The following is a 144,179-nucleotide window of genomic DNA, read 5'->3' on the forward strand; positions in this document are numbered from 1 at the left end:
GTTCCCTCAAGGCTTTTTTCTTTCCTCCTCTCAAGCATCCTTCCTACTTCCCTGACCTCTGCCCATGCTGTCTCCCACACAAATACACACATATAACTAGAGTCATATCTGAGAGCACATTGATGTCTTTCTGAGATACCCTACGTAACATGATATTTTCCAGTTGTACTCACTGTCCTACAAATTACAACTTCCTTGACAGCTGGATAGAATTCCAGGGTGGCTCTGTACCACATTTTCATTGGTTGATGGGCATTTAGGATTCCCTGGGATTTCAAATGTAACCTCATGTGAAAAAAAATGTGTTTTTACCCCCACAAGAACCCCCCACAGAATCCATTCACTATTTGTAAATGTATGATTATTATGTAATTGTCGGTCAACTCTCTTTGATTTCCTGATGCCCAGTGTTGTAGAACAAATGACAGGATCCAGTCCCAGAAAGGATGTGATCAAACTTGACTTTCCTAGAACTCAAGGACTGCAGGTCCCTGGTGGGTGACATAGACAAAGACCTACATGACTTTCACATGTGCTGCTGCTCAGACAGATACACACACACACACACACATACACACACACACACACACACACACACACATACACACATACACATACACACACATGTGCTGCTAAGCCTTGACAAACTCAGGCTCTGGCAATAAGAAGTCATGTTTGGATGGAGATCAACTCCACACTGGTACCCAATCACCTCTACAGCCTGGGCTCATTCCAAGAAGTCCCTGGAAGAAGGTACAATGCAGAAATACCACAGTTAGGAACCCAACAGCCAGCCTGAGCAGTGACTCACCTTTGCCATCCTTTTCCCCTTCAAAGTCTTTGTCCTAACAGTTCTCTTTGGCCATGAACTTCACCCTCAAGAACATTGAATGAAAATCAAGAACATAATGAAGGTTTGTGAGGTTTGTTCTCTCTGGCTGGCTGTTCTATAGATCAAGCCCAATGTTTGAGCCATATCCATCCACGGGATGTTTTTTTCATCTGACTATTTGAGTCAGCACCCCTTTCTAGAATGTTGATCCTTAGCCTGAGCCCCAGGCATGACTGTTAGAGGAGACATAATGTTCCTTTGAGAGCAGCCAGTCTCTTGGGACCATCAGGCAGGTGGAAAGTGGCTGGTACTTATTGGGTACTTACAGACAAGCAGACATACAGAGCAAAGGGGTATGAGAGAGAAAGGAGGCACATAGCTCTTATGCCCACAGCAGCTGACGCTGAGGCTGTCAGTGTAGAGTCTGGATGGCTGGCAAGTAAACGGCTGGGCAAGGGGTCAGGGTGAGGGGTATGCTGAAGAAGGGGCCCTCTTGAGCAGCTCCCAGCAAGACAGATGGTAAATCCGTATCTCTTCCCTCCAAACTCCAAGTCTCCTCCTGAGGCTAATGCCTTGGCACTCAAACTCATCAGCAGACAGACACTGTTAAAGTTATATTCGTCACTCTTCCTCACCAGCATCGAATTACCTGACAAAGCAAACTGAAGAAGGAAGAGTTTGTTTTGGCTCACAGTGTGTGGGAATGGAATTCTTCACGGAGGAGACCTCCTGCTCTGTGGCAGGAGGCGCATATAGTAGAGCAGCAGCAGGAGAAGAGGACACAGTTACACTGGTCAAGACGTACCCTCCTGCTGAAGTTTCCACAACCTCCCAAGACAGTGCCATCAGCTAGAGACCAAGTTTTCAAACACACGAGCGCATAGGGACTCTTTACAGAGCAAACATAACAAGCAGTTAGGGACAATACACGCCCCAAGAGTTAAGAACTTCAGACCAGGTTGTTCTTTCTCTGGAAAATATAAATGAAAGCTTACTGACCCGGCTCTCCTTGCTCACTACCCGCTTCTGCTATGCGATTATGCCCTATCTTCCCACAGCAGTCTCCAGTGAGACTTCTCCCCTCAGGTTCCCTGCCTCTTCATTTCCGTAAGAGCTGACCACCTGCCCTATGAAAACACCCGTAGCCTCTAGGTTTACATCTAAACTCCCTAATGTGTCACTGACTTTCTACCTCAGTTTACCTTCTTTCTTCTCACTATTGTCAAAGACATCAGACATTTCAAACATGGCTTGGTCTTAATGTAATCTAGTCTTTCTTCCCAGAAGACTTTTTTTTTTTTTTTTTTCTGATTTGCTGCCAAGTCACAGAGTCTTTTGAAAGTAGAGGTAAATATTATCTCAGCTGCTAAGCTCCTCCCCTGCTCTGGCAGATTTTGCTGCCCCCACCCCCAACCCCATGTTCAGGCAGAGCTGGCTTCCCCTGGGCCCACCTGTGGATTCCTCACTTCTAGCTACAATATCTGGGATGGGTTATGGCTGCAGGGTGGGGTGTCTGCCTCCCTCCAACCCTGGAGGAGGGAGAGATGCTTACTCCCCTGGTGCTCGCTCTTCAGCTCTATTCCCTCTTTCCAGAGCACCCCCACCCCTTTCTTGTGTTCTGGGGTATCTGCAGAGGAGGCTTTCCTTAAATATCAGTGCTATGCAGGTCTGCTGCTTCCTGTTAGGTTACATCTAGTTTTATTCTCTCTCTCTCTCTGTGTGTGTGTGTGTGTGTGTGTGTGTGTACCTGCATATATGCATTGTTCAAGTTGGTTTTCTCTTCTACCACATGGATCCTGGAAATCAAACTTGGGCCATCAAACTCTGTTTGCTTCTTCCATTGCTCCCTCTTCCCAAAATATCTAAGATTAGGTTTTGACAGCCTCTCAAAATCAGTTACTACTTGACCAGAGCAATTTTGCTTCAAAGTACAAAGCCACACGTAGATCCACACAATTCTATCGTCCGTAGAGGCATTACTAATTGTAGTAAGAATGTTGGCACAATCTGAGTGTTCAATACCCGAGGGTGATATCTACAGAATGGGATGTCATGTGGCAATAGTACCAAATGATGTGATGATTCCTGCTATCCCTCGGGTGGATCTTGAAAGCATGTTACATAAAAGAGGTTAGATATGATCACTTGTGTCTTAGGGTTTCCATTGCTGTGAAGTGACCCTACAACCAAGGCAAGGAGTATAAAGGAAAACATTTAACTTGGGACTGGCTTACAGTTTAGTTTAGTCCATTATCATTATGGTGGGAAGCATAGCACTGTGCAGGCAGACACAAGGCAACTTATAAAAGAAAGCATTTCACTGGAGGCTTGCTTACAGTTTCAGAGGATGAGGTCATGATCATCATGGCTGGGAGCTTGGTTGGCAGGCAGGCATCATCCTGGAGCAGTAGCTGAGAGCTTACATCTAATCCACAAGTAGGAGGCAGAGAAGGGGCAGGGGAGAGACTGAGACTGACTGGACCTGGTGTGGGCTATTGAAACTTCCAAGCCCACCTTCAGTGACACACCTACAATAAGGCCACACCTCCTAATCCTTCCTAAACAGTTCCAAACTGGGGACCAAGCATTCAAATACATATATATATATATATATATGATAGTGGGGGTCATTCTCATTCAAACCAGCACACTACCTGAAAAAGTCCAATCTGTAGTCAGAAAGGAGTGACTACTCACTTCCTAGGCTTTCTTCCTACAGAGAAAAAATGGTTAAAGACAGATTATGGTCAGGGCTGTATAACTGAATTAACTAAGCCAGTGTATGCTTTCAGGGGAAGAATCAGACCCAGTGGGGCCTATGCATGTTTGTTACTATCTATATCAGAAAAGCATCCAGGGAGAAAGTCCCAGGCTTTTCCTCCATCATCTCTCCTCCCTCCATGCTTCCTCTTCTCTATGGTGGTACAGTAGGGACATTAGAGAAAGCTCCTGGGGTAAGTGAAGATCCTTGAGGGGGCAGAGCCTGTAGAGACCAGGACCTGCTTCTCTGCCATGTTCCCAGGTTCATGGGCTCCAAGACTTAAGGAGCTGTTCTTAAATCCTTGATGCCAGAAAATCAGAGGCTGGCACCTGGATTCCATTGCTGTTGATCTCTGCTGCTCAAGGATAAAGGAGAAGGGCTCCAGGTCAGTAATCTCAGCACTTGGTGGGAGCTCAAGGCTAACCTGCTCTACATAGTGAGTTCCAGGGTAGCCATGGCCACATGGTAATACTCTGCTTAAAATAAATAAATAAATAAATAAATAAATAAATAAATAAATAGTCCTATGAGATGGCTTAGCAGGTGAAAACACTTGTTGCCAAGACAACAGGATTTCCAGGATATAGATGGTGGAAGGAGAGTACAAGTTGTCCTCTGACCTCCACTTATGAGTTGTGGCATGGCCCCTCCTACTCCCACATTCAGACAAAATAGATAAAAATATAATAAAAATACACACACACCCACACATGTACACCCACACACCCACACACGGGGGGGTGGGGGCTAGCACTACTGTTGCAGAGAACCTGAGCCTGGTTTCCAGCACCCACACTGGGCATATCACAACCACCTGTAACTCCAGCTGCAGGGGATCAAACCCCTCTGGCCTTTGTGGGGCCCTGCATTCACATGTACAACCTTATACCACTGCATATTTAAAAACAAAATAATCCTTAAAGATGTGTTTGCACATTAAAGTATTTAGGGGTAAGAATGAATATTTATAATCTCTTACATGGTTTTTGAGATGAATTGATACATTGTATAGAGAGAAACATTGGTAAAGAAAAGGTGGCAACATAGTAACATTTGCTGAGGGTGTGTGAAATGTCTGAAAATTTGTACGTCCTACAGCAATGTTCTTGCTAAACTGAGAATTATTTCAAATGTAGAAGATCAACTACTGAATGGGATAGTCTTGTTGCTGGGGTGGAGGGAACTATGCGCAGCACTGTGAACACACACACACACAGTCACACCTTACTGCAAACACATGGGGAGTCTCACTGTTACAGTGCCCAGAGTTGAGTCAGATACAAAGGTCTACAGTCTCATTCTAGTTATGTGAGTCTTAAGCCAGTGGAGCAGCAGGGTGATGGTGGAAATCACATTCATGTTGAGGAGGTGGGCACTGAGGAAGGTCAGAGGAAACTCTCAGGGACCCTGAAGAAATGGAGACGCTCCTTTTCTTTTTCTGGACTTGGATGTTGGCTGTAATTTATCAAGATCTGCACTTGCGCTGTGCACTTTGTCTGTTCTTGTTGTTAACCTTCCTTTAAGAAGGCTTAGACAGCCCAACCCCCATCTTAGCATGGCACACTTAGATCTACTCCCTCTTGAAGAGATTGAGGTATTCATACACATTCAATGGAGGTTGCATTTACCTTGTCATTTCGTTGCTGAGCAACACAGTTTAAGCTGCACAACCCACGGAGGCCAACCATTAAGAATCACTGGGGGAGGGGGCATGCTAAATCAAGACTCTAAGAATGATAGGCGTGGAGGATTCCCAAACTCTGTTCTGCTTGTACTCTCAGAGGTGAGGGGTGGGGTTGGGCATAGTGAACAACACAGACCATGCAAAAGGCTTGGCCCCTCCTGGCATGGGCTAGCTGCAGCCAACCACTCTGAAATGAGCCTGCCTGCTACATCTATCACTATGGCAACTGCTTCCCAAGCACTGGGGCTAAAATGAGGCTCTGTGGGTGTCCAACGGTGATTGGAGTCTCCTCTGACACAATGAACAAACAGATGAGTCATTGCAGGGAAGGGCACTGTCATTCTTGTTGAAATGAGACAGGCTGGTGAAGAGACCTCAGGGTAGAAGAGGGGACTGGAAGATTGGGTGGGCAAAATACTAACCATAAGACCTCAGAACTAGCCACTAAAATTAGGTAAAAATAAACAAAGTTTCCCAAACAAGAACAAGCAAGAGGCTATTCTGTGGAAAGGGAGTCCACCACTGCCAGTGGTGTTTGGCAGCAACTAAGGACAAGCAGAAGAGTGGAAGATCTTTATAATAAAAAAGAAAAAGGAAGGCTGGGGTGGGTAAAGAGAAGACCTGGTTAAAGGGTAATGTGTGAATGAGGTCGGGGCATCCCATGTGACTGGAATGGGAACAGACTTTTTCTCTAGCTGGTCCTAACGTTGGAAACAGCAGCAGCAAACTCAGAGGGAATCAGTGTTGCAGAGGAAAACCTGACCTGTTGTGCCTGGCTCACTGCTGCAGAGCAGGGGAACATGGCTTCCCGGGCTGGCTGCTGCAGGTTGTGGGACCAAGTTCTTTTACAAATGGTCTGGCCACCATCTGCGTTTGTTTTCTTTCTTTCTTTCTTTCTTTCTTTCTTTCTTTCTTTCTTTCTTTCTTTCTTTCTTTGGTTTTTCGAGACAGGGTTTTTCTGTGTAGCCCTGGTTGTCCTGGAACTCACTTTGTAGACCAGGCTGGCCTCGAACTCAGAAATCCGCCTGCCTCTGCCTCCCAAGTGCTGGGATTAAAGGCGTGCGCCACCACCGCCCGGCCCATCTGCGTTTTATATGAGCAATTTCTCAGGGAGTCCCCAGAGGCTAGAGAGCTCTAGAGAGGGGTGCTCGCAATCCTGTTAACTAAGAAGTGGGGCATGTGGTAGAGTACAGGAACGCTTGAGGGCTGTCCTACTGTGAGACAGACTCACAGTAGGAGAGCGCTGAGAGAGAGAGAGAGAGAGAGAGAGAGAGAGAGAGAGAGAGAGAGAGAGAGAGAGAGAGATAACTCTTTTAGGGAGGAGGAAGCCTCTTCTGATGTTAAAGTCGAGGTTGCTCATCCTCCAATAAGACAGCATGGATATTAACTAAATGTAGCCAGTTGGGCAGGACTCACGGGGCCTTGGTGCTCACAGCACTGCCTCAAGAGCTTTCCTTTCTGCCCCCATGTTACTGACAATGGCATGACTCTGCAAGAGAGCAGTCAGTGTTGCAGATTGTGGTTGGAATGAGCTGTCCCTGTGTGTCTCAGGCATTTGAATACTTGGTCCCCAGTTGGTGGCCAGTGGGGAATGTTAGGAAGTGTAGCTTTGCTGGAGAAAGTATGCCACTGAGGGCAGGCTTGGAGGTTTCAAACAACTGCTGTCATTTTGAGTTAGCGCTCTGTTTCTTGTTTGTGGATTGGAATGAGAGCTCTCAGCTGCTGCTCCAGTGACTTGGCTGCCTGCTTGCTGCCTTGCTCCCTGCCATGATAGCAATGTGCTCCTATCTCTCTGCAACCCAAGTAAATACTTTCTTCTATAATTTTACTTGACCATAATGTCTTATCATAGCAATAGAAACCCAAACTAATACAGATAATTAAGAGGGTTTTTTTTTTTGTTGTTTTTTTTTTTTGTTTTTGTTTTTTTGAGACAGGGTTTCTCTTTATAGCCCTGGCTGTCCTGGAACTCACTTTGTAGACCAGGCTGGCCTCGAACTCAGAAATCCGCCTGCCTCTGCCTCCCGAGTGCTGGGATTAAAGGCGTGCGCCACCACGCCCGGCAAGAGGTTTTTCAAGTTTCTGAACTACAAGTTAAAGAGTTTTAAGTAGCATGTGTTAGGATCAGGAACCGAGGAAGGCGTCAGAGATCTGGATACATCATCAGGACATGCGTGATAACTGAACCAAGTGGTGGGTAACTGAAGAGATCCCAGTAGATACCCAATGCCGTGTGCAGGGAGGCATGAAACTTCAGTCTGGGTGAGACTTTGCCTGGCTGGGGATGGGAGAAGAAGGCTAACGGGGGTGGTTTCTAGTGTTGCGTGTGACTTCTTATACTTGTAGTTTATATACATACACCCTCAAAGAATTGCCACAAAGAACTCACAAGGTCAGTGAATAAGGCATAGGTACATCTTTCCAGAAAGAATTTATGTTTCCTTCTGCTAAGGGCTTTGGAGACCTAGCAGCTCCAAGCTCCTTTTTTTTTTTTTTTTTGAGACAGTGCCTCAGTGTGTAGTCCTAGATGGACTATACTATATAGACCAGGCCAGCTTCAAACTTGGCCACCTGCTTGCCTCTGGCTCCCAAGGTGTGAGCCACCATTCTTGGGCCCAAGCTTGTTTCTACCAGATTCATTGCCTGAGCTGACTTGATCCCTGATGACCAAGTTTGAATGGCAGTACCTGCCAGGAGTGACTCGTAGATTTAATCTCTCAGGACTATGTCTAGCTTTCCCTCTTTCCACATTCGTATATCCTCTATTACTGGGGAGCCATCTTTTTACTCTTACCATCTTTAGTTGTTGACTGTAATACACTGTCTGTCTAACCACACCAGGCTTCTCTATTTTACCTGTATACTTTTTTTTCCTCGCTCTGCTTTTGGGTCTCATTTCAAGGAAGAGAAATGATAAAGAAGATAGAAAGGGAGAGGAGATAGGAATAAAGGAAGGTGAGAAGGGAAGAGAAAAATAATAGAAGTTGAAATGAGAAGGAAAGAGTTTAATTTTAAGACAGCACCATAAATTGCCCTTAGCAATCTGCTGTTCTTGATAATGTCAAGGTTGTGGTAAGGCTCTTGGCTTAGTCACTATATCTATGCTTCCTCAGGAGGTTTCTGGGCAACTGTTTCAAGGTCACAGGTTTGATACACACTTAAACTCACCATAAAAACAATAAAGGATTGAGGGTTTGATGGCAGTGAGCGGCTGCTATGCTAAACCAATGAGGTTTAAAATATGGAGCCCTAGAGTCAGACAGAGCTGTGGCTTAACGCTGCTTCCCTTTTCCCTCTGTGTTAGTCACCTGCTGTGAATCTGACTGCTCGTCTGTGAACGGGTGTATTTGCTTTACAGGGTTGCTATTGATATTCATTGGACATAATAGGAACTTTGGCTAATTACTGTTATTATTAGTTTGCCATTGTCATCATTCATGCTCAAAAAATTATCCTGTGTCCTCCCACGTGCCCTCTCTGAGTCATCTTGTCATCCCATAACAAGATCCCCACCCGACACAAGCTGCTTACACAGAAAATGAAGCTCTAGGCTTGCCAAGGTGACATGGTGAGACCATGTCCCAGAGCGAGGGATGGGGAGAGAGAAAAGAGGCTTACCTCGCTTGGTTTTGGAGGTTCAAGGCCATGTCATCCTGCATAATAACTTCACGTGGTGTGAGGATCTCATGGTTACTGGTGTGTGGGGAGTGATGTGTGGGTGCGGATGAAGTCCTGAGCAAGTGTGCACAACCGACAAAAGACACAACCATGTCAAGGACCTCAGTGCATCAGAACCATGGGAACTGAAAAAGCTTTCCTTGTTGGTGAAGCTCAGAGGCATGGCAAGGTCTTCCTCTGGTCCAAGTATGTTTACGGACAATTTGCCAGTGTGTGCAGAAACTAGTAACTGCAGCTTCTTCCTCCAGATGACTGCAGTGTGAGACCATCTGCTACAGTGACTCCTATCAGGTCTAGCCTACTCCTACCTCCATTGCTATTTACCGTAAGCATGGCGAGGTTCTGGGTTGTGGCATCATGAGGCCAGTCCACGAGAGTAAGCACGGCCCACAGATCTCAGCTTTTCTGTGTGACATGTATCCTTTCTTCACTCCTGTTGCTGCAAGCTGCGCAGGATAGGACAGAGGATGAAGGTGATGTGCATACAAGAGTGCGTGGAATCAGGAGCTGAGCATCTGCATGGGGCTAAACTTAGCCTTTTTTTTTTTTTTTTTTTTTTGGTGAGAACTCCCAAAGACAAACCTACAGGGACTGTCTTCTGTTGGGGGATTTTTTTTTTTTTTTTTTTTTTGTCTATTCTATTGTGTTCTAGTACATCAAGGTAGGAGAGAAGGAAGGTTAGAGGGAAAAGGGGATGTAGACCTTTTTGACTACTCCTGATCATTAGGGGCATTGGGTTTCTTGGGATCAGTCCAATCTTCCTCAACAGGGCATCTCCAACCTCTCATTAAACAACAGCAACAGGAGCAGCAGGAACCAATAACCTCCTTCTCCTCTTCTGCCTCCTCTTCCTTCTCTGCCTCCTTCTCCTCTTCTGCTTCTTCCTTCTCTTCTGCCTCCTCCTCCTCTCCCCACTTCTCCTTCTTCCTCAAAGCACTGCCCACTGCTCTGGGGACTCTGCCATTTAGATCACACCCCTCCTAGAGCATGAGACAATCATAGTTAATGATTGTGGCCAAACTGAAGCAGCCCCATATCCCACACCTGGGGTTAAAACAAAAACAGTCACATAACTGGTTTTTTGTTTCTTTTTTTTTTTTGGTTTTTTGAGACAGGGTTTCTCTGTGTAGCCCTGTAGTTCTGGCTGTCCTGGAACTCACTCTGTAGACCACACTGGCCTCGAACTCAGAAATCTGCCTGCTTCTGCCTCCCAAGTGCTGGGACTAAAGGCGTGCACCACCACTGCCCAGCTTTTTTTTTTTTTTTTTTTAAATCAAACAAACTCTCACTACCATCTTCCAATGTCACACCCATCCTTAGGCACCGGATGTTAGGCCCCACTTCCCAATGTTGCCAGTAGTTTCCACAAGTGTCACCTCTGGGTCAAACTTTTAATTACAACAGACCCCACAAACAGAACAAGCTGTTTGCAGACTCCAACATTCTCTTACAATAGCGGTAGTAAAGTATCCTCAGAGCACAGTAAACAGCACACTTCCACACAATCGTGGCAGTACCATGAATATGGTTGTGTCCATGTAGTTACAGGCCCTCCTTCAGCACAGTCCTTAGGTTCAGGGATGGGCACTTTGCTGGAGAAATTGCTTTTCCCTGAGAGCTTTAGATTTGGTAGTAGAGAGCTTCATGTTCGCCCTGTATCCAGCCATGTGGAAGAAGTTGGCTGGATAAGATGAACCCAATGTGCATAGAAAGGGCAAGCTGAGGATGGGGCAGAGAGACTCTGGTTCTAGTAGCACTGTGACCCAGCACAATCTAATCTCGAAGTTCACATTAAGAGTCTTATCCTGCTTTTAGCCTAAAAGTAGTTAAGCTTGCATTAGCAGCATCTAGGAGGACTCACTGATTTATACAACTCAAAGGGTTGTTGTAAAGACCACCTGGCATATAATAGGAACTAAACAAACATTGTCTAATTACTTATATATCATCCAAAGTCTAAACCAGAAAAGGTAATTCACTGCACAATGTATTGCTATGTGGAAGGGAGATCTTTCCCCTTGAGTTCCCAAGAGAAAACACAGAAAATCAAAAGGAGAAAGCCCCCGCATTCTACCACCGTACATTACCCATGGCCAACAGGTTCACACACCCGTCCTGAGTACTATTAATGATACTTTCTCCTGCAAACTTTTTTCTTTCTCCCAGAATCCTTCCTCCTATGCTATCTGACAGACTTGAATTCTGGTTCTGTGTTTCTGGTCTCGGCTAGCTCAGAGTAGGCCACTATAGGCCCTACAGAGTGAATTCTTACTGGACTCATCTCCACTATTGTGGCAGCAAGAGTTTGCCTCTAGAAATACAGAAGACAGACAAATCAATGACTTTATTCAAGGCTTGCTGGTTTTTTTGAAGGACTCCTTTTCAAACTCAGACGAGGATTGAGTAGAGTCTTTCCAATTCCTACTTACACAGATGGACAAAGTTCCCCTTTCCTTTCTTTCTTTCACTTTCTCTAGACAGGGTTTCTCTGTGCAGCCCTGGCTGTCCTGGAACTCACTCTGTAGACCAGGCTGGCCTCGAACTCAGAAATCCATCTGCCTCTGCCTCCCAAGTGCTGGGATTAAAGGCATGCACGACCTCTGCCAGGCCAAAATTCCGTTTCTTGAATCTACTTTCCGTTATGTGCACGTTTAAGCATCCGGGTTGGAAAAACTTTTATTTAGAGAGAGCTCTAAGGATTATGTGAGGAAGGTGGCCTACTGATGCGAGCAGGTCTGAGTCTTTCATCATTCTTTCATCAGCCATTTAGTTCTGGCCAGGTAAGCTTCCCTTAATTGTGTCGACATCTGAACCCATTTCCCTTAGAGGTAGATTTCAATGTTGGCTTTCAGCTGTGAAGACGTGGTCTTTCCACTCAATTGCATAAGCCTCCCCAGGAGAGATTCTGATAACCTGGGTGCTCGTATTTTTCCATCTTAGGGATGCTTCTGTAATTCTTTCAGACGTGCCACAGAACCACTCAGGAGCGGAACCAAAAATGCTCATTCCGGGGCCGACTCTGAATGCCCCGGGAGTGGCGGTCGGGTACCCCAAGCTGGGACCCTTTGTCCCCCACACCCGCTCCGGCGGGCGTGCGTGCGCGCCGGGCTCGCTCCCGCCGCTCTGCGTTCCTTCTGTCCCGGAACGCGCCCGCGCCGCCGCCCCTCCGCGAGGTGCCTGCCGCCTGCCTCTAGGTTTTCAGTCTCCATCCCGCGCGCAGCCTTCGCCACCAGTCAGGCTGTGCTTCGCACCCCGTCCCCGCCCCCGCGAGCCTAGCGCCCGGCGCGAGCGCGAGCGAAGGCGCGCGCCGGATGTGACGCGCAGCGCTCCGGCGCCCCGCCTTTTCCGCCGCGCGCCCCGCCCAGGCCCGTCGCTCGGCCGCGCGCCCCTCCCCCCTCCCCGGCGCTCGCTTTCTGTCAGCCGCTGTCCCTGTCCCCCTCGCCCGCGACCGGCTTCCTCTCGCACCCGAGCGCACGCACCTGCCCGGCCCGCGTCCTCTTCCTCCTCCCCTCCTCCCGCCCGCCCGCCCGCCTTTCCCTTTGGGCCCCGAGGCTCTGCCGGGTCGCGGGCGCCTCGCGGCTGCGTCACCGCCGCCCCCCAGACAAGATGGACACCGCCGAGGAAGGTGAGGCGGCGGCGCCCGCGCCCTTGCAGCGGCGCCCGCGCTCCAGTCGGGCCGAGGCGCTCGCGGCGGATCCCGCGGGCAGTTTGCTTGCCCGGCGGGTGGGCGGGCGAGCGCGCGGGTCGAGCCGGTCCTCCAGCGGGCTCGGATCGGAAGGTGACCCTCTGCGCGCCCCCCGCCGGTTCCCGCGGGTGACGACGACTCAGCCTCGGCTGGGACACTGGGGTGCCAGGACTTCGGTGTCCGAGACGTGGGGTGCCGGGACGTGGGACATCCGGGACGTGGGGGTGTCGCGACGTGGGGTGCTCGAGACATGGGGATGTCGGGAAGTGGGGCGCTGGAGACCATAGGGTGCCCGAGGCGTGGGGCTGCCGGGGACTTGACGGTGTGGAAGATCGGGGCCCCGGCCACCGCCATCCCGCGGTCCGCGGAGGAGGGGGCCGCAGTGCGAAGTCCGGGGGCGTTTCCACTCCCCTCCCCCACTCGTTTTTTCCCCTCCGTGTTCGGGTCTGTTTGCTGTTGGCCTGTAGGCCCTACCTCTGCCACACAACTTCTTTGTTGACTTTGAAACTTCGCGGAAAATACCCCGCGAGGTGAGGACTGCTGAGTGGACTGAACTGACCCCTGCTGCAAAACCATGCCCTCTGCTTGCCTTACCCTAACTGCATTGACCAGACCCGAGAGAAGACGGTTTCTAGAGACTATCGGAGGGGGGAAAGGCGAATATTTAGGTTTCTTCTAAATCCTTGGCACCACAAAGCAAGGGTTTGTTTTGTTTGTGGAAGTGTACTTTGGATGCGGTTGTTTTGAATTAGCAGAGAACACGAAAGAAAAGCAGACACATGGGTGTAGAAAGTAGCCCCTTACCTGACGTTGTGGCAGAGTGTTTTAAAGCAGTTTTTAGAGGCACAGTACTAGTGAATCTGTAGAGGAAATTATGGATCATGTATTTACTAGTGCAGATACTCACTGTTTAGATATATTCTTGTTCGAATGAGTGTTCTTTTCAACTTCAGGCTTTATTTTACCGACTTTACATGCAATTGAACCATCAAGCACTTGTACTGAAGTCATTAGAGTAATAAAAAGTTTAGTAATAATGTGATGAGTTGATTTTTAAAAAAAAAAGTATTGTTTACAAAACATGCACAGGAGGATTGATTTACTTTGACATTCCCGACAGCCCTACGGGGGTGGATGTGTTACCTTTCGTGGCTGTGGAAATGTAGGCTTATTTAATAGCTTGGTTAAGGTTCACACGGGTGGTAAGAGACAGTTGACCCTATTTTCATTGTTTGTCGCTGCCACTTCATTATGCTACAGTACGGTTCTATTCAATGAATGAAGCTAGTTGCCATTGCAGAACTTTGGGAAAGAAATTGTTGAGGATTAGCAATCGCCCAGGCTGATCTTGTGTTTACATCTCTGTAGGTTTCACAGCCGTTTATATTCAGTGCTGCGTGTCGTTGTTTTGTTTGGTTTTTGAAATGAGTTCTCCCGTACTCCTCTGTTTCAGCATCTTGTACTACCATGCCTGGCTTTGATTCGAGTTTGTTTGTATTTTGCTCATATGTATTTAATCGTTGTTAGATGCTATGAGTGCTGGGACTCAAACCCTGGTCCTCTGTAAGAACAAGCGCTCTAAACTGCACATAATCTCCTTTGATTTAAGTTTTAATGACTAAATCTAGCATCTGTATTACTTGGCTTTGCACTGGCATATTATATGAAAACCTGATTTTTTTCCACCTGGGCAGTAGTTAGTACTTCACAGATTTATGAAATGACCACAGGTATTAGTAACTCAGGAATTGAGAAACTGAGTGTGATGTCATGAAGGAAATGGTACTTCTAGTGCTTGAAGGTACTTTTTTTATATTGGGATAAGATATAAGTGATGTTTAAAAAATCAATTTGGATATTGAACTGAAAGTAACTGATGACGTAGTGAGGACTCAGAGTGCTTTCCCTTTACTAACACTGTAGTACCTCTCCGGTTTAGGAAGGAAGCGACCTGCCGTTACACAGGTGAAGGAACTGAAGGTTAATTTCGATGAGCAAGCAACTTGCCCAAGTTCACTCAGGTAGTAAAGGCAGGAGAAAGAGTCATTCATGTCAGACCCCGTGTAGTTATTCATAAGTGAACTGGAGAGATGGCTCATGAGGCTCGTCAAGTGTTCCAGAGTGCGGTAACTTGTTTTTGTCATTTCCTTTGGAGGATGAATTATTAATATAAGTTAACAAGACCTTTGCCAGTATTCTCCTTCCACCGTATGGGTTCTAGGAGTTGAATTGAGGCCACCAGGCACCTTTCCTTACCTGACGAGTCAACTCTCTAGGCATATGAAAGTGAATAGTAATAGTTTTCATGGCCATTTTTGTAAAGTTTTGAATTGGAAGTTTTGTTTTTTTTTTTTTAATTTCACAACTTAAAATTGACTTGAAATAACTGCAAGGGATAGATTCATGACAAACATTATAAAATGAAGGTGGCACAAAGCTTGTAAATGATTCTACTTGCTCAGTTACTGCAGGGTATTTAAAACAGTATCATAGAGTGTTTTGACTTGAATGCAAGTATGTGTGTGCACCATGTGTCTGCTGGTGCCATGGTGGCCAAAGAGGGCACTGGATCCCATGGAATTATTGGAGTTATGAATGGCTGTAAGCTTCCCTGTGGGTGCTGGGAACTGAACCCAGGTCCTCTGCCAGAACAGCTAGCGCTCTTAATTACTGAGCCAGCCATCTGTCCAGCTCCTGTAGATTATTTCCTAAATTAAAGAAATAAAATTTGTTTCTTTTGACTATAAACTGTTTGTTGGTTTTGTGTTTGGAAAGTATGACTTAACAGAAAGCAAATTAAATTTGTTTTACTACATTTATTTATTTATTTAAAGAGAGTATGTATATATGTATGTATGTGTGCCCATTTCATGGTGCAATTATGGAGTTTAGAGGACAACTTGTAGTAGTCGGTTCTCTATTCAGTTTCTCCTTCAATCATGTGGGCCTTGTGTATCAAACTCAGGTTGTTAGATTTATTAACAAGCACCTTTACCTGATGAGCCAGACCCATTAAATACTTGTTAATAAGAGTGCATGTCGTAGGGCCGGAGAGATGACTCAGTAGTTAAGGTCCCTGGCTGCTCTTTCAGAAAACCTCACATCCATTCCCAGCACCCATATCGCAGCTTACAACTGTTTGTAACTCCAAGGAATCCATCGCTCTCTTCTGGCCTCCAAAGGTAACAAGTATGCATATGGTGCACAAATACACATGCAGGCAAATACCTATACACATTAAAATATATTTTTTAATGCGTTAATTTATAATCTTCCAGAAGACCTCATTTTACTTCCCAGTGCCCATGTCAGGTGGCTCACAGCTGCCTTTAATACCAGCTGCAAAGGCTCTTGTCCTCTGAGGGCACCCCTCACCAACCCCTGCTTGCCAACATACATAGTGGGCATACAGATGCACATATATAATATATATGAAGAAAATATAAAATACGTCTTTTAAAAATCTGTTAGCACTATTCCCTACTTAGGAAAACATTTGTTTTAAAAATTAAATATTCTGGGTGTGGTGGCGCACACCTTTAGTTCCAGCACTGGGAGGCAGAGGCAGGCAGATTTCTGAGTTCAAGGCCAGCCTGGTCTACAAAGTGAGTTCCAGGATAGCCAGGGCTATACAGAGGAACCCTGTCTCGAAAAAACAAAACAAAACAAACAAAAAGATTTAAATATTCTATGAAAAATGATTGTTAGTAAGCACCCACCACAGAAATAGCTTGTTACATTTTTCTGTTAGACTGTCGTCTACAATACTGTAATGCTCAGGATGTTTGTATTTTCAGCAAAGGATTTATTTTTATAATCTCTGCCTCTTCATAGTAAATAGTTACTAAATTTTAAAGATTGCTAAAGTCAATCTTTTAAAGTTTAAAGTGCAAAGTGTATTGAATTATATTTTTGTCAAATTGGCAAGTTTGTACTTTGTTCTTGTATTTGGTAGATAACTCATTACTTGTGAATAGTTTGTATAACTACAAGTGTGTTATGTAAACTGCTGGCATCAAATCTTAAAATTTCAGAGCTAGAGGCGACCTTAGGGCATCCACCCGCTTCACTTTATGGGTTAGGAGTCTAATCTTGTAAGGCACTGAGATTTTTCAGTTTCAGAAAAAAAGATCTATGCTGTGCTCCAAGATACAAGGGTAAGTGCTGCAGTGTTGGAATAGATGTTGCAATCAAGAATTCATGTCTGAAGCTCTCATAAAAATATTAAGTATTTTGCTACAGTGGAACACTTATATTTTAACCCAATGATAGATACATAAAGCAGGCTCTTTTGTTTTCCATTTTGCTAAATAGCTACTTACAGCAATGAACATAATACACATTTTTTGTCAGTATTTTTGTAGGGTACTAAAATTCTACTTTGTGTTTTATGACGGAAAATATTAGTTTGTGTTTATTTTTATTTATTTATTTTTTTTGAGACAGGGTTTCTCTCTATAGTTTTACTTGTCCTGGAACTCAATATGTAGGCCAGGCTGACCTCAAAACTCATAGAGAGCTTCCTGCCTCTGTGTCTCAAATGCTGGCTGGCATCAATGGTATGCATCACTGTGCCTGGCCTTGGTAAATACTCATTTTTAAAAATATGAAGGTGAGATGTATTACAACTAATCACATTGTTTAACATTATGGCAAAAGCATGCAGCAGTTTAAATTTAGGTGGAAAAGTAGCTTTTATTTGCCAGATGTAGTTGTCATCTCAGAGGCTTACTACTGAATAAACTCCCCCTTTCTAGTTCTCTCTGAACTCTGGCTGGCTGGTTCAATTCAGCTGTTCTGGCCCAAACTCCTCTCCAAGCTGACTGAGTCAATCTGGCTTTTCACTGAGTTGCTGTGCTTGATCTCTTAACTCTCGTAATCTGTTTTAATCTTCTGACTTCTTCTGTTTCACCTGCAACCTCTCTCAGTAGAAACTGTTCTGGTTTCTCTATCTCTGATCTCTCTCTGCACTGTTAACCTTAAGTTGCCTCTCTCCTATGCTGTTCTTGTGCAAATTGAGTGTATCCTATCTTTGACTTAGTCTGTCAGTATTTTCTCTGATTCATCACTTTGTCTGCTCTGCAATTAGACGACACTTGTAAACATGACTGCTTCCTTATACAAACTAACTTTACCTTCAATGTTAGGGATTAAAGATGTGTACTAAGGGCATGTCTGTATTCCAGCTGGATCACACAGACCTAGCTCTTTGGATGTTATTCCTTTCCTAGGGTAGCTGTATTACTGGATTAAAATTCTTCTACATTAGGAGAAATGTGTTAAAAGGATGGGCAGATGTCAGAGTCAGATAGCTAGCTAGCTTCTTTTTTAGAATGTTTTAGAAATAGGTCTTTTACTATTGTTTCCAGACATAACTGGATTCATTTTAACCCAGACTCATGGCTCTGGGGAGTGAGTGAATGAACTGGGGAAGAACAGGTACATCATGAAGACATTTGGGGGTGGTTGTCTATTGGAAGTACAGAGTGGGCACCAGTGTAGGGCCTTTCATAGCCCTATTAGGAGGTAGGAGCAGAGGTGACATAACAGATTTTCTTGCCACTCTGTTACTGGCTATTTTCCTTATGCTGCTAGCTGTTAACCACAGATTTCTGGGAGCTAGAATATGACTAGCTCATTTTGATCCAAGAGGCAGGGTGAGAGTGGTAAAGAGAAGAGAAGAAAACAAAACTGTGACTGGCATTGTCTGTTCTTGAGCTGACCAGACATCCAAAAACATGCCTGCTTACATGGGTGAACTGGAGTACTAGGGATTCAAATGCTACGATGAAGTCTGTGCTACCTAGAGACTGTTTTTGAGTTACCTCCATCCAATTTCTTTCAGATTAGACTGCTTGTTTGTTTCTGTAAGGGTATGAAGATAACTCATTTTTAGTGTAATGAAGAATGAGATTTTAACAGGGATTAAGAAGTCAGTCATCAAGGGAAGCGTCAGATGAATACCCATTGTATTTCAGTGGGCTATGGAAGTTTAAATGAAGGTAGTGGGAATGGAATGTACATAAAGCAGATCTCTATAAACCATAACAACTAAATAACTGAGATAGCCTAGAGAGGAGGAGTTGTAAGGAAATGGTTTCTAGAGTAGTAGTATCAGTCAGCAATGGGGAGAGTTGGGATTTGACCATTGTTTTAGTTTTCAAGGATTGCTGTGACGAAATGCCATAGTCTGGGTGTTAACTGTGCACAGCCCTGGAGGACAGAAGCTTTGGACAGAAGCAGGTGTTGACAGGTGTCCTCCTCCTGAGGAATGTGTTCTCCTTGGCTTGGGTATGGTTATCTTTTCCCTCTGGCCTTCCATCAGCACAGATGTGTGTCTCAATCTCTTCTTACAAGAACAGTCATACTGCTTACGTCCCACACTAACAACTACACTGTTAATCATCTTTTCAAATGTGGTCACATCTGAGAGGTTTTTCTGGTGGGAGGGATGGGGTAGCCTGCTCAGTTCTTGTGGCTCAGAAGCCAGTGAAGCATCCCCTCAACTCTTATTTGCGATTGTTTAACCTCAGCATCATAGTCTTTCTTATTTTTCTGCCCTTTCTTTACTTCTTCTTGATGGTGTATTCTAAAGATGGAAATAGGTTTAATAAAGTACAATTTGCACCCAATGAAACTTACATTTTGGTATGCAGTTCTGCTAGAACATTTTTTTAGATGGGGGGTTTTGGAGACACCATACCTTTAGAGATTTTGTCTCTATTTACTGAATATTGAACACCCACTGTGTACTTAGGACCTTTGCTAACTGGGTCGATATGTTTCATTTCTTCCTCCCTAATTGTATAGTGCTTGGAAGCATTGTATTAAGTGTAACATTTGGAAGGTTGTCATTCTTTGTTTCAGGAATGACTCTTACAGGCTAATGTGTTGCAGGAGAAGAAACTGTCTGGGAGGTTGTGGAACCTTTAGGAGGTGGGGCCTGCCTGGAAAGCGGTGGATTAGAGAACTGTTGGCCTGGAGGATTGTCAAGAGGAAGAGAGTTCATCCTTTGGGTCTGAGCTCTCTGCTTCCTCATTTTCTGAGATGTAACAAGTCTCATCACAGACTGTCACAGAAGAGCCTAGTGGCTGTGCTTCCTTCCACTTTGGGCAGTATCTCTTTTAACAGTGAGTCAAAATTAGTCTTCCTACATTGTTTCTGTCAGATGTTCTGTCACTTTGACAAGAAAAGTAATAGAGGATGGTTGATTAAGAGGAGTGTTCCAAGTTTACTCTCAGGACTCTTTACGGTGTTTGTTTACTTGTTTTTATCTAGGATCTTTATTTGTCCTTGAACCTCCTGTGTGTTCTAGGTTAACTTCCTACCTGCAGTCCTGTGTCAGTGTCAAATTGTGCTGGAACCACATCTGTCTTTCTTTGAGTTCTTAAAATTGAGGAACCACAACACTTAAGTTGTTGTGGGTTGTATAAATAGATATTTGCCCTATTAGAAAGGAAGCTGTTTTATTTATGTTTATTCTGTGTATGCACACACAGGCTTGAGTGTGGGGATCAGAGAAAAGTGTAGGGGAGTTGGTTCCTTTTGGCATCAAACTCAGAGTCAGGCTTGGTGTCAAGGGCTCTTTACCTGCTGAGATGTTTTGATAGCGTTGATAAACAACCTTTAAGAGTTAAAGAGTATTTAAAAGTAATGATGGAGCTGGAGAGAAGGCTCAGCAGTTCTTACTGCTCTGGCAGGGGACTTAGGTTCAATTCCTAGCGCTCACACAGTGACTCAGAACTGCCTGTAACACTAGTTGCAGAGAATCCAGTGCCCTCTTACCAGGCATGTAGGTGGTGTACATACATATACATAACATACATAACAATTAAAAGGAATAATGTCAGTACATGCTACAGGATAACTTTATGATACATATGTTTTCCCAAGGTGAAAATCTTGACTGTAAAGTCTAGTAGTATTTTAAGTCTTTGAAGATGTTTTATATATGGGTTATTAGAAGACAATTCCTCACTTGGCTTTTGCATTCACTCTGTTTACCTGTTTTGGTTAAGTGAAAACTTTGGATTGAAAAGGGAGAAGTATTTTCAGATAGTTTTGTGTGTTTGTTACTATGTCAAAACTTAAGTGAAAATGAATCTGAAAATGTCCATTTTTAAATTAAAAGCTTTAAGTCTGATGTTAAAATGTTTGGTCTAGGCTGGGGACATGACTTAGGTTAAGAGCACTTGTTGCTCTAGTATAGGACCCAGTTTGTTTCCCAGCATCACATGGTGATGCGCAACCATCAGTAATTCCACTTCCAGGGAATCTGACTCCCTCTTCTAATCTGCAAGGGTACCAAGCATGCATGTGTTACACAGACATATATGCAGGAAAATACCCATAAACATAAAATTAGTAAATCTGAAACTTTTTTTTTTTTTAAAGAATCTCTTGGTCTGATATGGTATGTTTCCATATGTAAAATGTACATAGGCAGTTGGTTTTTGACAAAAGCATAGATTTTTTTTAATAAATGATGCTGGAATAACTGAATATCGACAGGAAAATGAACTTGGAGCCATGGTCCTTTGAGTAAATCAAGGTTAATTAAAAAAGAATGTTAGACTCAGTTGAAAAGCCCAAAACTTAACTAGGAGGTTTTTTTTGTGGTCTTGGGCTAGGTTGAAACTTCTGTAAGCTTGATTTCTCAAGAAGGATGTTGGATGGCTTTGATGGTTTCTACAAAGGTACTTAGTAACGTCCTCATCTGATAAACGTGTCAGGGCATTATTCGCCAGTACTTAGAAACAAGGCACACCTGGGATGGACGACATGAACATTATGCTAGGTGAAGAAACAAGTTGCAAAAGACCACATTTTATGTGATCCACTTTGTATGGAGTGTCAAATAGACAAATAGACATTTGTAGACAAATTTCTGTATAGAGTAGATTAGTGGTTGCATGACATGGTGGAAGGCCTGATAGAACTGCTGTCAGTTACAAGGTTTTTTTTTTTTTTGTTGTTGTTGGTTTTTTTTTTTTTTTTCAGAGTAAAGAATGGAACTTTAATCTTTATTTACAGGACATGACAGGGTACGAAATTCAACATAGAAATAGGAGCTATTGAACTGCCCATTGTGACTCCTGCACTAAGAGCCATAGGGAATATTGTCACTGGAACAGATGAACAGACTCAGAAAGTGATAGATGCAGGAGCACTTGCAGTCTTTCACAGCCTGCTAACAAACCCCAAAACTAATATTCAGAAGGAGGCCACATGGACAATGTCGCACATTACAGCTGGATGCCAGGACCAGATACAGCAAGTTGTGAATCATGGCCTAGTCCCCTTTCTTGTTGGTCTTAGCCGACTTTAAGACACAGAAGGAGGCAGCGTGGGCTATAACCAACTCTACCAGTGGTAGGACTGTTGAACAGATTGTGTATCTTGTTCATTGTGGGATAATAGTTACAAGGTTTCTTGATGTCTTAAAAGTAGTGATGATGGTCAACTCATGTTGACTTGCATACTTTGTGACTTAACTTCATGGTGTATAAAGTACTTTAAAAAGAAAGTTAAATTGTATTTGTGACATTCTAAAGAGAGTAGCTAAACTGATCTGGTAAAATGACTTACCAAACCAAGTCTTAGACTGTGTAAGGTCTGAAGTAGGTCAGGTCTTTATTAGTAGGGCGGTGAGAAAATGATTAAGTCCATTGACAGTGCAGGGGGAGTAGGAAAGCACCTCCTTCCTCTCTAGTGCCTGCCAGCACCCTTTAGTGACAAAACTGAACTGAAAAAAGAAACGGGTGCTGGTGGAGCTCAAGAATCGAGGGGTGACTTGAGGCTGAGAATAGTTATTGCTTCTGCAGCTAAGCCTTCTCCCCAAGCTACTGGCAAAATTGTCCTTAACCTCTGCAATAGGTTGAAGCCCTGTACCTGCAAATTAATTGTTTCTGCTGGTTGTTAGAACCAGAACTATACAATATTTCTTTCTTCCCTTCATTTTGCTTTCCAAAGTGTTCCTTATAGACAGACTCTTAACATAAATTTAGTCTTTCAGGAGGGCAGAAAATGTAGTTTTCAGGCTACCAAGAATAGCAGAAAAGGTTGTTGTTTGCATTGATATCTAGAAAGGTAAGAAAATAAACTTGGGGATACATAGGGAATAAGAGTTTTAATGTTTATTATTGTGTATATGGATGTATATAGTGTGTGGATGTGGAGTCAGAGGAAAGGTCTGTAGAGTCATTTCTTGCGCCCCTCCCCCTTTATGTGGCTTTGGGGATCGGACTTAGCTGGTCAAGCTGTGCTTCAAATACAAATGCCCTTACCAGCCAAGCTACTTGCTGGCCGGCCAGCCGGGGGGTTGGGGTTTTCAACATTGTATGTTGCCTGCTTCCTAAATCCACATTTTAAAAAGAGATATTTTCACAAAGAATTTGGGGATCAGAGACAGGGTGTCATAGGACTTAAGTTGGCCTTTAAGTTTCTGTGGGAATGGACATAGTTGTGAACTCATTCCACATCCCAAGTGCTACCATACCTAGCAAAAATGAATGCTTAAAAATAAAATTTGAGCAGCTAAAATATTTTATTATAATAGTAAAGTAGCAACAAAACACTCACTACTTTGAAAAATAAAATAAGCCGGGCAGTGGTGGCGCACGCCTTTAATCCCAGCACTTGGGAGGCAGAGGCAGGCGGATTTCTGAGTTCGAGGCCAGCCTGGTCTACAAAGTGAGTTCCAGGACAGCCAGGGCTATACAGAGAAACCCTGTCTCGAAAAACCAAAAAAAAAAAAAAAAAAAAAAAAAAAAAACCTTTTTTCTTTTGTTGAAAATAGATTTTAAAATACCATATATTCTGATTACAGTTTCCCCTTCCACAATTCTTCCAGTTCCTCTCTACCTGCCCTTCCATCCTGATCCACATCCTTTCTGTCTCTCCTTAGAAAAACAGGCTTCTAAGGAATAATAATAAAGTAAGATAAGACAAAAACAAACTGGAATGGGACAAAACAAACAGAAGAAAAAGATGCCCCCCCCCACTCCCCAAAAAAGCACAGGAAACATAGATGCAGAAAGATACATGTTTGCACACACGGAAATCCCATAAAAACATGCAAAGACCTGTAAGGTGAAAAAAAAAAAAAGTCCCAACACAACATTACACATGCAAAGACCATCCACAGATGCTGTTGAGTGCATTGGCACTGCTGGCCATGGGACCCGCCTTTACTTATGATTTGCTTTCCCCTTGGTTTGGAGCTAGCTTCTGGGTAAGGAAGGGGTGGGGGCGTATATCCGCTTGTCTCGGCTCTAGACTCTATCTGGTTCCGACCCACCCAGGAGGATTGTGCTTGCTGCCACAGTCTCTGAGTTCATATGTGCACCCATTGTGCTCTGTTTCCTGGATCTTGTTTCCTGGGTGTCCTCCATCCCTACTAGCCCTTAGCTGTCTTCTAACCAGTTCTAACGACTCCAATGTTTGCAGTTTCTTTCTTAAGCTGTTTTGTTTGTTTGTTTGTTTGTTTTTTGTTTTTTTGTTTTTTGAAACAGGGTTTCTCTGTGTAGCCCTGGCTGTCCTGGAACTTATTTTGTAGACCAGGCTGGCCTCAGAAATCCCCCTGCCTCTGCCTCCCAAGTGCTGGGATTAAAGGCGTGTGCCACCACTGCCCAGCAAGCTGTTGTTCTTTATTTAGAAGCAGAATGTGTTTATTTTTTATTTCTGCTTTGTTTTGTTAATCTGCATTTTTCTGTGAATACATACAATTTTAAAGGAATTATATTCCATATAGAGAAAAGTATACAATTAATGCAGATCTTTTCACACATGTAGGCTAACTACAGACATCCAGAGTAATATTTTCTTTCTTTCTTTCTTTTTTTTTTTTTAAGATTTATTTATTTATGTAAGTACACTGTAGCTGTCTTCAGACACTCCAGAAGAGGGCATCAGATTTCGTTATGGATGGTTGTGAGCCACCATGTGGTTGCTGGGATTTGAACTTGAGACCTTCAGAAGAGCAGTCGGCACTCTTAACCACTGAGCCATCTTGCCAGCCCCAGAGTAATATTTTCAATAATATATTTTTAATATTTGCCTATTATGATTGAAGCTACTAGTTGTAAACATTTTACTGGCAGATAATAAAAGTTTATTTCCTCCAGATGAAACAATACCAGCATTGTTTGGATCATGTTGTGTATATTCTGGATAGGATGTGATAAGAATGGATGTGATAAGACCTTTGTGGTCTCCTGCTCCAAATCAATGAGGAATGAGTCAGTTTTCAGTAGAAGTTATTGAACAGTAGCCTTCAACAATACTTTTTAAGTTATGGTCATCAACATCAGGAAAAGTAAGAAACTCCCAGAATCAAAAGAAGCCCAAGGAGGGGGCTGGAGAGGTGGCTCAGTGGTTAAGAGCACTGACTGCTCTTCCAGGGGCCCCTGAGTTCAGTTCCCAGCAACCACATGGTGGATCATAACCATCTGTAATGGGATCTGACACCCTCTTCTGGTGTGTCTGAAGACAGTTATACTTGTACATAAAATAAATAAATCTTTAAAAAAAAAAAAAAAAAGAAGCCCAAGGAGACATGACCACTAAGTGTGTATGGAATGTGCAGGAAAGGAGCCTTAGGTAAAAACTAAGGGATTTTGAATTAACAATGGACTTCAATTATAATTTATCAGTATTGGGTAATTAAATTTAAGAAAGTATAACAAATCCTAATAAGACATTAATAAGAGATACTGTGTGCTGAATTTTGTCCAATCTCCTCTCATAAGTTCTGTAAGTCTGACTGTTGTCTATTAGTAATGACAGTAAATTCTGGAATCACCACATTTATCATTGACAGAACTAGGAGATGTTCAAATCATTTTACATAAATAATTTTCAAAGGAAAATAAACAGGACTGGAGAGATGACTCAGTAGGTAAATGCTTGCCCTGTATGAGGACCTGAGTCCAGAGCCTCAACAAAGCCTCAACCAAAGCCAGCACAATAGCATGTCTAGTCCCATTGCTTCTGTGGAAGACAGGACACAACTTGGTAGAGTATTTGGAAATGTTCAGCTTGGCTAGTAATAAATCTTTGTGATTAGCTGCTGTACTACCTAGTTATTTTTTTATCTACATTCAGTAATGCGTTTCACTATAGGAACACATGCAGTACAAATGTGAGAGCATAACAAAGTTGAAGAAATAAATGGTAAAGATACTCCCTTAGTATGTTGTGTCAAATAGTAGTTAAAAGACATGTGATGGAGTTGGAGAGATGACTAATGGTCAGGAGTGTTTGATGTTCTTCCCAGGTCTAGAGTTTAGTTCTTAGGACCCACTTTGAGCAGTTCTCAGTAACACATTAGTCCATCTCCAAGGGATATAATGCCCTCTTCTGGTCTTTGAGTATCTCTGCATGAACATGCACACACCTACAACTAGATAATATTTATATGAAAAAAGGACACAAGGGACTCAGGAGATGGAGGTAGGAAGAGCAACAATTCAAAGGGCAGTCTCAACTATGCCAGCCTGGGTTGCATGGTACTTTTATCTTAAACAGTATTTGCACTCTCCTGCTTTCCCTGAAAAGGCAGTTACTTTCCTAAGATATACCTCAGGAATAATAAAACATCTGCTTGGATTTATTTTTAGAAGTACCATGACAAGGCAGGTGAGATGACACAGCAGGTAAAGGTACTTGCCAACAAAGCTGATAACCTGGGTCCTTTTTCTGGGATCCACATGATGGAAGAGGAGACCTGACTGTTGCAAGTTGTTCTCTGTTCTCTACATACGAGATCCACACTACATGCACACATGCTTGCACACACAATTAATTCTTTTTTTTTTTCTTTTTCTTTTTTTGGTTTTTCGAGACAGGGTTTCTCTGTATAGCCCTGGCTGTCCTGGAACTCACTTTGTAGACCAGGCTGGCCTCGAACTCAGAAATCCGCCTGCCTCTGCCTCCCGAGTGCTGGGATTAAAGACGTGCACCACCACGCCCGGCTATTCTTGAAAGGTATCTTGAACCTTGAGTGTTGTTTGTTTTGTTTTTTAATACCTTGAAAGACTGGCTGAACAGTTGGTTCGGTGGTTAAGAGCACTTGCTGCTTTTCCAGAGGACATGTATTTTTGGTTACAAGTACCCTCACGGTGCTTGTAACCATCCTTGCACATGGTGCACATACATACAGGCAAAACATTCATAAATATAAATCTTTATAAAACCACCACAACAAGCTGGGTGTGGTAATGCACACCTTTAATCCCAGCACTTGGGAGGCAGAGGCAGGCGGATTTCTGAGTTCGAGGCCAGCCTGGTCTACAAAGTGAGTTCCGACAGCCAGGACTATACAGAGAAACCCTGGTTCGAAAAAACCAAAAAAAAAAAAAAAAAAAAAAAACAACAAACCTACCACAACAGAGTAGAAAATTAATTTTACTTTCTCCTAAGACCCTAAGATCTAATTAAGGATGTGTGTCAGACTCCACAATTAAAAATTTCTGTTCTACAGAGGAACGGTAACTGTAGTCGGAATGTTTTGAAAACAATTTTTGTTTTCTTTTATCATGTCTCCGTAATATTAATGGAAATGTGATTGTTTTAATACTTTAGTAGAATATGTTTTCACTTGGTATGGTTTAGAAACTTTAAAACTATTTAAAGAATTTTGTGTATTATAATTGATAGAAAATTTCCTGGTGTGTTCATGGTTCTGTTTTTATCCACATAACACATAGCCAGTTATATACATACACCTGAGGATGAACAAAGCTAGTTGAAAAGGCACTTGCTTGAGTAAATCTTATATTATTAGCAGCAGAGAATGATTGTTACTCTTGCATTAATTTGTACTTTATTATATAACTGGTTGGAAACAGTGCAGTATTAGAATTCCTGTTAGTGGATCCTCCTACTTGAGATCTTGCTTGTCATTGTTTTTATACAATAAAAATAAGGTAAGGAAACAGATTCAACTCTGATGTCCCATGGTGAGGACTGGCCTGGAACTACTTGTTCTTCCTCTTGAGCTGTGTTTAGGCTGAGTCAGGCTCCCTCCATGTGGTGCTTCTGCACTGTTTATGCTGCCCACCCATTAAGTCCCTGGGTTACCAGGGTTATCAGATCAACTCTGATGCCATCTATCATGACACTTGTGTGCAGAGATCCCTCACTTTGCTTAATTATTAGTGATGTTTGTGAGTTTGTAACCATGTATTATAATTGCCTGTTTCCTGTGTGTTTTTTTTTTTTTTTGAGTGCTCCTACATTAATTTGTGCATATAAGAAAGGCATAGGGTTTGGCATTGTTCTTAGTTTCAAGTACTCTCTGTTCTTGGTATTTGTTTCCTGTGGATAAGAAAAGAGTTTTGTGTGTGAATTTTGTTTACTCTACTTCCTTAATGCTGCTGCCAAAAGTATAACATACTTTGTTATAGTCACTGAAGTCTTTATAAGGATTTTTACAACTATTCTCTCTATTGAGAAATCTCTATTGATATTGTCAAATCTTAAATTCACTATATAGTTTTTCAATAAATGTTTTGGTTTTTGTTACAATGGGTTCTTTATCTTCCATGTCTCTGTGGAAACTTGATGTTTCTTATCTCCCAGATTTGTTTGTCATTATTCACAGGACCTTTTTTTTTTTTTTTTTTTTTTTATTTATTTATTATATGCAAGTACACTGTAGCTGTCCCCAGACACTCCAGAAGAGGGCGTCAGATCTCGTCGCGGATGGTTGTGAGCCACCATGTGGTTGCTGGGATTTGAACTCTGGACCTTCGGAAGAGCAGTCGGGTGCTCTTACCCACTGAGCCATCTCACCAGCCCCACAGGACCATTTTTATGATAGCTGCAACATCTATTGGCTGTGGTTTTTAATTTAGGCTGGGGTTTTCCTTATGCTTGGTATGAGTGGATTTTCCATTGTATCATGGATATTTTTGCCTCTGGTTCTTTTTTTTTTTTTTTTTTTAAAGATTTATTTATTATATGTAAGTACACTGTAGCTGTCTTCAGACACTCCAGAAGAGGGCGCCAGATCTCGTTGCGGATGGTTGTGAGCCACCATGTGGTTGCTGGGATTTGAACTCTGGACCTTCAGAAGAGCAGTCGGGTGCTCTTACCCACTGAGCCATCTCACCAGCCCCTTGCCTCTGGTTCTTATTAAAATGCTTGGAGTTTTGTTTTTTGTGATGTCCAGGTAGAAGCTGGAAGTGAGAGTCTCTTCCCACCTTTGATGTCAGTAGTGGTACTCTTGTTCTTGCTCCTTAGGCTTTCCTGATCCCCATAAGGCCCTTCCTCATACCCAGGACTCAGAAAAGTGGCTTTGAGACAGGGTTTCTCTGTGTAGCCCTGACTGTTCTGGAGCTCACTCTGTAGACCAGGCTGGCCTTGAACTCAGAAATTCACCTGCTTCTGCCTCCCAAGTGCTGGGATTAAAGGCGTGCGCCACCACTGCCTGGCTGAAAAGTGGCTTCTTCTTTATGGAAGTTGTATTCACAATTAGCCCTTTCCCCTCCCCCCACCAATCATCTTGGTGGGTTAGGTTCTTGCTAAGTTAGGTGGCTGATATCTTGGACTTTCATTGGCTAGGAGGGCTAGGATATATTTTTTTCATGTATTAGCCTTGGGTGCAGTGGTGAAAGTTGAATTAGTTGTTCATGTTTGGGAATGTTGAGACATACTATTTAAGTTTTCTCTTTCCCCCCTATTCTCAGTGCATTGTTCATCATGGTAAAGGTTGAAAGGTTGGGCCAGTGAGATGAGAAAATCACTAATGTGAGTTTTCTTATGTTTGTGTATGCATTAAGTTTAGCCACATACTGGAGCTCTCTTGTCCTGTAAGTTTTTAAGTAACCACAATATTATTTCTATTCTGCTTTTTAATTAACAGTTAATAAATATGCTTAGGATTTTTTAGTATATCCTCTCTCTGTCTTAGAGTATAGTCTATGAGGGATGTATGAGTGTATTGCTGGTTTTAATTTTGTTATTAAGATTTCTTTATTTTGGGCTGGGGAGATGGCTCAGTGTTTAAGAGCACCGACTGTTCTTCCAGAGGTTGTGAGTTCAATTCCCAGCAGCTATATGGTGACTCACAACCATCTGTAATGGTATCTGATACCCTCTCCTAGTGTGTCTGAAGACAACTACAGTGTACTCACATGCTTTAAATAAATAAAATAATGATCAAGATTTCTTTATTTTTATTTTGTGTGTGTGTGTGTATACCTGCTTGTATAAATGTGCAGTCTGTGCCAGTATGTACAGAAATGTCAGATGTCCTAGAACTGGAGTTAGAGGTGTGAGATGACTGATGTGAGTACTGGGAACCACACCAAGAGAAGCAGATGCTGTTAGCCTTCGTAGTTATCTCCTACCCCTTGCTGGTTTCTCTTTTTCTTTCTTAGTTTTAAAATTAAACATTTCTGTTTATTGTGTGTATCTGTGTACATGGGTGGGTCACACACTGTATGTGGAGGTCAAAGGACAACTTTGAGGCATTTATTCTGTTCTTTTACCTTTACATGTGGTACCAGGAATAGACTTGAGCCATCTGTCAGGCATACATAGCAAGTACTTTGACTTGCTGAGCCACCTCACTAGTCTATATTGCTGTCTTAAAGTGTCTTCATTTCTTTTTTGTGGCTAGCCATGGTGTATGCCTGGGTTTATTGATTTGTTTGTATTTCCATTTAGGAGTTGCTTACTTACCATTTTGATATAATTTTGTTTTGTACTTGCAAAGGTGATTTCCATGGTTCTGAAATGAAATGGATCAGCATTCTACAGTTATCTTTCCTTTTTTCCTAGAGACTTAGTCTGAGTGTAGGAGGCCCTTAATAATAACTTTACAGATCTATTTGGAAAGAGTCATTATCATTATCTCACATATACACACACACACACACACACACACCTACTACCTCCAAAGAGCCAAAAAGATGTATCAGAACAATTACTAATGAGCGGTGGTTCTCAAACTTTAAAACTAAAAAAAGAAAGAAGAAAAAGAAAGGAAGCAAGCAAGCAAGCAAGCAAGCACTCACAAGTATATCAGTGCATGTATGGTGATCACAGGATAACTTTCAGGAGTTGATTATGTATGATTATGTATGGCGGTCACAGGATAACTTTCAGGAGTTGATTATTGAAACAGGGACTGCTGTGCTGTGTGCTCCAGGCTAGGTAGTCAGTCTGTGAGCTTCCAGGCTTTTGTCTGCATCACCCTTCTTGCTATTTAGGTGCTGGGATTGCAGATGCAGACTGCATGGAGCTTTTAATATGAGTTCTAGAGGTCACACTGTAGTTGTCAGACTTTAACATATGTTTATACTTTTAAAGACTTGTAAGAGTTTTATTTGTTGTATTAGAAAATAAAATGGATCTTCTAAATTCCCCAATTTGGTTAAAAGAGTGGGTTTTGGTTTTGGGTTTTTTTTGTTTTTTGTTTTTTTTGTTTTGTTTTGAGGCAGAATTCGTCTATGTTCCCCTGACTGTCTTGGAACTTGCTGTGTAGATCAGGTGGTTGCCCTTGAATGCAGAGATCCACCAGCCTCTGTCTCCCAAGTGCTAGGAGTAAAGGAGTGTGCCACCAAGCCTGGTTTATACTTACAATGTTTTTAATGTCTAGTTAATAGAACAACAGCTCTTTTTTTTTTTTTTTAAATCTATGGAAGCATCCAATATATTGTATCATGTGCTCTCTACAGATGCTACTGTAAGCTGGGTATGGTGATATATTGGAAGCATTTGGAGACTGTCACAGGAGAGCATTGAGTTCAAGGTTAACCTGGGCTACATAATGGGATCCTATCTTAAAAGAAAAGAAAAAGAAAAAAGGAAAGAAAGAACAGAAAGAGAGACCTCTGTAAACTGGCTCATCAGTGAGTGAAGAGAGACTACTCAGGATTGTTAGAAGGTAGTTCTGACCTGTCAGCCTCCAAATAAGGAAGGGACTCTACAAACTCTAAGGATCCAGGTCTCTGCCACACATTAGTGTTAAACAGAGCTTTGGAGATTGAGTTTAAGTTGGTTGTCTATACATGACACTGTGTTTGTTGGTTTGTCTCTGAGGTCGATGGAGGCCTTCTGAAAAAAATCAGTGATCTCTCTAGGTGTGCATTGGGCCCCCTAAGGAGATTTCCCTACCTCAGTTCTCCTTGTCCACAGGCTCCTTTCTACACAGACAGACACGCCTAGAGTTTGCCATTGCCTTGGTCTCAGCACTGCTTTCTCAGGTCACACACAGCTGAGTTGCCTTGGACTAATCAGCTATGCCCATGTGTTTTCTTATTCACTTTTGTCCTTGTCACTTGCTGACTACAGTGTTCTAGTAAGTTCCAGGTTTTGTTCGTTCCCAATTCATACTTGATAGCTGACCAGTTACTGTGTCCCTCCATTTGTGTGAGCCTGGCTGTGTTACTGCTGTCTTTCTTTGCATCATGTTCCAATGGAACATTCTCAAAGGAGGGCTGTTGATACAGGATACCATATCTGGGGCTGATCCATCTATATTAACATCATCCTGACTACTTGTTGATCTACATTAATGAATAATTATGTCAGTACTCAGTATAGTAATGACATTGGGCAGCATTTATCTCCCGCCTGGGTAACTGGTTATTTATCCAGGATACTCATCTGCATCCATGGTGCTAGTGGCTCTGGTACTTGTAGATAACATAGATCAGCTGCAAGCACCATTGCCTTTGTTACCTTTATGTGTTGGTTGCACTGCCAACTGTGACGGTGACTAACCTGGAATCCAGGTGATGGAATCCACAGAGAAGGCATGCTAAACTACTATCAGAGGAGGGCAGGGGTATGCATATCAGTAGCTCCAAGCAGGAAAAGGGGCAGTGAGTGGAACCTCACTGAACTCTACCACAGAGACTGAGCTCTGAGATAGCTCTTCTGTGGGCAGGGGAATGTGACTCTTCCATATAGGTAAAGAGACTTATCTAGTTGCTTGGTAACCAGGGAGAGTAGTGTAATAACCAGTTAGGTTTTCCTGAATATTTGGTGTCCCTCAGCTTGGATAAGTGCCATTCTGTCACTCAAGAATGAGCAACCAGAGAGTCTGTAATGATGATAGCAAGTGTCTGGGACGGTGCAGCATAGTGCTCAGCTTGTGTGCTTCTAATCCAGAGCATACCACGGGCCTCTCTCAGTTCATTAGTGAAGCTGGGATCATCAGGGTTGCCATTACTCTCCATTGAGTGAAGAATTTCCTGTGAGAGAGCAAGTCAGAAACAAACATTGTGTCTTTGTCCCTTTTGCACATTGACAGTTACCCTGGGAGTAATTGTCACTTGGCCATGAGGGTCAGGCAAGAAAACAGTCTTAAGTAATAGCAATAGTCAAATTTCAGAATGTGGCACTACAGAGGAGCTTTTAGGAGAACTGAGCAAGAGAATGCAAAAGATCTCTTTGAAGTTTTCATCCATGCTGCTTGCTGGCCTCAGCAGATGGGAGGGCAGGGTGTGTGTGTGTGTGCCTAGAGCCCTTTGGTGCTGGGGCCGGGAGTGTAGAGTGTTGCTTAGTTGCTGACTCCAGCCCCGGGCTACTGTAGCTTGTGCTTAAAGAAGCTTCTGGTTCCGCATTCTCTGGTAGGAGTCTACACGGTTCTGAGGTGCTGTCCTGAATCCTAAGTGTGTGTGCACACACACCTGTTTGCAAAAGGAATCTACTGTAGTGCCTCTGCTGTTTCCACCTTGACTCCTCAGACATGATTTAAAAAATATTATTTTTAAAATTACATTTCTTATTTATGTGTATGGGTATTTTGCCTGTGTGTACCATGCCCGTGGGGGCCAGAAGAGGACGACATCTTGTCCCCTGAAACTGAGTTACAGACATTTGTGAGCCACCAAGTGAGTGCTAGGAATTAAATCCTCCAGAGTAGCAGCCAGTGCCCTTAACTACTGAGGCATCTCTCTAGATCCCTGAACATTTTTAGAAATAATCTTATTTTAAAAATATTTTTTAAATTGGCATACAAAAGCAGTGAGCTTCCTTCTGGCATTTTCATGTATGTCATTATACTTTGTTCTCAGTTTTCCTTCCCTCAGATGTTTTTGTGTTGTTAAAATCTTTAGAACTGAATTTAGACTTTTTAAAATTTGCACTGTTGGGACACTATTATTTGTGGCTAGATGACATGATTCTACTTATTTGATTGTTACAGGAAAAAAATTTTTTTTTTTAATTTTTCAATTTCATTTACAGATCTTTCTAAGGAACAACTTGTTTTAATCCATTTTGAAGGAATGTACTTAGATTCAGGTGCACCCTTCACTATAAGTTTTCTCACAATTTTCAGTTCCTTTAGCACAAAATATTCTTATTTTGTTGGTCTTTTTGTATAAAAGTCATACCCAAAGGTAATTCCATTTTTTTCTCCTTTGTTATTAGATATATGTAGAGTGTGTCGGTCAGAAGGAACACCTGAGAAACCTCTTTATCATCCTTGTGTATGTACTGGCAGTATTAAATTTATTCATCAAGAATGGTAAGTCATTTGGAAAATTGTATAATTCTTAGATTCAATTTTTTTCTTATTTTTTTATTATTTAAATGCATTTTATACATCAAGCATATTAATAATATTGAGTATTTTGAGAATCAAATAATACATAAAAATTTGTTCAACTTTTTATAGTCATATCCTTTCATACCCTAAAAATACCATTAATGAGTATTTAATACTACCCATAACTGAGAATCCTTTATCTAATGTTGAACACTAAATTGTTTTAAAACATATAAAATAATCTTTGGAAGTTAAGCATAGTAAAAGAGCATAAAATATTAAAAATGAATCATTAAGTAATATATTCAAAAGCCCTTATATGATACCACATGATTAGTGAAAGAGTATTTAAAACACATTATATATTTGTGTACAGTGTCTAACAATCAGTTTATTTAAAAAGATTATCAGTGTTTCTAGTAGAGAAATTATTTTATCAGTAAGTATATTTTAAAAATTTCAAAATAGGAAAAACTATTAAGAAAATGCTGATTTCAGGCACAGTGAGAAAAATTATCAATATTTCCATGATGTTTGTAGAACATAATTTTAATATTTTCAGCTGTTAATATTAAACAAACAGAATAATTATTTAAAGATATATTTTGTTGTTATATTTCCCTTTTCATTTCTGATTGTATTAATTTGGATACTGTCTCTGTGCCCTCTCATTAATCTGGCTAAAGGTTTATCTATCTTGTTGATTTTCTCAAAGAACCAGCTCCTGGTCTTGCTGATTCTTTGTATAGTTCTTTTTGTTTCTATTTGCTTGATTTCAGCCCTGAGTTTATTATTTACTGCCATCTACTCCTCTTGGGTGTATTTGCTTCTTTTTGTTCTAGAGCTTTCATGGGTGCTGTCAAGCTACTAGTGTAAGCTCTCTTCAGTTTCTTTTTGGAGGTTCTTAGAACTATTAGTTTTCCTCCTACCACTGCTTTCATTGTGTCCAATAAGTTTGGGTATGATGTGTCTTCATTTTCATTAAATTCTAAAAAGCCTTTAATTTCTTTCTTTACTTCTTCCTTGACCAAGTTATCATTGAGTAGAGCGTTATTCAGCTTCCATGTGTATGTGTGCTTTCTGTTATTTTTGTTGGTATTGAAAACCAGCCTTAGTCTGTGATGATCTGATAGGGTACATGGGGTTATTTCACTCTTCTTGTATCTGTTGAGGTCTGTTTTGTGACTGATTATATGGTCACAAAAGAAAGTATGGTGAGGTGCTGAGAAGAAGGTACATTCTTTTGTTTTAGGATGAAATTTTCTATAAATATCTGTTAGATACATTTGGTTCATAATTTCTGTTAGTTTCTCTGTGTCTCTTTTTAGTTTCTGTTTCCATGATCTGTCCATTGCTGAGAGTGGAGTGTTGAAATCTCCCACTGTTATTGTGCGGGGTACAATGTGTGTTTTGAGCTTTAATAAAGTTTCTTTTATGAATGTGGGTGCCTTTGGATTTGGAGCATAGATGTTCAGAATTGAGAGTTCATCTTGGTAGATTTTTTCCTTTGATCAGTGTAAAGTATCCTTCCTTATCTTTTTTTGATAACTTTTGGTTGAGAGTTGATTTTATTCGATATTAGAGTGGCTACTCCAGCATGTTTCTTGGGAGCATTTGCTTGAAAAATTGTTTTCTAACCTTTTACTCTAAGGTAGTGTCTGTCTTTATCACTGAGGTGCATTTCCTGTATGCAGCAAAATGCTGGGTCCTGTTTATGTATCCAGTCTGTTAGTCTGTGTCTGTTTTTGGGGAATTGAGTTCATTGATGATAAGAGATATTAAGGAAAAGTGATTGTTATTTTCTGTTATTTTTGTTGTTAGAGATGGAATTGTGTTTTTGTGGCTATTTTCTTTTGGGTTTGTTGAAAGATTACTTTCTTGCTTTTTTTAGGGTGTAGTTTCCCCCCTTGTATTGTTGTTTTCCATCTGTTATCCTTTGTAGGGCTGGATTTATGGAAAGAAATTGTGTAAATTTGGTTTTGTCATGGAATATCTTGGTTTCTCCCTCCATGGTAATTGAGAGTTTTGCTGGATATAGTAGCCTGGGCTGGCATTTGTGTTCTCTTAGGGTTAGTATGACATCTGCCCAGGATCTCTGGCTTTCATAGTTTCTGGTGAGAAGTCTGGTGTAGTTCTGATAGGTCTGCCTTTATATGTTACTTGACCTTTTTCCCTTACTGCTTTTAAAATTCTTTGTTTAGTGCATTTGGTGTTTTTTTTTTTTTTTAAAGATTTATTTATTGATTATATGTAAGTACACTGTAGCTGTCTTCAGACATTCCAGAAGAGGGAGTCAGATCTCGTTACGGATGGTTGTGAGCCACCATGTGGTTGCAGGGATTTGAACTCCGGACCTTTGGAAGAGCAGTCGGGTGCTCTTACCCACTGAGCCATCTCACCAGCCCGCATTTGGTGTTTTGATTATTATGTGATGGGAAGAATTTCTTTTCTGGTCCAGTCTATTTGGAGTTCTGTAGGCTTCTTGTATGTTCATGGGCATCTCTTTCTTTAGTTTCTTCTATAATTTTGTTGAAGATATTTACTGGCCCTTTGAGAATCTTCGCTCTTTTCTATACCTATTATTCTTAGGTTTGGTCTTTTCATTGTGTCCTGGATTTCCTGGATGTTTTGGGGTTAGGAGCTTTTTGCTTTTTCCATTTTGCATTTTCTTTGACTGTTGTGTCAATGTTTTCTATGGTGTCTTCTGCACCTGAGATTCTCTCTTCTATCTCTTGTATTCTGTTGGTGATTCTTGCATCTATTCAAGGTCTCTTAAATTCAATTTTGTCATCTCTGTAATAAGAATGATCATTTCAGTAAACTTGCCCCATTTCACTGTTTTTAAAACTTTTGTTATAAAAGTTGAAAGTTTAAAAAAAATCATCCATAGTTTAATATTTGGAATGTTATTTTGGTATATTGTGGATATTCTCATGACAGTCTTGTTTATTTCTAACATGGAGAACTTTTTTTGTTCATGGGAACAATTATGCTTTTATGGCTTCCAGTGTCATAATAGTTTATATTAATTAAATATTCTGTGATAAGAACTGTCTTTGATGTTTTACACGTCTATTTTTTCTTAATTTACTTATGTATTTTATGTATATGAGTGCTTTATTTGCATCTATGCCTGAGGGACAGATGAGGAAATCTGACAGAAGATGGCATCAGATCCCATTACAGAGGTTGTGAGCCACCGTGTCATTGCACCATGAGAAGTGAACTCAGGACCTTTGAAAGAGTAGCCAGTGCTCTAAACTGCTGAGCCATCTCACCAATCCCTGTTTTATACATCTTAAGTCACTCACTCTTTGCAAGAACAGTCTGCAACATTATTATGTGGATGAAGAAGCAGAGCATAGACTGAAGGAATGACTTGTCCAAGACACATGCTTCCCAAGGGCAGAATGGGAATTCAGACCTGCTCACTACCTGTGAGCACGGGGAGGCCAGGGCGATCAAAACTGATCCTGACCCCTGAGTTATTTAGTATTATTCAGTATTCATTTAGCTCAGAAGAGATTAGAATTTAGGTTAATTAAATCTTTTTATTAGTACAGTACATGCTGGTTTTATATTTAGCTGTTTTTAAGTTTTATCCTCTTAGGATATATAAAAAGTTAAAATATTTCATGTTTGAAATGTTGAAACCTATAAAAGTTCAGTAATACAAAAAATTTAATAACATGGGTTTTCAATGAAACTCTGATATTGCTTTGTTTTAAACACTGTATTTATGAATGTATTTGTAATTACAGCTTAGTTCAGTGGTTGAAACATAGTCGGAAAGAATACTGTGAATTATGCAAGCACAGATTTGCTTTCACACCAAGTAAGTTTGTTTGAAATTTTCACTACAGTTTTTTCTTATTTCTGACAACAAAAGGTGTTTAGAGTTTGAAAGCAATAATTTTCAATGTGATTGTCTTGATAGTAATAGAAAAAAGCCTGTTCCACTTAAAAGGCTATTTTAAGAACTATGCTTTATAGGCTGTTTTGTTTTCTTTATGTTTTTGCTTGGTTGCAGACAAGCTTTAACATCCGCAGAGGTGTCTAGTGAGTGCTTGTGAAAATCCATCACTTGATTGCATTTGGTTTTCAACTCATAGCCTATCTCATTTTGTCTACGCTCCTATTTTTACTATATTCTGTTTTCTTTTCTTAGTCTTTTTAAAAAGAAATCCTGTCAGTTTTAATTTTATCTATTGATTTTCAGTATGTGTCACTAAAACGTTCCTTCCTTCTATGAGTCATTATTATCTCTCTGCAAAAACAATGATACCTTGCTTTCATCAGAATCTAATGTGTTCAGTTTGATGTCTCTTCTGAGTTAAAACTGGGATATTAAAATAGTAGTAATAAAGAACAAGTCTTAGAGCAGGTGTTTCTTTTTCTTTTTGAAACCAACTTTTAAGAATGTATGTGCATGTGTGTTTTTGTGGGTGTGCATATATGTATGTGTGTGTGTAGGGAGGAGTATGTTGCACATATGTGTATGTGCCAAAGATGGATATGGGGTGTTCTTTTTTTGAGCCCTGTATAACAGCCTAGGCTGTCCTGGAACTCACTCTAGAACAGGACAGGCTTAACTGGCCTCTGCCTCCTGAGTGCTGGGATGCCCTTGATTTTATTACTTTTTAACAGATATTATGGAATCTCATTTGGACTCACAGTTGCTCACCTCAGCAAGTCTGGCTAGTGAGAGTGCCCTGAGATTTGCTGTCCTCACCTTGTGAGCACTGGGATTGTAGGCAGGCCATGGCTTCCATGCCTGCCCAGCACTGCATGGATGCTGGGGATCCTAACTGATCTTCATGTTTATGTGTTATCTTCCCAGCCCCAGCAAACAAACTTTTGAGTCCATGTTTTGTAAGGCTAGAAGAAATATTTTTCAGATCTCTCAAATTTTAATTACAATACATGTGCCTATTGATTCTATTGTGACTAAATATCAGACAGGACTGTTATGGCAAATTATTAAACAATTAAAGCACAGTTTTTCATCCTGGGATCCTAGTACATTGCATCTGTTGTTTTGTATCTTAAAAAAAAAAGTTTCTTGTGCTGCTCAGTCCAAATACTGTAACTTATCATCAGTTTTACTTGATATCTGACAAGCATGGATGATTGAAGTTACTGCATTTTGTTTATTCTTCGCCAGCAAAAATATTACTTGTATTCTTTCACAGTCTTTAATTTTCTCTGGTGCATAAGCATGTTACTATTTGTGAAAATTTGTAGCACACCTTAATACCTGTGGTCCTGTTCCTTGAGGCCAATAAAAGCTCACTCTATAGGCTTACTTTTCTCCTGACACTCATGCAAAGCTTCTTGTAGACCTTTGTCAAGAAGCTGTGCTGTCCTTCACACCAAGTGTCCTTTCAGCTGGGTGATCTGCAGCGAGTACAGACTTACCCTTTGTTATGGCTTCTTTCTTGTTTGTAGCTGAGTAGTTTTGTGGGACCACTCTTAAAGGTTTCTTTTTTCTTTTTTTTAAATTATTTTTTTGGCTGCTAAAGATTAAACCTAGTGTTATCTATGCTAACAAGTACTCTGCATCTGAGATAACGCCCAGCATGGGCTTTTTGTTTAGTCTAGTTTTAGTTATTTTTCTCCTCCCTGGCCCAGGTTTGTAATTTTAGATAATTGATTTTATATGACTTTTTTTTTTTTTTTGGCCTCTTTGGAAAAAGAGATGTTTGAAAGACAATGTGTATGATCTGGAGTAGAGCTTTTTAAAATAAAATAGTTTTTACAAAGATTTTTTTTTAATGTGGAGATTTTTTTGAACCACATCTAAGTTACATTTTGCAAAGATGTCTGAACTGATGATTTGAAATGAAAGTGTACGATGTTAGAATTGAGAGGGTTAGCTCAGTGTCATCAGTGAGCTGTTTGTTCCAGTGAAATTGCTATCACGGGTCATTGGGATGCTGTGTCTACCACTCATGTTTAGAAAGTCCTCTGTTAGCGCTTGTGTCCGTTATTGGATCCTTTATAGCTGGAGAAGCCAGGTCCTAAATGGCTAACCTGTTACATATGTGTAAACTAACACTGTCTGAGACTCATGGCTGTGAGCTGAGGAAGTAGATGCTTTTCCTCCTGATGCCTTTTCCCCACTCAGTGGACTCTTTGTCCATTTCCATATTTTAGTTGTGGGTTGGATAAATAAACGACTCATATAAATGTAGTGGTATTATAATGATTTGAAATTCAGTAGTTTATAGGAAAAATACTTAAGCATAGTATCTCTACGTTGTATTTATGAATTAAGTCACTTAAAAATTCTTATGAAATCCTGAGTAATTTTTCCTCTTACAGTTTATTCTCCAGATATGCCTTCACGGCTGCCAATCCAAGACATATTTGCTGGACTGGTTACAAGTATTGGCACTGCAATACGATACTGGTTTCATTACACACTTGTGGCCTTTGCATGGCTGGGAGTTGTTCCTCTTACAGCATGTGAGTATTCATTTCTCTTCCAGAGTTATTTAACATTTTATAACTGTTAAATATTTTAAATGTTGCCTACTTCTGTGAATGATGTTTAATTATTTACAATACCATGTATTAGGAAAGAAAACATCTTCAGTAGTTCTTTTCTGGAGGAAGGAAGGAAGGAAGGAAGGGTGTTTTTCTTAGACATGTCTTAGTATTGATAGAGATCATACACAGACTGGCAGTGAATGCAGTATGAGTACTGTAATGGGACTCAGACTGAGCTTATTTATTTTGCTTTGACAATTACTGGGGAGGGAGTCACCCCAATCTGCTTTTCTAACTGTTGGCCTGGTTACCAGCCCAGTGTTATACCCCAAAATACTTGCTGTTTCTCCTGGCCATGTGCTCATGTTACCTCTCCTCTTGGCACCTTCTCTCTCCTCTTCCCTCTCTGCTCTCTCTCCCTTCTGCCAGGCTCAACCTGGTATCTCAAAAATCTGCCTGCCTCTAATCCCACCAGTAATTGGCTATAGCTATTTTTATTTGACTAATTGTTTTAAGGAGCAAGGTTTGGACAACAAAAGCTAGTAAATGTGAGACATCACTTGTAGGCCTCTACCTTTGGGTATAGAATTTAATATTATAATACATAGCAACAAACCAAACCTCAGCAAATGAATTCTTTTATGCTTGCCTTTTCCCCCTAAGACTGTAAGCTAGTCTTTGTCTGAGGCCTTTTGAAACTGTTTTTTTTTTTTTTTTTTTTTCTTTTCACCCCAAAGTCTTTTTAAAGCAATTATTTCTTTATGTGTGTGCTCTTGTGACTTGGTGCTTGTGGAGATTAGAACAACTGAACTGTTAGTCTTGCTGAGGTGGCTGGGATTGTCCACTGGTCTCTGAAAGTGTCATAAGATGACGCACTGTGCTGAAGAAGCATCTTACTTCAAAGATGTGTTTTCCACGCTGAAATCTTCTGTTTTTATGAATATTTACTGAATTTTGTAGTTCTACTTTAAAGAGCAATCTTCATCTAATGATCTATATGATTAATTTAGTGCTTCCACCAATATTTAAACTCATGCAACAAAAACAAGTGTAAGAGACTGGAGAGATAGCTCAGTGGTTAAGAGCACTGGCTGCTCTTGCAGAAGTCCTCAGTTCAATTCCCAGCAACCACATGGTGGCTCACAACCATCTGTAATGGGATCCGATTGCCCTCTTCTGGTGTGTCTGAAGACAGCTACAGTGTACTCAAATAAATAAATCTTAAAAATACAAAAACAGAAACCAAACAAGTGTAAGATACCTAGAGCTGAGAATGTTAGCTCAGTGTAGAGCTCATGGGTGAGGCCCTAGTTTCAATCCTGTTTCTGCAAAGACCAGCCAACATTGTCATGGAGAACTCAACGATTTGCTCACTTTTTAAAATTCTCTTGGAGTAGTGGTTTGAGGCCAGTGAGACGTCTCAGCAGTTAACCTCTGAGTGTCTCCGTGGAACCCACAGTAGGAGTGTAAAACTCACCTCCAGAGAGTTGTCTTCTGTCCCCCACATCAAACCATGGCGTGTGGATGTGAACAACCCTCCCCATCCCCAAGCAAATAGAAAGCGAACAAAAACTAAACCATTGAGACCCAGGCCTACAAGACCAAGAACACTTACTTTATTGGGTGTCCATGTTGTTCGACTTTACCTCTGCTTCCTTGAGGCAGTCAGCTGTGAGTATATGATGCCAGTTGTGACTGTGCCATTATGCCCTTGTTTGTAGGCCGCATCTACAAGTGCTTGTTTACTGGCTCCGTGAGCTCACTACTGACACTGCCACTAGACATGCTGTCAACGTAAGTATTAACTCTGAGGGGGAAGTTTGGGCACTGTAAAAGGATGTCTTTTCTCATGTATTCATTCTTTTTTGTTTGTTTTGTGCTGTTTTATTTTGAGATAGGGTTTCTCTGTTATCCCTGGCTATTCTAGGGAACTTGCTCTGTAGACTAGTCTGGCCTTAAACTCACAGAGATCTGCTTGGACCTGCCTTCTGACAGCTGGGGTCAAAGTGTGTGCCACCATGCCTGGCTCATGTATTTATTAATCGTATTACTTGAAGATTCATCTAAGAACTCCAATTCATTTTTCTTCCTAACTACAGTTTTTGTTGATATAGTAGGAATTGGTATGTGTAAGTTCTGTTTCTTTTAAAGCAGAAGAATTTAAGGAGCCTTTTGGAAGGACATGTAAAACTAAAATATTTTATGCAGTTTGAGTTGTATGCTACTGAATTTCTATGTTGAACATAATTTTAAGCTGTTAGTAAGATTCTTGTTAAACTACATTAAAAACTTGTTCACTGTAGGTTTTCATGTTGTGAGCATTTTGCTGGTTGACATGTCATCTGACTGGTTATGGGCTCCCTCCTTCATTAGACTACTCAGATGTGCTAAGTGGGAGTCGTCAGATAGAACTGTGAACACTCTTGGCCCTGCCCTGAGAATTCTGTAATCTGTAGGAGACAGTGTTTTCCTGAAAATTCTGCCTATGTACCACATCTGGCAGCATGGTGTGTGGATGAGTTAGGTCATCTTCAGGCAAACCATCTTCTTTCTTGCTGTAAAACAAAGTTCAGACATAATGGTGTCAGACAGCTGCCATTTGATTTGTTCATAATTCTGGATGTCAGAAATGGAGCTTGGCCTTAGTTAAGCTGTTCATCTGCTAGGCTTGCCTAGGTCACACATGTCTTACTGGACTCGGATTGTCTAAGAAGGACCTGTCTGAGGTGCCTTAGTTCTTCACGTGGCCTTTTATCTTCTAGAAGGCTAGTGGGGTCTTCTCTACAAAGTGGACTTGGGCAACAACCTAGGAGACTGGGAGCTCACAAGGACTTGCTTAGCCTCTGGCACTTGGGCATCTCCTCTCCTTAACTCAAGACTAGGCAAACGTGATGCTAATTCAGTGTGAAGGCATTAGAGAAAGGGACTTTCTACAAAAAAAATCAACCAGAAGCAGTTAGTTGTTTGGCAGGGAAGATAGAGAAGAGCTATTTCAGTCCCAACTCCTCATGGTTTTGATGGTGTAGAGGAGCCTTTAATAAGTGATAGTTAGGGATCCTCCTTTGATTTTTGAGACACTGCAGACAGGACCTCCTTAGGGGCAATGATAGTTAAAGTGTGGATCTGATAGGCTGAGCAAGGCCTCTCAAATTGAACTTTTCTTTTTTCTTTTTTTTTTTTTTTGGTTTTTTCGAGACAGGGTTTCTCTGTATAGCCCTGGCTGTCCTGGAGCTCACTTTGTAGACCAGGCTGGCCTCGAACTCAGAAATCCGCCTGCCTCCGCCTCCCGAGTGCTGGGATTAAAGGTGTGTGCCACCACGCCCGGCTGAACTTTTCTTAAATGGACACAAAAGGAATCAATTTTTAAAAGTCTATCAATATTTTTGAGTTATTCTGGAGTCAGACATTGACAGTAAAGGATGAGTTTCTTCAGAAAGAAGGAGCAAAAGCTTCCAAGTGTTACAAGTCTCAGGTTTCCCTGGAGGTTTCCCAAAGGAACCACACTCTGCCTCTTGGGAGTTGACTTGACTTTGGTATTTTTGAGGTAACACTAAAACTAGATTTGCTATGTGAAGAGTTTCTGTGCCATATATTGTTTCTCCTTCTGATCCACAGTGTGCTAAATGTCTTCCAGCCTTTTTCTTTATGTTGCTATTAGACCGGGCACTAGTGAGTTTCCTACCTGTCTCATTGATGAGCTTGCTCATATATGTACTTCTGTGTTGGTTAATTCTTTTAAAAGGACCAAGCATATCTGCTCACCTAAATTTAGTAAATTTTATAAATGCAATGCTTGGTTTTGTTGGATCTTCTCTTCTCTTCTCTTCTCTTCTCTTCTCTTCTCTTCTCTTCTCTTCTCTTCTCTTCTCTTCTCTTCTTTCTTGCTTATACTCCTGTTTCTTAGCCATGCTAAAAGAATAGGCTGGATAGTTAATAGCTGTATAATCTGATATATTTTATATCTACTCAATATAAGTATATAATAATATAAATATATAAATGTACATATTATCTAGCTTACAAGTTAGAATTTCAGCATCATTATTTTGAAGCAACTGCATTTTATTGAAAAATTAAAATTTGTTTTTCTAATTGTTTTTCAAGTGTTCTTTGGAGTTAACTGTGTCTAATTATTATTATTATTTTAAAATAGGGAAAATTTGTTGGCGGATTGCTTGCAGGGCTGTTTTGTGGTGACGTGCACACTTTGTGCGTTCATCAGCCTGGTGTGGTTACGAGAGCAGATAGTCCACGGGGGAGCCCCAATTTGGCTGGAGCATGCTGCTCCACCCTTCAATGCTGCTGGACACCATCAAAATGAGGTAAGCCCCTCACTTGCCATGTGCCTTATAGGGGCAGCACATGAAAGTCCTTTCACCCTCTGCAATCCAAACCCTTGACCTTCATGGGCCTTACAGTGTGCTCATTTTAGAGGAGAGGACAGTGGAAGAGGAAAATACTTTTGTAACTCTCTCTCTCTCTCTCTCTCTCTTTTTGGTTTTTTGAGACAGGGTTTCTCTGTGTAGCCCTGGCTGTCCTGGAACTCACTTTGTAGACCAGGCTGGCCTCGAACTCAGAAATCCGCCTGCCTCTACCTCCCGAGTGCTGGGATTAAAGACGTGCACCACCACGCCCGGCTGTAACTGTCTTTTAATGTTCTTGCTAGACTGGGAACAGTGTTAGAGGGAATAGTAAACACTCTTCCATTGTCTTTGCCTGAGTCAGCCAGTTCACTTGGGCCTGGAAGGTAAGAAACAACTTCATCTATATATATCTGAGTGGTGGCCATGCCTGTAATCCAGAACAGATCCAGGGCTACATATTAAAGAGACCCTTTTTCAAGGCTCGGAGGTGCACGCGCGCGCGCACACACACACACACACACACACACACACACACACACACACGAGAAACAACTTCTAGGTAGATTTCTGACATGCTCCACAGCACTTAGGAGTGCTCTCTACCTATCCCAGCTTTCTTCTTCATCTTCATGTGAAATGCCTTTTCTTTTCTGCTGTGTAGGAAGAACCTTCTCAAAAGTAGAAAATTTGGGCCAGTCACAGTAGACGTGCTTGCACCCTAAGCTAGATAGCTAGATAGCTTGGATTCCCTGGAAGCCACACTGGACAAAGAAAAGTCTTGTCACTTCCACACACGCAGCGTGTTTAGATCTTTGTATAAGGGCATGTGCACACACAACACCCTAGAAAGAATTGTGTGCATTTTTCTTAAAAGTGATAATAACATTCTCAGATATTAGGGGACTTGCCAGACTGTTACCAGGATAGTGTATCAAGTGATTGTTAGTATCTTGCCTGCTGGGAACTTATGACCAACAAGGTTACACATTAACTGTTCAGTAAAGTGACAAATTCACATTTCATATACTCTTTTCAGAGAAACTCTTTTCAGAGAAACAGTTGGTCACAAACTATTCAATAATAATTAATCTTTGTTCCTGTGATCTGGTGTTTTTTGTTTGTTTGTTTTGTTTTTTCTTGTTAAAAATATTTAGACTGTAGCAGAAAAGGATTTCAGAGTTAATGAAATCAGAGTACACCTTGTCCTTTGGAAAGCATATGTATGAACTCAACACCGCAAGCTCTGGTACACACTGGTTCTGGGGATGGAATGCAAGGCCTTGTGCATGCTGGGCAAGCACTCTATCTCTGAGCCACACCCTTGGGTCTCGAAGTGTAGCCCAAACGTCTCAAACTCACATTCCTTCTCCCTCTGCCCCAGGAGTAGTAAGGGTGCATTACCATGCCTATGCAGGTACTGCTATTAGTTTACGATCAGCACTGTTGTTTTTGTACCTCATATTTTGAAGCATTTCATGTAGTCTTGTTTTAGAATTCTTTTTTTTGTTTGTTTTTTTTTGTTTTTTTCGAGACAGGGTTTCTCTGTATAGTCCTGGCTGTCCTGGAACTCACTTTGTAGACCAGGCTGGCCTCGAACTCAGAAATCCGCCTGCCTCTGCCTCCCAAGTGCTGGGATTAAAGGCGTGCGCCACCACGCCCGGCTTGTTTTAGAATTCTTATTAAATCAAAGTGAATTATGTTTTAACTTAACAGTTAATTATAATTATATCTTTGCATTTAGTTATTGGCAGGACTTTGATTTGTAACGTTTTCTGGTATTGAGGATTGAGTCCAGGGCATCTCACTTGCTGGTACCTACCACCCCTTTGAGCTACATCTTCAGTCCTTTTATTTTCCTGTGAGACTGGAAAGATCTGGTCAAGTCCAACAGAAGGCCTCAAATTTATAGTCCTCCTGCCTCAGATCTTTTCCCCCGCAGTATCTGGGATTGCCACTCTTGGCCACCATACTGGGTGGGTATCCTAAGGGAAGATCTAGAAGAAAGTGCATTTGGTGGTTGATAAATCCCAGTCTCTAGGTCAACTAGAAGTCATTTACTCAGATGTTCAATTGTAGCCAATGAAGATGTATGTGTGTCTGTCCATGTGCATACAGTTTTAGAAATGTTTTTTGCCCCTAAGGTAGCCAGATTTATCAGCCCATATTTTATACTGCTTTTGTTTTTGCTTGTGCATCCCCATGTTACAGGTATAAATGTGGCTGAGCATGTGCCATGGTGTGCATGTGAGGGTCAGAGGGCAACTTGGTATGTACCCTTGCCCTCTCCCTTACTGGAGACAGGGTCTTAGATTCTCTGCTGACTGCTCCACAAGCTTCCAGAAGTGCTTCTGTCCCACATCCTGTTTCCATGCTGGAGCACAGCATTACAGGAACATTACTGTGCCCAGCTTAAGTGGGTCCTAGGAATCCAAAACCCAATCCTTTGCCCACAGGAACTACCTCCTCAGGCCTGTAGTGCTTTCTGAAATGTGGGCATTGTAAAGTGAGTTCATGCCGGGCAGTGGTGGTGAATGCCAAGTAAGTGAATTCCTGGGCTTTTCTCTCATATTAGGCTCCTGTAGGAGGAAATGGTGCAGAAAACCCTGCTGCTGATCAGCCAGCTAACCCAGCAGGTGAGAATGCAGTTCTGGGTGAAAACCCTGATGCCCAGGACGGTCAAGCAGAAGAGGAGGAGGAGGACAATGAGGAGGAAGATGATGCGGGTGTAGAAGATGCTGCTGATGCCAACAATGGGGCCCAAGGTATTGGCTGCTCCATGCCCTTGCTCATTCTTGAGGGCTGCCAGTTATTCTTAGCTTGCACTGAAGATAGAGAGTAATGTTTTCATGTTTTATGATACGTTCAAGTTCTGTTTGTGACCTGTTTCTGTTAGACAAGCTAATATTTATAAACATACATGTATGTAAGTTGCTTTCTGTGAAAGAGGGAACATGTGTATTACAGTTCTTTATACACGACTGACCTACTGTCCTTCCTTCCTTCCTTCCTTCCTTCCTTCCTTCCTTCCTTCCTTCCTTCCTTCCTTCCTTCTTCCCTCCCTCCCTCCCTCCCTCCCTCCCTCCCTCCCTTCTGTTTGTCTGTCCATCTGTTTGTCTGTTGGGAAAAAATGATTAAGTGCCCGATTCCCCCTCCCCTCTTCTTCTTTCATGGTGTTACTGCACTTTTCAAATGGAAAAGAACTGTAGTGGATACTGCAGGCCAGGTGCCACCTCTGGAAACCATTCTTATTTTCTAGAAATGGGAACTCTGGAGGGTAAAATATGTGTTCAGTTGTCAGAGCTCACTGCCTGTCCTCTTCTGTTATCGTTGAATCCACTTGGCTAGTGTCTGTGTTCATTGTGCCAGACACTTGAGACCAAGTATACAGCTGTGAACAAAATGCCTGGGCCTGCCTTCCTGGGAGCTTCTGGTCTAGGGAAGAAGTAGGAGACATAACATTGTATTGGTGTGTATGGGTTGCTCTGAGGATACTGTTTGTTTATTTGGTTTTTTAAGACAGGGTTTCTCTGTGTCACCTTGGTAGTTCTGGAGCTTACTCTGTAGATCAGGCTGGCCTCGAACTCACAGAATCTGCCTGCCTCTGCCTCTCAAGTGCTAGGAATAAAGGTGTGCACCGCTACTGCCTGGCTGATGATACTTGTTTTAAATAAATAACGTTTCCCTGGAAACTCAGAATAAGTGACTTTTGAGCTGAGACCTTTTGAAAGATAAGAAACAAAGTCATACTGGGGAGCAAAAGACTCTCAGGGAAAGATCCAAGTCTCAGAGAAAACAGCGTGTGGCTGCTGTTCTAGTGCTCGGCAGTCACCTGCTGTCGGCAGCAGCTCTAAGTAGTTTCCGGTTTCTGGTCCTGCCCCCTCTGGTGTTCACAGTATTTTTCTGCTGTGACTTAAGTCCTTAGATACTTTGCTCCTGCAGTAAGAGTGAGACATAGCACATCCTGCACACTCCTGTGTTTGCTGTTTAACCCCTGTCTGCCTTTCATACTTTTTTGTTCTTGGGACAGATCTTGCTGTATATAGTCCAGGCTGATTCCGAACTTGTAATTCATCTGCCTCAGCCTCGTGAGTGGTGGAATCACATGCTTTTTACCACCTGATTCAGTTCTGACATTTTAAATGGACATATTATTTCTAATTGTGCCTATGGTCTTTGGGTTTGTATTTGTGTGTATAGTGCCCTTGGAGACCAGAAGAGGGCGGCTCCCTAGAGCTGGAGTCCAGGCCGTTGGGAGGCACCGGAGTAGTGTGAGTAGTGCTGGGAGCAGATGGAGTCCGTCAGCACAGCTGGGACTGGTGTTAACCACTGATCAGCTCTGAGTCTGTACGTTTATCCTGTGCTAACTTAGTAGTTCAAAGGAGGGTTAATCCCTTACAGAGTGAGTTCCAGGATAGCTAGGGCTACACAGAGAAACCCTGGCTTGAAAAACATTAAAAAAAAAAAAAAAAAAAAAAAAAAAAAACGAAGTATATATTCATATGTAGGACTTACAACCTAGTTAGTAATTTATGTCTTATAAAATTTTAAGTGTGGTTCAGCTTCTCAATAGATTGTAATTACAATTGGCTTTTATTGGCTATGGTTTAGTATATGTTAGTAATCTTGAATGTGCAATTGTATTTTCAGACGACATGAACTGGAATGCTTTAGAGTGGGACCGGGCTGCAGAAGAGCTTACTTGGGAAAGAGTAAGAACTTTTACTGTCACATGTCCTTGTGTTTAATTCTAAGATCTATTTTGAAGTTTGGCATATTTACCTATGAACACAAATTTCATACTTAAATTTGATGAAGACAGTTATTAGGATTTAATTTCTTCAGAAAATCAAGTGATGTACAACTTGCAGTAAAGATGATGACAGAGGTCTGTTTTCTGCCTTTAGTACAAACCTTGCTCCATGGAGGCGGTTTGACCTGATACTGTGGACTTGAGAAAAATTAAGTAAAAACTTTAATTTAAACAGGATTTCCACACACTAATTGATGAAAATAAGGTGATTGTATAGTGAAGTTATGACAGGTTCTATTTAATGTAAGAGTTTAGGTCAGAATGGGTACTCTATTCTTTTGCAGTATTGGGCACACATACGAACCGATGGCCTTGGCATGCTAGGCAGGCCAAGCTTTCACTGAGCTCCCTGCCAGCTGCCTGACACAGTTCACTCTCCATCTCAGTAGCTGCTGGGTTGCTCTAGTGTTGGGAGCACAGACACACACCCCTGGCTGCCCAAGATGGAACATTCTAGATGATATATTCCATATGACTTAGGGTAAAGGGAGACCCAGAGTGTAGTAATACTTGAATACACAGATTTTTTTTTTTTTTTTTAACATTCTGGGAATAATAGGGTTAGAAAATAGTGATTAGAAACTGTTTAATGATACTGATAGGACAGCAAATCTTTCTATAAGAAAAGAAAGTCCTATCTTTTTTTTTTTTAAATTAGGTATTTACTTTATTTACATTTCAAATGTTGTCCCTTTTCCTGGTTTCCCTTCCGAACCCCCCCGCCCCCATCCACCCACACCTGCTTCCTGGCCCTGGCATTCCCCTACACTGTGGCATAGAGCCTTCACAGGACCAAGGGCCTTTCCTCCCATTGATGACCAACTAGGCCATCCTCTGCTACATATGCAGCTGGATCCATGGGTCTCTCCATGTGTACACTTTGGTTGGTGGTTTAGTCCCAGGGAGCTCTGGGGGTACTGGTTGGTTCATGTTGTTGTTCCTCCTATGGGGTTACAAAGCCTTTCAGTTCCTTGGGTGCTTTCTCTAGCTCCTTCATTGGAGCCCATGTGCTCAATCCAATGGTTGGCTGTGAGCATCCATTTCTGTATTTGTCAGGCGCTGCTAGAGCCTCTCCAGAGACAGCTATAACAGGCTTCTGTCAGTAAGCTCTTGTTGGCGTCCACAAAAGCGTCTGGGTTTGGTGATTGTATATGTCCTACTGCAACTTAAATTAAGGCATTTTTTTTTTTTTTTTTTTTAAGATGCTTGGACTTGATGGATCACTAGTTTTCCTGGTAAGTGGAATATTACTTTTGATAGAATTATGAGTTATTTGTCTTTGTTATTTGGTAACCTCAAATTCATGGAATATGCTCTTTTTTATGCTAAAAGTCAAAATAATCTTTGACTTTTGGTTACTTCCTGTTTGAAAGTATATTTTATATACTGACAATATTAGAAATATTTAAAGGTAATTTTATTTAAAAACAAAGTTACTAAATATTTGAAAGAAAATATCCAAAGTTAATAGTAGTTAAAAGAACTTGATGCTTAAAGTTGGCTTGTATGCTTGTACCATTGAGGACAAAGCAGTCTTGTTAGTTCATTAGGCAAAAGCCACAGTCTGATCTGGAAAATCTGCCATGGGAGTAAAGCTTACATCTTCATTTTTTATTTTATGTCTTTTAGTTTTTAATTTTTAAAAAAATTATATTTATAAGCATATGTAGAGGCCATGGTCTTTTATCCTCCTTCCAGTGTGGGACCTGTGATCAAACTTAGATTCATCAGGATACACAACAAGCAGTTTTAAAACAAGCAGTTTTATAAGCAGCCACCTTAGTGTACTGTAAAGCTGTAGCTTAAAAGTAGAGCACTTGGGCTGGACACTTAGCTCATCAGTTACGAACATACACTGCTCAGGCTGGAGAGCTGGCTCAGCGTGTAAAAGCACTGACTGCTCTTCCAGAGCTAAAGTCCCAGCAACCACATGGTGGCTCACAACCATCTCTCATGGGATTTGATGCCTCTTCTGGTATATTTGAAGACAGTTACAGCATTCTCACATATATAAAATAAATCTTTAAAAAAATTATATATATAATGAGAGAAGGAAAATGTGAGGCAGGAAGTTAGAGGTGTGTATTAGAGACCCAATGACAAACTGCAGTGTGACACAGGAGATTGTTAAGTCTTTCTCAGAAGTCTATTAGCAGGGCATCTTCAGAGATGATCTGTTAAGAGATTGAAGCATGTTGGGATAGGGAGAGTTTAGGAGCCTTTAAGGCAGAGAAACTTAAAATATTGTGCTTTCATGGCCAGAATGTGGCAGTCATTCTTTCTGGATAACTCATCACGTTTTTTGCCTGATTGATTTCTGGAAGACTAGGGAACCCAAACAGATCAATTTTTCTGAAAAGAAGTCAGACCATCGCATTCAGCCCACCTTTGGAAAGCTCACTGTCTTCATGTTGGGTACTTGGTGGGCCCAGATGATTGAAGTCGGACAGTGTAGTGTGTCAGTGTAGAATGTGGCTAACGTGTATGACATGGCTGCAGGAACAGGTGGATACATACATCTCAGAGGTATAATATAGAATAATATAAGGGAAACTATATGTATACATAATATAAACTAATTATATAACTGAGTGGAGCAGATGGCTTTGTGACAGTGTTTCTGAGACACCGCAGAGCCAGGGTACCACGTGGAGAATGCAGGGACTGGAGACGACTGTATAGCATGCTGGGGAGGTGGAGGGATATTAAGTAATAGTGGACCTCCTGAAGTCCAGAAAGAAACATGGGGAATGTGAGAAGCACTCCGGAAGAGAACTTGTAGAAGATTCCGGAGAGGAACTTGTAGATGACATTAACGTATTGATTAGAATGAAATTTTTTTCCACTTGGAACTTTTCATTGTCATTTAAGTGAAATCTGGTAGTATTTATAAAAATCTGTGTAATTTGTGATAGACTATTAGTGGTTTTTGTTTTGTTTTGTTTTGTTGTTTTTGTTGTTGGGTTTTTTTTTGTTGTTGTTGTTGTTGTTGTTTTGAGACAGGGTTTCTCTGTGTAGCCCTGGCCATCCTGGAACTCACTCTGTAGACCAGGCTGGCCTCAAACTCAGAAATCCACCTCCCTCTGCCTCTCGAGTGCTGGGATTAAAGGCGTGCTCCACCACTGCCCGGCGACTATTAGTTTTGAAAAGGAAATTTTTATAAATTGATTTTATAAATTGATTTATTTTCTGTATGTAAAAATATGAACTTTCTGTTTATTATTTTATTATTTGTTTTGTTTATTATTCTGTTTATTGTTTCTGTATTTTATTTTCACGAGATGTGTAATGAGAAGTAAAAATTACTGTCAGTTATTTTCAGGACTTAGCTATGACTTAAGTGGATGAAGTTGTTCAAGGAACATGAACTATCTAACACTAATGCTTTCTCCCATAGGAACACGTGTTCTGGGTGGTATCTTTAAATACATTGTTCATTCTTGTTTTTGGTAAGTTGTACCTATGCTTTTTTAGTTCGTGTGCTCTATCATACTAGAAGTTTGACTTTTCTAGGAATTTTGTTACAGGTTTTCGTGTTATTTGCACCTTAGAAATATTAAGGAATATATAATGTAGATTTAGGAGCCAGACCCTAGTAAATGCTCTGCATTTTACTTAGTGGTGGAATCATCCATCTTTTACCCTATTTATCTGTTTACTGTTAACATATAGAGAAGATAACTTATTAAGAACAAACTGAAATTTGGTTAGAAAGGCTTTAGGAAAAGAAAAGTATAATAATTCTAATAGAAAAAAATTATTACATTTTCTGATTTAATTAGTGTCATCTTTACATCTAAAACTTAGTAAAATTCATTTATTATTTCCCAAAATCCATTATATTTATGATCTGTAAGTTGTTTCCTTAAATGCCATTTTATAATTGGTTTGTTTGAATAACGATCCCAATAAATGTGTGCATTACTGGGAAGTTGAAATATTCTTCCGTTTCCCACTCCACTCTGTTAGGACATGGCTGTGTTGAGTCATGTGCCATGTCTACTTCTTGATGTCCCCCTACCCTTATCCTCAGTCTACCATGCTTTCTAGATTGTAGATTAAGGGCCTGATCAGGTCAGGTTCGATACATCTGTGGGAAGGTTATTTGATGCACATTTTGACTTTTAACGAGACATAGGAGGAAATATATAATATTATCCACTGTTTAATGACCTTCTCATTTTCTCTTCACACCAAGAAAGTAATCTGGGGGTGTGGGGAGCTGGGCAGTGATGACATGTCCCCTTAATCCCAGTACTCAGGAGGCAAAGGCAGGCGGGTCTCTTGAGTTTGAGGCCAACTAGGTTCACAAAGTGAGTTCTAGGACAACCAGGGCTACACAGAGAAGCCCTGTCTCAGAAGAGAACAAGGCAAGGACTCTGTGGAGTGATATTGTAGTAGGCCGCGTCCTTCTATCCAATGATGGTTTTCAGTCTTCTTTAGGTGTTACAAAAATGCTGACGTTTTCAAATTCTGGCATTTTAAAGACATTTCTTAGCTAGTTTTTCTGCAGGAGCAATCCAGTTAGTCTGAGGGTAGTTCTCAGGAGATTCCGGAGAGGAACTTGTGTGTTAGCCACTTCCAGACACAAAATATTTCTTTTTATGTTGCTGTCTCTTTTTTTCTTTGGTGGTTATTTTGAGCTTTGAGTATTAAGAAAAGCTCATGGGATGTATGCGTTCCCATCAATTTTGGGCACTGGGTATTTGTTTCTAATTTTTAATGCTCACATAATCTCTTTAAAAATGACAGTGACACTGTCCTGTGCCCTTTTGTCGGGCAGTTATTCTCTGGTTGTAGAGAATGTTTGAGGAATAGTTTTTGTTTTTCATCCTGAAATTTTCCAGTTTTTTTTTTTTTTTTTTTTCTTCTTCTTCTTCTTTTGGTTTTTTGGTCTTTTGGTTGTTTTTTTTTTTTTTTTGAGACAAGGTTTCTCTGTATAATCCTGGCTGTCCTGGAACTCACTCTATAGATCAGGCTGGACTCCAACTCAGAAATCTGCCTGCCTCTGCCTCCCAAGTGCTGGGATTAAAGGCGTCCGCCACCACCACCTGGGAGAATTTTCCATTTTTCATTTCCTTTAGTGGAGATAGTGTTAGGAGAGCTCATTGTCCTAATGATAAATTTTCTCCTCCCTTTCAGCATTTTGTCCTTACCACATCGGTCATTTCTCCCTTGTTGGCTTGGGGTTTGAGGAGCATGTGAGTATATTACTTTCAGAAACTTATTTTGCTAATTACCGCCTAGTTTGATATTTTCTAGGGATATTTTTATTTTATGTATATAAAAGTTTTGCTCGCATGTATGTGCACTATGTGTGTCTTGTTGGATCTCAGGATCTGAGATTATGGATGGTTGTGAGCCACCATACTGGGGCTGAGAACTGAGTGCCAGTCTTGTGCAAGAGCAAACTATGCTCTCAACTGCTAAGCCATATCTCCAGCCTACTAAGGACATTCTCAAGAATTAATTTCTCAGTATATCTTGTGCAAAGGAGGAGTTAGCCAGCATAGCTTTGTTCTCTTTGTTTAAAGCCAAACAATTGCTCAGGAAATAGTATGTCATATTGGAAGTCATTACAGGTACACTACAGAGCCTCACAGTATGTATGGTGGGCTTTGAGGCACACTGTGAGAGAGTGCCCACGGTTGCTTTTCATTTGCTTGATGATCTTGTGTATCCCTCTCTCTCCCTTTCCCCAGGTAATCCATAGTGAATTTTGAAAAGTTATCAGTGTGTTCAATTAAAAAAAAAAGGAATAGAGGACTATCTTGGGGTAATAGACTATAGTGTTTGCTCAATTTGCTTATATTTTACATTGTTATTTCCTAACGGTGGATAAGTATTCTGGTAGGTATTTTTTTTTTAATGTTATTTAATTATTTATTTATATTCCAAATGTTGTCCCCCGTCCCAGAGTTCTTCACACACACACACACACACACACACACACACACACACACCCCTTTGCCTCTGAGAGAGTATTCACCTCTTCCTGACCCCCTGCATCCCCCTTCCCTGGGCATCAAGACTCTACAGAATTAGGCACATCCTTTTCCACTGTCAGACTCTTTAATACCTTTTTCCTAAAACATTTTAATAGTGTAGAAAAGCACCAGTAACTTGGAGTCCCTCAGCTCCTTAGTAGTGAAGAGTGTCCTTGTGCATGTCTGATTCCGGAAGCAGTTAGATAGGGATGGCTTTGCATGTCAATAAGACAGTCTTTTGTGTTGAGAAGGGATTACCAAGCTGGAGGTTCCAAAGGCCCATGGAGTATGACTACCTTTACAGACTGTGGAGGTTGCTGGATTACTGAGCTCTCTTGTTCCCTTTGTGGGGGGCGTTCTGAGATTACTTTTAGGAATGTTTCATTGTCTGCTGCTGCTCCAGTACTTCTTGGTGGCTGCTTGTAAGCACCCAGAGGACTGAGATAAATGGTTTCAGCAGATGCTAATTTTCTGGACTGTGGCTACTTAATTACCTATAATTCAGGAACTGAAATAATATGAATAAAAAATATTTGTCATTCTAGAAACTTTTGCTTTCTGTAAGTCTCTAGAACAGTTTTGAGGGTCAAAGAAGCTTAAATGCTTAAAATTATTCTAAGGGTCTGAGATACTGTGGTCAGATGTTACCAGCTGAGTGGGCAACCTGCGCAGTGTGCTGTTGCTGCTTTAGCAGTCAGCCCTCAGAAAATGCCTGTTTTTAAAAATAAGGGTAGCCTGATAAGATTGTGGTCTTATTGGGAAATTTCATTCACTCTGTTATTTTGACTCTTTGGATAAAATGCTATTTAATATTTTTTCAACCTTCAGTAGTATTTAGCAGTCTGTATATGAGTGAGTCTGGTTTGCAGATGCTATATAAAAGAGATTACAGTTTTTAATTATAAATATGTAGAATCAACAGTTTATTTACTGTCATACTGGATGGTACATACTTTTAATCCCAGCACTTGTGAGACTGAGGCAAGTGGATCTCTGAGTTCAAAGCCAGTTTGATTTACAGAGCAAGTTCTAGGATGGTCAGGGCTATACAGAGAAACCCTATCTCAAAAAGCAAGCTCAACCAAACCAAATCAAGCCAAGTAAGCCAGAATTTAACTTCTGTCATTCAGATCCCTTAGTATACTGAAAAACTGGACGACCAACCATGTGGGAGAGTCTTATTATATTTCTTTGTTTTATTTTCAGGTCCAAGCATCTCATTTTGAAGGTCTAATCACAACGATTGTTGGATATATACTTTTAGCAATAACACTGATAATTTGTCATGTATCCTTTAATGAACCAGCTTGTCTTGGAGGTCCATGTCATTCCTATCGAAGAGTACTCATAGTAACAAAGTTGTTTTCCCCTGTGTCTTTATAAAAGTTAGTGTTGGTGAAGGAATAAGTGTGGGCAGATTTGAAATACATGAAATTTGTCATTGCATTCAGTATTTTTTGAAGAGTTTCCTGTGTCATATGTTTTTCCTTGACGAAATGCTGCAGGCATTGGCAACTCTTGTTAAATTTCATAGGTCTCGTCGCTTGCTGGGTGTCTGCTATATTGTGGTTAAGGTAATCCAATTATAAATAAAGGCTAAAAGTGCTTTGTCCTCCATTTGATTGATGCTGATGGACTTTTTTTCTATTTAATTAAGGTCTCTTTGTTAGTTGTGGTAGAAATCGGAGTGTTCCCTCTCATTTGTGGCTGGTGGCTGGATATCTGTTCTCTGGTGAGTTGAGTACCACTGAGATATCTCATTTCAAAGCTTCAAAACATGTTTAGAAAACATTTCTTTCAAAGGAAGATATTTGATGATTTACTTATTTTTGGAACAAAACACTATTAAGTCTAAATGTCATTAATTTGTCTTGAGTATTAATTTTTAATGTCTTTTTGTGAATGCAGTCTGTAATTAAGAAATCAAGATCTTACATAGTTAAAAAGAATGGTTTCTAATATGACAGCATAGGTCAGTTGGTAGGATGCTTGCAGGTGCGTGAAGTGCTAGGTTCAATTCCCATATCAAGTAAGTGTGATAGCATGTGTCTGTAATTGTAGCGCGAGGGGGAAGCCAGGAGGATTGGAACGTCCATGTTTTCTTGAGCTGCGAAGTTCTCGTCTGGCCTGAGATAAATGAGATCCCATCACAGGGAGAAACACACAAACAAGCAGAACTAGTGCAACCAATTATTTATGCCTCATGATTTTATTTGCATCATTTATTTTGAGTGCTTGCAAATGCAATGGTGAGAGGACAGCTTGTAAGAGTCCAGGGATGGAAGTTAGGGTCAGCCACCTTTTGTCTGTCCATGCTTCAACATTTTAAAGTGTTACATGCTCTTACATAGTTTTCTGACACTGTGAACTAGCATTAAAAGAACTGAAAGCCCAAAGCATTGACATCATCTACATTTGGAGTTCTGACTTGTTTTTCCAAATTAGTGTTTATTGTACCTTTGTTTATTGTACTTTTTATTGTAATTTATAAATGTACAAAATATTTTCATTAGAAATTAAAACGTCACACAATGTTCGTTTTGTGACTTGTTAATGGTGGAAGTCCTAAGCAAGTGGTCTGGATCTGTGACCTGCTCTGTTTTGGCTCAGGAAATGTTTGATGCTACTCTGAAAGATCGAGAGCTGAGCTTTCAGTCAGCTCCAGGGACCACGATGTTTCTGCACTGGTTGGTGGGAATGGTGTATGTGTTCTACTTTGCCTCCTTCATCCTGTTACTGAGAGAGGTAGGTCCTAGAGAAGTGTTGGTGTCAGTGTTTTTGAGAAGGGCTTTGCTTTGTCAACCATTTATTCCTCAAAGTCTAGGATGTTTTCCTAACTAAACCATATTATCTCCTATTTTAAGAGAGAAGAACTGATAATAGAGTTTGGTTTGATTACCTTCAATCAGTGTTTATGTCAAAAAAATGGCAATTTGTAGTTTTAAAAATGATCAAGGCTAGCTAAAAATCAGAGTTCTTATTTGATATGCATCATATACATATACTACTGTTGTAAACTCCTAAAAGTGTTTGTGGTAATAAATTGGTCCTGGACTGCCACGGACCACCCCAGTCGGGTATGGGGGGAGGGGTGTCCTTGGAATGAGGGTCCTTGAAAGCTAGGTGGGTAAGGATTTGGAGGTGACACACAGAAACAAAACACAGAGGTAGTTTGAATATGAATTTATTTTGCAATTCTCAGAAGATGTTTTCAGTGAAGCAATCACAAATCCTGTCTTTATCATTTGGCACAGTAAAGCACAAAAATCTAGCAAAAATTACAACTCTGAAAAGCTGTATTCAGTGAATCACAAACAGAACAGGTAACATCATGATTAATAGAAATCATCCAAGCGTTACAACTCTGAAAGGTAAAATCAGTGGGGCAGTCATCTGAGGCTAGTGGCATATTTCTAAGAGCAGGTTAATAAATCTTTATGGTCAATTGTTTAACATCTAATAGCTGATTTTTTTTAAATAAATCTTCAATGTGTAAATTTAAACTATTTTAATTCTTTTTATTTAAGGCTTTCTTTACCATATACCAAAGCCCACCTCCAATGACACGTGTAGCCATATGAAATTTTATTGTTGGGAAAGTTTTTATCTATCACAGTACTATTATATAATTTTATAAATGGCTTATAAAGTAAAGCGTTGGTTTTCCCAGAGATAAGGTCATGTTAGTGACCCCATTTCAAGGGATGGTTTCTTACCCATTATTCTCGCTTAGATCTTAGCCTAGGCTACCAGGAACATGTAAATAAGAAAAGGAACAAGAGAAAATAAAACAGATAAATTGCCATGAGAACTACGGCTTAGTGTTTTGTTCTGGCCAAGAGTTCCACAGCCGGTTCCTGGAGGCAGCCTTCTTTTGAAGTTTTTGCCTCAGTCTGTGGAACTTGTCACACAGATTCTACGGGGCTTGGTGTAGCGCTGGACATCATCCCCAAGAGAGGTTTTATCGGATTGAAATATGAAGTATTTAGGAAGAGGCACTTGAATTATAGAGGAGCAGTGGGGATCCTTTATGATCACAGGCCACTTGCCAGGTAGCTGCTGCCTTCACAGATCATGTTCTGAGTGATTTAAAGATGAGAGGAGGTTAGTATTTCCTTACTGTACACCTAGCTCTATGCACACCAGATTCTATGCTGTACCCTGGGGTAATACTGAGGTACAAGACAATTCCTATCCTTCTCCATTCCTGGGAGTTAATAAAGATTTTGAAAAATTAGCTTACTCTGCTAAGACTGTTGGTGGAGGAGAAGGCCAATGAAGGCAGTGGGGATGGACTGTGAAATCACAGATTGAATGTCATTTGTGCTTTAATCTGTACAAGGTTTTCGGACAGTAGGAGGTGGGCCTGAGTCTTTTCCCTTAATCATGCAATGTATAGTAATGTTTGTATGTTTTTACCTCAGTGATCCAGATTTCTTGATAAATTGTTTTCAGCGAGGTTTTCCAGTTTATGATTAAAAGCATCAAAGGTCAATAAAAGCACAATAGCTTGATAGTTTCTGGCTAAGGAACTTCTTTTTTCCATGAATTGTCAGGGTTGAATTTTAGGTGCCAAAAATAACTTTAGGACCTTGTTTTTGTTTTTTTGTTGTTGTTGTTAATTTTCAGATGCACATAGAGATGTTACTAAGTATCTATCATACTTGAAATATATTCACAGGTACTTCGACCTGGTGTCTTATGGTTTCTGAGGAATTTGAACGATCCAGATTTTAATCCAGTACAGGAAATGATTCACTTGCCCATTTATAGACATCTCCGAAGATTTATTTTGTCAGTGGTAAGCAGGTCTTTTTATTTAAAAAAAAAAAAAAATCAAGGCATGCTACCTATTAGCTTCATACAGTGTTTTTGTTGTTTGTATTCTTTTAGATTGGGAGGACTGGGAGAACATACTGACTATATTTACCTAACCCTGTGGAACATACTTACCAAGTGTAGTTTCCTAGACTCACAGTAGGGTTGTGCCTTGTTTCTTATTACAGATTGTCTTTGGCTCCATTGTACTTCTGATGCTCTGGCTTCCTATACGTATAATTAAGAGTCTCTTGCCTAATTTTCTTCCTTACAATGTCATGCTCTACAGGTAAGGGTTTTGGGGGGTTATTTTGGTGGTTTGGGGATTGAACTCACTGCCTAGCATCCTAAGCAAGTATTATACTACTGAGCAACATCTCTAAGTCTGTAGATAAGTTCTTAAAACTTAGGAAAGCTGTCATTTATCCCTGCTGGGGATCTAATATTCATTTTACATTAAACATTGTATGTGGTAGTCCCATCTTGCCATACTTCTGACAGTTACATTTTTCTTCTCCCTCCCCTCCTCCCAAGACAGGCTTCTCAGTGTAGCCCTGGCTGCTTGGAACTCACTCTGTTAGTCAGGCTGGCCTCAAACGCAGAGATCTCCCTGCCTTTGCCTTCCAAGTGCTGGGACTAAAGGCTTGTGCCTCCACCACCTGCTCAATACATTTCTTTCAAGGGATGACTTATTTCATTTGTTTAAGAAGATTATTTTTTAAGCCACACTTACGGAGAATTACTAACATTGTTTTTTCTTTGTGTACACCTTTAACTATGTACTAAAAGCAAGACTCAAGGCTTTCATCATTTTGTATTAAACTTTCCAGTGACTTTATTACCCCATAGTTCACCTTAAGCTATGAGGAATGAGATTGCTTCCTCAAATTTACTTGTCCTGTTAGTTCGTCCTTAAGAACTTAGACGAATGTTACCACTCAGTCGTTTAGTTTCCATTTCCCTTTGCTCTCCATTATCATCACAGTCTCATCTCTGCTGGCTCTGGGTTTTCTGAAAGGTAGATTGTACTAATCCTGTGTTAAAACATTGTCAGTAGCTCTCCATAGGAGAGGTTACATTTATAGGCAAGAAGACAGGCTTTAGTATAGATGGAATACATAGTATGCTTAATACTCACTACTGTTCTAGGGAAAAGAAAGGAGCAGAAAGAATAGAGAATGTCCAGGAGGGGTCTTAATTTATAAGGAGTAACAGGAAAAGACTGAGGTGACAAGTTAGGGCAAGCCCTGAAAGAAGGTGAGGTTGGAGTCCTGAACCAAGTGGATCAGGCAGGCACACTAGCACCCACATTTGTTTGACAGACTAGTTTGGCTAAGAAGGAGAAAGCAAAGTAGTTAGCTCTGAAGTGAGAGAAGACCTTGAAAGCAGCTCTTTGAGTTTGGAGGCTATAACAGGCACTTTGATGTTTAGTCAGAAGAATTGGATAGCTTGTAGAAGGCTATGCAGGTCACTGTGCCTCGTGGTGATCAGAGATAGAGTGAGAGCGCTGGGAAGACAATGTGAGAGGATCCTGGTGGAGATGAAGGAGGCACCATCGGAGGCTAAGAATCAGTTAGGATTGATAATGTTAAGTGTCAAGGACTCTATTGGTGTGGATGTAAGCTGTAAAGACACGAGAAATTACTTCTGTAAAGAAGTCAGGAAATCAGAAATCCTGTTCTTAGCATGGGAGAATGTAGAGTTACATGTATTGAGAGATAAGTGATTAATAGAGAGATAGCAGGATTAATAGTTTGATAGATGCTTGGTCACATCAGCGTGCATCACTGAGTTCCACTGTGGATATGCAAGTTAGGAGTCGGGGAAGAAATCTCTACTACTGTAGATAAAGGTGGTATTCCAGCCAGAAGAGTCACAGTCATACAAAGAATAAGCTAGGCTGAGAATGAGGACAATACTTGGGCCCTCGTGCTTCTAGACTGGGGAGTCAAAGGGGGAGCAGCTGTTTGGAAGCTGTTGAAAGGGTGAGCAGCTCTGTAGCACACTGCTGTCACAGCACAAATGAGCATCACAGCATGGTTGTTGGTGGACACCAAGGAATCAGGAACAGCTTCAGTGGGGTTTAGGAGGATAGCCTCACTGACTTGGAGAGAATGGGAGGAAAGGCTATAAAGACAAGTTCATTTGACTTTGGAGATTTGTTATCGGAATAGATGTTTTATAAATTATAATAGGGTTCATGTAGTAAACCTGGCTTTTTGTATTGTAGTGATGCTCCGGTGAGTGAGCTGTCCCTTGAGCTGCTCCTACTGCAGGTTGTCTTGCCAGCATTGCTGGAACAGGGACACACGAGGCAGTGGCTGAAGGGGCTTGTGCGTGCATGGACTGTTACTGCTGGATACTTGCTGTGAGTATGGCAGCTGACTCTGTGGGCATCTATGTTATCTGTGTCTATAACCTTTTTTTTCTAAAGCCAGGGCCTCATGCATACTGTACAAATGCTATACTACAGAGTAACAACTACAGCCCCATATTTTATTTTTAATTTTGAGGCATATTCTTACCCAAGCTGTCCTCAACCCTAGAATCTTTGTACCCTAGTCTTCTTAGTGCTGAGCATACAGGTATGCGCCACTATGGCCAGTCTTGTTTTATAACCTTTCTGAAAGAAGTGTGTTCTGTGTTCCACTCGGTAAAGCCTAGTTTCAGAAGCTGCAGAGATAGCTCAGCAGTAAGCGTGCCTGCTATTCTTCCAGAGGACCCAGTTCATTGCCCAGCACTGATGTCAGGTTGCTCACAGTGGCCTTTGAGTCCAGATCCGGGGATCTGATACGTTTTCTAGCTCTGTGGGCACCCACAGTGCATGTGGCATACAGATACATACATGCACTCAAATAAAACCTCTTAGAAAACCCTCATTTTAATATGAAACAATTGAGTGCTGTCTGGAATTAGCTCCACAGAGTGAAACGTTTTTCTTCTTCATTAATGACTGCTGTGTCTCCTGCAGAAGCGACAAACAATTCAGACAAGAGCAGCACTGGGGAGAAGGGCAGTCAGTGTTCAATCATCAAATATAACCAAGTCTATAACCACAGTCATATACCATACTGTGCACGCTGTGGTTACCCATCCAAGGAGGGTCTGTGTACACTGTCCCCCTTGTGTAGGCTCACTGCTGTTCCTTTTGTGTTAATAGATGTGACAGACAAAGGGATTGGGTTTGGGTCAGTGCAGTTATACTACATGGCGTCTTCTATGGAGATGTGACAGTACCATCAATGCATACTTGCTTCAAAGTTAAAAATGCAGTGCATTTAAAGACTACTTTGTACTTATTTTAAGGATTCTATCCCTGCTATCTAGACTAAATGCTAAATGCTAAGATTTGATTTCTTTTTTGTTACTTAGTTACTTTTTGTGTTATGGAAAAAAAAATACTCAACAGAAGCAGCTTAAGGGAGTATTTATTTTGACTTATGTTTTCAGGGTAGACCCCATTGTGGTGGGGAAGTCTTGGCAGCAGAAGCTCCAAGTTTCTGTTCACATTAAATCTGCATGCACAAAGCAGAGAGTGAGGGATGCTGGTTTGTCTCCTACAGCTTGCTTACCCAGTTTATTCTGTCCAGGATCCCTGTCCTGTTGAGGGAATGGTGTCATCTACTTTTAGGATGAGTCTTACCACCTCAGTGTAATTTAGATATACTTTCACTGGCATTCCAAAGGCTTGTATGCATATAGAAATTTCTGTGAAATACTTGGCACAGTATGGTATATGACTGTGGATATAGACTTGGTTATATTTGATGATTGAACACTGACTGCCCTTCTCCCCAGTGCTGCTCTTGTCTGAATTGTTTGTCGCTTCTGCAGGAGACACAGCAGTCATTAATGAAGAAGAAAAACGTTTCACTCTGTGGAGCTAATGCTGACTGCTTTCCTCTAAATCACTGACTTCTCAGTTGTTTGGGGAGGAAACATAGAATAGGTTGAATTTGTGGAGTGTCCCACAAGCTAGCTAACAGAGTTGGAAGGGTATGATTTGAAGCAGACATTAGCATTTAGTTCAGATAGCAGGAGTAATGCTCTCTATATCATCCCCATACATCTTTTCTACCCTTTAAGAAAATATGTCACACTTGTTAATGTCACTCTGGCCTGAAATGAGACTCACTGGTGTTAACTTTTGTGTAGGGACCTTCATTCCTACTTACTGGGAGACCAGGAAGAAAACGAGAACAGTGCAAATCAGCAGGTCAACAATAACCAGCCTGCAAGAAACAATAATGCTGTTCCTGCTGGGGAAGGTCTGCATGCAGCCCACCAAGCCATACTCCAGCAGGGAGGACCTGTTGGCTTTCAGCCTTACCGCCGGCCTTTAAATTTCCCACTCAGGGTAAGTCCATATAGCCTGAGTTCTGTAAATTGGTTTTTAATTGAGAATTAGTGCTGTTAAAATTGGTGCTGTGTAGCTATGACATAAGGTTCCTAGAAAGAAACTTGTATTACTCTCATTGTGCAGCTTAAATGTTCAAAATAAGTTTGTTGGGTTTTGAAGGTGGGTACTATGTGGGGCTCAGATTCCATGGACTTTATTTCTTGTTTGAGAGAAAAAGATCATAAATTAGAAGCTAGCATGATGGATAACATTTCAGCGTGTGTCAGCAACTGTAATGATATGTTATGTTGACCTCTTATTTAATTCCCACTTACAGCAGCTATTGAGTCAGAACAGAAATGTATTCCTCAGTAGCGCAGAGAAGCACGAAGCACAATACAGTGAGTGTGGGTTGTGCACTTATGGCCTTCATGGCTCCGCACTCTGGCTTCTGCCCATCCCAGAGTGTTGTATGTCACAGCTTCCCTTGTCCCTCACCTCTCCTCTGTGTACAGCATCTCCTAAATGTATTCAGTTACCATGTCCAGTGTGTCCTTAGGGCCTGGCATGCGAGATGTGGGTGGTCATCTCATGTTGATAGCTAATGAAACTGAAGACCAGTTAGGCCTATTCCATCATCTCGAAGCTAGCAGCCAGTGTGTGTGATTCAAAGTCTTGTTAGACATTTACTCTGATGATTAGTACCATTTATATGTAATTTGTTATATTTCAAATCCCTGTTTTAATGGTTTGAGATTGTGAGTGATCATTTTGAAATTTTGGTAGATGATTGAAATATCTCATCTTTGGTTCTTTTTCTGTAAAAATAGTCGACGTCTTATTTTTGGGTTACTGTAGGTCATATGTAGCCATTGTGTAAACATATCTTGAGTGTCAGATATTTTGGATGTTTGATAAGGCTGTAGAGATTATGTGTGCAGTCTTTGTCCTAAAACTACTTTTAGACTACTTTGAGAGATTAAAAAGCAAAACCAAACAGTAGCAAATTTGGGTTCTTAGAGTAGACGGTTTGCAGAGCACTGTTACTGCTCTTGGGCAGGGGCCACTGGTTTGTAGTACAGGTGTGTAGAAATCTTCATGGAGGAGCTGATAATAAGCTGCCTTGAATGAGAGAGGACAAACATTTTTTAAAAAGGCAAGTAGAAAGGGCATTCCAGGCATATTGGACATGGCAAGCTTGGAGCTGCAGGGAACTGAGTATATTTAGAGGGTGGTATCTATACAGAGGAGAAGTGAAGGGCAGGGAAGCGATGGCAGGCAAGACTTCTGGATAGGCAGCAGCTGAGTGGAGAGCCTTGAACATTGTGTGTACTGTAGTTGGCACTCAAGATATTTATATTTCCTGCTTCTGTCCCCATTGAGAAATACATCTGTTCTGAAGCAGTAGCTTATTCTAAAAAGTGTTGCTTATAATGATAAAGGAAACAAAAAGATCTTTTCTTCCCGTGTCTGTGAGTCTTAAAAGCAGATCTCATAGTTAAGCACCTGTTTTACTTTTCCCTGTTCTTCATGTGGCCCTCTTGCTCGGGTTGTTACGGGGCACATCAGAGACAGAATCACTAAGGGCTTTTCAGGCGGGCAAAGCTGTAGTCTTATCTGAAAGCTGTAGCCTTGTGATCTTGGAGAAGGTGGGTAAGGTAGAAAGTGAGCTTCTGTCAGCCCTGGAGAAGGGGTCTCCTCTTCCTTGTGTGCTGCTGTTCCATTGGTACTTCCCAGTACAGAAGCCATTGGCTATGTGCATGTATTTACAGTTAAGATTAGTGAAAATAAAACTTCAAGTTCTGTTATTACATTGTATTATTCACATGTCATGGGCTCAATAGCCACATGGGCCAGTGACTGCTGTGCTGGACAGTGCAGAACCGGATGTCTCTGTCAGCACACAGAATATTCTAATTGAGTAGCAAAGTTGCTGAGTTTAGAACAATGGGTATTTTAAATTTGTTAACTTTGGGTGAGTTTTGTGTGATCCTGAGTGTAAATATATTTGTTTCTTTCTTTGGGGTATATCTGATCTTGTGAAAATGGACACTAATTGTCTGAGGACTCTACCCGAAAGCACAGGTGCAGGCTGTCTTCTGCTCCTTTTTCTTTCTCTCCTCGACACTGGGAGTACAGTGGCATATGTCTTGTGCCCAGTGGAGTGGCGGAATTTTACAGTGGGGGTGTTATGTGGATTTGAGGAGTATCAGAGTATACTGAGGGCATAGGAACCACTTACGAACTTTGTGTTTTGCATTGCAGATATTTCTGCTGATTGTCTTCATGTGCATAACACTGCTAATTGCCAGCCTCATTTGCCTTACTTTACCAGGTATGAATTTATCCTAGCTTCCAGCTGTTGAATGTTAAGACTCTTTTCTCAAAACATGTCATATCAAATAGAAACTGGGAATACAGTCCTAATGTTTGGTTTATAGGCTATTTTCATCTAGTTGGACTCCATAGACCCACAGGTTCCAGAAACATGAGTCTATTGCAGAGCACACACTACAGTATCTCTGTTTTCATAGTATGTCGCTGTGTGGGTTTTGAAAGTCATTTAAAAAGTTAGACTTTTTACTAAAATCTAGGATTTATAAGTGTTGCCCTTCCCTGACATTGACCTTGTTAGAAATGTCAACCAGTGTTTCTTCATCTAACAAGGAAGCCACTCCTGGTTGGATATAATAGCTTGCAATCCTCTCCAAAGATGCCCTGGATAGGATAGAGTCCAGTGCCATTGACAAGTCATAGAATAGCTTGTCCTCTGCGCTCACGACATTCCAAATCAGGCTGATAGCTGTTATCCACCACGTGGTGTATTGAGCACTTGTTTTGATTATACTACTAAGCTAATAATTGTATAATAATTTGTATTAAATATTTGGTCCCATGAGTTATGAGTAGGGAAGAACAATTAGGTACATTAAAATTAAAGTGATGTTTCTTTAAAAAAAAAAACAAGGCAAAGAAAGCAAACATTTCTATTTATTTATTTATTTATTTGGTTGGTTGGTTTTTCAAGACAGGGTTTCTCTGTATAGTCCTGGCTGTCCTGGCACTCACTCTGTAGACCAGGCTGGCCTCGAACTCAGAAATCCGCCTGCCTCTGCCTCCCGAGTGCTGGGATTAAAGATGTTGAGCCACCACGCCCGGCGCAAACATTTTTTAAATTGAAGAAATTGTGGAAAAAAAAAGAAAAGAAATGGTGATTTTTTTTTTTTAAATCTTCATTTGGTAAAAAGTGAAGTTGTACTATTTCTGTGTAGAGACTAATCATTTTTAGAGATTTTTTGAGAATTTTTTGTTGATTCACTCCCCATTCTTCTAACTTCTCCCAGATCTCCTTACCTCCCTAAATTCCCAGGTTTGTTTCCTTTTCTTTTTCTTTTTCTTTCCTTTTTTTTTAACTTTAATAACTGATCTAGCCCAGTTAGTACTGCCTGTGTACTATTGGATGTGAGACCTTCTTCCTTCCTGTGTAGGTTAGCAGTTTTCAACCTGTAGATCACAGCCCCTTTGGGGATCACATAACAGATATTTAATTACAATTCATAACAGTAGCAAAAATTACAGTTAAAAATTACAGATAAGGTTGGGGGTCAGCACAACACGAGGAACTGTACTAAAGGGTGGTAACACTAGGACGGTTGAGAACCACTGCTCTAGATGTTTGTCAGCCTATCAGGGTCTACACCCTTAAAAAAGAAGAGACTTTTCCCTGGTATCTGCCATAGTCCCCAGTTAGGATCACGATGGGCTCATGAGCTCCTTCCTGTGGATGCAGGAAGCTGATGAGCCTGATCCTGTCATACTGTGTGCCAGCAGATACTGCTGCTGTGGGTTCCCAAGTGCCAAGGTCCAGTTTTGCTGTGGTTGGCACTTTCAGCTCCCTCTTCCTCAGTGATTTCTGAGCATGGGGAATAGGGGTGTGCGTGATACAGATGGCCTCTTTGCTAAGCACTTTACGTGAAGACTTCTGACCTTGTAAGACTGCTTTAAGGTCCTTGTCCTTTTCACATCACAGCTGGCTAGCTACCTAGCTATAGTGTGAACATACGGCTTTTATGTTCCATTTCCATGCTCTTATTGGAATTTTAAAAGTCAATAAAACCGGTGCAATGTTGGCACATTCTTTAATCCCAGCACTTCAGAGGCAGAGGCAGAGGCAGGAGGGTCTCTTGATTTTGAAGCCAGTCTGGTCTACAGATTTCTGGGATAGGAAGCGATAACACAAACCCTGTCTCAAAAAAACAAAAACAACAATAAAAATAAAAGAATTTTTTATGCTTTAATTTAGTAATGTATTTCAACATTGTTGCACACTGTTAAACATTTCCCTTAAATCTGTTGTAGCATAGTAGAAGAGTAATTTAAGTTCATAACAGAAGAGCTTTGACAGGGCACATTTGAGGGTAATGAGGCCTGCTTCCTTCTCTAGGTTACCTCTTAACTACAACATAACTTGTGAACCCATCTGCCCTCTCAAAAAGAGAAGGAAGGGGAGAAAGAGAGAAAGGATGGGAGGGGTAAAGCAATGGAGGGAGAGAAGAATAGAAATGAGCTATTAAATGTAGCACTAATCTAAAATCTCAGAGGCAAACTGTAAAGTAGACATTTGTATACAGTGTAGATACAAGTGTCAGTGGTGATTTTGGTGTCTTAGAATTAATATGCACATTTACTTGTATCATGGAACAAATATATCTGTCCTCTTTTTCTTGTGGATTGAACCCCAGGGCTCACAATGGTTGACTACACTCCTGGTCCAGTTTTTATTTGTCTTTAAGAGAGCTATTTTCATATACAGACTATTTTGTGAGTTGATAAGAAGTCTGTTTATCATATAGCTTGTAATACTTGACTGTGAGGTTAGCCTAGTTTGACTAGAAAATAATATACAGTTCATCAAGCAAAACCAGGAGCTTACTCATGGAGACATGCATTCAAATATATCTATCTCCATACTATGTAACTAGTGAGTCAAGCTTTTCTCCCTCTTCTTCCTCTTCTTCCTTCTCCCTTTCCTCCCCTCTTTTCCTCTCTCCTTCCTCCTCTTCCTTTTTCTTCCTTCATTCCTCCTCCTTCCTTCCTTTTTTTCTCTTTCCCTCTTCCTTCCTTCCTTCCTTCCTTCCTTCCTTCCTTCCTTCCTTCCTTCCTTCCTCCCTTCTCCTTCTTTCTTTTTCCCTCCCCTTTTTCCTCTAACTCCCCCACCCCCCAGAGTCAGGATTTTTCTGTGTAGCCTCAGCTGCTCTGGAACTTGCTCTGTAGGCCAGGCAGGCCTGGAACTCAGAGATCCACCTGTTCCTGCATTGCAAGTGCCAGAATTAATGGCATGCACTGCCATGCCCATCCCTGTAGTCTTTCAAATGGATGTTGTGTATTTATGTTGGACGAGAGATTAACCCTTGGAGAATGACTGAGACGATAGATAGGAAATGCTTAGCACACTGACCCTCTATCTAGGTATTCAGATAATATTAGGAAAACAGTCCAGAACAAACAGAACACTAGAGACTTATTCATCTCTCAAGCCTTGTTGAGAATCAGTTATGTAAAGAAAGTATTAAAAAAAAAAATCTGCTTGAGCACTTAACTGTGTGGTTGCTCCAGAGCTGCACTGTGACTCACACTTGAAAGCCCAGCACTCAGGACACCAAGGCAGGAGGGTCACTTTTGAGTTTGAGACCACCCTGGACTACAGTGTGAAACCCTGTCTCACAACAAAAGACAAAGCTCAAAACTGACGATCTTTAGGAAGATCTCAAGTCTGTATTTTACTGTTCCATGTTGGTGTTGATTTTTTTTAAAAAAAAGTTTATACAGTATTCTTTGATGCTGTGTTTTGAAATGTTATTGTGTCTACTTCTTTATTTTAAAAAGCTTAGTTTTTTGTGCTAATGAATGGATCATTTGGGAAAAAACCCAAATTGTAATGTATCTATAAAAAGTATTGATAGCACAAATAATAGAAAACTTGTGTCTTTATTATATTAGCATAATAACTTCAGTTGGCAATAAAAAGTAACAGAAGCACAAATATTCATAACATCCCAGGCCAGAATAAATTTGTAAGTGGCCTGGCAGATCAGGACACTCAGTTCATTGACTCTCTCTGTTTTGGGTGTTTCTTAACCAAGTAATTCTATTTCCTAAAGGGTTGTTGGTTGTTTTTGTTTATTTTGATGTGAAAATATTTATAGAACGTCAAGATTACAGTTCTCTTTACCTAGCCACATGTCTCATTTGTCAGCCTTTCTATTTTCAGTATTTGCTGGCCGTTGGTTAATGTCATTTTGGACGGGGACTGCCAAAATCCATGAGCTGTACACAGCTGCTTGTGGTCTCTATGTGTGTTGGCTAACCATAAGGGCTGTGACAGTGCTGGTGGCCTGGATGCCCCAGGGACGAAGAGTGATTTTCCAGAAGGTTAAAGAGTGGTCTCTCATGGTAGGTTTCTGGAATAAGAGATTGATCTTATTGATGATCATAAATACTTTAACAGCTATTTCCCATTTGTTTTCTTACTGTGTTACTAATTTTCAGGAGAGTTATCTTTTTATCAGAAAGCACATTTGTTTAAGATGGTAACTTTCTATTTCACTGGAACCATAGTTCTAGAAGTACCCAGACATACATACTTAAGAGTCAACCAGAAGGGGCTGGAGAAATGGCTCAGTGGTTAAGAGCACTGGCTGCTCTTTCAGAGGTCTTGAGTTCAATTCCCAGCAACCACATGGTAGATCACAAACATCTGTAATGGGGATCCGGTGCCCTTGTCTGGTGTGTGTGGAGAAAGCAATGGTATACTCACATAAATAAAATAATCTTTAAGTGGGGGAGGGGATAGGGAGTTTTTGGAGGGGAAACAGGAAATGGGACATTTGAAATGTAAATAAAGTAAATAAGTTTAAAAAAAGTCACTCAGAATCGTGAGCTGCTAAGTAATCTGGTGAAAAAACTAAGAATTACAGAAAGTGCTATTGGAGATGGGAATGCACAGCTAGGAAAGTCATTCTGAAAACCTGAGTGTGGAATGAATTCCTGTCCACACCGTTGGCTGGGCTAGGAAATATGCTAGGCACGTCTCTGCCTGCTTATAGGGCAATCAGCTCTGCATTTTATATCTGACTTTATATTTTGCTTTCTCTTGGAGTTTATACATTTATATTTATGCTGAAACCATTTTTAATGCTTTAAACATATTATTTGCACATACTATTTGATACCACATGTTAACTTGGTAATACCTGTGGATATGTAGTTTGTTCTAATCAGAATAGCAAATTCCACCCAGCAAATTTTCCATCATTGTACAATTATGTCTGTAGTGAGAAATTTATTGTAGATTGAGTGGAGGAGGTTAAATTGCTATTTAGTCCATGGGTAATGAAGCACTTACTACCTATATTTAAAATACAGAGAACAGCTAAGTTTAGTTTTATTTGGTAATTTATCCTATCTTCACAAATGCCATGTAAAGAGGTACTATGTGTTCCACTAATACCATGTTTGGTCATATGCAAGAGTATCCACTGAAGCCACCTTAAAAAAGAGGTCACCAGAACACTGACTTCATTGTCAGTATTTTTGTAGCTTCTTTTACTTTGTATCAGTTTATTCTTATTTTGCTACTTAATCCAAATTTTAAAGCTGCATTATGAATACATTTGCTGTAGCTGCTAATGTAATGAACAGATAGGCAACATTTCTTGATTAAAAAAAAAAAAAAGACTATTCTGATTGGCTTGATGAATTACTTCAACTGGAGTTAGGATGAGTTACCGGTTTTCCTGAAGGCTCACAAATCAGCTTATGAGTTAGGTTGCTTTGGGACCAGTGTTTTGACAAATCAGTGTATTTGCAGGAAGATTAAAGTCAAGTGCTGAGAAGGATATTTGGAGGAAAGCATCATAGTCATTTTGTTAACTGTATCTAACAGTAAATGAAACTTGGGGGGGGGGGATCCCTTTTATAACAACAATCAGTAGTTATGTTAGGTTTTTATAACAGCAGTCAGTAGTGATGTTAGGTTCTTTACAGCTTGAGCTCTACACTTAATGGGGTTGGATGACTCAGCTTATAAAGCTCTTGCCGAAAGCTGGAGACCAAGATTCAGTCCCCAGAATCCATATAACACGTTGGGTGTAGAACGTACTTTTATAATCTCAGTGATGAAGAGGCAGAGACAGGAGGTTCTTGGGGTTTACTTGCTGAACAGTCTACTCTTCTGTGCCATTGAGGCATTCTTTGTCAAAGGAGGGGATGACATTTAAGATTGTCCTCTGGCCCCCATTTTCATGTGTACACATGGACACCTATGCATTTAAAAAAAGAAATTCCACTGAAATATATAACATAAAATGTGTTGGGAATCAGGTCAAAGAGGAAAGCAAGCCTGAAAGTAGAATACAGTTTGTCAAGAGGAAAGATTCTCTGTAATGATTGTGTGCCTTGTTCCTGCTAGATAATGAAGACTTTGATAGTTGCTGTGCTGCTGGCTGGGGTTGTCCCACTGCTCCTCGGGCTCCTGTTTGAGCTGGTTATTGTTGCTCCCCTGAGGGTCCCTCTTGATCAGACTCCCCTTTTCTACCCTTGGCAGGTAAATGTCTATGTTATCCTTGTGATTATTGCTAATTATGTGGGATCAGAAAAAAATAGTTTTTGAGTATTATTTTACACAGTTGTTTTAGGAAGATTGTTTTTTTTTTTTTATTCTAGGAACCCATGTAAAGTTGTTGAAGTAATTTCTTTTACTCTTGGTTTTAAGATACAAAAGCTATATAAACTCCTTTCTCAGAATAGTTTATGATTAAAGGTTGCCCTCCCCTGAGCTGGCTGTCCAGGACTGACCACACAGCTGCCTTGACCATGCATGTGCTGCTTCCTCTCTCCCTGAATAAGTAACGAATTCAAAAGCTTAAATAAAGGAGTATTTGGTGCCATGGCAAGGATTTACGGTTCTAAGCAGCGACTAGTACTTGTAGGGTTTGATGTGCAGAGTCTAAAATGTCTGCATGAGATGGGGGCGGGGTGGTCACTGGCTAGCTGAAGGAGAGGGATGGAGGCAGTGTGCCACTACCATGGTTTCAGCGGTAGTAGGAATAGAAAACAGTCTGGATCTGGTAACAGCTCTGGAAACCCAAATGCCTAAGCTTCAACACAAGTCTTTGAAATATTTTCTTTAGGCCAAAAATGTGTTATTGCAACATAAGTTATCCCAGGCCATAGTAATAACACAGGACAAGCAATAACCATAGCTGATTAAATAACAGCATTCATTCTACTTCCTTACTGGGGTCTCCATTAGTGCCCACACTTGTCTGTATTTTCTTGAGGAAATCATGGAGATTTCTAAAAGATAGAAGATTATTTTGCTCAACTTGCGCTTTTACATATTAATCTCCTCATCATTTTTTTTTATTAGTCTTTTGAGAGTTTGTGCAATGCATTTTGATCGTATCTCTTCCTTCACCCCACTCTTGGAAGATTCGTTTCCCCTTCCCTAACCTAGCCCTAACCTTGTGGCCTTTGGGGTTGTGATTTTTTTTTTTTTTGGTTTTTCGAAACAGGGTTTCTCTGTATAGCCCTGGCTGTCCTGGAACTCACTTTGTAGACCAGGCTGGCCTTGAACTCAGAAATCTGCCTGCCTCTGCCTCCCAAGTGCTGGGATTAAAGGCGTGTGCCACCACTGCCCGGCTGGGGTGGTGATCTTTTTAATCCATCAAATATGAGCTGACCAAGTACTTTTGAATGTGTGGCTTTTACCTACTGTCTTAGTCAGGGTTTCTATTCCTGCACAAACATCATGACCAAGAAGCAGTTGGGGAGGAAAGGGTTTATTCAGCTTACACTTTCCACATTGCTGTTGATCGCCAAAGGATGTCAGGACTGGAACTCAAGCAGGTCAGGAAGCAAGAGCTGATGCAGAGGCCGTGGAGGGATGTTCTTTACTGGCTTGCTTCCCCTGACTTGCTCAGCCTGCTCTCTTATAGAACCGAGATTACCAGCCCCGAGATGGCACCACCCACAAGGGGACCTCCCCACTTTATCACTAATTGAGAAAATGCCTTACAGCTGGATCTCGTGGAGGCATTTCCCCAACTGAAGCTCCTTTCTCTGTGATAACTCCAGCCTGTGTCAAGTTGACACAAAACTAGCCAGTACACCCACCAATGGTAGAGCTCTTAAAGAGAACTGTCTCCTAGAAGCTAGCAGCAATCAGTAGCTTAGCTAAGTGTTACCAGTCCTGGGCAGCTTCTGTTCCAAAACTAAACAGCTTTTTTGATAGGCTTACCTTTATGGTCAGTGAAGATGTGTTAAGTATTCTTTATTTTTCTCTAATCATAGGACTGGGCGCTGGGAGTGCTGCATGCCAAAATTATCGCAGCTATAACTCTTATGGGTCCTCAGTGGTGGTTGAAAACTGTCATTGAACAGGTAAGAAGCCAATTTCATAGAAAGAGACTTTGAAACGGGTTATGGTTGTATTTTGCTAATGGAATTTTTGTTTTTATGTTTCTGCTTTTCTTAGCTCTATTTTCATTAGTGTGCACATACAGCTTTTTTTCTTTTTTTAAATGTGTGTGTGTGTGTGTGTGTCCAGCTGTCTGGCTAAGTGTGCTTATGTAAGGACAACTTCTAGGAGTTGGTTTTCTCCTTCCACTGTGAGTGTTGGGGATTGAATAGGTTGTCAGGGTTTTGCATAGCAAGTGCTTTTACCCACTTGATCAACTTTGGCTGGCCTCTTTTGGGGGGGGGAGGATAAGGGATGGAAGTGGGTTTTGAGGCCAGGTTTCCCTGTATAGCCCTGGCTGTCCTGGAACTCACTCTGTAGAGCAGGCTTTCCTTGAACTTGGAGATCTGTCTCTCTTCCTCCAGAGTGCTGGGATTAAAGGCATGTGTCACAATGCCATTCTCCTTTTAAAAAGAGGAGACAGTTTTGTTTTCTTATACTATGGGTGTTAAAATAGCTTATGTCTTGAGAATGAGTAATTATTAAAGAAGTAGCTTTAAATTCTAGCTGGTACAATGTTTTTAAGAAACATTAACAAATTTTTAAGGAACTTATAAGCCAAAAGAAATGGGGATTTGAAACTGCAGCCCGCCTACTGGGAGAAGAGGAACAAATGTTGATAAAGTCTAATTAATAGCCATGTCTGCTGCTTCATCCCTTCAGTTGCAGCACTTGAGATGTGGAGGCAGGGGGCTCTTGTATTCAAAGTCACCCTCAGCCAAATAGCTAGTTTGGGGACAACTGGGCCATATGAGACCCTGTTTAAGAAGGCCTGGGGGCAGTGTATAATGAGGTTTCTCTGGTCCTTTCTCGGTAGGTCTACAAAGGTTCAAGTTGTCTATAGCTGACCTTTGCCCTTCTTAGTAAGGGTTAGGAGGGGGAACCACCTTTTGTACCATCTTTCTCTGTAAAGAGGGGCAGGAGGGATTGAGTGCTTTCTTGCATGTGGTGCTGCAGTGCTTATTCTGGCTTCTCGTTTCTGTCCGTCACTCATAACTCACTCGAGGGTTAAACAGTAAGTTAAAATATCTGTAACTTTGACTAAGGTAGAGGTAAGGCTGACCCTCGTCATCTTTCCACTGCAGATATTCTGATGAAACTTAGTATTCATATTTCTAAGCCTGTACCAGATAAAAGGAAGTTACTATTGGTATAACAGATAGGAGCAGGGCTGCTTAGGAATGCTCTGATTACATACCATCCAAGACTGTTTGTTCTGATGTGAAACTAGCAGGTAACTTGGTTATCATAGTGCTAACCCTGAAAAAAAAAAGTAGATTGTGCTTTTGACCACTAATCAATAGCTCATTTCAGGGAAAAAAACAAAAAACAAAAACCTTGTCCATATAGCCCTATTAAATATTGCAGTACATTCTTCTTTAAATTTTAGTTATCTAGAAAATGTACTCAAGGATAGCTTAGACTTTTTATTCTTAGCAAATTGCTAAAAAGGTAAGGTCTTGCAGGTCCATGGCAGTTAAGATCCACCCAAAGGCAGTATACACAAGAAAATCAGAGTAGTCTTGGACCTTCCAGCCATTGATTCTTAGATCAAGAGTGGGGCTAGGAAGTAGTACATCAGAAGGCCACTGTGTGTGGCAACATATCCCTTCACAATAGAATTAGGACACTGTCCATTGGAAAGTCTCCCAGTTGAAACTGGACTTTCAAAGAAGTCTGGAAATAGAGTTTATTAGTAGCTGGAAGCTAAGAAATGTTGTTGATGTTTGTGGGATCTCCTTGTCTGCTGCATTAGTTTAGACTGAGGAGGGGGATGGGGAGTGAGAAATTGTAGTAATTGGGGCCATTGAGAAACCTTGGGGTGCCTGCTCCTTAGTGCTAATGCATTGATTGGGTTACTGTCAGAGATGGAAGATGTCTGCAAACCTAGGAGTGGTGGGTTGAGTTGGACTACACCCTGGCTTCCAATGAGCTAGCTTTGAGTGAAGCCGAAAGAAGAACATGAGGGCAGTTCTGTCTTTTCTCTGTTAGAACTGTACTATCTATTTTTAAGGTTTCCTACTTCGATCCATTTTTTTCTGCATTACTACGTAGTAGCTTTTTCTTAAGATAATTGGGGTTTCCTGAGTGCCACAGCACTCATGTGAAGATCAGAGGATGACTTGAGGGAGTCCTCTCTGCTGCCATGTGGGTCCCAGGAATCTAACTCAGGTTGGTCTTGGTAACAGTCACCGTTATCTGCTGATCATTCAATGGCCCACACCTAACCATTAACCATTACTTTTTAATGTTTCAGGTTTACGCAAATGGCATTCGTAACATCGACCTTCACTATATCATTCGTAAGCTGGCAGCTCCAGTGATCTCTGTGCTCTTACTTTCCCTGTGTATACCATATGTCATAGCTTCTGGCGTGGTTCCTTTATTAGGTGGGTAATGCTGGTTGTGAACCTTTCAAAGATACTTTCATTAGAACATTAAAACACACACACACAAAGTTCAAAAAAGAGTTTGCTGTAATTTTGGCTGTTTAGAATAGCCTACTTCTTTTTTTATAGTATGTTTATTGAGGTATATTAGTTTTCCCATTGATAGTATGTAGATTGAAGAGTTACAATTTGGGGCTAGAGAGATGGCTTAGCGGTTAAGAGCACTAACTGCTCTTCCAAAGGTCCTGAGTTCAATTCTCAGCAACCACATGGTGGCTCACAACCATCTGTAATAGGATCTGATACCCTCTTCTGGTGTGTCTGAAGGCAGATACAATGCTCTCATATACATAAAACTAAATAAATCTTTAAAAAAAAAAAGAGTCACAATTTGATTTCCACACTTAAATCTTTTCTTACATGTTCATGTGTGTATTAGAAATTTCTTAGTGAGGGTATGTGATGCATGCCTAGTAATCCCAGCATTCAGTAGGCTGAAGCTTTAAGATTGTAAGTTTGAGACCAGTTTGTGCTACACATCAAGACCCTGTCTCAGTAGAGAAGGGAAAAATAGATTTTATTGTACCTCTTGGAAAACACTTTTTGTTGTTGTTGTTGTTTTGGTTTTTTTTTTCTTCCCAAGACAGGCTGTCCTGGAACTAGCTCTGTAGACAAGACTGTCCTCAAACTCCTGCCTGCCTCTGTCTCTGCCTCCTGAGTCCTGGGATTAAGGGCACATGCTGCTGCCCTGGAAACAAAAGGAGTAGTGGTAGTAAATGAATAAAATTAGTAGTAAAGTGCTTATTGGCACTGTCTTGGTGCTATACATAGTTTATTACTTTGTGTGTGTGTGTGTGTGTGAGAGAGAGAGAGAGAGAGAGAGAGAGAGAGAGAGAGAGAGAGAGAGAGAGAGAGCAGTTTCAGATAGCATTACTTGGGAAACAATAAGGAACTGTCCACCTTATTTTGAAATGTTATTTTATTGACTCAGAGCTCACTTTTAGGCAAAGCTGGCTAGCTGTTGAGCCCTAAGGATTTATGTTTCTGCCTCTGCAGCAGTGTTATTACAGGCATGACCATCACACCAAGATTTTCTATGTAGATTTAGGGGTCAGACCCAGGCCCTCCACTGTTAGCCCATCTTCCCCAACTCCTGTATGTTGTTCTTAGAGGATTTTTTGAAGGTTTTATCAATTTCAATTTAAAGATGAGGAAATTGAAGTTCATAGAGATTGCGCATCTTCCACAAATTGTAGATTTTAAGGAAGGAAGATTCCAGCTATGCTGGGTTCCAGATTGCACAGGTCTTTCACTACAGTGGAGGAGTGATGTTTGGATTATACCAGTTATGAGGCTTAGTCTCTTACTTTCTTTGAAATACTTCCTCTGCCTTTAAAGCCTTCCCTGTTTGAAAGAAGAGTTAAAGCTCATAAGCTAAAATTTGAAAAGGAAGTATTTGATTGTTATAAAAATGAATACATGTTTTTTTGATGTTCTGTGTTTGGAAGTGTGGGAAGGCAGTCTCAAGCTGCCTTTGAACTTGCTGTGTAGATGACAGAGACCTTGAGTTTTTCATCCTCCTGCCTGTGTCTCCCTATTGCTGGCTATCTTAGTTAGGGTTTTTTTGCTGTTGAAAAGACACTATGACCAATATAACTCTTATGGAAAACATAATTGGAGCTGGCTTAATTTCAGAGGTTTAGTCCATTATTATCATCGTGCATGGCAGCATCTAGCTAGACTTGGTGCTGGAGAAGGAGCTGAGAGGTCTATATCTTGATTTGAATTCAACAGGAGACTGACTGTGTTTCACACTTGGTGTAGCTTGAGTGTATAATGACTTCAAAATCTGCCTCCACAGTGACACACTTCCTCCAACAAGGCCACACCTCCTAATAGTGCCACTTCCAATGGGCCAAGCATTCACACATGAGTCTGTGGGGGCCATTCCTATTAAAGTACCACACTGGGGTTATAGATGTGTGCCATTTTGCCTGGTTTTATGCTGTGGTACAGAGTATGGAACCCAGGGTTCTGTTCATACTAGCCAACCACTCTAGCATTTTCCATCCCTGGTCAGCTCTTTCACTGTATAGGCACAGTCCTTGTCATTGAACTTAAGGCCTCACACAGACTAGGCAAGCACCTGTTCCCTGCTCTATAAAAGCACAGGATTTTAGGTTTTTAAATGGTGACAGAGCTGAAGTATGTAAATGAAACTACCAACTTCTTGTGGAGTCGTGATGAAACTCTTAGAGCACCTGCCTGTCCTCCCTTATGTCACATAAGAGAGAAACAGGTGGTAGCACGAGGCTAGCAGAGTATTTGTGGAAGCCTCTCTGCTGCACCCAGAGCCCTCTTCCTAAAGAAAAGAAGACAGGAGCACAAAACCACTTGGTTGGTTTGGTTTGTTTTTTTGTTTTTTTTTCAAGACAGGGTTTCTCTGTATAGCTCTTGCTGTCCTGGAACTCACTTTGTAGACCAGGCTGGCCTCGAACTCAGAAATCTGCCTGCCTCTGCCTCACAAGTGCTGGAATTAAAGGCGTGTGCCACCACGCCCGGCGAAAACCACTTTTATTTATTCACTCTCCACTAGTTTAAATCTGGGAAGGGCATAGCATCACACGGATTCTATGTCTAATGCCTGTTGCGGGAAGGTTGCTTTGGAGTTTGGCGTGATTCATGCTAGGTTTCTGTGAGCCCAACTTTCTTTTCCACAGATCACTCTGGTTTTGTTTCAATTGTCTCCAGAGTCACTGTATTGGTTTTGTTTTTGTTTTTTTGCCTTATTCACAAATACACATAAGCACATCTCTTGCCTAAGTGGAACTCAGTTTCATCTTGGGCATAAACACCTTCAATTTTAGGAAGAGCCAGGTGCTCTCTTTGGTTCTGGCTTGTAGCCAGCAAAAATGGCCTTGCATCAAAGCTTTCCAGACAAATTGGTTTTTTTAGAAGTCCTGTTCCCAGCCAGTCTCCACAGACACCAAGATGGCAGAAAGATCAGACTTCATTCTTAATGCACAGGCACATTGGTCCATTTTCTATTGCTTTAATAAAGTTGTCTTTGTATGATTTTACAGATGTTACTGTTTAAATGCAGAAGTTAGGTCACAATAAAATTGCCTTTGTTTTAACAGGTGTTACTGCAGAGATGCAGAACTTAGTTCACCGGCGGATTTACCCATTTTTATTGATGGTCGTTGTGCTGATGGGAATCCTGTCCTTCCAGGTCCGCCAGTTTAAGCGCCTTTATGAACACATTAAAAATGACAAGTAAGTCTAGAGTTCTGTTCATCTAACCACTCTTAAGGTGGTGTCATTTTGTGGGTATTGTGCTTGTCTTAGGATTTTATTGCTATGACCATAGCAACTTTTATAAAGGAAAACATTTAATTGGGGCTAGCTTGTAGTTAAGATATTTAGTCCGTTATCATCATGGTGGGAAGCATGGCAGACATGGTCTGGTGCTGAAATAGGAGTGGAGAGTATTACATCTTGATCTGAAGGCACTCGGAGACTAACCTTCCACACTTGGAGGTGCTTACGCATATATGAGACCTCAAAGCTCACCCCTACAGTGACACACTTCCTCCAACAAGGCCACACCTCCTAATAGTGGCACTCCTTGCAAGCCTTTGGAGGCCGGTTTTATTCAAACAACCTCTGTGCTCAGTATGATAAATTACATGAGAAAAATGCTCATCTAGTGGACATACTATGATATAGCATCAGCAGGATTTGTGAACAGATTGAGTGCATGGAGTGTTCATGGCTGGAGATAGGGGTATCCTAGTAAAGGATAAAACCGTGGAATTTCCATAACTTCAGAAAAGTCTGAGTCCTCTGCTCTCGTGTTTTACAAAGGAAGCCAGTGTGTAACTGCCTGTACCTGTTTGCCTGGGCTCCATCAAGTTAGTATCAGCAGCCCCACCCTTCGTTTGTGCACACCCTGTTTGAGAGAAATTCCAGTGTCTCCTTACTTACTCTGAGGATTCCTAAGAGGAATGTTTTCAAGAAGGAAATTTAAATTGTTCAAGACTTCTCTGAAAAATGTACCAACAGTAAAAATACAAGTACCATTAGGTGGAGAATAAAGGATAGTCCCCCTGCATGGAAGAAGGGGAGGATTTTCAGTGTGTCAGTTTAATCGCTGCTTTGGTAGAGGATGACTGCAGGGTGTTTCCTGCCTCCATCCTTCTCCATGCTGGAGACCCACTGTCCTTAGGCTTACCCTTTTCTGTCTTCTCCAGGGATCCTTTGGCCACCTATCTCTTATGTTTTCATTAGCAGACAGAATACTGTTCCATCACAGCATATTCAAGCATCATTTTTGTTTCTGTCCTATGTCCCCTCTGTCATCCTTCCCACCATAACCACCTTCCTGCTTTCATGTCACAGAGGCTCCTGGTTCCCACGCTTCACTTCCTGTTTCAGTGTACTCGTTAGCATGTCTCTGTCTGTGTTTGTGTGTGTGCCATTTGGCATAGCTTGGTCTGTAGGAGGTATAGAGAGAAGGCAACATGGACTAGGGTACAGGAGGGAGGTAGGTAGGTTGAAAGAGTGGCACATGAGTTTAGCATCTTATTTTTTTATTGAGTCAGTTTGGGTCTTAGGCAGATTGGCATCACTTAGTCTCTGTACTTTGTATTTCTTTGCTTTTTCAGTGACATGGTCCTGCCCAACTTCTTGACAAATCCTGAAATATATAATGATGTGTGTTGGGTAGGGCTCTGTATAGTCTATTAAATAGCACTATCATATAAGACATTTACAAAATGCTCGGTTTCAAAAAAACCACTGCTTTGTTGAGGAGCAGTGGGGTAAGGAACGGTTAAGTTCAGAAAAAGCACTGGTCATGTGGAAAGGAATTAGATACTGAGATGATGATAGATAAAGAAGCAGGAACACTTGGGCCTCCTAAACAGTGACATCAGCAGAAGCTGAGATAGATGTCTGTCTGAAGGATTGTAGGCCTTGACAGAAAAGCAATAGATGGAAGTCAGGGTTAGAGGTAATAGTGAGAAGCCAATGACAGCTGCCTTGAGCCTCCTAACACGTGCCAAAGCCTTCGTTCCAGAGCTTTGTATGCATTCCTTTTCTCAAAATAATCCTGTGGCAGGACACTGCCATTCTTGTGTCACTAAAAAGTAAACTGAGGTCCCAGCCCCTGTTCCTGACATCTCATCACATGCAGACTCCACTTTTCACAAGTGTATGTATGCCTTTAGTGGCCCGACCCAGATATACACTGGAGCCTGTAGTCGTGCTCTCACGGATGTGCTGGGCTCTGACAGCTTGCTGCCCTTTGCCGTGGTGGGGGTTGGGGGGAGGCTCTCCAGCTCACTGCTCCATACCTCACTGCTGTAGCCCACCCTGTTTGCCACAGCCTTTCCCTTCTTCCCCTCATGCAGGGTAGCCGCACTCCTGTGTCTATGGACATGGATTTGGTCTCACCAGCCACCTTTGACCTCCCTGAAATCTGCCCCTCATTGCTCCTTTGCTCTAGACAAGAGGTTTTCAGGTCCTGCTTTTTTCCTGTCTCAGCTATTTGCCTGCACTATTTGTAGTCTGCTTCCTAAAGTCTCAGCACTAAGGTGACTTGTAAAGCGTAAACCCTAGCAAAACGAAGAAAGGAAATCCCCTGCACATGTTTGGACTACAGTGACAAGCACTCCTAACCTCCCCGGTGTAATACAGACCCCATCACTGAGCATCATGTGCAGTCTCCACAACTCTGGCCCTTCCCACAAACCTCACCTTACGCCAGACCTTCCTCCAACGTGCTGGCCTTTGTGCTTGCTCTAGACGCCCCTCTAGTCTGCCTCTTGAAAGGTTGCTAGTAAGCTGCTGTGAATACAGTTCACAAGGTGTCACTGGAAGAAAGGCATATGTATGAGTCACACAGGAAAGTGACCACCCTGTTTTTGTACTCTAGGTACCTTGTGGGGCAGCGCCTGGTGAACTATGAGCGCAAATCCGGCAAGCAAGGCCCGTCTACACCGCCTCCAGTGTCGTCCCAAGAATAAAGTGCTTGTCTCAGCTCCTTGAGCTTCTCCTTGCCTTTTCGTGTCCTTTGTTGTGGACTTCTCACTTGGAGATTCTCCTGTGATCTCAGCGTTGTTTAAGTTAAATGTACTTGACTTGTGTCCTCAGCATTCAGAGAGCAGCGCATCCGGCACTACTGCTCCTCCCTGCATCTGCCGACATCACTGCTGTCTGAGATCTGTACATGTGTAAATAGGAGTTCCTTGATGCCCTAAAACCTTGGATTAAACAGAATGTGCATTGTACATCTTTAACAAATGTATATTAATTTATTAAATCTAGTTGTCACTTTATTTTGGACCTGCTGTGATCTCGACAGGAAATGTGCCACAGAGCAGTCGTGTATAGGCGAGACTTTGAGTGACATCTTTTGGAGCACAGTGCATGGTGTTGCCAGCAGTCCTCATCAGGTAACTGCATCCTGTCCTTGGCTGGTCAGTCCTTCCTTACCAGGAGCCGAATGGGCAGTGGAGCCTGTGGTAGGGGACGTGGACAGAGTGCCTCACAGACAGTCGTATTTGGAAATTATTACATGTAACACCAAAGCTGTTGTACATTTTCTACTGCCTGATTGTTTTCATGTGTCTGTGTTTGTAATATTGTATAGTATATTGTGCTAGATGAGGAAATTATTTTTAATTTTGATAATTTAATATTCCTAGTGATCAGCATTGGGAGTTGGGGTTTTTGTGCTTGTTAGGGGCATGTCTATACTTAGAAAGATAAACTACAAATGAAGATTTTTTTATTGACCTCCTCCCCTTCCATACAGCTCTTTCTTTTTGTCAACAGTGGCCAAAAGTGTCATGCCGGATGAGAAATCTAAGGGGATGTCATCACCTACAGGACCAGTTGTGACAGGTCAAGGCCCTAGGCCGTGGTGTGAGGCCGACTGCATCAGGGACGATGAGTAGAACATCCTGCCGTGCTGGCAGCACACTACAGCTGAGGCTCAGTTAATATACCAGGAAACCCCTGTTCCTAAGGCATGGTGTTTACAGGAAACCGCAAATAAAACCAGGTTTTATTTGTTTGAAAGGAAGCAGACTGAGTTGGCCTTCGCCATAGGGAAGAGTTGCATTGGAGAAATGCTGTGAGATTTTAGAGAATTTAATACTCAGAGGAAGCCTGGTCCCCCTAGCCCAAGCTTCATGTTTAAAGTTTAAAAGATTAGGATGGTTGTACGTCATTCAAGTGTTTAATGGTAAAGGTGTATTATAAGGATAGTGCTAGAAGCTTTCGTAGACTGTAAAGAGTTCCATGGAGTATTAAACCCATAGTTGGAAAGGTCTGAGGGCCCGCCCCCACCTCTAAATACAAAGCCAAACAAAAGATTAAGAGCAATGCTTTCTGGTTTTGTTCCTTTCTTGATTTTGTCTTTTTGTCGTTCTTAAATTCACTAAGTAATAGGCAAATACTTTGTTTTAAAGCAGCATTATATTTAAAAAACAAAAACAGTCTTGCCATGGATCCAGTGTTAACACTGTCATTTTGTAACAGCCTTTCTCTCCTGTAGCAAGCCTACCTTCACTCTCAGACTTTGTCCTTCCATAAAGAATTTGCATTTTAAAATGCAGTGCCACCTGTCAATGGGAATATATATTGTCTATAAAGCCTAATCTTTTGATGCTGGTATATTGGACATATAACATTCAGGTTTCATTTTTAATTTTTAAACAATTTATGGATCTACCACAAAAAGTTAAACATTTTCAATCATCTGGAATTGTAAGTGAACCTTATTGGATGCTTTTCTGAGAACAAACACAAACAGATTGCCAAGGTGTGCCCCATTTCACTGGCAGGGCCTGCTCTCTTGTGTGCTTTATCCAGTGGCTTTCAGGAAGATGATGCCCTCATGGGGATTTATTGTGCATAACATTTGCTAGGTTGACATACAGGTTTTATTCAACAATATCATAAACATTTAAAACCCTCAGTTCAGAAGGTGTTCCTATTTGCTGCCGGTCTTTACAGGAAATTTATAGATAAAGAGATGTGCATCATTTTGAATTAGGCTAACACCCAGTCTTCAAGGAAGTTTACTAGGAAAGACCTTTGTGCTTTATTATTGATAATTTGAAGACAAATCACTACTTGGGATTAGTTTTACATGACCAGTTATCAGATGGTCACTTCGAAATGTATAGTTGTTCGTTATTAACAAATTATGGTTTGATTTTTAAACTACAAAGTACTAATAGTTTAGATGAAAACTGAAGAAAATGCCAATGTAAAATTTGTGTGTAGCTGGCCTTAATGTTCCATGTTTATAGTTGTGGTCCCAGCCCCCACTCCCGTTCTCCGGGGGTGGGGTAGGCAGATAAGACATGTATTGAACAGTAATTTTTGTTTTAACATTCAGTATAGCTGTTATTACTGTGAATTCTCAAGACGGTCCCTCCCCTCAAGGGACAATCCTCCTATGAGTTTATCAGACATGTCGCTTCTGTGTTGCACAAATGCTTTATTAAAGTATATTCCTAAATTCAGGTTGAGCTGATGAATTTTTAAGACAAACACAAAATACGCATTGGACATTTGTACCCTGTTGTGTTTGCAGACACAGGGGCCAGTGCCGTTATGCAAGAACTCGGCACTCGGCACGGTGCTCCAAATTAGCTCCTTCCTCTCCTCTCTGGGATGGAGAATATCAGGCTAGTTACTGTGATGCCTCATTTTACATTGTGATGCTCAAAGTTCTTGTTTAAAACAATCCTCTAGGATCGTTACTGTTCAGTCATTACCAAGGGGAGAGATGACGTAGTACCACTGAAGTGTTACTAGAGACCTCATCTGTGAAGGGTCTTTAAATTCTTTGCTTAAATTGCCCTGTAGCGGGGCACTTAATTTGCCCTGTCAATCAGATGTTTTGTTTCAGCTTATTGCTGTTGTTGTCAAACATTTAAACAGCTGTCGTGAGTAAGGGCTTCTTCAGATATTCTCCAATAATAGCTTTGGCATTAATATAAAAATAAGACAGTATACATGTATATGTATGTCTCCATTCCTGTCTGTCTGTCTGAGTGCCTCATTTTGTAATCATGACAGTCCTATAGAACCTTAGATGGAAATGAGTGACTAAGGCCTAGGGGTGTCTGTTTAGGAGTGAACTAGAACACTTAGTGATGTGGGAGGTCGGTTTTGTATTACACCTGTACCCAGATCAATTTTATGTGTATATATTCAAAAATGCTCCCTTTTTATGTGGCCATTTGTTGCCTTCCGAGTCAAGAGAAGAGAATTGAATAAAGTGGATGTTAGTTGTAGCCTTGTCTTCTTTTTGGTTGTGTATTTTCTTTGATGTAAGATTGCTTTTTAATTTCTGAAAGTTTGAGGCTGGTGCTGTGGTACATGTGTGTGGCCCAGCTAGCTGGGAAACAGGCAAGGAGGATTGCTGGAGCCTGGGTGACAGGAAGGCCCCACCCCAAAAGAATATAGGTGTTTATAGTTGAAAGATAAACAGTTATCTGAAGCTTGACAGTGGGTGGAAACTGTCCCTGCAGAGGACACGTCTGCCCCTGCCCATGCACTCGAATGGACGGAGAGCATTACTACGGGAAGGCGTGAAGCCCCTCCACTTGGGCCACAGGGTGACACTGCCGTGAGCCATCACTTTGGGATGGAGCCTGATGCAAGACACATCAGAAACCATTTTGTGTCATTGCCTACAGCCTGAGAAGGAAAGGGTTTCATGACCTTTTCTCCTTTATGATTGTGAGATCTTTTGGTTTTAGGGGCCATTTCTAGTTTTTCTAAGTTCAAGTTTTTCAAAAGCTTTCAACATTTTCCTCATCTCCACCCAATTAAATACCTTGTTGTTTAATGTAGGAGTGGTGGAAACATGCTCTTTGAACCCCAGACCTCCCTCTTTAATCTGTGAAGTTGAAAGTCCTCGCCAAAGGAAACCAATACTCAAAACTGGTTATCTCCTGAAACACAGTGATTAGGAGAGTTGATGTGTTAAGGGACTGAAGATGTCTGCCTCCAAGGACCACAGTGCAGAACAGTAGTAACCAGAAGATGGAAGAGAGAGAGAGAAGCCAGCTGCCCAAGCCAGCACACAGGACTCCGGGGAGACCGCTGAGACCTAGCTGCTGCTTCAGTGGGCTCTATAGGTCTGCACACTTACACACCTGGTCCTCCATCAGCCTCCTGCGGCTACTCTGCAAGCCTTTAAAACCATGGGTAGGCTGTCATCAAGGCACAGGCCCCTCTGCATCCATTTATGTTGTTTAGCCATTGCGTTGGGTTTTTGTGTTTTGTTGTTTTTTTAAATCTCCATTGCTTATGCAGCCGTGCCTAAGAGTTTCTGCTCATTCATTTATGCTTTAGGATGTACTTGGAGGAGGAAGGAGCTTCTTGCTCAGGAACCACACCCATTTTGCTTAGGAGGCCATTTCCTTGCCATGGTGTGTCTGGTAAAGCAGACACTCCCGTATGTATTCAGTGGATTCCACACAACGGGGCATGGATGCTGAAATTAAAAAAAAAAGTGAAGTATTTGGACTGGTAACAGAATGAAAAGCAAACATTCACACTATAGATATGTACAAACGAACTAATAGTAACTTCTGTAGGGGGGAAAAAAGGTCAATGTAGGCTAGGCTCACTTTTTTTTAAAGATACAACAGCAAAATACAATTCATTTAAGAAAACAAAAGTTGAATTGTCACAATTTATACCTGAGACTTTTAAGAATAAAAAGAACAGACACCTGCACACCCAGATTGTTTTACAATCTTTTCCGCTTCACCAGTCATGTGGTGGTGGGTGGTGGTGGGGGTGTGGGTGGTTACAGACTTGTTGCTTCTTGAAGCACTAAATGTTGCCCAGGCTGGTCTCCAATTCCCAGCTCAAATGAACCCCAGCCTTGCGAGTCTCGCAGTCCCCACATCAGCTTTTAACTCTGTTGGTTTTACCCTATTGTGTTGTTTTTCTTTGAATGGAGACCATGATAGAGGTTTTAATAAAGGTTAACCTACATAATAGACATTATTATTTACTCCTTATGCCTATTCCCCCCCCCCTTTGGATAAATATTGCTAAGTCGTTAGAAAATTCTGTAGTCCCCAGATACACGCTCATTTCTGTCAACAGTGTCTGAGAGTCCTTGTTTTCCCATTCTATCAACTAAATGGTTTGTTGTTTTTTTGTTTTTGTTTTTGGCCAAAGCTGCTTTGGTTTGGAAATGTGTATTCATACAGTGGGTGTGTGGACCAAATGGAGTCACACGCCAAGCCGAGACCCTGGTCGAGACCTCTTGGGGTTCAGATTAGCGCAACCTCCGCGTTTTAGGAAAACAAGCTGTTTTGTGGCGCTCTCCGCTCTGTGGTCATTCATTGGTCACAGCGACCAGAGGCCAGCCGGACGTCCGCCCCTTGCTTGCTGAGGCTGTGCGCATGCGCAGCTCGGGTTGCCTGGAGACCGCACGCCACAATCGCGTGCTCTATCCGCTCTGGGCGGTTGGGCCTCAGTTTCCTGAGGGGGCGGAGCAGTCCCTCCCCGCCGCCCGCTGCGCTGACCCTGCCTCTCCTCCCCGCAGCACATCGTCCCTGGCCGCCGCGGTCTCCCCAGAACGATGCCGCTGCCCGACACCATGTTCTGCGCGCAGCAGATCCACATCCCCCCGGAGCTGCCGGACATCCTCAAGCAGTTCACCAAGGCTGCCATCCGTACGCAGCCGGCGGACGTGCTGCAGTGGTCGGCGGGGTAAGGCCGGCCAGGGAACCTCACCCCGTTACCGAGTACAGACGCCGACGTTGTGGGTGTAGACTAACAAAGCTTGCACACCAACCGCGGGGCAAAAAGTGGCTCCGCTGAGTTTAAAAAAAAAAAATCAGTTACAGGGATGTTATAAATGAAACCGCCCAGAATAACTGATTTATGCCCCACCCACCCCCAAACTGAGGCTGAGGTATGTGAAGGCTGCCACTTGAGAAAACTGGCCAGCACAGCTCACAGCTAGCGAACCTTCACACTCTAGAAACAAGAACACGAACCCTTTCAAGGGCCTGACCATTATAATCTTAACACTCATTCTTTCGGTTTTACAAGAGAACTCTGCCACTTTTTAATCACGAGAATAACTATTTTTTAGCCAAATTTTGCTAACTTTCTCTGAACTATATTAGCTAAAGTGGTTTCGTTTCTTTTGGCTGTTTTAACAACTCGTCTTACTTTTAAAAAAACGACAGCTCTGGAGGTAAAAGCAACAAAACATGTGGAGCAGGCAACAAGCGTTTGGGGTGGCTGCTTCCATATCAGACTCGGCTGTTGGAACTTCCTGGCCCTTCTACAATCCGTGGGTTCTCTTCTGCCTTCCTCTCCTGAGGATTCCTGTGATACATTTAGGAGCCATACCGTTTGTTCAGGATAGTTTCCCCCATCTAAAGTCCTTAATTGTGCAAAGACGCTTGCCATGTAGATAGAGTACCTCTCACGGGGCTTCAGGGGACAGGACCTGGATGTCTTACTTAGCTCCGTCAGGGTCACCTGTGAGCCCAGCACCTACCCTTTGTCAGTTCTCTCAATGACCCCTCAACTATATTACATATGCTCGAGCCTTAGAGAGAAGGGCTAGGGTATCTTTATGACAGTTTATTTGTACTTCAAGTCTCCGCCCCTATTGGCACATTTATTAATACTACAGAGAGTTTTTTGAAGTTTTTTTGATTCATTAGATTGCCGATGAGGGAACAACTATGAATAGGTGTGAATCCACCAAGCCACAGCATTGCAACCGGGGCCTGGACCTTTATGTCCACAGTTCTGTATCTGTTTCTCTCGTGGCTCTCTGTACCACTCCTTAGATCATTAACGAAACCACAGAGAGGAGCACAAAAGCCTTAGTGGTTATAGGTGGAGTTGACCCTAAAGGGTGAAGAGAGAGGGGGTTGCCTTTAATCTATGCAGTCTTCACTATCCACGTCCATCTATCTATGTTTCAGATTTAGATGGTTTCTGGTGTCCTGGTGCTTAATTTCATGTTCATCTTCCTGGCTACGAGTTCTTTGACTGTGGCTTAAGACCCTGCCTGGCACAAGGCCTCGTGCTGGCCAAATCCGAAGGGAATTCACTCAAGTTGTTGCCCCAAGCCATTTCTGTGCCTCCTTCACCTCCAGCTCACATTTTCAGATTCCTAGAATGGAACTTTTTTGAGGGGAGGGGCAGGCAGAACTGGGAAGGATGGAAAGTGGGAAGCCTTTGTGTGTCTGCGCCACTTAGAGGTGAATGTGTAGAGGTGTTTAATGCCAATTACCTCAGAAAGCAGCTGTTGAAAAAGGAATAACCTTAGGGCATGGGGTGCTGGAGAGATGGGTCTCTGTTAGCAGTATTTGCTTGCTTTCCCAATAGACCTGAATTGAGCTTCTAGCACCCATGCCACACAGCTCACAACCAGCAATGGCTCCTGGTCCAGGGCCATTCACCTGTACCTACCCACACTTGTGTGTGTGTTACACACGCACACACATTTAAAAATAAAAATATTTTAAAACAATGAAAAACTTAGCATCAGACTCTGCTTTCTCATTTAGAAAGCACTCAGAGGAAGGAAACATGAGAACCAAAGGGGAGATGAACACAGTTCAGTGAGGCTCTCTCTCCTGGCTCCCATGCAGGCTTTCTGTCATTTGATGCTTCCAGGACCCTCAGATAGCAATCAGCATGTCTGCTTTGCAGGCAGAAAAACCAGAGTGCACAGTGAACTTCAAGGGGGTTGCTCAGCCAAAGTCCGGGGACTTCGGTGTGGTCAGCTGGCTTTGGGAGCTCCCCCGGCATCTGCTGCGGTGTTAGGCAGCCTTGGGTGTGGCCTGCGTGCTGATGCTCTTCAGTGATGTCTCTCATTCCAGGTATTTTTCAGCCCTGTCCAGAGGAGACCCACTTCCTGTAAAGGACAGAATTGAAATGCCTGTGGCCACACAGAAGACTGACACAGGCCTGACTCAGGGACTCCTGAAAGTCCTGCACAAGCAGGCGAGTGAGCTTCTTAACTGCACACGCTCCTGTTCCCAATCTGTGACTCTTGAAACAGATACCTGCCCTCTGTCGCCAGGCCTGTCCTGCCACCTTCACATCCGACTTTGTTTCTTGGAAAGAACCCCAAGAGCTAGCTTTTCATGCATAGATTTTACTTTTATTTTGTGAATGTACATTGAAGGTGTGTGTGTGTGTGTGTGTGTGTGTGTGTGTGTGTATGTGTGTAAACCAGAGTTCAACAAACCACCACAAATTTGTTTCATGGTTTTTTTTTTTTTTGAGAAACAGATAACTTGTTATATAGTCCCAGTTATCCTAAAACTTGAGGTGACCCTCCTAACTCAGTGTCCTGAGTGGTAGCATTACAGGTGGGCATTGCTCTAGTTTCAAAGTTAGGCTTGTACTGGGAAATATTCTGGACAGTAGGGAGTGTGTGCTCCATGTCTGCATACCCCTCTCCCTCTTCCCCTCCCCCTCCCCTTCCCCTCCCTCCCCTCTCACTTCCCTTTAAGTGATCCCTTATTTTCATGTGTGTGTGTGTGCGTGCGTGTGCACACACACACACACACACACACACACACACACACACACACGCTGGATTTCCTGTACATGTGTATGCACGAGTGTGTGGTGTGTGTTTTTTGGACAGAAGTCAACTCATATATTTTTTTCTGATTTATTCTCCACCTTATTTTTTTGTCTTTAACCAAACCTGCTGTAAGTGTTTCTGCTCAGGTGGAAGGGTATCCTGGGACTCGGAAGCCCAGGAACCACACAGCTCTGAGGGGAGAAGGTGTCCCAGTTGGAAGGGCATCTGGAGACACAGGGGCTAAGGAACCACCCAGCACTGAGGTGGGACAGTGTCCCAAGAGAAGGGCATCCGGAGACACGGGAGCCCGGGAATCACACAGCTCTGAGAGGAAGCCTCCTGCTGCAGCTCCCAGGATCCTGAGGGGATCCCCAGCTGAACTGAGGAGGAGCTGATTTTCCTGCTCAGGGATTGGTGGCTTTTTTCCTCACCCCCTTTTCCCTGCGTCAGGCCCATGGGTCAGGGTGGAAAGTCTTTCCCTGCTGAAGCCGGCTTTTGCTGAGGTGCCATCTCTGTGGGGCTGCTGCAGGGTGGGGCTGGAGAGGAGTTGCTGCCTCTGTGGACAGCTCCTGAGAGACAGCTCCTGCAGTGGTGTTTCACCAAGGCAGAAGGCTGAGGCAAGAAAGAAGGTGTCACTACCCTCAGGCACCCTCAGGCACAGCTCCTCAGGACCTGAGTAGGTGGCAGCAGGAAAGGTGCAATCACCGTGGACAGCTCTTCAGGGGTAGCTCCTGCTCTGGTGGGGAAGGTGATGAACCCCCAGTTCCTGAGCTTCCCAAGCACAGGACTTGAAATCCCACCAACCCTCAATCTGGAAATGTCGTGCAGCTCCTGTGACAACTGCAGACTGAGGAGATGTGGCGGTGCTGCCATTTTTGACAGGAGCCACCATTTTTTAACAGCTTTTAACAGGGCCATTTTGCCATTGGCAGCCATGCCACTGAGCGGTGACACCTAGAGCACAATATTTAGGCCAGCAAACCCCAAGAACTGGACCCCAGATCCTCAAGTCTATGCCACCACACCCAGCTTTTAGGTGGGTGTTTGAGTGGCAAGCTCTTTCCCCACTGAACCACCCTCTAGCCTCTTCTCTTTTGAAATGATACTAAGATCCATCTAGCCGCCCTTCCTGCCATGCCCTTCCCCTGGGTCCCTGCCCAACTCTCCTTCCATGATGGTCACTTGTTGTGAGTTATGTCTTCAGAAGTATCTTTCTGGTTTCCTGGGATGTCGACATACACTGAGTATGTCATATTGTGTTTTCTAAACAGTGTAGCCACAAGCAGTATGTGGAGTTAGCAGATCTTGAGAAGAAGTGGAAAAATTTGTGCCTGCCAGTAGAAAAGTTCAGAGCAATCCTGGAGCTGGATCCATGTGAGGACAAAATAGAGTGGATCAAGTTTTTAGCGCTCGGATGCAGCTCCCTGGGCGGGGTATGTACCTACAGATGGCCTCTTAGTATTGTTATGTCATGATCTGTGTGGTTACATGTCAGAAAACGTGTTTATTATAGTATTAACTAATGTTGTTCCCCCAGACTTCAGTTATATGATTCAAAACCACAGTTCCAACTATTAAGAGTAGAGAAAACATGGATGCACTTGGAATGTATTTCGGGTTTCAAATGGGGTCTACCAATGAGTTCTTTTATCGGACAATGTAATTTTGAAAGTTGGTAGCAGTTTTCTTTGTCTGTGGGAAGAAACATAAAATTCCATGACATTTTGACTTATAATCCAGTATTAATAACTAGTAGATGGGGTGTAATGCTGCTGTCACTACAATATAACTCCAACAATTGAGGAATAAGAGAGCATGATGGTGATTGCATGGTTCTTCAAAAGGAGAAGCAGGCTTTTTTTTCCCCCTGTCTGGATACATATTTTATATTGTTTCTTCAATCTTTACAGTTCTGAGTACATAACTGTACATAACTCATAATCCTTCATGGTTCATTCTTTTTTTTTTTTTTTTTTTTTTTTTGGTTTTTTGAGACAGGTTTTCTCTGTATAGCCCTGACTGTCCTGGAACTCACTTTGTAGACCAGGCTGGCCTCGAACTCAGAAATCCGCCTGCCTCTGCCTCCCAAGTGCTGTGATTAAAGGCATGCACCACCATGCCCGGCTCATGGTTCATTCTTTAACAGTAGGGTGCTGGATCTCCTGTTAGTCTCTCGATGGAAAACTGTCTCTAACTCAGGCCCTCTGGAAGGGCAGTGAATGCTCTCAATCACTGAGTGAGCTCCTGTTCTTTCTTCCTATAATGTCTATCCGTGTGTGAGTTCCTTTTTTCTTTGTGAAGAGTGACTGTGTCCAACGGCACTGAGATGTTGACAGTAAACCCCCAGCTGCAGTGCCCTCTCCTGTGCCATCCTGCCAGCCATCTCTCTGCTTCCTCCGGTTCTTTGCCTTAAACTCATGCTTTCCCAGATGCCCCGAGAAGCACACCCCCAGAGCTGGTACTGTATGATGGGGTAGCTAAACAGCTGTCTCCTGGAACTTCATCCCGAGTGGTGTTGCGGTGCCTTTGTCTGCTGTAGCTCATGCATGTCCTTGGTTGTCCTTAGTTGGTCAGGTGACTGAATCGTCTGCAGCTTGGGCTCAGGCAGAGAAAACCCTGTCCCTTCAGAGAAGGCAAGTGTCAGGCTGGTGGCCTCACAGGGGCTGTGCTGCCCAGGGACCTATTCCTTGGAAAGACAAGCAAGGCAAACGTGGTCTTTAGAGAAACTCTGTCAGGGTGCTCATCAGGAACTCTGAAGTTAGCATTACATTAGCATAGAATTAATATCTAACATTCGGGGTTAGTGCTGACAGTTTATGCCTCTAAAAATAAGTGTGGCAATTTGCTCTTAACAAGAAAGAACAGGATAATTCATGATTTTGGGTTCATCTAAGTCATAAAAACAAGTCCAAGCTATGTACAGCAAGCAACACTAGGTGGTGCCATTTTGTAAAAGAAGGCACTTCATCTGCCATGGTTACATCGAAACTGAGGTCCTGTTTTATTCCGTGCTACTTTGTTGTTAGGAAACAAATGTACACCAAAGAGCACACTGGTCACACTGGTCCTGTCCCCTAGCCTAAGTCTTCTTTGGCACTGACCGTGTAGCTTGAGTCTCTTAGGTGCCCAGTACCACATAGGCTCAGGGTCAGGGTCTGCTGTGAGCACTGAGCCTTTCCCTCCACTGGGCCGTATGGGGGTCTGTTCTTCCCCACCCCCACTCTACTCTGTTTCAGCATGGGCTGTGTGGGCAGGGAGGTACCGGAGCCCAGCAGAGCCACTAGCTAGTACACTGACAGCACGGCTGCCTGTGCAGATCCACTTGTGGAGCCTGTGTTGCAGGGGGATCGGTGGCCTGGACATGCACAAGCACACAGGAGGGATGGCAAGGGAGTTCTGGATTTCTGCATTCTAAAAACTTCATCCAAAAGGAGAAATGAAGAAGTGAGCTGGTAGATGTGTTGGGTGCCCTTATTGCTATCCCATCGCCTGTCAGGAAACAAGAAAAGGGTACAAAGACAGATACTGGCTCACGGCTTGAGATGCTGCACCATCGTGGTGGGCAAGGCATGGTGGCTTCCGTGGCATTTCTAGCGCAAAGTAAGCCCTCTCAGAAACCTACTTCCTCTAGCTCAGTCCCCCTTCTAACGGTCCCAGAAGCTCCCAAAACGGCACCAACCGCTGAGGATCAAGTGCCATGGAAGAAGAACGGAGTGGTGGCTTATTGCCTATTGTTGATGTGTCCCTGGACGCTGCGGAACTGGTACCTAGCCCATTCTAAGCTCTGCATTTGTTGGTTTCTGCCCACCCTATGCCCTTGTGCCTTCAAGCTTCTCTCAGGAGCCATTATAATCAAACTAATTGAGGTTCACTGGAGGAATAAAACAAAAATGGCTGTCTACCAATGGAAAGTCCAAATCAAGTAGGTATTCAGTCCATAAGGCTGGCTGTCCCCGCTGGTCTTCAGTATACTGAAGAATCCAAAAGAAGTAGGCTCTAATGCCATTGAAGGAACAGGCTTGCCAGCTAGAGCAAGAGCAAGAAGGCAGAGAGAGGCCCAGTTTTCCTCTTCCATATCCTCCTGTAGGCTTCCAGCTGAAGGTGGTCCAGATTAAAGGTATGTCTTCCCACCTCAAAAGATACGGATTAAAAGCCAGTATTCTCACTTCAAATGATTTAATTAGGAAGAAGAAAACTTCCTCAGAGTCATACCCAACACTTAGGTTTTAGTTAATTCCAGATATGATCAAGCTGATGACAGCCACCACATCACCCAAAGGAACTTTAAATCTTTAAACCCTGGGATGTCTGCCAGCTAGCAGCAAGCTCATTGTTGTGACTTATGCTGCTTAGTTTACATCAGCTTAACGCAAGCTACAGTCACTTTGGGCAAGGGAACCTCACCTGAGAAAAGGCCCTCACTAGATTGGCCCCTGGTGCAGTTTCTCAATTAATGACAGATATGGGAGGGCCACCTCACTGTGGCAGTGCCATCCCTGGACTGGTGGTTCCTACATGCTATAAGAAAGCAAACTGAGCAAGCTGTGGGGAGCAGGCCTTGGAAGGAGCATGCAAGCTTGTAACTCTCCATGCCTTTGTGTCAATAGCTGCCTCCAGGTTCCCCACCCTGGCCCTGACTCCTTTGGAATGTAAGCAAAACACAAGAAATCTTTTCCTCCAAGTTTCTTTCTTTCTTTCTTTCTTTCTTTCTTTCTTTCTTTCTTTCTTTCTTTCTTTCTTTCTTTCTTTTTTTTTTTTTTTTTTTTTTGGTTTTTAGAGACAGGGTTTCTCTGTATAGCCCTGGCTGTCCTGGAACTCACTTTGTAGACCAGGCTGGCCTCGAACTCAGAAATCTGCCTGCCTCTGCCTCCCGACTGCTGGGATTAAAGGCGTGCGCCACCATGCCCAGCTTCCTCCAAGTTTCTTTTGATCATGTTTTAATCACAGCATAGAAAGCTTAGCTAAGACACTATGCTATCTCAGAAGAGTAGAAAGGAAAGGAATTTGGTTCCTGTATATCTTTTAGGTAGAAATCTATTATGGACTTTTTTCTCTGACTTTTTTCTTTTTCAACAAGGGTTAATTAAGCAAGAGGGAAGTGTTTGAAGCTTGGCCATACAGTGCTTCTCTGCAACCTTGTTCCCGGTCCATTAGTTGCTGTTCTGCAGGCCTCCAAGAAAGACCTACCTGGGCATGGACTTTGAGAGTGTTCTGAGGATAGTGGTCAAGGTGCAGGTGGAAGGTGGGGTGCAGGTGGAGTTAGGTTGCCATCTTGGGGAGCCAAGCAGTAGACAGGTCTGAGAGAGGTTCACAGGTCATAGAGGAGTTTCCTGGGCCTGACAGAGTCCTAAAGCCTTCAGTATGAATGATGTTGATGACTGGGTGGCAGGGACATTGGCAGATGCACGGGGCCATCTTTCCTGCCAACTGTGCTCTCTTCAGGGGCAGCTCAGGTGGGCACTAGTTCCCTGTGTCCCTTGGCATGGCAAAGAGTCTGTTTCTGCACTGACTGAAGGTCATGGTTAAATGGCCTTAGACTCCAAACCCAGAACCATGTGGAGGAGCTGATGATTCAAGATAATATGCTTATCTTGCTTGTGACAGTCATTCCCATTTCTGTGTAGCATCTGTGAATCACTGTGTATGCTCTGTTGTATCCTGGTCAAATCTTCCTTCTTGCTGTATGTGGTGGAAGCTATGTATCCACTTGACCTTCACTTAGGTGGAGAAGACACTCGGAAGAGTGTTTACAGAGCACACTTGCATTCCTGTCTCTGGTGTTGGCTTGGCATCTCTGTGACTCCAAGACTGACTGTGCCCATCTTCGTACCCTCTCCCTGTCCAGACCCTGAACACGGCCATGAAGAATGTGTGTGAGATCCTCACTTCTGACCCGGAGGGCGGGCCTGCTCGAATCCCCTTTGAAACCTTTGCCTATGTTTACCAGTACTTGTCTGGACTGGACCCAGAACTCCCGGCCGTGGAGACCGATAACTATCTTACCAATTTAAGACTGATGTCGTAAGTACAGTACGCTGTGGGTTTCTGGTATGTTGACAGTTGAAGAATGTCCTCTATCCGCCTCTCTCTGCTGAGAACGTGTCCCTGGTGGAAGGCAAAGATGGCCACCTTGTTGCCAACAGTCTTGTAGGGGAGCTGCCAATCAGAGCCACAGCCCCTCAGCTTGTCCTCTCTATGCCTGCTAGGATGGGGACTTAGATTCTATCTTCCTTGACTTTAGATGAAGAAAATGTGTCCTGTCACAAGAAGAGCTTGATTCTGCCAGAGTTTTAAACAGTAGCTCATTAAAAAGGGACACAGATGGAATTAACCTCACCAACGCATGAAACATAGAGATGAATTGGCAGCAGTGGGTAGCCTGCTGCAGCCCATGGATGCTGTGTTACCCACACTGTTGTTGACTTGAGGAACTGGCATGTGACATGTACACACTTTCTTTGTGCTGTTGGCACTGATAGAATGTAGAGAGTGAGTGAAGGGCCTCTGGCGCTCTTGACCTCAGTAATGGCTGCCTTGGGCTGTATCTTCCCTCTCTAGTAAGTGGTCTGATGCGCCCACCTCTAAGATTTTCTATTCCTGTGCTCTGTGGATGTGAGAGTCCTGTCATCTTGGTCTGAGAGGGCTGTGGCTTCTACGTGGGAAGCTCATAGTTGTTTAGGTTAGGTCTTTCCTAATGCTTCCCAGGATTATCTGGGGAGGTGTGACTCCATGTCACATATGTGTGGAGGAGAAGGGGCTCAACAGTCACACCAAACATGGCAGCTGTGGAGGGTGCTGACAGATGCCAGACCACTGGTGACTGGGAGATAGAAGTGCAGAAGATTGCTGTGTGTGGCTGGGAGCAGGGAGAGGGTGGGGAGGTGGGCAGGGCTCGTGAATAGGGATAGGTTTTGTATTCAAAGGGGAACAGCTGAAGATAAGGGCTCTAAATGGCCAAGGGGGATCTTAGCTTTGTCCTACCAGGTCCTCATTAGCACCCATCTTGGAAAATTCCACTGTAGTGGTTCAAGGAAGCCTATGGACCTGGCTGCCCCTTTAACCGGATGCCTGGCCATTGACCTTCCAGTTGGTGCTCTTGGGTGCTCTGAGTACACCAGCTCTGGGTGGAGGAGGAATGGCATGTGGTGAGCACTCAGAAGCCAGGGCCAGGCTGCCTGGGCTGCCTGCCTCTCCTGCCCCTCCAGTGTCAGCCTGTTAATTAGGTTTCTTTCTTTAAAAAAAAAAATAGAGGGAAATGTTGCGTATATGTCTGCCGATTGGGAATATGTTTACCCACCCCACAGTTGATCCGTCTAACATCCTCTTGCTGCCTGCTTGGTTCTGACAGCATTTGCTATCCCCATGATAGCTATGCCTCTGTGGGCAGTGATGCTCACATGATCTGTCCTAGCTGCTGAGGCGCAGAGAGCCCAGTGGGCTCTGCAGTCCTGGTTTCCCTCCGGCCTATGTGCGAGAGAGAGCTGGGCTGGGGTGACCAACAGAGAGCGCTCTGCTAGAGTGAGTGGGAGGCACGGGAAGGTTGGAGGGGTCCTGTGCTGTCTCAAGACCCATGGTGTGCTGGCATCACTGCTCAGCATAAAGTAGCTCCCAAACATGGACCACTTGTGTTGTTTATTGATTGGTTGTTCAAGACAGAGTTTCTCTATGTAGCTTTGGAGGTCTAGGAAGACCAGACTGGCCGCCTGGGTCTGCCTCCTGAGTGCTGGGATTAGAGGTGCAGCATAGATGTTTTACCTGTAAATAAACATCCATCGTTGTACGAGAAAATGGAGCTGTCCTGCTCAGATCTGGTGCTTGTTGGCAGGAGTCTGGTGAAACCCAAGTGCCCAGTGTTTGAGATAATCTCGTTAAATGGCGTCCTGTAGAAGATAAACAATGTTTCTGATTGTGTGTCTGTTTCCCATCCAGAGAATCTAGAAGGAATGGCATGATAGGACTTTCGGACTTCTTCGTTGGAAAAAAGACAATATAGAAAGCCTTGAAGAGAAAGCTCTGGAAGCAGAGCATTGATACTTGTTTAATGTTGAAGCCATGCTTAGGAGAAACCTTGGCGCCAAATACAGCTTGTCATTACCTGTGACTGTGAGTTTTCCTCAGAGGGACGGTAGGGTGGCGGGTACTCACGGGACCACTCAGTCACTGCTGCTGACTGCGTCGTGGAAGGACTGTGAAGGTGGAGAGAGCAGGGAGCCGAGTGGGTGGGAAGTTTTCAGTGTCCAGCCCTTTCCTGCCTAGAAGAAGACTACACAGACACTCGGCTCCTCAGTGCCGAGAAGCCCTCCCCTCAAAGGGGGCTTCTGTGACAAGAGTATTCACAGCTGGAAAAAATTTTCTAATTTTGATGAAATGTGTATATTTAAAAAACTATGATGCTGATGTTATTTCTGGTTCTCCCTCCCAGCCCCATGCTCCCAGAAATAAGATACCGACTCCAAATATATTTACAGATACCGTGGCCATTGGTCTAGGCCCTTCTCTTCCCAGAAATAGCTTAAAATATCCCATTTATTCTAGCCTACACTCTGTCATGTGACTGGTTACCTGTGCTCAGGTACCATGCATGCCTCCTGTCACATACTCCCGGTGAATCATCCATCCATCCCTGGCTCTCTAACAGAATCTCTCTCTCTCTCTCTCTCTCTCTCTCCCTCTCCCTCTCCCTCTCCCTCTCCCTCTCCCTCTCCCTCTCCTTCTCCCTCTCCCCCCCCCCCCTTCTGATGTCCCACTTGTCTTTCCTGCCCAAGCCAAAGGCTTTCTAACTGACAGGTGATGCACCCATACGATACACAAGATACTCTCTTTGCACTATAACTTACCAAGAACTGCTCAAGATATGGCAGAGTTGTTGTGGGGCTGGGGTAGAGTAAGAGAGAACAGTTTTGTTTGGGAACGTAACTTGGTGATAGAATGTTGAGCCACCACCAGCCCCTGACCTGGAGGACCACTACATGCATGCATAGGCTTGCTCAGACAACTCCATGTCAGGCCAGTCACTAGGTGCTTCATAAAATCAATTTTGGAAAACATGTCTGAGCTCTGAGACTGAAAGACTCATGTTTCAGAGAGAAAACCACAGGGCCAGGTCCCTCAGAGCGTAACTCCCAAGGCCTGTCTGTTCATACTGCATAATGAGCCGTCACCACAGGAAAGCTAAGCCCTGGGTGTCAGAGGTGCAGGGCCCAGTTCAAAGTGATTTAAGGGGGGGTGGGGGGGATCCAGAGCCTGAAACTGTGGGGAGGGGATCTGATAAGGCAGTGTGTTTCTGTTTTCAAGGCACGGAAGCGGGGCCCTGAGAGCTGTTGTCTATCTTTTGGACACAAGATCTTTGTATCCCTGAAAGACCTGGTCAATATGTAGCCCAGGCTAGCCTTGCACTAATTTTTATCCTCCTGCCTTTGCCTCCCATATCTATCTCACCAGGCCTGGTGAGTTCATTTGAAAAGTTTGTGTTTTAAGAACTCAACTTGGTTTGCTCTCCAGATGTTCAGCTGAGTGATCTCAGGAAGGCTCAGGTGCTGGAACTGTTGTCCAGTGGTAGTAGCATATTCAGGAGGGAGGATATCAAGATGACAGGATGCAGAAGCAGCCAGTCACATCTGCAGAGATACCTGCATATCTGTATATCTCTACCACATGAACCCAGGGAGTGGTGTTGCCTACTTCTGGGTTGGGTTTTCTTATCTCAGTTAATGTAATGAGGACACTCCCAACAGACATCCCCACAGACCAGCCTGAACTAGAGCATCCCCAGGAGACCCTTCCCAGATGAAGCTTGATTGAGTCAAGTTGAACGAACTAACCATCTCAGATGGCATCACAGAGTTAGTCCTCAGAGTACTGGGGCTACTCTCACTGTTGTCTCTTGTATCGGTTTAGTCAGAGGGTCTAGGTACATCAAGGCACAAGCTGGTCACAAAAATGATCCTCCTGCCTCAGCTCCCCAGGCACTGGGATGGCAGGCATGCTGAGATGGTGACCATGAGGTGAAGCTGCAGCATGTGCCTCTCTTCACCATGCTGCGACACAGCCAGGGAGACCCTGGCCAGAAATGCCAGCGTCCAGAATGAGAAACCAAACAAACCTCTCTAGTAATGGACTAGTGTGGGGTGCTTTGTCGCCTCCACGGAAAATGGCAAACCCAGAGTTAGCAGTAGACATGGAACTGAATTTCAGTCAGTACTTACTGATGGGGACACACTGTCAGGAGACTGGAAAGGCTGCCAGGCCTGACTGTCTTCTGGCCCCCAATGGTTTCCTGTGGCTGCTGCAACAAACTAACACCTCAACATTCTGATTGGAAATGAGGGATTTACCCTCACATTACCTGAGGGCCCGTATCAAAAGCAAGCTATTGGTGGCTACGCTCCCTGTGAAAGACGGTGAGGGCACAGCGCCAGATGGTGGGGCTTCCCACTTCAGCTTCTGTAGTCATCACTTGGCCTTTCTGTATTTTCCCTGGCCATGGAGGTTAGCAGAATGATCCTGTCACCCTTTAAAAAATATTTTTTATTGCATGTGTGTGTGTGTACATTTGTGTGTGGGGATGCATTTGGGCGCGCACATGCTCAGACACTAAGGAACAAACAGCATGAGTCAGTTCCTTCTACTAGGTAGGTTCTGAGGATGGAACTTGAGCTGTCAGGCTCCAAGGCAAGAGCCATTATCCACTGAGTAATGTCTTTGGCCCCATCTCTTGATTACCCTCTTTCTAAAGACCACTACCATGGGATCCAGGGGTCAGGATATATCCACACCTCTGTGAGGGGATGCCCTTCAGTATATCATGTCCCCCCCCCCCGACTATACTTAAACCTTTCAGAAAAATGGCTAACTTCCTCTCTTCCATCGCTGGACCACTCATAAGCCCTGCCTATTAGAGAGCCCTTTGACATATGCCAATAGACATGGTGTCTGAGTGCACCAGGTCACTCCATCTTCTCCTGTCCCTTCTAAAATGGGCTTGTCTCTCAAGGACTCTGCTTCATGGAATGTGCTAAAAATATTGCCAGGATTACTTCAGTCAGGTACAGTAAGATAGCAGAAGAATTGACTGTGGGAAGAGACAGAGGTCTAGATACAGGAGGCACATCACCCACACAGGGCCACAGGGACTTTGAGGAAGCAGGAGAAAGAAGAGAGCTGTGATCTGGACCAGTACGTCATTCCTCAGTGACAGGTTCCCAAGAGAGAAGTGGCCAGGGAATGAGAAGCTAGGAAAGTTTCGGATCGGGGGTGGGGGAGGGGGTCTTACACAAGCTGATGGCTCATGTAAGCAAGTTTATTAAGAGATGCAGCATCTTACAGTTTTCCTGGGGGGAAAAAAGGTCATTGTCAGCAAAAGCTATTATACAATGGGACAAAGTCAGCAAGCAGCTAATCAATGTTGCACAAAGGGAACACAGGCTACCTATCTCAAGGGCACAGAGACCAAGTACACAACAGCTTTGGGACTGACGATCAGAACACTGCACGGTGGGAAGAGTGGGGTTCTCAGGATCCAAAGCCACAGCCCCACCAGGGCCCTGTCCCCAGGCCATTCCTGGCCTTACCAAGAATATACCAAGGTCTTAGTTCTTTCCTCGTACATTAGGGCCTCAGGAAAAGCCCAGGACTGCCCTAGCCCTGTTGAGCCTTGAAGAAAGGATGGGGGCAGGACAGACACCAAGAAAGCTTAGCGACGGATGAATGATTTCAAGGGCTCTGGGATTCAAGATGGTCTTTAGGGTATGTGGTCCCTGGAGTTTTATGGTTGGAAGGCAGGGATGACGGGCTGGTCTCCAAATCCTGGTCAACAAAGTACAGAAGATAGATGGAGTGGGGCACATGCCTCTGGTCCCCCACTTGGAGGCAGAGGCAGGAGGATTCTGAGTTCCAGGCCTGCTGGGCTGGATACTGAGACCTGGGTAGGGAGAAGGGAGGTAAGAAAATGGGAAGTAGTTTATGCAGGGAGGAGAGAGCGCTCCGAGTTATGGCCTCCCAGGAGACTGACTGGAGCTTCTCCATGCTGGAGTCTGCTCAGGTCTGTCACTTTACAGAGGACCCTGCAACCTGGCCCACTAGAGGGTTGCCAATACGGTCATGAGGATTTGGCAGAGGTAGCCTCATTCTGTGGCTTTTGGGGGTCTGAGGGCCAAATGGGCCCCCCTTGAGCCAGGGGCACAGGCTACACAGTGCCTCCAGAGCCAGCTCGTGGGTGCAGTCTGTTTGGCAGAATTTGGAATGATACTTGATTCCATCTGTCTTGTCCAGAGCTGACAGTGTGGGTAACACAAACCCATTGCCCTTCCTCACTGAGGAAGCAGCCCACAGGTCTCAGAACTGCTGGCCAGGCAGGCTGGCTCAGGTCCACTTGTAATGCTATATCTCTGGGCTTGGGAAGGCAGATTTGGATAGGAGTTTTGTAGACTCAAGTACATACTAGCCAATAGCCTCCAAGGTGAAATTCTGAACAAGGAGGCACTTACATTATATTTAAAGAACAACAACAATGGGGGCTGGTGAGATAGCTCAATGGTTAAAAGCATGGACTGCTGCTCTTCCAGAGGTACTGAGTACAATTCCCAGCACTCACATGGTGGCTCACAACCATCAGTAATGGGATCTGATGCTCTCTTCTGGTGTGTCTGAAGCCAGCTACAGTGTATTCATATACATAAAATAAATCTTTTTTTAAAAAAAAAAGAATGACAAAACAAAAATACTAGCCAGGCATGGTAGTACATGCATTTAATCCTATCAGATTTCTGTGAGCTTGAGGCCAGCCTGGTCTACATAGTAAGACCCTGTCTCAGAAAGAAAAAAATAAAAAACCTGAGAATGGTATTGCAGTAATAAGACACACCCACGCATTGTGTGGTTAAGTCAGCCCCAGGCTTTTGTGTCTCCTAACGGCCTTTGCCTGTGGAGATGGGTCTTGGCAATGGTCTCCTCAGAGCTGGAAATCACATTCTATGACCATTTGTCTTGGGCAGCCACAGCAATCTACCACAGCTTGGGTGGTGCCAACAAGGTCCCTGAGGGTGGGCAGGACTGGATTTTCATGGTGCTGTGACTCTTCCTGGGTAGATGCCAACAAAATTCTGCCTCCAACCCCAAAGAGAACATGAGCTGACAACAAACCAACGCATGGCTCCATCCAAGGCCAGCTTGGGGAACCAGTGAGGTTGCTGGGTTACCACAGGTGGTGGTTCAGGAAAGCTGCTCCCTGGAGCTCCCTGGCTGACTTTAAAGCAGCATGGTCAATTAGAAAGTCTCCTGTCCCCAGCAATTATTATAATATAACTCTGAGGAAGGGCCTCCTGAGTCCTGTAAGTTTCAGGAGCTCCTGTACCTTACATGACTCACTTCCTGGGAATCTGGGAGGAGCCTCTCTCTTCACTCCAGGAGGGAAAGTTTCAATTTAACTTATCTTGGCTTCCCACGTGTCCTGTGCACATCTCTGCCCTGATTTCCTCTCAACAAGAGTCATGCTGGATCAGGATCTATTGTGATGACCTCTTTTGCATGACACATCCTTTTAAAGCTCTTCTGTACACATATGGTCACAATTCTGAGGTACATGGGGTTAGGACTCTCGACATATGATTTTGAAAAGGAGTACAAATGAGCCAATATCACATTCCTTTATTTTTAAGTCTCTCAAACTGTTTTGGCCTAACTTAGCAAGTTAGGTCATGAACTGATAACAAAGAGACCTTAGACACTACACTGGCCCTTGTCTAGTTCACACCTGAACACACATATCTCAAATGGTAAGCAGCGCTCAAGCCCTATGAGTAAGTACTTATCAGCCAGGTTCAAGATAGGTTTTGGGAACATTCAGGTGGACTCTAGGAGTGAAGGAGGAGGAGGAGAAGGAAGAAGGATAAAGAGAAGGAGAAGAAGGAGGAGGAAGAGGAGGAGGAGGAGAAGGAGAAAGAAGGAGAAGAAGGAGGAGAAGGAAGGAGGAGAAAGGAGGAGGAGGAAGAGGAGGAGGAGAAGGAGAAAGAAGGAGGAATGAGGAGGGGGAGGAGGAGGAGGAAGAGGAGAAGGAGAAGAAGAAGGAGGAGGAGAAGAAGAAGAAGAAAGAAAGAAAAAGAAAGAAAGAAAGGAAAGAAAGAAAGAGAAAGAGAAAAAGAAAGGAAAGAAAGGAAGAAAGAAAGGAAAGAGAGAAAGAAAGAAAGGAAAGAAAGAAAAAGAAAGGAAAGAGAAAGAAAGAGAAAGAAAAAGAAAGAAAGAAAGAGAAAGAAAGAAAGAAAGAAAGAAAGAAAGAAAGGAAGGAAGGAAGGAAGGAAGGAAGGAAAGAAGGAAGGAAGAAAGGAAGGAAGGAAGAAAGGAAGGAAGAAAGAAAGAGAGTACCTGTCCGGGGCACTCCTGTCCTCTTAATGGGGGCCATCAGCTATCTCAGCAATAAATACAAAGAATCCCCACTCCCACCGCCTTGGGTCATACATCAGAGCCACTCCCATGCTCTGTCTTCATCTCTCACTCAGTAATCTATTAGCCCCCTCTGGCCCTAGCCTCTCAGCTCAGGTGTCCTGGTGTGCCTGCTGCAAGCCTTGAGCTTCAGGACGGGCTGAGCTTCCCCAGTGGTGGGCGATGATTGGTGGTGTTATTAGTAACGCATAAAGGAAGACACTTTGTATGTGGGCTGTGCCACCAGACAGAAGAACTGGTGAAGTAGAAGCAGATTCAAAACCCCAGGGAATATCAGAATCGAGAACTGTAGGCGTGGAACCAACTCTCTGCCAAACTCTACTTGTCCTGGAACATGTAACCATGACACCCCAGGGAGAGAACCATGACAACTGGTGACATAGCATAAACATCTGGAGTTCTCCATGTTAATGAGTTATCTAGGCATGTACCGAGTATTTAGGCAATGAGTTTCCTTTCCTGGACATTCCTTCCTGAAAAAGGTATTTAATTCCTGCTTCATCCTAAGTAAGATGTATGCATTCTCATTTGCTATAAATAAAAAGTTTGGACAAGCAAGGACATTCTTCTTTATCAAGGATCGCTGCCGGAGGTAGGGGACTTCATTGTAAAGACCCTTGCCTAAATTTCCCAGAGAAGGCCTTCTCTCTTCTAGCCTCTTTACTCTCGGCACTCACTTGGAACCATATTAGATTCTGCCCCTTCCTGGGCTCAATCATTCCCTTCCTGCCTGGCATGTAGGGGAAGGTCAGACCCTTGGACCACCGTTCTCTACTCCCCGTGGTCCCCAGTGGTGTTTAGGTATACAGGAGATTAAGAATCACAGGATCTGTCCCAGAACTTGCTGTTTCTCGACCAGAAGAACACAGACTGGGACCCCATCACGACGGACTTGTGTTCTGCCTCCCCTGAGCAACTTGCCAGTGGCACTTGAACACCCGAGTGGCGAGGCAGGCACACAGCCCCGCAACTTTCTGCCCCATTTTTGTCTAGGAGCTTCAGGTAGCTTCTCTTAGCACCGAATTCAGACCCCGTGCCTCTCCAAGCCAAAAGTAGATGGCTTCCTCTTAGTGCACCTGGCTCTCAGTCCCCGAGTGCCCAGCTGTCCTTCGTTACAGAGCACACCTTCCCTTCATGTGCTGACTTTAACACTTCTGTGACAAGCCAAGGCATCTGTATGTTCCATGCCTGCAGTCACTTCTTGTTAAGCAGCCGTAGGAAGCTGGGCTTTCAGTCAGATGAGTAACCACCTTGGGCAGTGTGTGCACAAAAATGGCTTAATTACCAGCTGCTATGTTGCAACTCTCATAGCTCACTCAGCAGTTGGATCGAACAAACTGACCAAGCAAGGTGTGTTTAAAAAGCTTCTCTAACAAGAGGTCACACCTTTGCTTCAGGAGGCTGGGATCTGTGAGGACCCTGACAGACACTATAGATTCTCTGAGGAACCAGGATCTACTCTCATGTGGGACAGGGAAAGGGAGGCAGGCACCCCATCTGGATTAACACCATGGGGGCAAAGAGAGTTTTTCAGTTAAAGTCTGATAATGATGAACCTCTACAGCAGAATATTTCAGCCTCGCCTTTGAAAAGCATGGAGCTAAGGCTTATGTATGGCTTGTGTTTGTTCACTGAGCACTGAGTGTTGGAAGCTGGGTCCTTAGAATCCTAGTGTTGGGAGATAGTAGAGTTTAAGAGATGGCACCTATGGGATAATGGGGAGACGGCTTGGGGATTAAGAACACTCACTGCTTTTGCAGAAAACTCAGTTCAGATCTCAGTACTCATTTTGCTAAACAACCAACAATTCCAACTCCAAGGATGAGAAGTGCTTTTGTGGACTCAGAGGGTACCTGCACGTACCTCCCTCCATCACATATACACAGGATTAAAAAAATAATTATTAGCCGGGCGTGGTGGCGCACGCCTTTAATCCCAGCACTCGGGAGGCAGAGGCAGGCGGATTTCTGAGTTCGAGGCCAGCCTGGTCTACAAAGTGAGTTCCAGGACAGCCAGGGCTATACAGAGAAACCCTGTCTCGAAAAACCTAAAAAAAAAAAAAAAATAATAATTATTTAAAAAAGTAACGTGTGAAAGCCTAACTGAAGTCCACTGGGTCACTGGGACTCCCCTCTCAGAAAGGATCATGGGTAATTACTCTGAGACCCTGTATTGGCTTTCATAAGAGTGAGTAGTTGTGAGAGCGAGCCTGACCCCAGAACATTTCTCCTGTGAGGGTCTCTGCCAACACTGACCAGCAGAATGTTGGTCCACGAGAAGTGAGAAGGAAATCTGGTTCAGTCAGTAGCTGGTGTTGGTTCAAACTTTGAGAGTCTGGCGCCAGGCAGTTTATTTCAGGAATGTTCAAGCACAGCACAGTTTGGGGAAAAACTTTCCTGGTGATAAATTAACTCAATCCTGTGTGGATGTTAAAGCTTAGATATGATTGCATATAAACTCTCTATGAAGTACACATGGCATCTTTCATAAATATGGGTTCTACAGAGTGACAAGCTCATGATTAAGTGTCCATGGTATGGTCTTAGTGCGAAGTTCACCAGGCTGTTAACCACCTCTGCTTCCGTCTGCCGGGTAGAAAACAGGTTGTACATCTCTCCCTTCGAAGAGACAACCCTGCCTATTTACCACGCCTGGATCCTCCAGTGCTTATATGGGAGCACAAGGACCTCCGTGCCTCTTAGACTCTGGCTCGTCCGTTGATGTGGTTTCTCGCTCTCCTATGTGCTCCTGCCTCTACCTCTACATCCTCACCAGAGTCAGACTTGTCAGGGTTACCACGTGGCCCTTGAACTTCCAAACCTGTGAGCTAAGTTGTAGTTAGCAATGAGGAATTGGAAAAGCCTGAAATGATGTGTGTGTGTGTGTGTGTGTGTGTGTGTGCTTGTCCTTGCAGGAACATTAGAGGCCATGTTGACATTGATATTAGGTGTCACCCTGACTTACGTCTCCACCTTGTTTTTGGGTAGGATTTCCCCCCTGAGTCTGAAGCTCACTGCTTTGGCTTTGCTGGGAGTCGGTAAGACCCTGGGATCTGCCTGTTTCCCTTTCCTCTAATGGTGGGGAACAGGCATGTGTGGGCATGCTCAGCTGTTTCTATGTAAGGGCTGAGGATCCATGAGGTCTCATGTCTGCACAGTAAGTACTCTTACCTACTGAGCCACCTCCCCAGCTCTCTGTGTTTCTGAGATAGGGTCGTACTGTAGCCCAAGCTGAACTTTGAACCCAGGCTATCCTCTTTCCTCAGAGTGCTTAAGTGATAGATTACAGGTGTGTGTCATACATCCAGTGCAAATCCTCCCAAGGTTCAGTCGTGTGCCTTTAGTGCTGTGTCCTCTTAAAATCTATTTCAGATGTCCTTGTCCCTGCAGTGGTGACCAATACATTATTGGTTTCAATCTAACTCTGTAGTTGGCTGACCTGTCTGTCTGACTATCTATGTGTAAGTCTATCTATCTATCTATCTATCTATCTATCTATCTATCTATCTATCCACCCATCATCTATCTGATCTCTAAAGATAAATTGGGTTTTGTTCTCTTCTACAGGCATTTATGGCATGTAAACCAACATCCCTAGGAGAGCAGGGATGACTGGAAACATGTAATCCCCTCTTGTGGAGGAGTGCTAATGAGGAGGCCAGACCCAAGCATTTGCTACAGAAATGATTTTGGTCCAATCACTCATTTAATTTCTGATCAGCTATTATTTCCTGGCACTTACTAGCACACTTGTGAATTCTTGTAAAGTGAGAAAAATCTGACTTACAAATGGTTTTCAAATGTACTCAGATTTTTATCTCAATTTAGCAATTAATGGCGATGAATATATAAATTAATCATTTGAGCAGAATGACTCTGCTCCTTTAGTAATTTGTAGTCAATCATTTTTTTTCAAGAGTCTAAATCATTTCCAAAGGCCCTTGAGACACTTGCAGGGCTGAATCCTCTGCCATAGTGACTGAAGACTGAAATGGTCTCCGAGTTCCCGTTGAACCAGATTCCCAGAATTCTCTCCTGTTCTACACAGCTGGCACTCATTGATTGCAAAGGGACTCCTCAACGGTCACTCAGAGGCAAGCCTCTTCACAGAGAAGGCCTGTGGACAGCACTTGAACTTATATGAAAATACTTTTATGGGCCAGATCCTGGGTCAAGAAAGAGCTTTGCATGCCACTGAGTTCTCACACTCAGAGATTCCTGTCACCACATTTTATGGATAAAGACACATCTCCTTATCCAAGTTCATTTGGTTAAAACAGGGGTGTGAGTGTATGACAATAAACCTAGGGGTCCTGCCTTCAAAATCAAGGCTGGAGAGCAATGTGGCTCTCAGGATGGGGGCAGTGACAGGGCAGGGTGGACGTTAATTTCTTGGTTCCCAATTAGAAGCGTGTGTAGAGCAAGCTGCCTACAGGGACATTTTAATAGAACTGGAGAGGAAGATTTCATGGAAGACAATTTCCCAAGTGTGTGGGAGATGTCTTGGTCTGTTTTCACTGTTATAACAGCACACACCAGGTTGCTTACAGAGCATGCAGATTTAAGCCTCTCACAGTTCTGGGATCTGCGTTGGGGACTGGCTCACTGTGGGGACCTCTCCAGGGTCCTGAGGCTGCACAAGCGTGTCACCTAGCTCAGACAGCAGCAGCTGAGCTGGGACCTTGGCTGTGCTTCTTCCTTGTGCTGCGTATGGACACAGTGTTATGCATGGCGTTTGTACTTTGAATAGAATCACACATTAGTCTGGAAAAAGTTTCAAAGCTTCTAAAGAAAACATAGACAGAGGAACAAAAGTTGATCCTTGGTTATGCAAAACTGTGTCTGTGAGGTATACAGAAATAGATTGCTCGTTCTGTGTGGACAGAGGCTGCCCATATAGCCTCACAGAGAGTTTTGTAGCAAAAGACCTTACAGAGAGGTCTACCCCTGGGCAGCTTTCTCTAGCATCCTAGAGGGCAGATTTCTAGCAAGATGAAACTACACCCTCAGACTGTCCCCACAACCTGGGCATTAGGCTCCTCTCTCCCTCCTTGCCAGAAAGATGTCTCCTGCAGCCCATCTTCCAGTCCTTGAGGCAGTGGCTATTCTTTTTTCTGTTCTTAGAATCTGCAGGATTCCCTTCTCTTCCACCAACCAATCCTGTTATAGTTGCTATAGTGACCGAGTCTGTATTAAACTTTCCTTGTTCAAATCACCAAGTAGCTCCTTTCTCCTCACTGACACACTGCCTGACGGCACATGACGCACAACTTGAAAAGAGACACTGCTCCATGAGCAGACAATACTGAGGGTACATGGCCAGAGCACAGGTCTTCAAGGTAGGAGACTGGCTTTACAGCTAAGTGTGGGGTTTAGGAGGTGAGAACCTCTCAGTCTTTGCCCTCCTCTGTAGTCTGCAGAAGATAATAGCCTTTGTGTAGATGGAGCAAAAAGCTAAGGTGCAGTAATGAAGCACATCGCTGATTCTATCTCCGGAGGCCCTTGGATGAGGGCTTCTTGATGATAGAACTTCTTTGCTCTGTGGGGTCCTCCAGGAGAGCTGATACCTCTGTCCTCTCGGTTTGCCATCCTGAGACTGTCTCCCCTATTCATGGCTGCCATTCACAGGAAGAGGGAGCAGCCAGAAGAGGAAGATCACATACTTCTGTATTGAGACCCAGACTCAGAAATGCTGCCTGCCACCTCCATTTGCCTCACACTTGGGCTAGGGAGTAAAAGAGACCACAGATAGGGAAGGCTTCAAAGGATACCCCAATAACATACCCCAGTAGGCCCCACCTCCTACAGGCCCCACTATCTCTCAACAGCACCCGTGGACAGACTTTATCGTAGATCCAGAGCATAGCTGGCAGACTACACAACTCCCTGGGCACTCCTGGAAGCCTCACTCTCCTGAAATCCAGCCCACCCTGGTCTTCCGGATGGGCACTGCAAACCTCCAGCTGCCTCCCCACCTCATGCACAGAAGTTCTGTGAAACTGACTCATGTTTTCTGAACGTTCAGCCATGGCTCCATGTGCAAACACTCAGGAAACCTGAGCTTAGATTTCTCAAGTCCCAGATGGTTTCTAATTCGTGCCGTGGGAGGAAAACTTTGCATTCCCTAGCAGATGCAAAGGGTCCGCTATTCCTCTCACCATGGCTTCCTACTTTTCGGTGTGGAAAGTTTCTTCCAGGCTCTAGCAGTCTTAATTCTAAAATGTTAAAACAGAATGATGGGGTGTGCATGGGTTTCGCCATTACCAAGCTGACTATAGGCCATTGGGGTATCCCCTTCAACCCCACAGGATTGGTCTCTTGGTCTCTTTTCCTTCCTAGCTGTGAATTAAGTAGGTTTGCCCTGCCCTATGTCCTTGGAGCGTTCTCTGCCCCCAGGAGAAGAAAGGTCTGCTCAGTCATAGAGCAGACACCAAACCATGAGCCACAACAAACCTCACTTTATTATTATTTTTTAAAGATTTAGTTATTTATTTTATATATGTGAGTACACTGTGGCTGCACAGATGGTTGTGAGCCTTCATGTGTTGGGAATTGAACTCAGGACCTCTGCTTGCTCCTGCCCTGCTTGCCTATATTTATTATTATATGTAAGTACACTGTAGCTGTCTTCAGACAATAGAAGAGGGCCTCAGATCTCCTTATGGGTGATTATGAGCCACTATGTGGTTGCTGGGATTTGAACTCGGGACCTTTGGAAGAGCAGTTAGTTCTCTTACCAGCTGATCCATCTCGCCAGCCCCCAAACCTCACTTTATATATTGGTTATTTCAGGTGTTTTGTTCTAGTTGCAGGAAGGTGACTGACATGTCATCTATGGTATGTCAGCATTACAGGCACCATGGTAAGATTTTGAGAATACGGATCTACCTAAGTCTCATAAATCTATCTTGACATAGGAGTGTCATGGTCATTTGGAGCTGGAGAAATGGGGGCAGAATGTGATAGAGAACTGACCTAAAGCTACAAAGCTAGCCAGGAGCAGATTTGCAATTCAAAGTCAGACAATTTGGTTGCTGGAGCCCAGCAGGTTTTCTCTGTAGAACATCAAACAGGGAACAGTTTAAGGCTTGGCAGGATATGTGTCCCCTACTACTACCACTCAGACACGGACAATGTGAAAAAGGAAAGTGCATTTGTGTCCAAGGAAATTTTATTGTTGGGACTGGAGAGATGGCTCAGCAGGTAAGGTCTTAGTTCAGTTCCCAGCAACCACAAGGTGGCTCATGGCCATCTGTAATGGGATCTGATGCCCTCTTCTGACATGCAGGTGCACATGCAGACAGAGCATTCATACACAGAAAGAAAGAAAGAAAGAAAGAAAGAAAGAAAGAAAGAAAGAAAGAAAGAAAGAAAGAGAGAGAGAGAGAGAGAGAGAGAGAGAGAGAGAGAGAGGGAGGGAGGGAGGGAGGGAGGGAGGGAGGGAGAGAGAGAGAGAGAGAGAGAGAGAGAGAGAGAGGAAGGAAGAAAGAAGCAAACACTGGAGAGATGGCTCAGTGGTTAAGCCTACACTCTGCTCTCACAATGGACCGGGGTGCAGTTCCCCCTACCAATGCAATGGATTGCAATCATCTATCACTTCAGTTCCAGGAGACCCAAGATCTTCTTCCTGCCTCCAGAATTACCCAGTACCTGTGTGCACCTGTATACAAGCAGACAAACCGCTTATATACAGACTATAAAAATAAATCTACAAAAACCCTTTATTGCTCAATCCCCAAAGTTACAAGTTTATATAAGTGTACATCATAAACTTTTATGCTTCACCTTCTCAGTTGTTTAAATATGTATAAAATCATTCCTAGCTCACTGTGTACATTTCCCTCCCACCTCACACGCTCTTTAGCTTTTTGGAGAATTCTCCTAACATGATAATGTCTGAGCACAGCTGGCCCCAGTACCATCCTGGGAGTTCTCGTCTTCCCCTGGGAGGTAGGTCCTGCTCCTGTCATTCACATTAAACATAACTGTGTACGGCATGAAGTGGGACAGAGCCATGCAGACATCAGAAAAGGAAGGTAGGATTGGGGTTGGCTGGGCACACACAGGAGCCGAGGATGAGGGATGCTCCACTGGTCAGTCTCCTAGAAGTGAATAACAGAGGGCGTCTGTGACTCTGCTCAAGGAAGAGGATGCTTATCCTGATACTCTCAGTACTATCCTGGAGAGGGAACCCCTGCTGAGGGAGCCCTGGTCAGACAGAAGCTGCCCACAGTGCCTCCTCACCGGGGGCCTTCCAGTCAGCCTGCCCTTATGGCTCTCCTCCTAGAGCATGATCAGCAGTGTGTGTATGCCTGGTCATCCAGGCTGGGGAATAAACAGAGAGAGCTGGGTTACACTGGCTTCATCGCTGTGCATTTGGGGAGGTGGAGGGAGCAGGTGGAACTCCTATTTCTTGGGATGGAGCAGGTGGAAGCAGAGAGGACCTGGCCGCTTCTGGGAACCTGCATCCTCTGTAAAGCATCAGACAGTGACTATTTGCAGTTTGCACAGACTCTGCCATGACTGTGCATCTGCTGCTGTAGAGGGGAAGCAGCTGTCAGCACCGGGAAAATGAATGGTGCAGCTGCTCAGCCCCAGCCTCCGGAACTCCCTCTGAGCTCTCCGACCTCAGTTTCTGTCCCTCATTGCCTCGTGGGGTTGCTACACCAGAGTACCTCAGGCTGGCCATAGGGCTCAGCCTGGAGACACCACTGAGAATAGAAATCCATAGTGGGTGTTGGCTGAGCCCTCTTCCTCCCAAAGTCACAAGGAAGACCCCTTTCTCGATTCTTCCAGGTTCTGCTGGCCTCTATTAATCCTCAGTAGCCCTTGGCTTGTGGATGCATCACTTAAATCCCAGCCTCCCTCTTCACAGAGCCTTCATCTTTATCCAGACGGCCCTTGGGAGGATGCTCACCTTGCCCGAATGGCTCCATTTTAACCACACCTGCAGAGACTCTATTCGCAAGTGGGGTCCTATGCAGAGGTTTTGGTTGGGTACGGATTTGCAGAAGCCGAGGGAACACACTAATCCAGTGTTCACCTCTACACACATGCTGCACTGTTCTCTCTCTCTCTCTCTCTCTCTCTCTCTCTCTCTCTCTCTCTCTCTCTTTCTCTCTCTCGATAGAGCCTCACAATAAAGCCCTGGCTGGTAAACTGTTGGGTACCATTTTGGCCTTGGTTTGGGCCTTGAGGACAAACTCGAGCCTGGCTCGAATTTCTGTGGCTTTGTGGGAGAGCCCAAGCCTGGCTTGAGGTTTGTGACCTATCTCAGTCACTTCTGTAGGCCCCACCATTGCCGATGTAGAGCTTTGCCATTGGCCCTGTCAGTCACTCCATACCCTCCAGTCACCCCTCCCCACCTTCTACATCATCTAACCCCACCTCAAATCCCCCTCGCTATGTTCCGAACTTATATAAGCAAGAGGCTGATGCCATAGAGTTGAGTTCTTGCTTCGACAAGACTCCTGGCTTGGTGTGTTTCTTTTGGGCTGTCGACACAGAGACCCCGGTGGGACCAGGACCTCTCTCCTCTCACCTGGACCTGCAGGCAAGGATCCAGCAGTAGACCAGGATGGTTTCGAACACAGAGAGCTCCACATGCCTCTGCCTCCTGACGGCTGGGATTAAAGCCATGTGCCCCCATGCCCAGCTATGTTGTTAGATTTTTTTCAAATTTTTACATTAACTAATGCATTTATTTATGCGTGAGTGTAGGTCAGAGGTCAGGTTTTGGGAGATGGTGCTCTCATTCTACCACATGGATCTTAGAAATTGAGTTCAAGTTGTCAGGCGTGTCCCCAAGCCCTTTCCCAGCTGATGTGCCTCTCCAGCACACGTTGCTGGTCTCTCAGGCCAAGGGGGAGTATAAATGAGAGGTAATGAAAGCAGCTCTGGGTTCATCTCAGGCGAGGAAGGCATGATAGTAAAGGTATTATCAGCTCAGGCGCCTGCGCCCAGCACTGAGCCAAGATGAGCTATGGTGGTGCTTTCAGCTTTGGGGGCAGCAGGGAAAGCCTGCTTCCGCAAGTGACTTTGTTGTTCCTGGTCTTCCTGTTTCTGAGCAGGTTAGGATAATGAGAGCAACAGCCATGAGCTCACACTGATGGGTCCCTCTGCTATGGTTGTGAACAGCATCACTAGGCAAGTTCGTGCAGACCTGGACTGGCCCACAGTGTAGCTGCCTCCCCCTAGACACACAACTGCCCAGTGCTTTGCTGTCCTGACTACTGGGTGCAGTCATTATGCAGTGGTGTTTGTGCCCTACTGTAGAAAAGGCCCAATAAAGACGGTAGGTGGTGGGAGCTCTCAGCTCCACTGTAATATGATCGCCAACTACCTTTTAGATGGTATGTGGTGAATGGCAGTATTAAAAGGCCTCCATGGTGGGGCTGAGGACATAGCTTACTTTGTAGAGCATGTATGAAGTTCTGGGTTCAGTTCCCAGCACGCATAGGAGAGGTACAAGCCTGTGATGCTAACATCTGAAGACAAAGACAGGAGACTCAAGGTCACCTCAGCTATGCAGTGAGTTCCAGAGTAGCCCAGGCTACCCAGTACCCATCTCAAAAAACAAAACAAAACACAAATCTACACTAATCTGGAAATCTTACTGGGCTTCATCCCTCCACTGAGGACTACGAGTAAGTGGTGACTGCCAAGAGAGGGAGAATTGGTCTCCTCTGGGGGGCTCCCAGTGGTCAGCCCTGAAATAAGATACATACAAACAAGCAATACCAGGCATATGCATCACATATAATCATAATATATATATCTAGTATATATTATACACATATACAAGTAACATTAAACATGTTTGTTTATGCATATATATATATATATATACCATAAACTTGACAGGGAAAAGGGCATGGAACGTTTGGAGTGACAGGGATGGAGATACAATGTAATTATATTTTAATTTTTAAAAATTTAATTAATCGAAAGTTTTAAAAACAAGTATTTAAAAGACCCAAACAACAAATCAGAACAAAACAAAATAAACAACTGCCTGAATAAATAAACAGGGCTTCCTGAGTGACCCAGGCATTGCCAGTCGCTTTGGAGTGTGCAATAATAGCTCCCTCAGCTTCTGGGAGTACAGATTAGGGTGGGGATGGTCTGTAGAAATGAAGACACTGCCATACAGGTAATTCAGAGGCTAGCCCATCTTCTTGGAGTCAGAAAACCCTGTGCCCAGGTCCTGGTCACATTTGTCATGACTACGTGACTGACTATCCTTCATCAAGTACTTCTTTCTCCAGGATTAAGGTGGGGCTTGTGCTCCGTTGGGCTTGTTCCAGTTTCCAGTGAGCCTTATCAAGTGCTGTTTGGACAGGATGGTCTGACAGAGCTGTAAATGGAGGTGGGAGGAGGGACTGCTGCGTCAACACCCACAGGATTTGCAAGCAGAAGTGCATCCAGGGAGGCCTCTCTGGAAACCTCCTCACCAAGAGTGGTATAGAGGCAGCTGCAGATAGCCCTCTGACTCTATGGCCATGGTGTCAGCCTCTCCTGCTTTGGAGGAATCCTTGGTACTTGAGGGGAGGAGGGTTTCTGCCCTCGCTAACTCCTCTGGTGGATGTCAGACTTGCAGGAGAGGCTAGGAATTATCAACTAAAGGGAGACATCCTAGTCTGAGCAGGGGAGGTGCTAAAAATAGAGCCTCCCAGCTCCCTGCAAGAGCAAATAAGTGAATAAATCGGCTGCAATTGGTCGGAAACAAATGTCGCTACTTCTGCTGAGTTTTCTTTTCCTTTGACTGTCCCCTAGAGCCACAAGGTACACAAACACATATCTTGATAGATAGACTCTTTCATTAATTAAAAAAAAACACACACACAGAAAAAACATTTCCTAGATCCAATGATGTGTGAAATCATTGATACAGCACCATTATGAAAGTTGGAGGTAGCTTCAGGCAAAAGTATTCATCGCCACCTTTTTGATCTAGAAAAATCCCTAGACTCCTCTGGGATGGTTAGCTTTTTATTGTTAACTTGACACAATCTAGAATCTAGAAAGAGAGTTTTGAGGAAGAATTCTCCAAATTAGGTTGGTCTGTAGGATTGTCTGTGGTTATTGTCTTTACTTCAAACCTCCACATCGATCCCAGCTCATTAAAAATGTAGAATTTGCCTGTCATGAGTCACGCATGCACTGAAGTCAGTAGACTGTTCTAGAACATCCCACAGTGCCAACTCACAAGTTCTTTTCTCACTCACTTTCTGGTCGCTGAAACAAAGTTTCTGACACAGGAGAGCAAATGTTTGTTTGGGCTAACGGTTTCAGGGCTCATTCGAGTCACTATGGTAGGAGTGACAGTGGCCAGGAAGGAGCTGGAGAGATCTGAGGAGAAATGGGAGGAGAGGGGGTGGGGGACATAAGGATCCAGAGTCCCAACATATTTTACAGAGCATTCCCCCCACATAACTACTTCCCCCCCAGTTCTCTGAGGGGCACAAATCATGTCAGAGCCATAGCACTGGGCTGGAGAACACAGCTTCCATCCTCAGTGGGCTTTACAGAATGACAGGTTGCTCTTAGAGCACAACTTGGAATCTGACCACTTGTTTGTTTGTTTGTTGTTTGTTTGTTTGTTTGGTTTGTTAGTATTCCGTGGGGATCAGGTGATCCTCAAGGAAAATAAAGATGGTGTCACAGGGCAAAGGGCAGGCAGAAGGAAGAAGCGAGTGTCCAGGGATATGTTATTTTCTCTATCAATGTCTGTAACTAGCTCTGCCACCCAGAAGCTCAGTGAGGACCAGGCAGAAGGTTCAGAGGGTCAAGACACTTGTTACCAAGCCTGACAGTCTGAGTTTGACCCCTGGAATCCATGTGGTGGAAGAAGAGCCCAGACTCCTGAGTTGTCCCCTGACCTCCACACACATGCTGAGGTATGGGAACACACATGCACACAATCAATCAATAAATATAACATTAAATAATGTTTAAATCAGCGCGAGGTACATTGAGTCCCCTTGCACAGTTGAATAGTTTCTCTTTCTTGGTATCTGACTTGCAAGCCTAGAGCAGTCCACTTAGATGACAGTAGCAGAAGCATCTATTAAAGTCCAGCTGGCCTGTCAGAGGGTGGTGGTGTTAAAGAGATGTCCCCATACTCTTGGGCATTCAGACACTGGGTCCCTGGTTGACAGCAATATTTGGATAGGTTTAGGAGTTATGGACTTGCTGGAGGACACGTGTCACAGGGGCAGGTTTTGCAATTTCAAAGATGTGTGCCTTTCCCAGTGTGTTCTGGATTCTTGCTATCAGTTCAAGTCTGACTCCCACATGATTACCACGAAGTAGAAACATGTATAATGGAGTAGAAAAGAGAGCACATTAGCTTGGTATCCCATTCGTGAGTCATGTGTCCTACACTCATCATCTAATACTGCCAATACTGGCCTCCTTTCTAAGTAGTTAGCCTTATACCCATTTTCTCAGCTATGTGTATACATTACAGGCTAGGCTCTGCCTATGAGGGAGAGCATGGGATTTTTGTCTTTCTGAGTATAGGTCACCTCGCTTACGTTATCCTTCTTAGGTCCACTCATTCCTCCTAGCAGTTTCATGACTTCATTGTTTTTCATAGTTGAGTATACACAGTTGGGTGCTATCCCAATGTGTACATGTAGATTTCTATTATTTATTCATCTCTTGATGGACATCTTTCTGGTTCCATTTCTTGCTCTTGTTACTACAGCAGCAATAAACATGGATGTGCCAATATCTCTATAGTAGGGTATGGAATGGCTGTGTCCATGTGGTAGTTCTGTTTTTAATTTTTTTGAGCAATCTCCAAACTGACTTTCTGTATTGTCTGTAGTAGTGGGTACTCCCAGCTCCAATGAGTAAAGGTTTCTTTCCCTCCATACCCTCTCGGTCATTTGTTTTCAGACTTCTTGACGATAGCCATTTTGACTGGAGTTAGCTGGTATCTCAAAATAGCTCCAAGAAGCAGCAGGTGAGACTGCCTTGCCTTAAAAGTTCTCTGCATAGCAGAAGAAATGATCAGTAGAACCCACAGCCTAGGACAGGAGTCTCTTGATATCTGTACTTCAGACAGAGGGCTAACAGGCAGAACAAATAGCCCTAGCCCAAACATGAAGGAAACAATACTGCAGATCAACAAAGGAGCAAATGCAAAACACGAAGAAGTGCAAATAGCCAATAACTATTCTTCGAAGTGTTCAACATCCCTAGTAGTCAGGACAATGCAAACTGTTCCATTGGTTGATCTGTTTTTAATGCCAAGACCAGGCTAGCATCGACCCTACAGCACTGTAATACAACTTGAAGTCAGGTTTTGTGATACCTCCAGCTGCGATCTGTCTCTTTAGGATTGCTTGAACTAGTCAGGATTTTCCTTCAAAATTATCAATGGAATTATTATTATTATTACTGGTTTTTTTGAGACAGGATTTCTCTGTGTAGCCCTGGCTGTCCTGGCTCTTGCTCTGTAGACCAGACTGGCTTTGAACTCACAGAGATCCACCTGCCACTGCCTTCTAAGTGCTGGGATTAAAGGTGTGTGCCACCATTGCCCAGCTGGAATTATTGTTTTTACTTTTATTTATTTTATTATTTGTTTTTATTTTTATTTTTCCCAATGTGGTAAAATTTTGCCGCAGTTCACTTACATTTTATAAAAATTAAGTTTTTAAGTAGTAAATATACTGAAAAAAAAAAGCCTTTGAAAATGTGGCTTAAAAGATGTTTTGAAAAAAAAAATCCCAGATTCTACTGTTTTAGAAATACTAGCGGGCTGGAGAGATGGTTTAGTGGTTAAGAGCACTGACTGCTCTTCTAAAGGTCCTGAGTTCAAATCCCAGCAACCACATGGTGGCTCACAACCATCTGGATTGAGATCTGACGCCCTCTTCTGGTGTGTCCGAAGACAGCTACAGTGTACTTATTTATAATAATAAATAAAATATTTTATTAAAAAAGAGAAATACTAGCATATGCATGACGCTATGCTAGTTTGATGTCAAGTGAGCAGAGATTGAAGCAGTTCAGTGTTGCCTCTATACAAATAGCTCAGCATCCTTCCACTTCTGAAAAGATTTTTTAGGTCTGTTTTCTTTTTCTTCTTCTCCTTTTTTTTTAGTTTTTAAATTGTGTGTGTGTGTGTGTGTGTGTGTGTGTGTGTGTGTGTGTGTGCCGCGCGCATATGTGGGCTTGCATACGTGCAGTTGGCCATGGCGGCCAGCAGAGGGCATCATACCCCACGGAGATGGAGCTGTGAACTGCCTGTTGTGGGTGTCAGGAACTAAATCTAGTCCTCTGCAAAAGGAGTAAGTATTCCTTTTGAAACCTACTGAACCGTCTCCAGCCACTGCCTTCTGACGATATATTTTTTTAAAACCCCACCTTTACTACAGCACCCTATGTTCACAGACATTGAGTTCACAAGCCTCCAGGTGAGTTTGAAGGCTCTGTGAATATTATTAATCAGAGACATTCTGGGTTGCAAAACTGCTTTAACTAGAGGCTCCCAGGCTGACGATGAAGCGGCGGAAACAGAGGCAGCTGATTGCCTGACTCACGCGGAATAGTGCAGCTGCCTAGCTGCAGCGGCATCCAGAGGGAGCAAGGGGCGGGAAGAGCCCAGCAGGAACCTGCACCTTTGAAGATCAAGGGCAGGAGCTCTGTTTCCACTGAGGAAACGCGGGGCTTGGAGCTACATTGAGAGGCTACGATGCTGACTCCACCATGGCAGCCACTGAAAGACTTCCAGGATGGGGATTTTTTAGAACCTTTTTAGTGACAAATGACAAATCAAGTTCAAAGCAGTTCAGACTGAGAGCGGAATGATGTAGGACTCTGCGGAGCTCCAAGTCTGGGGCCTTTAGGACTGGAACAGGCTTCAGAGGGAAGTGAAGACGTCCTCAGGCTCCGACTTTGATCTGGGGCTTGTCTGAGGTGGGCACTGCTCCTTCCGCCCGTGTTCAGGAAACCTCTGAATAGTAGAAAATCAGGCTGGTACAGCCTGAGACGGGGTGTACCTACTGATGTCATTGCAGTTTACAAATCCCTCAGACTCCATTCGGACTCAACGTGAGCAGCTCCACGGAGCACGAGTGGGCTAGCTTCAGCCACATGTGCACACTGGAGCAATCAGTCCTGTCAGGAACAAGTATGCCAAGACCCAGGCGGGCCTGGATCACATGACTGCCATGCGGCTTGGGTGGAGTGGTGGAGCCGGCCATGGCATGCTGGGAGGAGAAGCCCTGCTCTACCCAGAACAGAACTTTTCTACAGGAAAGGGAAGTGTTCTTTCTTTTTTGAGAACAACAGATATGGCCGTGGGGAGGGCCTGACCCAGATGGTCTGCAGCGATTACTCGGCAGGCAGCCAGGTGACTGGTCCTGGTGCTGGGCGAGCCCACGAAAGCCTGAGAAATGTTTCTCAACTTGGTTTAAGACAAGCACTCCTCCTACCCCACCCTGAACAAGGGTAACAGCTCAAGCCTTCTCAGAATGATATGTGAGACCCAAAATAGACAAAGCTTCAGGAAGATAAATAAACCAAAAGAACACTGCTCGACTTCCAAACTACAGGGTTTGTTCCTGGGCAGCCCGCACTCTCCTGCTGGGAGAGCAAAGAGCAGGGCTCTGTGGAGGGATGAGGGGAGGGGCAGACTCTGCAGCTATCTCTGTTAGCTCCTCCCCTGTGGTGGGTCCAAGGGGTCTTAGCGGGGGTGGGGGGCGGGAATGCAGATCGCTTTTGCAGGAGTGGAGTAGAGTTTAGAGTCATCCAGGCTGGAGGACAGACAAGATAAAAATCCGTCAGCCAGGAGCATGGACGCCAGCAGCATGGCCGACCCACATGGTTACAGTGAGACTCACGGGGGAGGGGGTGGGTAAACCAGCCTGGCAGGAAGACCTGCTTGAGCCTGGGCCAGTTCTAGCTCTTGAGTTCACACTGTGGACACACAGAGAACTTGTGTTGGAGCCATAGGCGGTGAGAGCCTATCTTCTTTCAGTCGGTTCTGGGATCTCACTTATCCCAGTGGGGGTCCCACTTTGGGTGCCTGAGAGAGTGGAGGGGAACGGGCTTCCTTGTGGACCCACATGCCGGCTTAAGCTAGCACTGAGGATGGACACTGGTCCCTCCCCATCCCGTTTCCGATGCCAAACAATGCTTTAGTTGCTGGAGACTGTAGCTGGTCCTTAGATGACCAAGATTCTGTCTCCATTCTCATGGAGATTTCGCTCTAGACTTCGTAGATCTCTCTGGTCTTTGTAATCTCCACTGAAAATTCATATGAGGTCCACGGGGAACTTGGCAAATGGGTAGGGGCTTACGACGGCAACACGAAGCAAAGGCATAGACAATGGACAGATACACCACCGTGCCTGCTTACATTTTGGGGCGTCATTATACTATTTCTTAAAATCCCTAAAACAGACAGCTTTTCTGAAGACTCTTTTCCTGTCCAGGTGATTGACAGACCCATTTTTTACTTAGAGGAGAGGGCAGGAGTCTATCGTTGCTCTCTACTTGAATTCTTTGGCCTGATAGTCATCTTAGAAGGTTTCTTTAGCTATTAATGACCTAAGTATTCAGAACGTAGTGTCTTTCCTTGGGGGCCAGAAACATGACTCAGGACCTTTTCTTCTGACCAGGGATGTTACTGCAGCAACACGTCACGATAAGAACATTTCTTTCTTTCTAGAAGACTGGAACTTTTGCTGGACCTCACAGCTAGAGTTAATAACACACCTTAAGGTCACTCATGGCTTAAGATTGCTTGCCTACCTTGTGCCTGTCTGTTTCAACTGCTTTTAAGAGAACTTGCTCAGGATTTCCCATGTAAGCAGCGTTTACAATTTAAGCCAATGCATAGCTCTAATCTTAAATTATATACTCTTCCATGACCCTGACCCAAGAGTAGTGAGTGAGTGTGTATGGTGTGTGTGTGTGTGTGTTGATAACCATTTCTTGGAAACAGTAATACAGGTTGAAAGCGGTCTTATAAAATGAATGTCTACCTGTCTTAGGGTTTCTGTTGTTGGAATGAAACACCATGGTCAAAAGCAACTTGAGGAGGAAAGCATTTACTTGGCTTACGCTTGCACACTGTCATCCATCACTGAATGAAATCGGGACAGGGACTCAGAGTAGGAAACTGGAGGCAGGAACTGATGCAGAGGACATGGAGGGATGTTGCTCACTGGTTTGCTCATCATGGCTTGCTCAGCCTGCTTTCTTATAAAGCCCTGAACCACCAGCCCAGGGACGGCATCACCCACAATGGGCTGGGTCCTTCCCCATTCAATCACTAATTTTTAAAAAGTGCCTTACAGCTGGATCTCATGGAGGCATTTCCTCCCACTGGTTTCTTTGTTTCAGGTAACTCTAGCTTGTGTCAAGTTGACATAAAACTAGCCAGCACACCACCATAAATGTTGGACACAACATGTGGGTATTGCTCAATAACCAGTGATGCTTGTAATACTGTTAGTTAGTTAGTTAGTTAGTTAGTTTGTTAGTTAGCCAGTCATCTGGGTTCACAGAGACCACACTAGAGGATCCTCCCTTGCAGGTTTCAAACTTTCAGTGCGTCAGGCCTGTGCTGGCAAGCTCCTCTGTTTAATCCACCGTATGTGGTGCTTTGACTCGGCAGCCCAGGACACTCCAGGTAGGCATACCCTTTTCCTCGGCTCTGTTGCCACCACCTGGCTAGTCCCTGCTCCTAAAGCTATCTTTTAAGAAGCAACCGTCTTTTCCTCTGTGATACCCACAATAAGCCTGTGCCTTGTGTGTGACCAGGAACTGAGGTGGAGATGTGAGGTAACAATGTAACAATGAGGGACAGCTGTCCTCACTCAGACAGATGGCAACACCCAGGAAGACCCCAGAGTCGTTATGTTATTGCAACATTCCAGATTGGTCTCTGAGCATGGTGTTTAGTGTAGCCACCCACCTCAACCAGCTAACAAGATTCTAAGTAACTGGGGTCCGGGTTAGGCAAGTAAAGGCTCACTGTTACGTCTTGAAGTGGAGAGGAGTAAGTTTCATCCTTTGATGGATACCCTCGGGGCCATCAGCTTCTGGCTAACACTGTCATTCCAGTCCTGCAGTCTCTGAAACAGGAAGAGCTGGGCATGGCTGTTGGCTGAGGCCATTTCCTCTGATTTTGGGGTCTCACAATAGGCTGTAAGCAGCCTGCAGTGAGAGGGTTGATGGGAGCTCATCTTTCTCCCACTCAAGGCTGGATGATGCTCCTGACAGGGAGGGATCCTTCTTCCCACAGAGTATCTCTTTACACCCCTCCCCCGTACTTCTCCCAGCCACCCTCCCCCAAGTGCTGGGGATTGAACACAGGACCTTGCATATGATGAGCAAGAGCTCTGTCATTAAGCTACAACCCAGGTCTCAGTGCTGCCCTTGAGTTCACAACTCTCTCTCTCTCTCTCTCTCTCATTCTCTCTCTCTCTCTCTCTCTCTCTCTCTCTCTCTCTCTCCCCACAAGGCTGGGCACTGAACCCTGGAGCCTTGTGCAAGCTAAGCAAGTGCTCTATCACTGAGTCGCTGCCCCCTGCCCACCCCACAGCCCCTCCCCGAATCTAGCTATGGTTTAACTGAAGAAATGAAAAGGAGAATCATCTGGTTGTATCTTGTAGCCTCTTTATCCCCGTGTCTGCTCTTTCCTTTCCATGGTTTCTGGACTTTGTGCCTGAATTCCTTGGAGCAGGAGGCGGGACCTTTGTGCAGGACCTGACATCAGCCGTTTTCAGAGAAACAAGGAGTCTTCAGAAGGATGCGCAAGCAGCAAGAGGGCATCTGCGTGGCTGTCAGCACGTTCCCCAGTGAACATTTGAATTCAATAGCAGCTGGAGTTGGGGTGGAGGTGGCCCTGTTCTGTTCTCTCAGGTCTTCACTCTCTGATCAGCAGCCAAGGCTCTGGGCTGGAGCAGGTTGCCCTAGCTTGCCCATGTGTCCACCCTGCTGATGCCTTGTTGAAATGCAGCTTTGATTCTCTGATCCTGGGTGGGACAGTCACATGAGAATCCCACTTTGTGCAGTTTCAAGAACCTCAAGTCAGCCTATCTTCTGAGCCTTTGGGTTGTTTCGGTGTGTTGGGATGTGGGAGACCTACCTGTATTACCCAGTGGGGTGAGCTGCACCCAGATATCCCCTAGGGATTATCAGTTGTGAACTCAAGGGCATCACTGAGACCTGGGTTGTATCTAGGGAGTGTTCTAAATGGCTAGAAGCTGAGCCATGCTTGGAGATCCTGTCTTAATCAACAAAGAGTGACCTAGACCCTGGAAACTAGTGCCCTTGGCCATTCCAGTGGCAGAGACTGGGGGCTACTAGGACTTCGGGCCCTAATCTGACATGTTGAAACTTAATGCAGTGATTTTAGAAACCCAGTTAGGTTAGAGTCTCAGTTAGTTTTTTACTGCCATAACAAAGCACGATGTCCAAGGCGACTTTGAGAAGAAAGGCTTTGCTGGAACTCACATCTCAGAGGGTGAGTCCATGTTCAACATGGTGGACAGCATAGTGCCGGAGCAGTAGCTGAGAGCTCACATCTGATCGAGAGAGGGAGAGAGAGAGAGAGAGAGAGAGAGAGAGAGAGAGAGAGAGACCCTGAACAATGTAACTTTAGAAGCCACCAGGACCACACTGCTGAGACACTCAAATGTAACCCTAAGAAGCAAAGCTCACACTTTGGATGTACAGTGTCTTTTCTCTAAGCTCCGCCTTCACCCACCTCATGGTTCTTCTTTAATTGACATTAAAACCTTTTTCCTTGAGGATGAAGAGATGGTTAAGAGCACATACTGCTCTTACAGAGGACATGAGTTCAGTTCCCAGCACCCACATTGGGCCGTTCAGTTCATCCTCTCCTCCAAAGGCACTGCATTCAAGAGCACATACACACACACACACACACACACACACACACACACACACAGACACATGGACACACATAGACACAACACAGCCACATTAACACACTGACATGTACATACATTAACAGACATACAGACACATGGATACACACACATACACACAGACAGGCAACTAAACTCAGATAATAAAAAGAAACCTTAAAACATTTTTTATTTCATTTTGCCTTTTTATTTTTTGACAAGCAAACCATGTAGCTGGAAATACCCTGATCTCTGGACCTTCCTGCCTGCACATCCTGGGGTGACCTGAGACACCATTCCCAGCTTAAAAACTTTACACCACAAACCCCAGTCTGCTTCACCATAACTCACCCTGCAATAGTGCCCTGTGGCAAAAGTCAGGAATCTAGCCTCAAAGGTGACTCCACCTCTGTAAAGAACAGGCAGCATCAGGAGGGAGCCTGGAGCTCAGATGCCTATCTCCCTCCCCTCCCCCGCAGCTGGCAGGAGGGAGGAGTTGCCTGGAGACGGGAGAAGCAGGATGTTGGGGAGGGGGAAGAGGAGGAAGAAGAGGGGAAGGGTGTGGAGAGAAGGAGGAAGTTGGCATTGTTTTGGGGCCGTCTCCTGGTCCCCACACCCATGTCCGGAAGTCTTCACGTCACCACACCTTTTCTAGAATGTTTCTCCTTTCTTTGTCCAAGCACAGGAGCTGCGTATAGCCCCCTGGGACCACCATAATCAGCTCATAGGCTGGGAACCTCAAACCTCAGAAACACTTACTTGGAGTTCCAGAGGCTGATGGTTCAAATGATCAGGTGTCAGCAGGTGCGAGGCTTCTGGGGCACCTCTCCTCAATGACTTTCAGATGTCAGCTGTGTCCTCATCTCGGGTGTCCTCTCAGGACAGCAGCCATATTGGATTAGAACCCACCTCAATCCCCGCCCAACCCCATATATCAGCATAACTATCTCCCTGAAGATACTCTCTCCTGACTTAGTCCTAGGACTTAGAGCAGACGTGGGTATCAGTCTGAGTTCTTCACCCCACCAGCTGTGGTAAGAGATGAGTGGAAGAATTGCCAGATAAAACATCCACGTGGTTAGATTTGAATTTCAAATAAGTACCTCTCTTGAGAATCTCAAATATCAATATACTGACATGCACAAAAATTTGGGTGGTGGTCTACAATTTGCATCTGACCAGTATCCCGCGTCCTTGCCTGTGGAATGGTGCCCCCACACCACCACACGAGCCTCCTTACTCATCTGTACAGGTACAGGATCAGCACAAGGAGAAGGAAGAATTAGGAACTAGAAGGCAGCTGGGATCTGGGAGTCCCTCAAGGGCCCTCACACCAGTCTCTGCAGCCACTGAGACACTCACAGGTAGGGCTGTCTGCGGTTAAGTGGAGGTCAGAGAATCTGATAAGGGAGTCTTAGAGGCACCTCTGCTCTCTCCTCGTCTCAAGTCTCTGTCAGATGGGAAACTGTTGTGTAATACTGAAAGGGATTCTCTGAGCATCCCTGAATGATCCGACTTCCAGCTGCACAAACACATTAAGTCAGCCATGACAGTCATCCTGCACTTGGGATGCTGAGGTGGAGGACGCTCACAAGTCTGAGGCCAGCCTAATTTACATAGCAAATTCCAGGCCAGCCAGGACTACCCAGTGGGACTCCAAGACCAAAAACTCCCCCGGAAAAACAACAGCAAAATAATAATAATAATAATCAACCATCGCCAAAACCATTCCATCATCCATGTCAGGAAAATGGAAATCTGGCAGCCAATTCTGTAACTGCCGTTCTAGAAGCCAAGTAGCTCAGGAAAAGTTTAAGGGGGAATTTGGAACTAAGACCGACCCACGTGGGGACAAAACAGATCTGAACTGATATGTGTCTAGGTGTGCACTTCCTTTATTCTCTACTGTGGATAGTGCTACCTTAAGGCAGTAGGGTTGTGAGAAGGAAGGAGAGTGCCATGTTGTTGTGACCCAGCCAACATGCCCCTGCTTGAGATGATGTAGCATAGCTCAGCGAGCCTTGAGCTCATGATCCCCTTGCCTTAGCCTCTGTGCTGAAAATTATGCCACCACAGACTTTACGGCTTGAGTGGTGTCCCCTCCAAACTTACATGTTGACATGCCAGGCCCAGGGACTTCAGAGAGACCTTATCTAGAAATAGGGTCACTGGGGTGCAGTTCTTTAAGTTGGGAAGAGGCCACACTGGAGAAGGATGTCCCTCCCTCAAGGAAAGAGCAGATAGCTACACTGAAATACAAACCATGCCATGTCTCTACAAGCAAATGGATGCCAAAAATCATTTCCAAAGCACCCACCGCCAGCAGAAGGGCTGGGACAGATACCCGGGGCTCAGGGCTCTACCTTCAGTGTATGCCGCTGAGCTAGGGCAGCACTGTGAGCCAGTGCTCAGGGTGACCATTCCTGCAGAGCTGTCTGTTGTAGAAGTGCTTCTTGTAGCAGGCCTGAGGGAGCCTGGTTGGGTATTGCACTTTCTGGAGGTTTTCCTTTTACATCTCATCCAGGAAACCATCCCCTGCACAGTTTGTCATCTTCCTAAATGCTGGCAGAGTAGGTAAACAGATGACACAGATGACAGCAAAGAGCTTGGTGGTGGTGGTCAGCCAGCTGACTGTCATCGCTACCCACCCCAGGACAAGTGAGGCTCATACAGGCATTCTCATTGGATGGGGTTCTAGACACAGTCCTGGTGAGGGTGGGAGACTCCTGCCTGCATTTGGCCTTTCACATACTGAGTGTGTAGACTGGCCCTTCCTACTTACTTTACAACACACACACTCACACACATAAACACACACTCACACAGTCACTCCCACACATACATATACTCACACACATACCCACACTCACACACACTCACACACATATCCACACACTCACACAAACATACCCACTCTCACACACATACACTTATGTACATGCACTAGAGTGTGCTCACACACATGCCTCAATAAAAATAAAATAAATCTTTAAAAAAAAGATCCTTATTTGCCTAACATTAAATATTTTTGCAGTCTTCCCCGGAGTTTTCGATCACTTCATCCCAAAGTCCTCACTAAGATGAAGACCCTGATGCTGGAGAGATCTTTGCTAACTTGACACAAGCCAGGATCATCTAAGAAGAGGGAACCTCAACTGAAAAATGCCACAATTAGATTGGCCTGAAGACAAATCTAAGGGGGATTTTCTTAATTAGCGATTGATTTTGGAAGGGCCTAGCCCACCCTAGGTAGTGCCACCCTGGGCATGTGGTCTTAAGGTGTGTAAGAAAGGCTGGGTAAGCCAAATGAACAAGGCAGTAAGCATTGTTCTTCCATGGCCTATGTCTAATTTTCCGCCTCCTGCCTTACCTTCATGACCTGTGAGCCAAATAAGCACATTCCTCCTCACACATGGTGTTTATCACAACACTAGAGTGCAAGCTAAAGAGACCATATTTCATTCTCTTTGGGCTTCTGACGAGTGCTACAGGCTGGGCTCCCTCCCTATTTACATGATTATCCAATGAGTGAAAAAAGAAAGTGCTAGTCATGTCATGTGACACCTGATGGATGTCAGCCCTTACTCTGGGCTGCCTCTGACTTCCTCTTCCCATAGCTGGGCCTGCGGAACATTTGCTCATCATTTCAACTAGGTTGAGTGACGTTTATTTTAATGGGCATCTTAAGAGACTCTATGTGATTAGCAAAAACCACCTGCCAGCCTGGTGAAATCAGAACAGCCGGTCTACTTGCTCAAGTCTGAGATTAAGGGGGAATCTGGGTCATCGGGGCACAGGTCAGCACAGCTGTGGAGGCCACCAGGGAGCAGATGATCTCAGCTGAGCTCAGCCTCAGTCAGGAGGCAGTCCCAGTAACAGGACAAAAAGGAAGGGAGGGAAGGAGGGAGGGAAGAAAGGAGGGAGGGAGAGAAAGGAGAGAAGGAAGGAAGAGCAGGAAGAAAAGGCAGGGTGTAAGAAGGAAGTGAGGGAAGAGAAGAAGGGAGGGAGACGAGGTTTTACTTGCCAGCATCTAAAAGAGATGATTGGAGACAAACTGAGTTGTCTGGGCAACCGTATGCTGCCACATGCTAGGGACCAGGTGTATATTTTGCTGAAAGATACTCTGTTCATTTATACCTTTCCTTCTGATTATGAAGCCTGCTCAGCCTTCCATGGGAGCATCCCAGAGTAAGGAGAGCTGTGCGCAGAGAGCAGAGGCATGTGCTCATAGGCAATGCCCCCACCTGTCTCTGCGGGCCCTAGACTGGTGGCTTAGCTCTGGGGACTGGAGCTTGGTGCTCCACAGCCTCTCAGTTCTGGAGCCACAGGCTAGTCTCCTGGAGATGCAAACCTCTCCCGGGGCTGTTGTGACAAAGGGCTGAGACCAAGGTGGCTCAATGTGACACAAGCATATTTTAATTTTAGAGCCCAGAAATTCAAAGCCAAGGTTTTTTGCAAGGGCAAAGTTTCCAGAAAAGAAAAGAGCTACCAACTTGTTTAGTTTGCCCAAGATTAGTTTCAGTCCTGAAGCTCCCACACATACATACCTGTATTCTCAGTATAGCAGGACAGGTGGACTCCCACCCCAGCAGACACATGGAAGTCGACAAGAGCAGTGTCTGCCTGATCCTCTTTGTCTTCTTGTTCATATTTAATGCCTCACTGAACATATACATCCAACAGATATTTGCTGAATGAATGCCCCTTATCAGCGAGTGCCTAACTGCTGTATGGCTTGGCCCAAGGCCTAAGAGAAGTTTTGTGTTACTGTACTGAGCCAAGCAGGGTGAGTTGAACACAGTGTCTGGAGCCCACTTCCTGCTTGCTTCAGACACTTTGCACCAATGTCTGGCTCCATCATGCTCTTATGGTCTCATTGCTGGGTCTTGAGTTCTGGGTCATGGCCAACCACTGAGCCGAATGTTTTCCAGACTAACGCTCATAGGAGCCTTGATCCCCACCTGGGTTTCCCTGGGCAGAGGTCTTCCTGCATGTGCCTCTGGAATGATCTGACCGAGAGAAAGCTCTTCTTGAGGAGAGACTTAAAGGAACCTGTCCTGGGATCTTCCCGATGCTTCCAGAGTGAATGGAAGTTTCTTGAGACAGCCACATTTGTGCTGAAGAGCTTTCAGACGGATTGATTATTTAGAGCTCTGTGATTGTAGAGCTGGGATATTGCAAGCCCAGAGCCAAAATATCCTGGGACATCTTTAGTCTGTTAACAGCCACCTCTGTGTCTGAGCTAACACTCTGATGATGAGAGACGAAGCCTTTGAAAGGTGTTAACTTTAGTGGACCTGGAGCCTTCACCAGTCCCTAAGGTAAGAGGTCAGGAGAGGCTCGTAGCAGAGATTTCTGCTCTCTGCTGTAACCTGCTTACCTGCTGCTGCTGCTGCTGCTGCTGCTATATCAGGGAAAGCTTCTCGACCGTGCCTCTTTTCTTTTCTTAAAGATTTATTTATTTATCATATATGAGTACATCAGAAGAGAGCATCAGATCCCATTGCAGATGGTTGTGAGCTACCATGTGGTTGCTGGGATTTGAACTCATGACCTCTGGAAGAGCTGTCAGTGTGCTCTTAACTGCTGAGCCATCTCTCCAGCCCTGACTGTGCCTTTTTTTCATCCTGTAACTAAAAAGCTCACGTAGCTGCTTCCAGGAGGATTGAATTATTATGGGGCACTCAAATCCCTGTCCTCAAGCCTGTGGTCACTCATATTCAGCTTCGTAATAAGCTATCTTTTATTTCTTTTATATCAACAGTCACTGCACCATCCTTACCTCCTAGAATGTCTTAGCCAGGAGTGTAACCCATAAATTATGTCTAGTCAGTCTTTCCAGAGACTCACTGAGCTCAGGATCCCAACACACAATCAGTAGGAATGCCTGGCTCGGCTTTCTGCTCCTGGACACTGCCACCCCTGCGGTCCAGTCCTTGCTGCTCTTGGACTCTTTATTGCTGACCTCAGGGCTGGCCCTCCTGGAGAATCTGGCAGAAAGCCTGAAGTTTAGGGTGGCCCTGGGAGGGAGGGGAGTGGATCGAAGGGCTGGTTGCTCTTTGGAATCTCTGGGGTGAGTGAAGTCAGGCTAACTTATGTAAGGAATCTGAACCCCATGGCCTCCCTCACCTCTGTTACTTATTGAGTAGTTGGTCATCCAACTGTCTGGTCAGAGTCCACTCCAGTTCTGAAGTCTCTCACAGATGGTCAGAGTCTATTCTGCAGTCCAGAGGCACATCACAAACCCTTCTCTCTGTCTCCCTTTTCACTATCTTTAGTATAAACTGTTGAGTATAATTATAGGCAGAAATGTCAATAAAATGGTCATGAAGCAGGAGGCCTAAACAAACCCCAGGTTGTTGCAAAATCTGTTTTGCCATCCTGGTCTTCAGAGCTAGTTCCAGGACACCCAAGGCTACACGAAGAAACCCTGTCTTGAAAAAACAAACAACAAATCAAACAAAAGAGTAATCTGTTTCAACAGTTAAGACTCAACAGTGAATCGCTGAGCTCAGGATCACACAAGGCGATCCAGACAGACCACCAGCATCTACTTCAATTAAAGAGCCAGTGGAGGCTGGGGAGATGGCTCAGTGGGTAAGAGTACTTGCTGTGTGACCTTGAGTACCTGAGTTCAAGTCCCCAGCACCCATGTAAAAAGCTGAGTGTGGCCAAGCGTAACTTGAACTTGAGTATTGGGTCAAAGACAGGAGGCAGAGCAAAGGCAGGAGGATTGCTCAGATGTGTTGGCTAACCAGCAAAGCAGGAAAACTGAAAGCCCTACTAGGGTCAGTGAAACCCTCTCTCAGGGGGAAAGAGCAGGACACCCAGTAGGTCTTCACCTGGCCTCCACATGTGCACACACAGGAATTTGCACTCCCCCCCCCAACAACACACACGCACACACACACACACACACACACACACACACACACACCAATTCATACACCACATGTAACACAAACATATGCCACACTCTCCCCACACAAAATAAGTGGATCATGCAGTATGCTGAAATGATCTAGAAGACAATCAAGGTCAGTAGTCTTCATGCCTGGATTCTGGCCTTGCTCCACAGTAATGGGGTCAGGACAGTGTGGGATGGGTGTCAGGTGGATGTGTAGACCAGTGGAACAGAGCTGAGGGCCTGCAAGAAGCCCCCACACGCCTGTGGTCTGTCTGGCGAGTCAACCATGTCAGGAGCTGCCATGGGGAAGAATGGCTTTTCAACAAATATGACAATTTGGACTAAATATCTAAATGTAAAATTTATGATGTTGCATTTAGCTTCTGAGATAAGGCACCAAAGGCCCAAACACAATAGGGAGACTTGATAGAACTGCAATTAAAACTTAATCTTCTCCAGCAACCCACAGAACGGGAGGAAAGGTTTGTAAATCATTTATCAGGGACGAGTAGAAAAAATACAACTGGAACTTGTTCAGCTCGACAATAGTCAGAAGTCAACTTAAAAATGGTCAGAGAAAAAATGGGACTGGATGTCGGTGCGTCTTGTGCCTAAAATCTCAGCACTTGGTTGGCTGAGGTAGGAATACAGGAGGCAAGCCTGGGCTACGTAGATAGTTTAAGACTAGACAGGGCTACCTAGCCAAACCCTGTCTCAGGGAGGGTGTGGAAGAAGAAGAGAGAAGAAAGGAGAAAAGGGGAAGGAAGGAAAGTAGGGGAGTGTGGGAAAGGACTCACATGACCTTTTTTTTTTTTAAACTTAGTATTTGTGAATTTTCTCCCACACTGAAAGAAAGAAATCGTCCAGCCAATTGGCATTTCAGGAGGGCCCAAGTTTAAGTTCAAGGGACTGGAGAAATGTTTTTCCCGTTAAGAGCACTGGCTGCTGTCTCAGAGGACCGGGTTTGGTTCTCAGCACCTGCATGATGGCTCCAGTTCCCGGGGATCCTATGCCTATGCTAGTACTTGTGAGCAGGCATCAGGCACCTCAGTAGTTTACAGACACACATTCAGGCGAAACACTGATACACATAAAATCCTTGTTCACGTTTGTGCATGCTGTGGGGAGCTCACTGCCACATTTGCTTGCAGTGAAGACTATTTGTGAGGACACAGACATTTTCACACTCCTGAGGGTGGAGGAGGGAGCGTCGGGGGTGTGGACCTTTTCCACACTGCTTGAGCACTGTGGAGAGGAGGGGTCCTTAGAGCAGAGATGTTCTTTCCTTGCCCTCTGGGGACCAGCTGGCTGAAAGCTGTCCCAGGAGCTGTCCTGGTTCTTGACTTCTGACCTTTCTGTTGGGCTACTGTAAACTCTTAAAGTCTCCAACAAGCTGTGTCTTCACACTGTATCTGCTTCTTACCACATAGGAATTCAGGACAGAATGAATAGAACCCACACTTCTTTCTTTATGTACTGAGGATGATCCCCAGTTTCTTACATCTTTACAATCTGCTTATGTGTTTGTGAGTGTGGGTGCCACCATGCCACAGTGTGGGGGTCAGAGGCCAGTGAGTAGGGCTTTGTTCTCTCCGACCATCGTGTGGGTGCTGGGAATTAAACTCACACTCTGAGGCTTGCCAGCAGAACTGTACTCTCATCCCCCACTCCCAGCTGCTTAGCACTGATAGCTCCTTGTCCTTGATCAATGGACGAGAGATAATTCAGATTTCTCGGTTGTTAAAAAAAGACAATGCTGTCATGGGGAAACCGGTCTGAGCAACTGTCACCTACATGACTTTTGGAGATAAACAATGACCCATCATCCAGTGGGCGTCGAAGGCCCTCACCTGCCTTAGACTGACTTAATGCTGTAACAAATACCACAGTCAGAGCAGTTTATAAAGAATGACGATTTATGTCTTTCAGGGTCCTGGGGGCTGGGAGTTCAAGGGCATGATGCCATCGTCTGCTGAGGCCTTCAGGCAGCACATGACACGGGGCCTCACTTAGAAGACAGAGCGTTGTGTGTTGGTGTAAGCCTCCTGTCCATGGATAACCCATAATAGCTCCCACTCTATTAGTCACCCCAATAGTTCCAGTTCACACAGGGTCCATATCTAAGTGCCATCAGGACATGGACTTGGGGACACATTCCACCCACAGCATCATCTGCCCAGGCTCAGGTGTACCAGAGTCAGGAAACTCTCTGAGCTGCCCTATCCAGGAGAGAACAGCTTGGAAGCATAAAACACCCTGTAGCTGTCCTGCAGGGCAGACTCAGGAGCAACTCTGAGATGGAGCCCCTGCTGGGAGTAATAGGATTTTCCCTTGTTCCCAGAGACTGCAGGAAATTTGCTTCCTTGAGATGAATGAAGTGAGCAGTCGATAGCTCTAGCCCATGGGTAACGCTGGCAAGATGGAGGATCAGGCTAAGGTGCCTGCTACCAAGCCGACCTCGGTACCAGCATGGCCTGATTCCAAGTTGTCCTTTAACTGCTGCATTTGGGTAGTGGCATGTGTGAAATAAACAAACAAAGAAACAAACAAATAAATGTAATAAATGTAGCTCAGTTGGTGACGTGTTTGCCTAGTGTGCACAAAGCCCCAAGCTCAGGCCTCAGCATTTCATTACCCGTACATTATGGTCCCTATCTATAATCAGTATTTGAGAGGTGGAGGCAAGAAAATCAGGTGGTCAGGGTCATCTTTGGCTAGTTTGAAGCCAGCCTGGGCTACATGAGGCCTTATGTAAGAAAGGAAGGAAGAAAGAAAGGGAGGAAGGGAGGGAAGGAGGGAGGGAGGGAGGGAGGGAGGGAGGGAGGGAGGGAGGGAGGGAGGAAGGGAGGGAGGGAGGGAGAGAGGGAGGGAGGGAGGGAGGGAAGGTGTATTTCCTCTCTTTCCCTGAAACCGACCTGGCAGTGTAGCAGAAGTGATGCTATGTGGCTCCCAAGGCCAAATCGAGAACAGTTCTGACTTCTGTTCCCTCTCTGTGTGCTCCATCAGCCTGATTCTGCAAGGAACCTTCTACCTTCTGAGCTGAGCAAACCCCAGTTATGGGAGGGAAGCAGGCGCATGCAGTGTTTCACACAGGGGCCCAGCCAAACCCCACCTTTGGGTCATGGCAGCTCAGGTGTCAAGAGTAAAGGAGCCCGCTCTGCCTCAGGCCCAGCCACCCTCACATGTTCTGCTGGGACCCAGGCAACCTCACTCTGCTCCCTGCAAAGGCTACACCCATAGCTCCTAGAATCCATGAATTCTTGCCTCTGGTCTTCAGTTAGGCATGGTTGTTACGCAGCAGAGGCAGTGAGGGTACAATTCACTGTGGGGTGTTGTTGGCTGAGGGTAGGACCTCAGTGAGATGGAGTCTTTCTGTAGAGCGCTTCCCCCCCCCCCCCTGACTTCAGACCCCAGCTCCATGGCCCTACGAAAGCTGCAAGCCTTTCTGAACTTGGGATGCTCTCCCCTGTGCAGTTTGGGCAACTGTAGCCTCCAGGAGTGGAGGTGAGGGTGTCAATGTGCAAGCAGCTCAGGGGAAGTGTGGTCAATGTTTTCTGTCACTGGTGAGAGCAGCACAGGGACTGGCCACAGGAGGATTTAACAATGCTGGCTTCAGGGTGCTCTGAGATGTCTTTGTCTCACAGTGGGGTAGCTGAGAAAGGCTGGATGTGTTTCTCTGCGTTCGGTTTGGAATGCGGGACACAAAATCCACATTCCATTGGAAAGAGTTAAAGGGGCTTCTGCCAAGAGGCCTGGCATGGGGGCACAGTGCATAGCCAGAGAGAGGGAAGTCAAGAACTGAGAAGACAGAGATGTTGGCTTGGTGCATTCATTTAGTTATTGTGGCCACGTATGCACACACGTGTGATTAGAGAGAACACAGGTGAGACCTCTGATAGACATCTGAGAGTCTGCAGTCTAGGTTGGGTGTCAGCGTATGCATCAAGACTGTCAGGCTCTGGTCAAAGCCTGGTGACCTCAGATTGCCTGCTAGGACAGGGACCTTCTCCCTGTCCCCCATCTCATGCCCCCAGTGCAGACACATGTATGTGGTGTGTCTTAGAGTCTGCTAACTTTCTCTTGGTTGACCTGGCATGTCCTGGGCAGGCAAGTGGCATCCATCTCTTATCCTTATTTTTCCTGGTTCCCAGATACTAACAGTTCTCTCCTATGGCTTAGGCTTCCCTCAGCAACAAAACCTGGAGAGGTGATTCTCAGCCGTGCAGAACAGCCTGTGCCGGGGGAGGCTGGGAGCAGAGTTCTAAGGACCTTGAAATTACTTTGCTGAAAGCCTACTTAGGATAAACTCCTATTGTGCAGTAAATCTGTGCGAGCCATCTGCCTTTATTAAAGACCATGATTTGATGGCTGTCCCATAAAACACGCCTGCCATGGCCACCACTCCACCAGAAAGGAGATTATATTATAATCACTCCGGGTTCCCGAGTGGTTAAGCCTCATTGTGCTCATCATTGCTCGTAGTGGGTTCTTAATAAGGGGAGAATGAATAACTGGATAAAGGCACCGGCAGTTATGAGGACCTAATTAAAATCTTTCCAATTTAGATCTCGCAGCTGGAGGGAGGCAGCTGGGATTCTAACCACCGCCCCTGCGTGGCTCTGATGGATCAATCCCGGGTTTGGTACATTGGAAGGGAGGGCAGGCCGGTGAGAAACAGATCAACAGCTGCCTGGCCCTCTCAGCCTTTTCACTGTAGCTTCAAGATGGCACCCGCCCCCAGGACCCCTGCCCGAACGAAGAGTCTTGGTGACATGACTGGGATCACACCTGGTGGGGACCTTGAAGATCTTAGAATTGGACTCTGACATTACAGACAACTATGTACTGCAGAGCAGCCTTACGTCCTTGATAACCTCAGCCCCTTGGGGCAGCCTGACGTTGTTGACCTCGCTGGTCACTGACCCCGTTTGTGATAGTCCTGGATGCAGCGGGCACCAATTGCTCTAGCCAATTACTGGTACAGTCAAGCACTTTGACTCGCTTCTGACTCTTGGGGGGGCTCCTGGGGGAGGGTCTAGCCTGCCTATGGGGTGCTGGTTTACTCTGCTTTCATTTGGGAATTCTCTTCCACCCCAAAGCACTGGCTCCTTGTCAGTTTTCAATCATGGGACTGTGAACTCGACTTGTGGGTCTGCAGCATGTCCCCATAGGACGCCCCAGGAATGGGCCTTAGTGACACAAGCCTGTGACTGGACCTGCCTCAAGGACCCAGAACTGAGAGTACGTGTGTCTCAGGGGTCCCAGTCTGGGAGCTGCTTTCAAACCTTGTGGCACACTATTTCCAGTATGTTCCCATTAAAAAACCATGATCCCCACAACAACAACAACAACAACAACAACAACAACAGCAGCAGCAGCAGCAAACCCAGATGCCATTCTCTGATGGCCAATTTGAATTCTAGCTGAGTTTGGGGATCCAGGCTGGCGATCCATTTTGGAACACACATGTGTTTTTTTTAAGTGGGAATCGAGGAATGCTTTTATGTCTGTCAAACTGGTTTTCCTAAGAGACTCCCAACCTGATATTCTAAATCTAATGCTGATTCCCTCAATAGAGGCAGCATGCTGATTTAAAGTGCATCACTCAGAGATGGCTCAGTGGGTAAAGGCCGCTGTGGCTAAGCCCGATTCTCTAAGTGTGGTGGTTTGCATAGGAACAGTACCCAGGTACTCAGGTGTTTGAATGCTTGACCCATAGGGAGTGGCACTATTAGGAAGTATGGTCTTGCTGGAGGGGGTGTGGCCTTATTGCTCAAGCTCAGCTCAGTGTGGCTTTAGCAGTCTCCTTCTGCTGCCTGCAGATGAAGATGTAGAACTCCCAGCTCCTCCCCCAGCACCACGTCTGCCTGCACACTGCCATGCTTCCTACCGTGATAATAATGGACTGAACCTCTGAAACTGTAAGCCAGCCCCAATGAAATGCTTTTTCTTTATAAGAGTTTCTGTAATCATGGTGTCTCTTTACAGCAAGAAAACCCCAGCTAGGACCCTAAGTTTTATCCCTAACACCTGTACAGAGGAGAGAACCAGCTCTCACAAGCTCTCCTCTGACCTCCAAACACACTCTGTGGTATGATGCCCCAATAAACAAACAAACAAACAAACAAAAAAATGATAAATAAATGTGTCTTTTTAAAGTATGTCTCTCCAGATAACAGGGCCAGCATCTATGTGGGAAATTCTCTGTGAGAGCTTGGTCCGCGCCCCCTCCCTTGTGGTAAGGCATGCTAGTTTCATAAAGAAATAAGTTTTGGTGTCCAGTGACAGGTACCACTTCTTGTTCTCTGTGTCTTCAGAGGGAGTTTCTGCTGAACCCTGCCACACGAAAAAAATGAAATGTTATTTACTGGAATTAAACATTTGCGAGATTCAAGTTAGGATTTATTTCCAAGACTCTCTCCTAAATAGTGACATTCAGGTCACCTTGAGTTTCTGTGGCAAACTCATTATCAGTCACCCCATGACCACATCTCCCCTCTGCCTTCCGAGGAGGCCTGCAGCTGTTGTGCTGAAATTTATTTCCCTTGCAGCCAGAGACATACTAAGCAGAAGCCAACCGATTCCTGCAAAACTTGGGTTTCCTGGTAGGAGGCACAAATATGGGTGCACCTTCCTCCCACTTCTTGCTGTTTCAAAGGTACATCTAACATCTGGAGCAACAATAACCCTATGAAAACAAGAAACAAGCCTTAAAACCAGGAGTCCAGCTGGGCATGGTGGTGCATGCCTTTAATCCCAGCACACGGGAGGCAGAGGCAGGCAGATTTCTGAGTTTGAGGCCAGCCTGGTCTACAAAGTGAGTTCCAGGACAGCCAGGGCTATACAGAGAAACCCTGTCTCGAAAAACAAAACAAAAAAAAAACCCACAAAAAAAAAAAGAAAGAAAGAAAGAAAGAAAAAGAAAAAAAAACCCAGGAGTCCAAATGACAAAGATAGACACAAAGCTGGGTCCTGAGTGACAGCAGACAAGACCAGGAGAACCTGTGCGGGCCACCGCCTCTTCTCTTAGCATCAGACCCACAAGGAATTAGCACAGACTGTTCCTCCACTCAGGAAATGCTAAGTGAAGCCTTGGGGCAGGTGAGGACACCCCCAAATACTCAGGGGATGGATGAGAAGAATCAGAGATTGTAAGGTTAACAAATTAAGAATTTTGGAACCAGAGGCTCTAACATATAATATTATCTCTGACTTAAAAAACACACTCAAGCAACTTCACATCATAGTGTTGTGGTAGCCATGGTAAAGATGACACCTGCAACCCAGTACTCAGGAAGCTGAGGCAGGAGAAACCTCATTTTGAAGCCAGCTTGGAGTTGCTCCTGCCTCAGATGCTGGAGGCAGGAACGGGATTGTGCTGATTAAGGTTCCTGTCAGGGAGTGAGAGAGAAGTCTCAAGGAGCTCTGCCTGGATTTCCTCAGCCCATTACCAGGGTCACCTTGACAGCAAGGTCTTAATCTCATTCCTTCATACATCTGAACCCCAAATCTCAGACACACAGCAGGTGGGACAGATTGGCCTCCTAAGGCTCCATTGCCCATCACACCAGTTCTGTGCCTCGCACGACTACTGTACTCAACCCACATGTTCTTACCATGTCGGTGAAGAGCTTCGGGTCATAGGGAGGTTGACCTCCCCCTCTCCCCACCTATTTTCCCCTCCTCTGTCTCCGCCCTCAACCTCTCTCCCTTCATTCTTCCCTTCCTGTGGGGTTGATTATATAACCTTGCCTTTGCTCTGTGAGTTTAGGGCCCTGAGCCGTATAGAGACCCTGTCAGCTAAGAGCTGTTGAGACAGTAATAGATGGGAAGCCACCATGATTCCACTAATGCTGTGTCCATGAGAAATCCACCCAGGGCTGTCTGTACATTCTCTCATCAGAAGAGAAAATCAGTTATAATCAAGCCACTCTGCTGAGGACAGTCACAGGATTGCCTTTCTCGTAGGAAATGTGCAGAGAGCCATCTCAAGGTTGCGTTTCGGATTCGGTGGTGGATTGAACGTTCTCTCAACCTGAAAGGCATTTGAATTAGTTTCATTTCCACCTGAAGCATCCCAAAGCCTGTGCTGTGGCCAAGTGAATGAGTCTGTAGGATGTGTGTAGGATGGCTGAGAACACACCAGAGCTTCGCAGGTCCAAACCTTCAGCTCTTATGTCACCATCTCACATGGCATCCGCGAGCAAGCAGTGGCAGAGGCTAGATCACTCAACGCTGTGGGTGACTTGTGCCCACCACCTCACTGCTGAAGCATGACTCACTCCATCAGATGGCCAAATGGCTGATCTGAAGAAAATTAATGAGAGTACTAGAATAGGGTGGGCCTGATGCAGTACGCCTGCTGCTCTTAAAAAGTGAAAAAGCAACACTGTTCAAACCTCAATGTGTGAAGGATGACAGTGGGATTAATCCAGTTTGAGGTCCAAAATATAGGTTTTAATATTTGCATATGGGAGCTGGGCAGTGGTAGTGCACGCCATTAATCCCAGCACTCGGGAGGCAGAGGCCAAGGCAGAGAGACCTCTGAGTTCGAGGCCAGCCTGATCTACAGATCAAGTTCTAGAACAGCCAGGGTTACATATAGAGGGGCCAATATCAACTTCCCCCTCCAAAAATAAAAGTATTAGCCAGGCAGTGGTGGCACATGCCTTTAATTGCAGCTCTCAGGAGGCAGAGGCAGGTGGATGTCTGTGAGTTCAAGGTCAGCAAGGTCTACATAGTGAGTTCCAGGACAGTCAGGGCTATACACAGAGAAACCATTTTTCAAAAAAAAAAAATTGTACAGTGACAGATGATGTCCCTCATGAGGTGGTGTGCTGTGCATTCCATGATATTATCATTCAGTGTAGAGGTGGGGGCTGGTCATGATTTGTTTGGACAGCCAGATCTTTTTATTTTTTTAATTAGGGGAGTGGGCCTCTAGGGATGGGTCTGGGGCCCTCACCACACAGCTCGTTCATTCCACCCCCGGAATCCCATGGTTTCTTCACATCTGAAAGCTGAGGGGCTAGAGGAGGGCTTTGAAGGCATCGTCTGCTCAGAGGCCAGGTTCGGCAGGTCCTCTGTGACTGTGCTGTCTGCCTGGTGATGTCTCACTCCCCCCAGAGTCTGTCTGTCATCAAGGATGTCCTTGCACATCTTTGGTCATCCTTGGACAGACACTGCTCACCAGCCACTTGAGGGTGGTCCTGATGATGTGGTGCGGCTGGAATGTGATGCTGGACCCTGCACATCTTTGGCATATGCAGGACATGATCAGACTGCGTCAAGGCCAGGAGCCTCTGCTTGGTGACCCTAGCTCAAACTGATTGTCTGGACAAAGAGTTACAGGATCATGGGGATGCCACCTAAAAGAAGCAAACACCCTCCACAGAGCAGGGCAGGAGCAGTGCTCAGCATTTGCAAAATGCTTCTGCTCTGGGTGGTTTTTGT

General features: G+C 43.9%; 2 protein-coding genes across 3 annotated transcripts; both read left to right on the forward strand.

The window, feature by feature from the left end:
• The first annotated feature begins 12,336 nt into the window (after positions 1–12,336).
• Positions 12,337–87,184, forward strand: Marchf6 (membrane associated ring-CH-type finger 6). 2 transcript variants are annotated; one of them, XM_021184198.3, is made up of 26 exons: positions 12,337–12,580; positions 34,031–34,127; positions 37,910–37,983; positions 40,473–40,616; positions 42,362–42,434; positions 44,794–44,962; positions 47,577–47,766; positions 49,652–49,713; positions 51,017–51,049; positions 53,212–53,263; positions 54,957–55,015; positions 57,008–57,088; positions 57,307–57,375; positions 57,459–57,533; positions 58,412–58,546; positions 60,483–60,602; positions 60,808–60,908; positions 62,850–62,987; positions 64,775–64,976; positions 67,224–67,293; positions 71,215–71,411; positions 73,429–73,563; positions 75,312–75,401; positions 77,735–77,867; positions 81,008–81,143; positions 83,806–87,184. In XM_021184198.3, the coding sequence occupies exons 1-26, from the start codon at positions 12,562–12,564 to the stop codon at positions 83,894–83,896; spliced, it is 2,745 nt and encodes a 914-aa protein (XP_021039857.1). In that variant the 5' UTR covers positions 12,337–12,561; the 3' UTR covers positions 83,897–87,184. The 2 variants fall into 2 exon arrangements, with proteins under 2 accessions (XP_021039857.1, XP_021039858.1); XM_021184199.3 differs by having other exon boundaries at positions 12,338–12,580; positions 71,230–71,411.
• Positions 87,185–89,336: 2,152 nt separating this feature from the next.
• Ropn1l (rhophilin associated tail protein 1 like) lies at positions 89,337–100,585 on the forward strand. The gene is given in 6 exon segments (XM_021183672.2): positions 89,337–89,627; positions 91,769–91,892; positions 93,756–93,917; positions 98,330–98,505; positions 100,414–100,459; positions 100,462–100,585. Coding segments are annotated over 6 exon segments (693 nt in total). The 5' UTR covers positions 89,337–89,496; the 3' UTR covers positions 100,516–100,585.
• The last annotated feature ends 43,594 nt before the right edge of the window (positions 100,586–144,179 follow it).

Source organism: Mus caroli, unplaced genomic scaffold (genome assembly GCF_978045245.1).
Source record: "Mus caroli unplaced genomic scaffold, Mus_caroli_1 scaffold_16, whole genome shotgun sequence".
Taxonomy (NCBI): domain Eukaryota; kingdom Metazoa; phylum Chordata; class Mammalia; order Rodentia; family Muridae; genus Mus; species Mus caroli.

Bases quoted from the DNA above. Each gene is read 5' to 3' on its own strand.
- Marchf6 (XM_021184198.3), top strand. The intron at 40,617-42,361 runs GTGAGTATTCAT...CCTTGTTTGTAG, and splicing joins AGTTGTTCCTCTTACAGCAT to GCCGCATCTACAAGTGCTTG. The intron at 47,767-49,651 runs GTATTGGCTGCT...TTGTATTTTCAG, and splicing joins TGCCAACAATGGGGCCCAAG to ACGACATGAACTGGAATGCT.